General features: G+C 40.2%; 6 protein-coding genes and 2 non-coding genes across 12 annotated transcripts; 4 read left to right on the top strand and 4 right to left on the bottom strand.

The window, feature by feature from the left end:
- Positions 1 to 2825: 2825 nt before the first annotated feature.
- On the top strand, positions 2826 to 10324 carry LOC131234742 (probable boron transporter 2). The gene is made up of 12 exons (XM_058231682.1): positions 2826 to 4349; positions 4566 to 4648; positions 4779 to 4971; positions 5087 to 5225; positions 5872 to 6037; positions 6211 to 6377; positions 6628 to 6801; positions 8101 to 8196; positions 8292 to 8429; positions 8519 to 8838; positions 9326 to 9596; positions 9738 to 10324. Exons 1-12 carry the CDS (start codon positions 4243 to 4245, stop codon positions 10056 to 10058), a joined length of 2175 nt encoding a protein of 724 aa, XP_058087665.1. The 5' UTR covers positions 2826 to 4242; the 3' UTR covers positions 10059 to 10324.
- A 24276-nt stretch (positions 10325 to 34600) lies between these two features.
- On the top strand, positions 34601 to 43312 carry LOC131234741 (GDSL esterase/lipase At5g62930-like). Of its 2 annotated transcripts, XM_058231680.1 has the most exons (6): positions 34601 to 34791; positions 37188 to 37265; positions 39882 to 40022; positions 40332 to 40408; positions 41639 to 41803; positions 42959 to 43312. In XM_058231680.1, the coding sequence occupies exons 1-6, from the start codon at positions 34693 to 34695 to the stop codon at positions 43134 to 43136; spliced, it is 738 nt and encodes a 245-aa protein (XP_058087663.1). In that variant the 5' UTR covers positions 34601 to 34692; the 3' UTR covers positions 43137 to 43312. The 2 variants fall into 2 exon arrangements, with proteins under 2 accessions (XP_058087663.1, XP_058087664.1); XM_058231681.1 differs by lacking the exon at positions 39882 to 40022.
- Positions 43313 to 46098: 2786 nt separating this feature from the next.
- LOC131235632 (DEAD-box ATP-dependent RNA helicase 14) lies at positions 46099 to 58486 on the top strand. The gene is made up of 9 exons (XM_058232894.1): positions 46099 to 46217; positions 48223 to 48662; positions 49978 to 50175; positions 54306 to 54374; positions 54942 to 55211; positions 56201 to 56551; positions 56801 to 57078; positions 57524 to 57904; positions 58048 to 58486. Exons 2-9 carry the CDS (start codon positions 48333 to 48335, stop codon positions 58484 to 58486), a joined length of 2316 nt encoding a protein of 771 aa, XP_058088877.1. The 5' UTR covers positions 46099 to 46217; positions 48223 to 48332.
- A 4159-nt stretch (positions 58487 to 62645) lies between these two features.
- On the top strand, positions 62646 to 73918 carry LOC131235630 (uncharacterized). Its single transcript, XM_058232891.1, has 3 exons — positions 62646 to 62698; positions 72046 to 72118; positions 72924 to 73918. Exons 1-3 carry the CDS (start codon positions 62661 to 62663, stop codon positions 73674 to 73676), a joined length of 864 nt encoding a protein of 287 aa, XP_058088874.1. The 5' UTR covers positions 62646 to 62660; the 3' UTR covers positions 73677 to 73918.
- Positions 73919 to 74948: 1030 nt separating this feature from the next.
- On the bottom strand, positions 74949 to 117155 carry LOC131235629 (phosphoenolpyruvate/phosphate translocator 1, chloroplastic-like). The gene is made up of 9 exons (XM_058232890.1): positions 116730 to 117155; positions 79089 to 79211; positions 78839 to 78991; positions 78390 to 78475; positions 77080 to 77164; positions 76376 to 76495; positions 76200 to 76268; positions 75536 to 75665; positions 74949 to 75306 (listed from the first exon to the last, which is right to left on the bottom strand). The coding sequence occupies exons 1-9, from the start codon at positions 117117 to 117119 to the stop codon at positions 75236 to 75238; spliced, it is 1227 nt and encodes a 408-aa protein (XP_058088873.1). The 5' UTR covers positions 117120 to 117155; the 3' UTR covers positions 74949 to 75235.
- Positions 93021 to 93127, bottom strand: LOC131235872 (small nucleolar RNA R71). The gene has a single exon (XR_009166389.1). It is a non-coding gene; the product is annotated as a small nucleolar RNA R71 (small nucleolar RNA).
- Positions 104719 to 104824, bottom strand: LOC131235807 (small nucleolar RNA R71). Its single transcript, XR_009166328.1, has one exon. It is a non-coding gene; the product is annotated as a small nucleolar RNA R71 (small nucleolar RNA).
- Positions 117156 to 136736: 19581 nt separating the features above from the next.
- On the bottom strand, positions 136737 to 142010 carry LOC131234904 (probable BOI-related E3 ubiquitin-protein ligase 2). Of its 4 annotated transcripts, none has more exons than XM_058231895.1 (4): positions 141795 to 142010; positions 140648 to 140757; positions 138243 to 138598; positions 136737 to 137509 (listed from the first exon to the last, which is right to left on the bottom strand). In XM_058231895.1, the coding sequence occupies exons 2-4, from the start codon at positions 140751 to 140753 to the stop codon at positions 136967 to 136969; spliced, it is 1005 nt and encodes a 334-aa protein (XP_058087878.1). In that variant the 5' UTR covers positions 140754 to 140757; positions 141795 to 142010; the 3' UTR covers positions 136737 to 136966. The 4 variants fall into 4 exon arrangements, with proteins under 4 accessions (XP_058087878.1, XP_058087880.1, XP_058087879.1 ...); XM_058231897.1 differs by having other exon boundaries at positions 140648 to 140753; XM_058231896.1 differs by having other exon boundaries at positions 140648 to 140762; positions 141796 to 142010.
- Positions 142011 to 144179: the final 2169 nt, after the last annotated feature.

Below are 144179 nucleotides of genomic sequence, written 5' to 3'. Positions count from 1 at the left end.
GGCTACGGATCTTGTCACTAACGTCTGTTGTCGCCAGCATGATGTATATATTTCTTCCATGCCGTCCACCCATTCTACCGGATCATTTTATGGTATGAGCCCAAAAATGAGATTGAACGCCCACTACTAAAAACTTCCTGGGGCACACACACCCCACACACTCACGCTGTAGTGGGCTTTCACCATTTATGGATACTCGAGCCCTTGATCGGGTGTTGAAACTCCTGAGAGTCTACCACCCGAGCAAGAGTAAGGATCAAGTCTTTAGGACCCAATCAACAGGTTATATGTCAAATAATCATTACAGTGGGCCCTAGGAGGTTTTTAACGGTGGACATTTAATCACTACTGTTTTCCCATGGTGTGGTCCACCTGAGATTTAGATCTACTTGATTTTTTAACAAAACTTAAAATTATCTTTCAAAATTGATGGACGGCATGGATAAAACACATACATCATAGTGGGGTCCACGTAGCACCGACCACTAGCCACCTGGCTGGGGGCGGGGTCACTACTCCGACGCAACAAGGTTGCGAGGGCAACGGTGGAGGGTTTTTTAATTTTGACTGTCCAATAAATGTCCACCAATATGACAATCAGATAATCAATTTAGCCTAATTTTTCATGGTACAGCTAAACTGGTACCATAATTTGTACGGTCTCATTTGTTGCATTCCATGTATGCAATGTCCATTCAATGTCTAAGAGAGTGTTTGGAGGATGGGATTAGATAGGTTTAAGTGGGATGGAATTACCAAAATGTAATGATTACACTGTGTTAGATTGTCTTCTTATCCCATGGCCCAAGGCCATCCTCCTTCATGTTTCGGAAACGGATTGGCAAATCATTTTGCCACTATCAGCCGGTGCTCTATGGGGCTCACTATGATATATGTGTTTCATCCATGCTGTCCACCCATTCTTCCATGTCATTTTATACTATGAGTCCAAAAATGAGTTGATTCAAATCTCAAGTGGACTGCAGAGTTGGCTTTGGAGGTTTTTAATGGTGTAATTCAAATACTATTGTTTTCCCATGGTGTGGTCCACTTGAGATTTATATCTACGTCATTTTTGGGTTCAAGCCCTAAAATTATATTTCAAATTGGATGGACAGCATGAATAAAATACATACATCATGGTGGGGTCTATATAACACCGACTACTAGCCACATGAAATCCAAAGTAGATCGTAAAAACCCTAATCCATACCCTAATTCCAAGAAGGGGCTTCATAACCCATTTCAAACAGTACCCTTATCCCAAGAAGGGGCTTCATAACCCATATCAAACAGGACATTGCAACAACCCATGAAATCTTAAAACCTACTCTCACCTAATCTCATTCAAACCCATGCGCCAAACGCCCCCCGATTGCCTGCGTATCATCCATCACACTCTGCCCGAGTATCACAGTTTTTCTCAAGATTTTTTTGAGGCATGTTCAATCCACCGTGGTCCCAAAGACCAACGGTCTCGATTTAGGTCCGAAGGTTGTGCTCGGGTCTGATGTTGACGCCCAACCAATAAATGGGGGCAGACCTATCATTGATTTAAGATTTTTTACAGGTTTAAACCGGACCCAAATGCAAGCGCATGCCGTGGACTGGGCTTGGGCCCAGCTATAAGGTCGATGGGACTCTGGCCCGATATTTAAACGGCCCCTATTTTAGCTGACGTCAGCCGGCCCCGGGCCCACTTTTGCAGTAGAAAACCCAAGTATAGTGTGCAAATACCTGGTCCGATGATCATGTGAGAAAAACTTTGGTACTCTGATAGAATGGGATTGATGATACGCAGGCACTTAGAAATTACTTCAATCTGAACCGTCCAGATTATGGGTCTCTGTTTAGATGCATCATAAGCAAAAATAATAAATACTAAAGTTATTTAGATAACCGCGTGATCAGTAGACATATATTGCACGGTTTAAAAAAAATATTCGATGGTCATATTTCAACAACCAAGTGTCCAGAAATCAAAGGTTAGGATTGTTCAGACATTCTGATATTGAGATTTTGATATATCGACAGTAAGTTTTATAATTTAGTCGGCTAAAATTTAGTTAACGCATGATGGTTTGTAATTTCAGAGTGCCCGTGTATCAAGCGTCATAAACAGCTGGAGCATCAAAATAACTTTCAGATCCCAATGTTACTCTTTTGAGGTTGACTGTTGAGGAAGTATCTGATACTCGGGTTCTTTAGTTTGGAGTCTCCGTACACATGGGACCCATTTTTCAATGATCCATACCATTGATCAGTTGTAATCCACCGTGTATGAGTCATTCCACAAAATTCTCCCACCTTGGATAATCTCATCCACCAATAATCGGCTACTGTTTTAATTCTATTATCAACAGTCCATTTTCTTGAAATGAATGAAAAAAACTCGTGGCATACTTCAAATAAATGGGTCCACACATAACAATGGTCTGGATCAGTGAAAAATGGGCCCCACTCATGTGAACTGAAAACTGCAGCGTACATGCTTATATTCTCGGCCCTGTACTCTTGGTGCAGTCCTCGAGTGATAGACCATGTAGGGGTAATCTGGGTAATTTTGCATCTTCTTGTGAAATTACCATTTTGGTTTGTCAGTTATTTCATTTTAGTTACTTTAGATACTTCTCCTCCATCCAACTGCTTTTGTCCTTCCCTCTGCAACTAAATACTTTCCATGTCTGAAATTTAAAAAATAAATAAAATAAAAATCTCAATTAACTGGAAAAAAGTTACAAAACAAAACCCAATCTTTAGTGAAATTACATTTCACTGCAACTGTAAAAATGTATTATTTATGCATGCTTTGTCACCCCACCTTCTCCCCACACAAACAAAAACCTTCCATCTTGCAGAGTCATCAATCTCTCATTTTCTCTGTCTCTCTTGATAAAAATCGCATCGAAAGCTTCAAACTGCTCTCTTGGTTACTGAAATTTTCTGGGTTTTTTTTTTTCTGTGAATTGCATGCCATTCTGCTAGTCTGTTGGTTGTACTGCTGTTACAGATCATGTAACAGAAGGTTTTGTGGTCTATTTTTGTTGGGTGTTAGGTGTTTGAAGAAAGGTCTTGTTTGAATCATGTAAATTTGGAGTTGTTCGTCTATGCCCATTTTGTTTGGATTTCGAGGATTTTGATTCGGTTTGAGAAATGCCCATTTGCTTAAAACTGTACTAGACGGTACGGGAATCGGTTTTGAGTCATGGGTTTTCGCTAATTTCATGGTTTTTGATCTGTCGTCAGTCGTTGTATGACCGTCTCGTTTGGATTTTAAGGATTTGGATTCTGTTTGGGAATGCCTGTTTGCTGTAAACTGTTATAGACCATCTTAAAACGGTTTATAGTCATGGGTTTTCGTTAATTCCGCGGTATTCGGTCGGAAGGTCTCTGTATGCTGATTTTGTTTGGATTTCAAGGATTTTGGTTCGGTTTGGGAGATGCCCATTTGCTTTGAGTTGCTCTAGACTATCTTAAATCAATTTACAGAGATGGATTCTCGCTAAGTCTGTGGAATCTGATCCATAGGCGGTTGTAATAGAGTCTTGAGTAGGATTCTCTGTGAGTTGTAATATGTAAGGAAAGGAAGACCATGTAATCAGTTTCTTGTATTCTTATGCATTGCTGTTCTATTCTGGGGAGATTGGATTTGGGTTGTTGTTGAAAGAGGGGTTGGATGGATCTGAAGTCTGTTAAGGTCATTCTTCGTTAGTCGGAATCTGATCAGATGGAGAGTGTTCGTTAATTGTGTTAACTACAATTACTGAAAATTTCATGAACATTGGCCTTTAGCTTTGCTGATTTTTCCAGTCATGGAATTCAAGTAGGAAAGATAATCCAATTCATTCTTTTCTACTTTTCGTTCATTTCCAGTCGATTCTTTCTTGTGCCTATAAAAACACGGAAATCATTCTTTATATTCTTTGAGATGTAGTATTCCAAACTGTATAGATTGATTCATGGACCACTTCAAGGCCTTTGCTTATTCGATGAAAATAATGTATAGGACTTTTCTGTTTCTTCGTAATTCTTTGATGATCAAGGTTTCGTCTGCTCATAGCCTTTCCGTATTATCATAGATGATGCAAGATTAGGTGTCTCAAAGACCTCTCAAGCTCCGTAAATCAGTGTTTAAGCTAGTGTTTTTGTGTCTACAGTCTATTTTCTTTGTTTTTTGTTTTTCTAATTCTTAAGGTAACCAAAAACGTTATTCAACATCCTTGTCGTAAACACAAGTGAGTCATGTTGGAGGAGACGTTTGTGCCATTTCGTGGAATTAAGAATGATCTGCAAGGAAGGTTACTTTGCTACAAACAAGATTGGGCCAGTGGTTTCTGCGCGGGTTTCAGGTATTCATTTCTTCTCAGGATCATGTGCCATCTGAAGCAACTTCTTAAAGTCTTAGTGAATGTGTTCTCTGTTATTGTATTGACTAGCCTCTGTCTCAAGTAATTACAAAGTCATTTTTTGAATTCTACATTTTGTTCAATGATCATATGACATTGTTGTGAACAGTCTCATTACATGATCAGATTTTAAGAGGTCTTCTATTTTTGAGTGTTCAGGATCCTTGCTCCAACGACATATATATTCTTCGCCTCTGCAATTCCAGTCATATCATTCGGAGAGCAACTGGAAAGAAACACAAGTAGGACGATAGACTTCCATAAACAATATCATCATTTTTAAGGCCTTTTGGACTCTTCACTACTTAAATAGAGGATTTGTTGTGATTTCCTCTTCTTCTTTTCTTGACATGCTCTATTTTGTTTTTACAGATGGGACTATAACTGCAGTCCAAACACTCGCTTCTACAGCCTTATGCGGGATCATACACTCGATCATCGGAGGACAGCCACTGCTTATACTTGGGGTTGCAGAACCAACAGTACTTATGTACACTTTCATGTTTGACTTTGCCAAGGATCGAGAAGATTTGGGTCAGAAGCGGTTCTTGGCATGGACTGGATGGTACACCACACATAGTCTAATACTAACTACAATAATCTCTGAAATATTTTTTTGGGTCACTCTTTTGTGATTGTTTAAATTTTCGAATTTATTTTTTTGGATTTTGGGGTTTCAGGGTTTGCGTTTGGACGGCATTCCTGCTGTTCTTGTTGGCTATATTGGGCGCATGCTCCATTATCAATAGATTTACACGAATCGCCGGCGAACTGTTCGGTCTGCTTATTGCAATGCTCTTCATGCAACAAGCTATTCGTGTAAGTTTTCTTTATTCCTGTGTTAGATGATAGATAGCTAAATTTTGGTCGAGATGATTTGGTTGATGACCTTATGATTTCAGTGGACTTGGAAATGCTACATATATCTGGGTTTATATATATATAAAGAAAAAGAATAAGAATAATTTTATTTGCATTGGGTTTTAAATTTAAAAGAAGCAACGTCTAGATGGCAGATATAAACTGCATCTTAGTTGAATAGCTAGAATAAAAGCTTCTTCTGACCAAATCAAAGGACAGAACAGCTTGAGTTATAATTCAATGTTAGAGTTTCTTTGTTCCCCAACTGCATGATTTGGGATGTGCATGGGTTCCCAGTTCTCAGAGCTGACATGATATGCTAGCACCAAAATTCAGGTGAGGTATGTTCAGGATTTTCCCACACTTAGAAAAGATGGGCAAATGTAACCCTTCTAATGCAGGTTCCATTTCTCGCCCCACCCCAAATGCAAATCTCACTTTGTTGGCTTGAAATTCCCACCAACTGCAATCCGCACCACCCCAAATGCAAATCGTGCTCATTTTATTATCCGATTCAATCCCTAAGAAATATTCCAACTTTGTATGGTGTCCTTTATCAGCTACTCTGTTCATTACTAAGAAGCTCACGAATTTCATTCTGTAGGGACTCGTCGACGAGTTCGGCATACCAGAGCGAGAAAATCCTAAACAGACAGCACTGCTACCATCGTGGCGCTTTGGAAATGGAATGTTCGCATTGGTTTTGTCCTTTGCTCTTCTCCTCACCGCATTGAGGAGCCGCAAAGCACGATCATGGCGCTATGGTACAGGTATGATTATTTGAACTTTCAAGTAACATATCACATGGGAAGTACACATTTATATCTGCCTGTTGCATGTACTACTTTGTATTTGAAACTTGAAATCCATATCAAATGCATGCATGGCCTTTGCTTTTCTTTGTAGTGGGACTAACTAGTAGATATGGACCAAAAATTCGTAGGCTGGCTACGTGGATTCATCGCAGATTATGGGGTACCAGTGATGGTAGTTGTGTGGACTGCCGTATCTTATATACCTGTTAATGATGTTCCAAAAGGGATTCCGAGGCGACTTTTCAGCCCAAATCCGTGGTCTTCTGGTGCTTACTCGAATTGGACGGTCATCAAGGTACTTACTTTTAATCCCACTATAGTATTTTTCAATAACATCCACCTCAAGGAAGAGTTTCTGAACATATAGTTGCTCCAGATGAATATTTTATACAATTTTCTATGAAATTAGGTAGAGTCCCTTTTCGTGACAGATACTATAATAAAAAGATAGATAAAGAACCTTCTTTTCTTGGGTTCCATTCAACAATGCAGCATGATTATTTTGCGGGTTTTGATAGAAAGTTCATGGCTTCTTGATTGGGCAGGACATGGGGAATGTTCCTCTGTTATATATCATTGGGGCATTTATTCCAGCCACCATGATTGCAGTGCTGTATTACTTTGATCATAGTGTTGCATCACAGCTTGCTCAGCCGCAGGAGTTTAATTTGAAGAAGCCACCTTCCTTCCATTATGACCTTCTTCTTTTGGGTTTCCTGGTAAGCTTTTGGTTTTTAAGTCTTTTGTCACTTCCATGTTTCAATTGGAAGGGCAGTACTTGAAATGAACTTCTGGTAATATCAGACTTCAAGGTTGTCCCTTCAGGAGTGTTTGTTCTTGCATTTTTCTAATGAATTTGAGTGCAATCCAAAAGAAGACAGCTTTCTATTGTGCTTGTGTGTATGTGTGTTGTACTGTTGTGTGCTTACATGCATTTAGAATCCACATATGACAGCAATGAATGGAACTTCCTTTTTTAATAAATTTCATGTGCTGAGCTCCCACCTTTCTTTTATATATATATATATATATATAAATCATCATCTAAGACTTATCCCGACTAATTGCGGTCAACTACATGAATCTTGTTCCACCATTCTATTCTATTAAGGGCCATACCTTCAGTTAGGCCATAGGTCATCAAATCTTTTCTTACTACTTCCATTCCACGTCCTTTTGGTTAAAACCTTCAAATTGTGCCAACTCATTCCTAACAGGCATGGTTCTTGGTCTCCATTGCACAGTTAGACCATAGGTCATCAAAACTCATTCCTTGCCTTCAACTTAGAGCCTTCGGTTATACCATAGGTCATCAAATCTTTTCTTACTACTTCCATCCATATTCTTTTGGACCTTCCCCTTGTCCTCTTAAAGCCTTCAACTTGTGCCAACTCATTCCTAACTGGCATGGTTATTGGTCTCCATTACACATTACCAAACCATCTAATCTACTTTCCCTCGAATGCATTTATTTATAATTCTATCCTTCCTCCTCTTGCAACTCATCCCCCTCAACATCCTCATTTCAGCTCCACTTATCGTAGAACACTTTGTTCCTTAACTGCCCAACGTTCTGTTGCATAAAGCATGGCTAGTCTTATAGCTATCCTATAAAATTTCCCTTTCAATTTGAGTGGTACACGATGATCACATAAAACTCCAGAGGCACGTCTCCATTTCTTCCACCCAACCTGAATTCTATGGGAAACATCCCTTCTCGATCTCTCCACTCTCATGAATTATCGACCTAAGAGTGGAAGTTCCTTTTCAGTACCATCTACATATCTAATCCCATTGCAACCCAATAAGCAACAGTCCTATTGTAAGTATGTGCACGCACAAGTAGGAGTAACTCAAATTGTGTTCATGGCTATCTGGGTCTTAGTCTAAAATCTTGACAAAATTGGATTTCCGTTGTCACATCTCCATTTTGCGTTGCTTGATTTATCAATGTGAATGACAGTTCATTAGTCTGACCAATCCACGATTCTTGTTGTTCTCTGCTCTTCATGAGGCAGGTTATTTTGTGTGGCCTTGTTGGCATCCCTCCTTCAAATGGCGTTATTCCGCAATCCCCAATGCATACAAAAAGCTTGGCTACCTTGAAACACCAGGTATCCACAATAACTAAAACCCATGTTTACGTTCATCTCCCAGGATGTCCATGCGATCTAGACATTAATGTGCCATGATGATTGGTTTGTAACAGCTATTGCGCCATAAGCTTGTAGCAACAGCACGCAAAAGCATCAGTAAAAATTCAAGCTTGGGTCAGTTGTATGGAAGCATGCAAGAAGCATATAATCAAATGCAGACTCCATTGGTTTACCAGACTCCATCCGCTCTGGTAAATTTCGCCACACCCACAATGATAAATGCCAGCAACATCTCAGATGATTATTGATCCTATTTTTCTTATATCCATGATCCAATCAGGGACTGAAAGATTTGAAAGAATCAACGATCCAACTGGCTTCGACTACTGGCAACATAGATGCTCCTGTCGATGAGTCTGTGTTTGATGTGGAGAAGGATATCGACGATCTCCTACCAGTTGAGGTCAAAGAACAACGCCTCAGCAATTTGCTTCAGTCTGTGATGGTTGGTGGCTGTGTTGCAGCTATGCCTCTTCTGAAGAAGATCCCGACCTCCGTCCTTTGGGGCTATTTCGCCTTCATGGCAATCGAAAGCTTGCCGGGCAATCAGTGCTGGGAGAGGATTTTGCTGCTTTTCACTGCTCCAAGTCGTAGATACAAGTATTCACTTATACCTTGGAAACTGGATGATGCTTTTAATGGTTTGAACTTGCAATTTCTGTAATTTCTTGATGTGGTGATCATTTCGGGCTAAGTTGTAGATTTGAAGTTGCATCTTGAAAGGAATGCTGTGTGGATGCAAATTCTCATGGGAAATGTGGCAGATGTCCATGATCTGAACTGCTCGTCTAGTAGACCAGACCCATATACCATGGTCCAAAAGTAGGCTGATGAAATGATCTTATGTGCTTGATTCTGAGGAAAAACTAATATAGCCAACTTTCAGCGCTGTTCAAATTGAGCAGTTAGGATTGTCTGATTGGCATATTTTTGGACCATGGCCCCTATATGAGTGGTCAAGATCTTGCAAAAATCTTCCATGTTTCACCATTGAAACTCTTGCTTAATTAACCAAGTGTTCTTTCCCATACTCAATTGAAATTTGCTATTGTCTAATGAATAAAGCATGGATCCTTAATTTTCTCAGAGTGTTGGAGAAGTGTCACGCAACATTTGTCGAGACGGTGCCTTTTAAGGCGATCGCAACCTTCACCATATTTCAGACAGCTTACTTGCTTGTATGTTTCGGCATAACATGGATTCCAATAGCTGGGGTTCTCTTCCCATTGCTGATCATGCTCCTGGTCCCAGTACGACAGTATGTGCTCCCAAAATTCTTCAAAGCGGATCATCTCCAAGACTTGGATGCTGCGGAATATGAAGAAGCACCAGCTTTGCCATACAACATCACAATTAATGTAAGTCCATGATATGCATTGCATTGTGCAGCTTAGGATGTCTTTGAAGTACCTTAAAAGATGGAATTCCAAGTGTTTGGATGAAACCCAAATGGATGTTTCGAAGTTTCACATTCTAAGCTGATCATTTATATGCAACAGGAAGGAGGCCCAAATGCAAGTGGGATGCGAACAAGAAGTGGTCATAGAGACAGTGGTGAAATCCTAGACGAGATTATCACCCGAAGCCGAGGTGAGATCCGGCACACATACAGTCCAAAGGTAACTAGTTCGATTCCAGGAGATGATTCAAAAAACGTGGCTAGCCCACAGATTTCGGAGAGGGCATACAGCCCCCGTGTGAGTGAGCTGAGGACAGGACAAAGTCCAAAGTTTGGCGGGAAGGGCCTGATATCAAAGGAAACTCCCAGCCCTCGAGCGTCAACACTCGGACAAAGCTCGCATGGTTCAACACCTGGTTAATGTCTTTAGACTAAGTCCATGTCAGTTAGTGGTGTCCTTTGAGGGGTCTTGTATTTTTAGTCAGGTCTGTTATGAACTTTTCAGGTAATGTTGTGGGTATGGTGTTTTCGGTTCCTGTTTCTAACCTTTTGTTGATGGTGTAGGCTGTTTATGTTGTCACGTTTTCTTGCATCTCTCGATAGGCTGGGCAGAGAAGCCTAACAATGATATTGTAATGAAAATAATTCAAGCTTGGAATGTATCATATTCTCATTCCTGGTGGAAAATCCCCTTACTGTTGTTGTTCCAAAATGGGTTCTTTTTGACCTATTATGATTTGAAAATCTGTCTATTTTATTAATTTAGGCTGGATTTGGATATTCTATTGCACTGAATGCAGAAGTTTGTTCCATAAAGTGGAAATCAACCAAACTGCAATTACCTTTCTAACTATTCATGATTGAAGGGTTAGGCTCCAAATCACAATCACGCCCCTTTCAAATTGTACTTGAGGTGATTGTTTACTTCAATTTGGCCGTTTCCTCTCTATCGAACTAACTATTGCAACTCTATTCGAGTTTGGAACTAACTACTGCAATCCAAGTCGATGGGTGCAACCAAATGCAATATTAGAACTTTCCCTCTAATCGTTCTTCTTGGGGTTTGAGAACTTTGAAGCTTCAAATGATAGATTAAAATCAAAGATCTCAATGGCAAGAGCTTTGGTTTTGGTGGCGCTATGCAAAGTTTCTCTCGATGCAAAACTTGTTTACTTCTAACCCAATTACTTCATGTAGATTTTACTTCTAAACTACAGATTCAACAATTATTCTATTGTTTGGCTGAACTATTTTTTCCCATGAAAATGTCAAAAGATCAATGGTCAAATAACAAGAATTATCTCTTGTAACCGTGGAAGTTGGCATTTAACAGGTTTTATTCTCTTCTGTGAAATGGTTTGACTCTTTTTTTGGGCGAAAATACGAAAAGGAAAACAATTTCCTCTCTTTTGGTTTCTCAAATAGATGAAACTATTACATCAGGGAAATTCATATTATTTCCCAAGATTTGTCACGTTCCTAAACAGCTGAAAGTTCATCAATCATTGTGATTCAATCGTAAATAACTATTCGGAGAAAATCATAACATTTCTAAACTAAAATTTCAACATTATGTAAACTCGAAAGCTACTTGAGAATCTATCTTATCGCACCCAGCTGCACCTTTTTTCTAGACCAGAGTCCTTTGTCTAGCATCCGATTCCTTAACATATATGGAGACGGGGACTTCTACTGTTTCTATGAGCTGATTGATTTTGAGATTGGCAAAACATCCAAAAGCTAGAAAGCAAAAGTAGCTATCTTGGACATCATCACTCTCCGCTAGTGATAAGGACACTACTGGGGTAAGGCATATTCTCTAGATGTATGGGAAGGAGTACTGATGTGCATTACATGTATTTGTCAATATGGAATACACCATATACACTCGTGATTATTCGAATACACATCTAGCTACATACGTATGCGTGCATGTTTGTATACTCATGAATGCATGCATAAGTACGTATACATGTTAGGATCCTATGGAGCCTGATCATCAAAGATGTATTGTTTATCCAACCAGTGCCTCGCAGGCTGAGCTCCATGCTGAGCTTGCTGAGGGTCGTTTGGGGTAGTGCCCCCATGCTTGGGGGTCTGGGGGCTATGCCACTGGCGCGGAAGGCAATTTTATAATTTCATATAGAGTTTTATATAAACTCTAGTTCGTTTGATGTAATATATGTTGTTTGGATGTCTTCAATCTATAGAGAAATTTAGAGTGAGATCGATTGAATAGGTTGCTTGATCAGTCATGTAAACTCTGGATTAAACGGATTGGTCTTTAGACAGTTCTGGATAGGTTCGATCAATCGACCTGGGAAGTTCGAGCGATCGATTATATCGGGAAAATACTTGTAAACTCTTTGGACCCTCTTGAGCATCTTTGAGCAATCAAACATGTGGCTGTTGATTGATCAAGGGTTGCTCGATCAATGTCGATTGGTCGATGCTTAGATCGATGGTGCATGTAGTTTTGTGTAATTGCGCAATTTGTTTCCTATTCCAGGTGTAACACAATATATATGGGTGTAATGAGGGATTAGGGTATAATTAAAAGAGCTTAAACATTTCTAAGAAAGTTTTAAAGGGTGGCTAGAGTTTTCTAAAGGTTTTCACATCTATAAGTTCATATAATCTCTTGTAATTCATTCTTTATAGTGGATTTGCTTGTTGCTTTGTGCCATGGTTTTTTCCTGCAAGGATTTTCGATATAAAATCATGTGTTCCTATGCATGATTTATTGCTTTTATCTTTCGCATGTCTGATTCGAAATCAGAGTTTGCTTCCACGGTCTCCCAACAAGTGGTATCAAAAGATATACGTTGGGATTCAAGTTTGAATCTGAAACATGTCGATGAAATGATCAAACATTAAATATAAAATTGAGAAGTTCACCAGAAAAAGTAATTTTAAACTATGGAAGGTGAAGATGAGAAGCCTTTTAATTAAACAATGATTGCAACATGCACTTTTTGATTTAGCGAAGAGTCCTAAAACTATAACTGAAGAAGAGCAGGAAGAATTGGATGAGAGAGCGAAAACCTCGATTCAATTATGCATGTCTGACGAGGTCCTTTATAATGTCCTTAATCAAAAGACCACCTTAGGGCTTTGGAAGAAGTTAGAAAGCTTGTACATGACGAAATCTCTATCGAATCATGTGTATCTGAAGAAGCAAATTTATAATTTGAAGATGGCAGAGGGGTCTGATATTAATAAACACATCAACACGTTTAATCAGTTACTTTGCAAATTCATAAGTGTGGAAGTGACGATTGACGAGGAAGACTAAGCCTACTTCTGTTGAATTCCCTTCCAAAGTCTTTATGAGAGTCTCGTATACACTATGTGCTACGGTAGGGAGACCATTAACACCGAAACTATCATTTCAGGCCTTCATTCGAAGTAGTCGAGAAAGAAGGATAGTGGGAGTGGTTCCTCTACGGATGCGTTAGTCGCAAGGGAAAGAAATTTTGAGTGGAAAAAGGAAAACTCTTGATGTCAGTTCAAGCCTAAGCGCAAGGGAAAGATGAAGTGCTGGAATTGTGGGAGACAGGGGCATATGAAGAAGGATTGTCGAAATCCTAAAGCCCAGAAAGGGGAAACTCAGATGAAACACCGAAGGAGGTCAACACAACAAATTTAGTGAGGAAGTGGCTATTTGTGACATTTTGATTGCATCTAAATCTAGGTGATGAGTGGATTTTGGATTCGGGGGCTTCATACCACATGACTTTTCAATGGAGTTGGGTCACTAGTTACAGCAAGTGTGATGGTGGCCAGTTGTTTATGGGCAATGGCTTTGCCTGTAAGGTTGTTAGAATCGATTTGATGCGCATTAAGATATTAGATGGAACGAAGCATATCCTGATAGATGTGAGACATGTTCCTGAACTAAGAAAGAATTTGATATCCTCGAGAGTTCTCGATGCACTTGAGGGCAAGTTCACCGTGTTTGATCATGTTCTAAAGATTTCGACGGAGGCACTCATTATAAGAAAGGCACAGTGGATCGGTGACCTTTACAAGTTGATTGGGAATACCGTATCGAGTGGAGCTGCAGTGTCTGTAGCGGAGTCTACATTGGCACGTTTGTAGCATGCGCATCTAAGCCATATGAGCAAGCGTAGTATAAATGTACTTTCTAATCGTTGTTTGGTTCTTGCATTTAAAATTGTTGATTTTAATATATATGCAAGCATTGTATATATGGTAAACAATTATGGTTATCTTTTAAATCTGGAAACACATGTAAGTTAGAGTGTTTTGGATTATGTGCATTCTAATGTATGGGGGTCGAGGTCATTGTTTTTTATCTCATTCATAGATGACTACTCTTAAAAGGTGTGGGTTTACTTTATTAAGTATAATTCTGATGTTTTCACCACCTTTAAAGTTTGAAAGGTGATATGGTAGAAAAATAGTCATGGTGAAAATTGAAAGTGTTAAGGATAGACAATGGTGAAGAATTCACTTCAAATGAATTAAATCAATTTTGTAAATACGAGGGGATCATACAACATAACACAGTCAAGCACACACTACAAAAGAATGGTGTAACGGAACAAATGAATCGGACTCTTTTGAAGAGAACCCAAAGTATGTTGAGCAATGTTGGGTTAAGTAAGGAGCTATGGACTAAGGCCATTAACATGGCTTATTACTTAGTGAATCGGTCCCCATTTACACCGATGGACTGTAAAATTCCATAAGAAGTGTGGGGTGGTCATGGTGTAGACTACTCAAAGTTGTAAGTATTTAGTTGTGACGCTTACTCTCATGTACCGTCAGTAAAGAGATAAGCTAGACCAAAGGACGAATAAGTGCACTTTTGTGATCTATGGTGATGGTGTGAAGGGATACAGGCTGTATGATCAGGTCACACGGAAGATCATGATTAGCCGTAAGTCAGGTTTGATAGGGATTCATTGTTCTACAAGGATGTACACAAGGGAATGAGAAAATCATCGATTATTGACGTTGAAGTTAAAAAGGGTGAGATACATGAAGAAGCATAGCTGGTGGAAGAGGTACAGGAGTAGGTGGAACATCCACTTATGAGGAGAAATCCAATAAGAGATATCACATATTACCGGCTAGAGATGGGCATCAAGTCAAGTCGGACCAAATTGGGTCCAACTTGACTTGATCCGATTTTTCGAAGAACCTGACCCGAACTCGATCCAATCCGGGACCGAGTCCAGCAGGGCTGACTCGATCCGATCCGAATCCTTTCTGGCCTAACCCAACCGAGTCTAACTCAGTCAGGGAAACCAAGTCGGATCCAGTCGAGTCTGTTCGATCGATTCAAACTGGGCTGAGTCAAGCCGAGTCGGAGACTCTCGTGCTAGGAAGGAAACGGGAGGGAAATTGAGAGAGAGAGAGGGAGAGAAAGGAGGAGATAAGGGAAATCGGGAGAGAAAGAATGATAGAAAGGAGGAGAGAAAGAAAGAGAGAAATGAGGAGAGAAAGAAGGAGGGGGGAAATCAGGAGAGAAAGAGGGAGAGAAAGGAGGAGAGCCAGGGCGGGACAATGCAGCCAAGCCAGCGAGGTCCTGACCTCGTGCGGCGCCGCTTAGGTAGGGATTGGTTAGGGTTCGTCATTCGAGTAAAAGAGGGGTAAAAGTCAAAGTTAAAAATATATATATACTACCCAATCGGATCGGATCAAATTGGCTACTGACCCGAACTCGACTCAATGTGCGGTCGGATCTGAGTGGGTCTACTCGATCCGACCCGATCCTAGCTTTTGGTTTGGCTTGGATCAGATCCGACCGATTCGAACGAGTTGGATCCGTCAGTTTGGGTCAGATCCTGCCTAACTCTATTACCGGCGAGATAAAAAGATGACTCAAATATTGTATTCGCTCTCATTACAAATAAGAGAGATCTGTCTACCTTTCAGGAAGTATCAGATGACCAAGATGTTAAGAAGTGGATGATGGTAATGTAAGATGAGATGGACTCTTTTATACAAGAATGAGACACGTGAGTTGGTGGAGCTTTCCATTAGGCGTAAAGTGATCGGATGTAAGTGGATCTATTGGAAGAAATAGGACAGACACAAGGTGAGATTAGTAGTGAATATGTATGCTCATAAAGAAGGCATCGAATTCGGTGTGATCTTCATGCTTATTGTTAAGCAGGTATGTATAAGATTTGTGTTGGCGTTGGTTGCCTAATATAATCTGAAACTGAAACAAATAGATGTAAAGACTACTTTCTTACATAAGGAATTGGAAGAGCGGATGTACATGAAGCAACCAGATGAGTTTAAGATACGGGGGTCAGAGAATAAAGTTTGCAGGTTAAGTGTAACGCCCTGAAATTCGAGGGTCGAGCATAACTCAGCTCCCGAGTTTTAAAACATCACTTATGCAACATATTGAATGATGGATGTATGTTGTCTGTATGAGTGCATAAAACATGGAATAGATTAAGCCAAACTGCAAACATAATCCAGGGATAAGTGAAGAACGCAAGCGGAAGACTTAAAGAAATATATGTGTACATGTGCAAATCCCTGAAATACATATACATACCAGGTCATACTTACAAGTGTTACTATCAAAATTACATGTATTAAATGACATCATCTAATCCCAAAAAGAAATCCCAGAATCCCACGCATCAAAACAAAGCTCACTAGAACCCGCCTGAAAACTGCATGAAAGAAAATACAGCCTCATCATCCTCGAACTCCGGCTCTGCCTCAGGGGTCGCATCAATATCTGCATCTAAGACAGAGTCTGGTGGGTGTTTAAACACCGTCCCAGAACGTGGGAGTGAGTGATCAACTCAGTGGAACAATAAAGCAAAGGTTAACATGTTATCAATTCAATCAAGCAGTAATGATAAAGCAGAACAATCAAACATGTCCTAAGTACTCTTGTTAGTGCATGGATGTATATAGAATGATGCGTGCCCTCGCGCGTACACGCTCAGCGTCTTCATCTTACGTTACGCATGACATCACCTAAAGTGCTCCACCTCTTCCAGGCACATGCAATGCGGTGCATGAACATGATTACCAAGTTGTTATTAGTCCTTTTCATATAGCAGGATTGGGAAGCTAAGGTACCTTCCTCATATCAATGTCCAAACAGTGATCCATTCTAGGGTCGTCAGTCCTAGACATCTCATACGATCATATGGTTTTAGGTCGTTGCAAAGGGCTCGTCACCAATCAATGCACGCCTATCATATCTTCGTTACTACAATAAGGCTCGTCACCTCAATGCGGTATCCAGATATGCTTGATGTCACTACAAAGGGCTCGTCACCAATCAATGTAGGCCGACAGCTCGAATATAGTGTCCCATACCACCATAATCGGCTCACGAGTTTGGTTGCTCACTGGTCACTACGGGGAGGTTCGTCACCCCAGCGTATGCCGACAGCTCGACCACGGTGTCCCATACCACCATGTCCGGCTCATGAGTCTTAGCGGATCAAGGTGCAATGGTTAATAGGATTTCATCGGTAAGTTTGGTACCTTAGATTCAAGCAATAGCGTCCATACATGGTGAACATACATCGGACAATCGGGTTACTTGACGAACTCGACTAGCACGAGCGCACGTTGGGTTGAACGACATAGAGTGCGCAAACACTCCGTGTGGCCAAACCACTACCGACAACTCTAATACGACTTGGGTTCGTCAAATCATGTCCTACGTGGCGAAAGCAACCTCAGCCACGAACTCAAGGCCGATTACCGATTTCCTAGACTATTCACAGTCCCAAACACATTCCACTACAACAGATATTCATATAGAATTTAGAACAGTAATGGAACAATAATTCAAATCATGTAGCATGTGAGCATTTGCAGAATATCAACTCAACATGGATTTACACATAAGTAATGCTTGAAGTTAAACAACAAAGAATGTGACTCGCATATAGGCAATCATACACGCCAAATAGGGATGTTGAGGATCACTTCTCAACGCCCGCAATTAGGATGATACGTTACTCTTTAGATCATTCAGACATTTCTACAAACACTTAGAATACATAGGTCAACATACATGACGCATGTTGAAATACACGCATTTGGACAATTCCTTTTGCCAAGGAATAGTCACACATACAATTAGCATAAGTACACGACAGACAATCATGGCAAGTACATGTTCATATTTTATACGTATACGGCACTTTCTACATATACATAGAATACACAAATCTCAATATAACACATGCATATTTGGAACGCATAATAAACATAGCATTTGGCATGCGAAATCTCATCCATAACAAGAATAAACCATTAGCTGGCATTGAAAGCCTTGAAAACCATAACCTATACGATTAAAGTCCGCACCTTAAACCAGAAATAGAGCACCGAACTGATTCAGACGATATGTCTTCGTCAACGGCGACTAGATAACCTAAGGCAAGAATAGAAATGAGATACAACAACACATAAACTATTCTAAGCTCTAAAACAGATTAGGGTTAGGTTAACTTACCCAAGGATGAACTTAGAATCGCCGGAATAACGATTCAAAAGTGGTGGTTTAAGGATGTAGAATAACAGGAATGAATCTGAAGATGATTCACCAACTTCTCTCTCACTTTCTCTCTCTTTTCCACTCTCTTTCTTAGCTAGGGTTTAGGAAATTTGTATGGAAAAGAGAGTGAGGGTTTTAAGGTCTATATATAGGCCTAACATTGATGAAAATAACCCCAGAGCCAAGGTATACTTAGGTTATAACCAAAACAGGCCTCTCTCGATCCAACGGAATACTTCTGGTGGGCCTTTTTCCACGTGCGGTCGGATTTAAGTTCACTAACCATGGATCTAGGTCAGACTGAGTTTTCGTACCGATCGGATCTACAGATCAGCGGTGGCGGACCACACTCAATTCAACGGTCACCGAAACTCGATCAGGTCCACAAGCACTATGACCTGCCTGGGCCATCTTCCCTAATCAGAGGGTGAAATTGGGTTAGAATCCAACGGTCAGATTACTTAAAATTGTCGCGCAAGCGACACGACTCAGATTTCATAAAAGCATATTTAATTTCTCACCGTTCTCACACTCTTCACTCCGGACTCAATTAAATTGACCCAGGACATCATCTGGACTTGATTTTTGAGGTGATGGTCAAGTCCAACATGGTGATCATAACTGACTAAGATCATCGCCATCGGACTTTCGGCGCGCGGTCTAGGTCCGATCCAAAACTTCCAAAAATTCCCAAGAGCAACTGGATTTAGCGATGAATCCCAGATTTCAGAGTAACATAGTGCTAACTATTCTACAAGTTTTGAGTCATGCAGATCAAATTTAAAGTGATTGATGCTAATTTCACAAGCAATCGAGTTTAGCGCTAATTACCCACAATAACTTCTAAGGAAAATAGAGGTAGTACTTGGGTCTTGGCACAAAATTTTTCGGGTCATTACATTAAGGATGTCATTGTATGGCCTGAAATAGTCACCTATACAGTGGTATAAGAAATTTGATGCCTTCATGTTGAGTCAGCGGTTTACCAGAAGTGAATATGATCATTATGTCTACTTCAAGACACTAAGTGATAGAGAATTCATTGTACTGGCATTATATATTGATGACATGCTTATCATCAGTCATAGCATGTTTGAAATCAATATATTGAAGACTCGGTTATTAGAGACATTCGAAATAAAAGATATAGGAGTTGCAAAGAGAATTCTCGACATTTATATACACAGAGATGATGAGATTAACAGGTTATAATTATCTCAGACAGAATACCTTGAGAAAGTATTGATGAAGCTTGGGATGGACAAGGCTAAACCAGTTAGTACACCCAATGCTGCTCACATTCAACTTTCTTCATCATAATGTCTCATTACAGATGAAGAAAAGCAGTTTATGTCTCGTGTCCCCTATTCGAGCGCAATTGGCAGTTTAATATATGACATGGTATCTACGAGACCAGATATTTCACATGCAGTTGGTGTTGTGAGCAGATACATGTTAAACCCCAACAAGTAGCATTGGGAGGAAGTGAAATGGCCACTTCGTTATTTACGGAGTACAGTGGACTACATCTGGACATTTGAAAAATTAGAGGAAAATTTGGTAGGCTATGTAGACGCCAACTACGCAGGAAATGTGGACGACAGAATGTTGACTTTTGGTTATTCGCTTATAATAATAGGTAGAGCGATCAATTGGATGTCGAATTTTCAATATGTGATTATTCTTTCCACAAATGAAGCTAAGTATATGGCAGTGACAGAGGCTTTCATGGAAGGTGTTTAGTTTCGTGTAATGAAGAATGAGTTAGGTCTTCAGCAGGAGGTCGTACCAGTTAATTATGACAGCAAAAGCACGATCAACTTGGCAAAGAATTCCGTTTACCATTATAAAACTAAACATATTGATGTTCGACATCATTTTATCCGACAGATGCTTGAGAAAGGCATGTTACTCTTGAGAAGATACACACGAGCGTGAATCCAGCAAATATGCTTATAAAGGTGGTTCCCACATAGGAGTTCAAGTTCTATTAGGCTTCTCTGGGTTTGATAAAGGTTTGATGAAGACGGAGTGTGCACGAAAAATGAGAACGGTGAAACTATGATAGAGACGATTAGAGATGGAGCTTAGAGCTATGGTTCATAATAATTGAAGCCATTATGGAAATTTTTGCCTAAATGTCTTTAGTTTGTGTAAAAACAGGGGAGTTCGATCGATCGAACAGGCTACTTGATCGATTGAGTGAACTCTGGATTAGATATTAATCTCTGGACAATTTTAGACAGGTTCAGTCGATTGACCTGGTAGGTTCAAGCGATCAACTATGTTAAGAAAATACGTATAAACTATATGGACCCTTTTAAGCATGTTCGAGCGATCGAACATGTGGTTGTCAATCGATCATGGGTTGCTCGATCAATATTGATTGATCGATGCTTATATCGATGATGCACGCAGCTTGTGTAATTGCATGATTTGTTTCCTATTTTGAGTGTAACACTAAATATATGGGTATAATGTGGGATTATGGTATGTGTATAATGTGGGATTATGGTATGATTAAGAGAGCTTAAACGTCTCTAAGAGAGTTTTGAAGGGATGTTAAGCTTACATATGTGGTTGTCGACTGATCATGGGTTGCTCGATCAATCAATATTGATTGATGCTTATATCGACGATGCACACAACTTGTATAATTGCATGATTTGTTTCCTATTTCGAGTGTAACACTAAATATATGGGTATAATGTGGGATCATGTATAATTAAGAGAGTTTAAACGTCTCTAAGAGAGTTTTGAAGGGATGTTAAGCTTACATGCATATGTGCGTCTCTCTCACTATATACGTTTGTATGTGGTGTCATCTCAGCCGTCTTATTCATGTACCGATCTAAAGCACTTTCCAGCCATCCCTCCTCTCTCATGGCCCAGACAATTGCACGCTATCCTTTCTAGATGCACTGAAAGAACTGAGGCGGTTATATGGATGTGCATGTACCATGTACGGTAAATCTCACGCATACTATACATATACGTATACGTATACATTCTCTATGAATGCAGGGAGGAGCGCTATACTTTCTATTGTCATGCATTGACGATCCAAGGCATTCATTCATAGTGGACGACCATGAATGTATTATTGACCAAAATTCATCGTTATTGGGCAATCAACTGCTTAAAATTCGATGTACAGAAAATTGCTAAAATCCTAACGGTCGATTTTGTACCCCATTTGTTAGGCCATGGGGATCATCCGTTGATTGTGATTTTTTATTATTATTTTTGTCTGTAGTCCATCTATGTAGCACTATGATGAATGAACGGTTGGGATCATCGGGCCGGCGACGTCTATGGTCTAGAATGTGGGATCATTATTTCATCCTCCCCCGTGAACCAAATCTCATCATGTGTATGTACACACACGTACATGAATATATAAATCGGAATGCATGCATCATCTCCTCAACAATCTTTATCTCTGATCATGTGGCCCACCCCAAGATGAAGTATCTTGTCTGCTAAGATCCAACAATGTTAGTGGATCTTTCCTTGCTCAGAGCACGTACTCCACTCTAGCTTTCCAGTCTCATCCTCACCGTTGATGTTTGACAGCTGTCCTCACCCTAATGATCCATGGCCAACTTAAAAGGGTGGGTAACTTAAAGGTGGCTAGTACATTTGGCTGTAGTGATAGAGATCAGCTTAGTGGGACCTACATACACTCAGTTGTGAGTTGTGACCATGGTTTTACGACTCGTGAGTCGACCCGGATTTGGCGCTACCTGATCTGTTTCAGTACCACGAGTTGCTTCTGAGTCACCCCTGACTCGACCGAGTCTCGACTCAGCACGATACTCAAAGGGTATGGTTGTGACGAATTCTTCTGTGGTGGTCTACGCGTTGCTCGTTGAGCTACCAATCCCGGTTTTTTATCAGATTTGGCCAGGGGTAGATTGGAACAATCCCAGATATCTGGCCCCAGTATGTTGTTTGTACGAAATCCACTCCGTTCATCAGGTGTGTCACTCCATATTAACTGTACAAATGAAAATTCAGCCTGATCCAAGATTCAAGTGCGGCAGATCGTGTTGGAGCAATGTAAAATCATGCCTAAAACCTCAAGCGTGACCTGAATGAGTTTCGGGTCCGTCTGATTTTTTTCCTGTCCCTTCGTAATGGTGAGGCCCACACGATGAACGAATCAGATGGAATATTCACTCCACATTGGGCCCCACGCACGGATCATGGTTCATGCCCCTTTCCCATTGGTCCATGTTTGTGTTTTCTTTCATCAGGGGCTAGCTAATATAGAGGGGCGGACCTATTGGACGGAGTGGATATCGTACACACAAATCAGCGGGACCCACAGAGCTCGGGTGCATACTACATGTCTTATAGACCATTACGGTCCGTGCGTGTGCGCGCGCGTGTGACAGCTATGCTCGTGGATGCCTCCATCGTTGTTGTTAGGTGGGATCAAATGGAATAAAGATGAGATCGGAACCGCTCATTCAGTGGGCCCACTACGCACATGATCCTCCCTTCAATTGGCGTGCAGAAATGGACACAAAAAAGACAAAATTCAACAACGGATTTCATCTAGTGAGAAAAATCACATTCATTGGAGAGTTAGGATCGTTTGACCAAGTCAATCTTTGATTGGTGGCTAATCAACGGCAGAACCCGTGGATGTATAGTTCAGATCATTACAGACATGCATGTGTGTGACTGGTTACGTGAGCATTCTAACCCTGAATCATGTGATGGCTGGCACGAGTTAAGGGCCTGAATTTTGGGCATGATGGGGCCCACTTGACCGCTCGGATATCCCTTACACATGTCAAGGTCGAAGTGTGTGTGGACTTAGCAAAAGCTCTGTATACGCATGCGAAGCTATACTAATATGGACAATGATCCTATGCTAGTGTCCAGGTTTGGGGTCCATCGTGATATATGGATGACATCGACTACGTCCATCATGTTGGACATCACATGTTCACCGTTGATGGGAAAAATCAGGCCGATCCAATAATCAGGTGGCGGACACCAAATGGAAAAATGTAAATTCACGGCTTAAACCTCTAAATTCATGAATTGTAGCACATCTGAGTCTTGGGATGGCCTGATTTTTGTGTCTCTTCATCCTTGTGACACACCAGATCACAAGTTGGATTTCATATACACAGTACGGTGGGCCACACAAAATGTCTGAAAGGTTTTGACGGTGGGTCCTATCCCACAAGGTCCCTGTGGTGTGGCCCACCTGCGCCTTCGATCGGCCTTCCTTGTGTCCATCTATATGTTTTATCCACACCATCCATCTATTTTGATAGATTATTTTAGTGCATTAGCCTAAAAGGGAGGCAATTGGAGGGCTCAAGTGGACCACAACACATGAAGTACTGGGGATTGAATTCTTACTGTAAACTTTCTAGGGCTACCATCATGTTTATTTGTCATCCAACCTGTACATAAGGTCACATGTATCTATACGAAGTGAAAACATAAATAGCAGCTTGATCCAAATCTTTTGTGTCTCCCTAAATTTTTTCAATAGTAATAGTTCAACCCCCATTGCTTCATGTGGTGTGGTCCACCTGAGCCTTTGATCAGCCGCCCTTTTGAGCTCATGAACTAAAATGATCTTTCAAGCTACATGAATGACGTGCATAAAACATATAGATCAATGCAGGTCCCACATAGCCCCTGACATGACCTTCCTTCTTGAGCTAGGTCCAGTGAGGATAATACTGCCGGTGGCGCACATGGGTCCCACCTAGACCTAGCCATATTATCCTATAAAAGGTTAGTCAGTTTGAGCATGGCAAGTTGCTCTTGGACTTTAGCTAGGTTAGCTACTTTGGTACCACTAGGTGGAAGTTGCCACCATGGCTTCCACTATCACTACTGCTTTTCATGTCAAAGGTGACTCTTTCAACAATGTGTCCGGGACAGTGGACAAAAATCCTGATCGTCCAAATCTCTAATCCAATGGTGGATGGAGCATATATAACTCAAAATTTACACTGGAATCTTTTCCCTTTGAATCTGGACCATTCATGTCATGGCTAAAAGATTGGGCGACCAGGACAGACTTATTCGACCTGAAGTCAAGTCGACCAGAATGAGTCAGCCGAGCTGTCCTTTGTGGGGCTCACTTTTTCGTCTGTGTTACATCCACTAGTTTGTTAGGTACTCTCCAAATGGCTAGCCTTATTGGTAAGAAATCAATTAAATCTCCATCTCAGGTGGGTCACATCATAAATTTGTACATGCGGCGATAATGGTGTATCTTGCATCGAATTTATTGTTCGCAATCTTTTACTGGTTGGGAGATTTTAATAATGGCATCTTGACGTTTTCGTTCATTGTTGGGCATCAAGTGTCTCATTTAGCCATTAGGGGTGGGACATAGGGAGTCTCATATAGCCAAAGCTAGTGTTATGGGATTGTCTATAAAAAGTAATGTCATCCAATAGACATATAGCTAGTGAGGTGTTTAATAGACTTGTAGCCAATGGGGTGTGGGATAGCTGATGTCCAATGAAAAGTAACGACTCTCGGTGGATTGTCTGGATATTCAGAACAATTCGGTTTTTGGATTATTATTTCTTTCAATTTATAGAAAGTATGCATGATTTGCATTATGTTCACACTAAAATATTTATGTAAGCGGTTTTTATTAACATCTAGGAGTGGGATTATACTCTAGGTTGTAGTCTAACTAAAGGTGTACACGAGTCGAACCTAGTTGAGCTAGGCACAGCTCGACTCAGCTCGGCCACTTGCTGACCCTAGCTCAAACTTGGCTTGACTCGGTCCTCAAGCCTGACTGGCCAGCTCGGCTCAGTCAACAGCTTGGGCCAGTTCGAGCCAAGACCAAGCCGAGTTCTCCTATGCAGCATTCTCACAAATACATGGACTGCACCTTCAAAATCTTACTGTATGTAAAACAGCAGCAGCGGTTTTACAAGTGTTTAATCAAACACCTTCTAAACAACATAAAAATTAAGGGAAAAAAAAAGGGTATTTGTTTCATATACATACCTTCCTTGCCACCAGCCACACTTCAACGAGTCATTTCATCAAACACTTGGTGAGCAACATCAATATCAAAGTAACTGAGTAACCGAATTGGTTTGATCCGAGTTTGATTCGAGTTGGGTTCGATCTGAGTCTAGTCGATCTCGAGCAAGCTCAAACTTGGTTTGAAATTTTTTCGAGCTCAAAAAATCAGCTCGACTCAACTCAAACTTAGTTTCGAACCGAGTCAAATCAAGCTTTTTCGAGCCGAGTCGAGCGAGCTAATCGAGCTAGCTCAGTTCTTGTACAGCCCTAAGTCTAACACAGCTTTTTATAACATCCCTATGAAATTTTTTTTATTAAAAGGTAAAACTTAATTAGATTATCCAATTGCATGGCTTCAAGTAGCATTAACTATAATTTGTAATTCTTGGTCTTCAAAATAGCCAGATGATTGATTGGACTGGGGAAGAAGCTTGTAAAGGCCTTAATATCGCAAGCTCTAATTAATCGAACAAAATCGTGGGTCTCACCTGTCGGAGATGAGATGAAACTATATTTCAGTGAACCATCACATTGTGATAGGACTATCAATGCCAGACACTAATGCTTCAATGCTAGGGATATGACCAGTAGGGCTTGAGGGAGATTGAGATCATGTGTGAATTGTGACCTTAGTTATTGGACAGGTTGAAGGTAAGGCTCACACCTTGGCGCGAAGGTTACAAATAGGTCTTGTAAGGTGGGCGTACTCATTAAGTCATGGCCCTATTTATGAAGCTTAACCCATGGTGCCACGGCTTTCCTTGGAATCCTAGCACATGATGCAGGGGCCTTTCAGTGGAATGGAATGTTTATAGTAGTGAGGCTCTCATTGGCAAGAGTCTATGCTTAAAGTTCATTATATTGTTATGTTGTAAAGAGATAGGAGAATGTAATGAAGAAAAATTAATCCTCTAAAGGATCATCAGTATTTATAAGCCTATGAAGCATGATTTTCCCAACTTGTAGAGGTGGGTGATTTGCTGGGGGCTCTAGGCCTGCCTTAGTAGTTTATGGTGCAGGACGGTCTACTCCTTAGTCGTGACGAGGTGATATCATTTTGCGGCACATGAAGCCCAACTTTCAGACCGATACAGAACTAAGGTGGGCCATGGAAAAAGGAAACAGTTTCTTCTCTTGATTTGCATTTCTCTTTGCTATGGCCTACTAGAGTTTTGGATCCAGCTGAAAATTAGGCCTAGCTATGGAGTTTCAAGGGGTGCGCATCACGTGGACTGTTCAGATTATGTGCCCATGACATGTGTGCAAAGGTGCGCATGGGTGCTCATGTAACAAGGTGCACAGGTGAGCATTCCTCTCTCTCTCTCTCTCTCTCTCTCTCTCTCTCTCTCTCTCTCTATATATATATATATATATATATATATATATATATATTGATAACAGATGTCTTAAATCTGTCAGATTGAGGGTTCGATGACATCGAAGCTGGTCGATGCCATCGAGTTTTATTCGGATTTTCGCCCCCGGTTGCTAGACTGTTTTTGTCATTTTTCGATGACATCGAAGCTACTTCGATGTTATCGAAAGTTTACGCAGATTCGTTTGCGGAAACGCAGATTCTGCAAAATTTGTTTCTTGTTTCGTTTTCACTTATTTCTAAATCTATAAATAGAGGTGGATATAGGACTCAGAGGTATTCTAAGAGGTCTAAGTATTTTTAAAAGGGTTCTAGGGTTTCTAAAGGAGCTATAGGGTTTCAAGGGGTGGAGAAAATGTGAGGTTTGAAGATTGCCCTAGCCAGGTAAGTCCTCTATCTTTGTAATTTGTGCTTTTATAGTGGAATTTTCTGTTGCTTTGTGCTGTGGTTTTTTCCCGCAACGGTTTTTCATGTTAAATCTCTGTGTTTCTTGTGGTTGCTTGGTGCTCTTGGATTGTTATCCTAGATCCATATTTGTGTGATTCCGCAGGCTAAAAACCCAACAAGTGGTATCAGAGCTATCGTTGGGGTACATATCTGAATCTGCAGAATTAGTAATAATGAGAAACACCAAATTTGATATTGAGAAGTACTTAGGCAAAAATAATTTTGAGTTATGAAAGATTAAGATGATTGGTATATTAACCAAGCAAGGCGAAGTTAAGGCTCTTGAGGAGTGGAAACCGACTATGAAAGATGAAAAATGGGAGACCCTTATTAGTAATGCTTTAGCCTCCATCCGTTTATGTCTCACGGATGAAGTTTTTTATAATGTCATGAGAGAGAAAACTGCGGCTAAGCTGTGGGCGAAGTTAGAGGATGTTTATGTGAAAAAATCCTCTAAAAATCACCTATACTTGAAGTCACAATGGTATACTTTCAAGATGATAGATGGTGGAGATCTGGAAGGCCACACAGCAACTTTAATAAATTGATTTGAAAATTGCTGGATATAGAGAAAGTGATCAAGAATGAAGAAAAAACATGTATGTTGTTGAATCCTCTTTCGGCATCATATGAGTTATTCAAGGATACGATGTGCACCGTAAATAAAACCTTGAGTGTCGACATCGTTATCTCAGCTCTTCAAGGTAAGGCCATGAGAAAGCGTAACAGTGACATGAGGACATCTTCCGATGCACTGATTAACGAGGGACAAGAATTCTAAACAAGGTACAGGATCTTTAAGGTCAAGATTTAAGTCCATGGGCAAAGGCAAAGATAAATTAAAGTGTTGGAATTGTGGGATGGGAGGACATGTAAAGAAGGATTGTACAAATCATAAATCTAAGAGAGAAGACTTTGAGGCTTTATAAAGGGAGGCCAACGTTGCTACGTTGGATGGATCGAGTGGATGTGATGTTGATGTTTTGTCTATGTCTAAGATTAGACACTTTTATGATGATCGTAAGGACGAGTGGATTCTAGACACAGGGGCATCTTTTCACATGACTCCTCATCGGAGTTGGTCCACTAGTTATAAAGAGTACGATGATGGATAGGTGTTTATAGGCAATGACAGTGCCTGTAATGTTATCGCTGTTGGTATGGTCTGTATCAAGATATTTGATGGGACAGAGCGTACCCTGACTGGGGCGAAGCATGTTCCTAACATGAAGAAGAGCCTGATTTCTCCTAGTGCACTCGAGGCTATAGGGTGCAGGTTCATAGGTATTGATAGTGTCCTTAAAGTATCTGAAGGAATACGGGTGATCATGAAAGCGCAACAGCTCGATAATGTTTATAGGTTGATCGAGAGCACTTCAAAAGGTGGAGCTGTAGTGGCTGTAGCAGATTCTACCTCTACACGTGTGTGGCATGCTAGGCATGGCCACATGAGCAGGCATGGTAGGAAGGATGTGACACGCGGTCAGAGATATAGAGCAGGTGGAGCAGTCACCTGTGAGAAAAATCACATCGCGTAATCGCAGGTGATCGGCGATATACATGGACGACTTCAATATCGCAGAGGATCCATCTTCTATTCAGATGGCTCTAGGTGAGCCTGGTGCTGAAAAGTTGAAGGTGACTATGGATGATATGATGGTCTCGTTGTACCACACTGACACATGGGAGCCAGTGGGGCTTCCAGTGGGCCGGAAAGCGGTTGGAAGCAGGTGGATCTTCAAGAGGATACAACATAAATACGAAGCGAGATTGGTAGCGAAGGGTCATGCTCAGAAAGAAGGGATCAACTTCTTAGAGATATTCGCGCCAGCGATATAATAGGTTTCTATAAGATTCATATTGGCACTGGTTGACCAATGTGATCTTGAGCTGGAAAGGATGCATGTGGAGTCTGAACTTCTGCATGGGAAATTGAAGGAGCAGATCTAAATGAAGTAACTAGAGGGCTTCGAAGTTCAAAGGGGCTGAGAGAAAGTTTTGTAGGAGGTCGTTATATGACCTATCGCCTAGGCGGTAGTATAAAATTTGATTCCTTCATGGTAAGTTAAGAATTGTATGTTGATGACATATAGATCGTCAATCATGACTAGCTTGAAAATCAATGTACTAGAGACTCGGTTAAGTGAGACATTCAGGATGAAGGATTGGGGGGCTGCAAAGAAGGTTCTCGACGGTGATATTCATAGAGACTAGAAGAAGGGTAGGCTTTGATTATCTCAGGTCGAATACCTTGAGTAGGTATTGATCAATTATATGATGGACCAGGCAAAGTCGGTGAGCATTTCCTACGCGACTCACTTCAAGTTTTCCTCAGGACATGTCCCAAAACAGATGAGGAAAAGTAGGATATGTCTCATGAGCCTTATTCGAATACGGTTGGCAGTGCATGTCATGGTCTGTATTAGACCGGTAATTTCACAGGCTATCGGTGTTGTGAGTAAATACCCCAGCTAGCAACATTAGATGGCAGTGAAATGGTCACTTCGATACATACGAGGTACAGAAAACTACGTCTTATTTTTGGAGAAGAAGGGAGCAAAGGTGGTAGGGCATGTGGGTTCAGATCCGGCAGACATGCTCACCTAGATCGTTCCTTCAGAGAAGTTCTAGTTTTGTGCAAATTCTTTGGGCTTGGTGATAGCGTAAAAGAAAGACGTAGTGTGCACGAGAAGCATTAATTAAGAGCTATGATACGATACAGAAATAAAAAAAGTGGACAAGAAGTTACACATCTAAAGATTGAAGACATGGTGGAGACATATGTCTTAAATCTGTCAAATTGAGGGTTCGATAACATCGAACCAGCTTCGACGTCATCGAAGCCGTTTGATGCCATCAAGTTTTATTCGGATTTTCGTCCCCTGTTGCTCGACTATTTTTGTTATTTTTTGATGACATTGAAGCTAGTTCGATGTCATCAAAGGTTTACGCAGATACATTTGCAAAAACGCAGATTCTGTGAATTTTGTTTCCTGTTTTGTTTTCACTTGTTTTTAAATCTATGAATAGGAGTGGATACATGACTAGGAGGTATTCTAAGAGGTCTAAGTATTTCTACAAGGGTTATAGGGTTTCTAAAGGGGCTCAAGGGTTCAAGGGGTGGAGAAAATGTGAGGTTTAAGAATTGCTCAAGTTGGATAAATTTTTTATCTTTGTACTTTATGCTTTTATAGTAGAATTTTCCGTCGCTTTGTGTCGTGGTCTTTTCCTATAAGGGTTTTTCACGTTAAATCTCTGTGTTTCTTGTGATTGCTTGGTACTCTTTGATTGCTATCCTAGATCCATATCTATGTGATTCCACATGCCAAAAATCCTACTACTATATATATATAGACACACACATATACCGGCACCTTAGTGGGATTTCACCACTTGTGGGTACTCCAACACTTGGTTGAAACTCTTGTGAGCGGTGAGAGCAAGGACTCAGGGAGAGAGTGGTTATCAATGGAATGGGTTAGAATAGAGCAGCCCCGACGGACTGGCCCAATGCCTCAGCCTGAAACAGTTAAAAATCTGGGTCCAGGCCTACCCCAAGCCTGGCCCGTTGACAGCCTTGAGAGAGAGAGAGCCATATATGTGGGCCCAAAGGTTGGGCATTTTACATGGATTGAGTGAAGCAGATATTGTATCATACTCTTAGACATGTGGACGATTCCAATGCAAGGAAAGGTCAAGTAGAAAGTTCCATCAAGACTCAACTCTTGAGAAGACAGAGAGACGTGGAGATACCTTCTCCACACCTGCCTTAAAGAGACTACACGGCGTGTTCGGATGGAGAGAGACGCATATGACTGGGATATGTCAACTCGCCAGAAACAGATAAGTCAGCAGCTACTCACTGAGTTGCACCTCATACACCCAGACGCTGCATACCACTTTAGGTATACTCCCAAAAAAGAGGCAGATCCAAGGTTCAAGTGGACCACACAGTTGGGATCAAATGCCAACCATTGAAAGCTTATTGGGAGCCATAGGAGTTTTCGATTAAGCTGATATGCGTGTTTTCCCTTCATCTGTATCCACATGACCTAATGAATAGGTTGGATGGCAAACAAAAATCACAATGGGCCTTAGGAAGGTTTCAACAGTGGATGTCATTCTCACCATTGCTTCCTGTAGTGTGGTCCACTTGAGCCTTCGATCGGCTTCATTTTTTGTGCTGTACCCTAAAATGATATGTAAAAATGGATGGACGGTGTGGATAAAATCCATACATCTTGGTAGGCTTCTCATAGCCTCTTGCTGTCACGAGCTCGGACCAAGGGGGTAGTACCCAATCCGCGTACCATACACCCTCCTGGACCTTTGTGTCATGGTACCGTGCAGCTTGGTCATGAACTAAGCCGAGTCGACGACTCACGTAAGTCGTATACAACTCGGAAGAGATAAACCAAGCGTCATATGGTGCACTTTATATAGTGCAAATTGTCAGTCATGCTACATCCAAGGTCGAGTCAGCTTAACACATGTGCCAACCTTTCATACACGTGTGTAGATCTTGTCCCTAAAATCAGGCCGGAAAACTCTCAGGGGTCGTTTGGCACCATGGATTTGGGGGATCCTTTCAAATCCCTTCAAAGATGGGGTTTCAAATCGGCGGCGAGAGCTACGATTACATCTAAAATCCTTACCAGAGTTGCATATGTAATATGTGTGTCACTACACTATTAAACTATCTGTAGAGTTGGGCATTGAGTCAAGTTGGATCGAGTTAGGGCTGACTTGACTCGATTCGGTTTTGAAATAGGCCTGACCCGAACTTGATCTGACTCGATACGGAGTCCAGCATGTCCGACTTGATCCGAGTCCGATCTGGCCTGGACTGATCCAGACTGAGTCCAATCTGGTCAGAAGTACTGAGTTGGGTTGAGTTGGCATCGAGTCGAACTGAGATATGAGGGAGGGAGAGATTGAAAGAGTGGAGAGGAGAGAGATGAGGAGGAGGAGGGTGATAGTGGTGGATGGTTGTTGGGCTTGGAATATGAGGATGATGAAGGAGGGAGGGAGAGAGGCCGGGATTGGAAGATGAGGAAGATGAGGGAGAGTGAGATTTTGGGATCGGGTCGAGGTAAGGCGCATGGGTAGCATTAGAGAGTTGGGTTTCGGATCAAGTTGGGTCTAAGTAGATCGAGTTTTCGGTCAAGTTGGGTCGAGTTACTAGGTAATTGGAACTCGACTCGATTTGAGTTCCGATTGGGCGAAGCTTACTCGGTTCAGACCTACTCACCCATTGAGTTCGGGTCGAGTTGGATTGGAATGAGTCGGACGAGTCGAGTTAGCCAAATCAAGTCATCTGTTGCCCGCCTCTAACTATTGGGCACATGACCCAATAAAGATATCTCAAAACAACTAGATTATCAATTGCATCACTATAATTACTTTAATATGATGATCAACGCCGTTCAAACATTGTCCATTTAAATCAATGGTTAAAAATTGTTGGTTAGTCACTCAAACACGATGTTGTGCTTATGGCCCATCTGAGACTTAGAATTTCATCATTTTTGGGCAAAGTATATATTTTAGCGGGCTTATTACAATCATTGTATCAAACATTATATATGTTCACTAATTAGAGATATTAAGTGAATTTATTAATTAAATTCAAACCCTTTAAAATATACCATGCATAGCTACTTTTGGATCAAAGTTGATTTTCAATCCAGGGTGCCAAACACAATAGGAGGATTTCAAATTCAAGGGGTTCCTAATCTAGGAGTTCCAAATCCACGCTCCCAAGCGGACCCTTATGAGAGAATACCAGTAATGAGGAGCTTACCACCCTTTGCCATAGTGACATGGTGAGATTTGATTGGTGGGTTGTATACTGTTAGAGATGGTCAAGTAATTGCTCTATTAAAAATTTTAAAAGAAAAGAAAAGAACAGAAAAGAAAAAGGACTAGGCCCACCAATCAAATCTTGCCGCAACACTACTACTCACCTCTAGATTTAGACTCAGACCTCAGGTCCTTACTCTTGCCCCATGGTGGACTGGCAAGAGTTTTAACACCCAATCAAGGGTTCGAATACACATAGGTGGTGAAATCCCACTTCAGCATGAGTATGTAGGTGTGTATTCAATCCCTTCATCAGGTTAGTAACATTGTTCATAAGCCACATGTATAAGACAAATGAATGGTTAGGAAATATTTGATTTATTTTTTATTTTTTAATAACCATTAGTTTATTTTGTACGCAGTGGCCCACCACCAAATGAGCGAAAATGGTCCAACTTCTAAATAAAGAATCTAAAAGAGGGTCCATCGAACGTTTGGCATGCAAGTAAAAGGAACCACACCGTCCAAATCATGGGCGATGTCATGGCCATGAAGTAGCCTGAAAATCACATGGATTGGATGATCCATCACATAGAGATATTTTTCTTCTCCATTTTTATTTTTCAATAAAGTCTTACACGTGGTTAAAGATGGGAAACTTTGGACTGTGCTGTTAGTTCCTGTTCAGTCAGGACTCATAGAATTAGGGCTGAATCAGCTTGACTTGCTAAAGTCATGAATGACTCAGCTAGGTGGCCTGTCATATTGAAATTAGGCTTGTTTGGGAGCTTGAATTTGAAATGCATTGGGATCCAAATTACAATTACATTAGAATTAAGGTGATTCTGAATTGTCGATTATATTTGGTTGAAATGCACTGGATTCAACTCTTCCATTTAAAAGCTTGTATTTGAAATGCATTGGAATTTTACAGTATATTCACCAAACTTAAATTTGATTAATTAAATCAACTTTTATATCTTAAATTACTGTGCGCTCGCACATGTGTGTGTGTGTATATGATATGATATTTGATTAAATATGATATTTGATAAACGATTGTAATAAGTTCATCGATCCTTGCTCTTGCTCGGGTGGCAGACTCTCGGGAGTTTCAACACCCGGTCAAGGGTTCGAGTATCCATAGGTGGTGAAAACCCAATACAGCGTGTGTGTGCGCACGTGTGTAAAATTTTAAAAAAAGATTGTAATAAGTTTATTAAATAAAATATGTGCTTTGAAAAAAATAAAAATTCCAAGCCTTAAAAGGGCCACAAATGCAAGGATCACGAACAGATAACTCACCAACGTTTTCTAAACATACACTTAGAAGTCCAATATTTGGACAGTTTAGGTCATTTGATTGATGTAATTTTAGTGTTTAAACAAATAATTAAAATGTTTTGGATCTTGTCAGAGTGCCACATGTCCAATGGATTGATAGCCTACAAACACCTTTGTTACCTTTGTTACATGGGGACTCTCCTGTATCTAAAGAGGAGGCAAAATAGGAAACGCTTATGGATTACACCAAAATTTCAGAATTTTCTGACATTTCAAATTACATAAAAAAAAGTAGATTTGCTCCAAAATATTTGCCAAACATAAAAAAGCAGCATTTGGATTTGAAGTACACTCATTTACCTCAAATCCAAGGTGCAAAACGCAGTCAGGCATAAAGGCCTCCTACTAAGTCCGAGTCGACTCGGACGAGTTGAGAAGACTCATCCGAGTCTTAAAACCATGCTCTTTTGCATGGATTCTTGAGAAGGCAGCAGCACTGTATTTCAAAAGCAGAAGTACATTTTCCCTTCCAATAGAAAAAAAGCAGAATTTCATTGTTAAAAAAAGAAAGAAAAGAAAGGAAGAGCAGAGAAAATGAGACCGCAGATCGTATTATTCGGAGATTCAATCACCGAGCAATCTTTCAGGCCTGGTGGATGGGGGGCTGCTCTTGCTGACACCTACTCTCGAAAGGTCCTTTTTTTCCCTTTTCTTTATATAATTGTTTTGGTTATTGTAGAATACCCAACTCAGAATTTCCACTCATTTGTATGAGTTTCGATTTTTCGTTAGTTATTTAGAAAGCCCGATTCAAATCTGCGGCTGATTTGTACGAATTTCGATTTTGTTGGTAATATTTAGAAAAGCCCAATTTTGATATGATCCTTTGAGTCAAGATCGAATCATGCAGTAAAAGATTGTTAAACCAGAGAGACTGCATTGTGGAAAATGGAACTTGTTTATTTCATTAACAATCAGGAGAATATATTGAAGAGATTGGAGATCTCTAAAAATTTAGGATACCTAATGTACTCTAACATCCTCCCTAATATACTCTAACAAAGATCCAAGGAATTGCAGAGGGTGTTAGAGTTCATTAGGTCAGAGGTTTTGATCCACTTTGCAGGAGATCCTCCTCCTAGTGCAAGCCCTGTGTTTGTCAAAGTTCTTGACACCTCTACTTTATTCCCTTGCTTTAATTTATAATGTAGTGCTGAAAAAAAAAAACAAGTGATCCAATACATTCTTATCTGACCTACCCCAACTATGAAAAGGTTGTGATTCAGTGAACAGCCCCTCATGCGTGGGCGCAGAACATACGTAAGAGGTCCATGTCGATGGCATGCATGTTAGAGACCTGGACCATTCATCAAGTAGGGTGCGCGGCGAACATGCCATATGCTAAAAATCTGGTTAGTACACGCATCAAGTGAGCCACAGGCGTATGTTGAATAGTTACTATTGGACCTCTATCTCTCTCTCATGGCATGCGTGCTAGAGACCTGGACCATTCATCAAGTATGGTGCATGGTGAACATGCCGTATACCAAAAATCTGGTTAGTACACTCATCAAGTCAGCCACACATTTATGTTGAATAGTTACTATTGGACCTCTCTCTCTCTCTCTCTCTCTCTCTCTCTCTCTCCTGGCATGCATGTTAGAGACCTGGACCATTCATCAAGTATGGTGCACGGCAAACATGCCATATGCCAAAAATCTGGTAGTACACTCATCAAGTGAGCCACACATGTTTGTTGAATAGTTACTATTGGATCTCTCTCTCTCTCTCTCTCTCTCTCTCTCTCTCTCTCTCATGGCATGCATGTTAGAGACCTGGTCCATTCATCAAGTAGGGTGCATGGCGAACATGTCATATGCCAAAAATCTGGTTAGTACATTCATCAAGTGAGCCCCCACCTCTCTCTCTCTTCCCGAATTTTCCATTTTTTGTGATACAAGTTTGACCTGCCTGACTCGCCGGCCAAAATTATTTTTGGTCCATGGCATGTTTGCGTGTACCCTACCATATGAATGTAACATGAGGGGCTGCTCGTTGAATCACTACCCAATAAGAAACTAATTCCATTCCAATCTACATATAAAATTCAAATTCAAAAACAAATCTCATTTGGAAATTTGGGAAACATTTGCAGAACTGATGGTGTGCCTCCCACATGATGTCCTTTTTTGGCAAGCTGGTCCAGTGAACCAAGACCTTCGTCATTACTTGGTTACGTCATTTAACCATCCGCCTGTCAAGTATATATCCAATGGGTTGGACCATCACCGCTAAACTTTGGAAAATGTAAACATGTAACCAAATAATATGATCTTGCAAGTCAAGATGAAATACATACTAAAATAGCAACGATTATTGTTCGGTCCATTTCGAGGATGATCTTCCTCCTAATGCAAGCATTGAGTTTGCAAAAGTTTTTGACACCTCTTCTTTATTCCTTTGCTTCCATTTATACTTGTAGCATTGAATAAAATAAGCAAGTAATTCAATGCATATGTAATTAAATGCATTCATACCTCGTACCCTAAACGAGAAACTACTCCCATCCCAATCTAAACCTAAAAGTGAAATTCGAATGCAAATCTCATCTATTATCCTTCGTATTTTTTGAAAGATGACAGCAATATTATTAAAAGGCAAAAACAGAAAGAGCAAAGCTGCACAAGAACAAGAATATACAAAACCCCACCCTACACTCTACAGAAGCCGAAACCTCACTCATATGGGAAACGACCTGAGCCCCTTACACTGGATTCATGGAAAAGCAATCTGAAATAGACAACAAAACCCGACTAAGAACTGACAAAGCTGCGTGCTCTTCGTTTTTGAAAGTACGATTATTGCGTTCCAACCAAATCGCCCACAACAATGCCATTAAAGCGATCTTCCATCTTCACTTTCCTAGCATACCCCAACAGTCCCCATGCCATGCCATCAACAGGGGTTGAACCTATCCTGGCATGGCCAGGTCTCCTAGCATGCCCCCCCAGTCCCCATGCCATGCCACCTCCTTCCTATTAAGGACTTATTTTAAGATATTAACAGTTTTTTTTTCTTCGTATTTGCAGGCTGATGTAATGGTTCGTGGGTATGGTGGATACAACACCAGATGGGCTTTGTTCTTGCTAAATCACCTTTTTCCTTTGGTAAGATTTGCATCGCGTTTGCATTTGGGAGCTGATATTTACACGCCCATTTTGATAGTACACACATTTATGCTATTTTTGATAAAGTGCATGGTCGATCATTACAATATGTTTGCATGGGGTATTGGTATAGAAAATAGGAGCTATGGTCCATATGTGGGACCCAACTGGGCCTACCTATGATAAAAAAGATCCACAATACTCAAGAAGTAACCGTGATTGAATATTCACAGGCATGCAATTACTGCATGCAAAATGGACGGTAAGAGCAAAAATGATCTTACTGTCCATTTCGCTGCCCCTTATTTAAATGGCTGCGATCATCTGATGATTTTCAGATAACATCAGCTATAAGCTTGATTCAAATTCGTAAGGGGACAATGACTTCAATGATTCAATCATTCATCTCTACACAAGTGGCAGATTCTGAACACTAACAGAAGACATCTTTCATTCCATGAATCTTAATCTTTCTACAATAAAGCTAATGGCTATAAAAGACACCAGATAAAAAGATCTGTGATCAATTACAGAAACCATGCAATTTTCCCTCATAACCTCTTTCTCTTGCTTTGTTAAGTAAGCCATTCTTACTGGGACTAAAATTAGATGACTCTGGGTCTTGGGGTCAGGACATGATTTTCACCTTCAATGGTATCACACTTACTGTTTTCAGTATCGGAATTGATGCAGGTATCACACCCGTGAGATATGGAAGCATATCGGTTTCACATGGGAAATATCACATGTATTGGGAAATGTATCTCTGTTTGATGGAAACATTGAAAAAATGATGGGATTTTTTAATGAAACTTCACGAGTTGTTAAAAGAGACGTGATTACACACTTAGAGCTCAAAATATTACAAAAAACAAGAATGCATGATAAGTTTACTCTGCAGGGGGTCTTAAACTATGAATTGTCTGACAAAACTGATGCAATTATATAAAATATAATTCATATAATTAATAAATCATACAATAAAAATACCAAAACACAAAAAGTACATCCAAAAACCAAAAAAGAGAAGCAAAATACATTTGTGGCAACTACATCCCACCAAGAGATTCCCCAAAAAAAAATCCCTGGAAAAATAGTTTTTCATTTTATTTTTCAAAAATTGCAGTTTTTTCACCTCCCATGTGCTGCCTCAATATTGCCAACACACATCACGTGTTGACAATACCGGGGAACTTTATAAAGAAATTCTGATGATGTCTCACGATATTTCGCGGTTTCATCAAATACAATGAGATATAGTTGGCTATACCAAGGAATTTTATGGTTCCCTGGTTTCATATCAGAGATATGCGATACCATTAGCATCAGCTGATATTATTGATACTGAAAAGACTGATTACAATGAGTTATAGCAGTATGGGGGCCACATTTACACCCACCTTTTCTACTTTTGGTAATACAGGGATACAGTAATACCAAATTGCATTATTGTGTTTTTTTTTTTTTTTTTAATACCATAAGAAGAAAAAGGGTGTCTTTTGGCAGTTTGGGCGAGTGCCGATGTCAATTCCCTCCTGGAAAATTGTCCTTGTTCTCTTGACTGATCTCTTCAAAGTTTCATAGTTTATACTGATTTTTTTATTTTTAATTTAAATTTCTGAATTACTGATTTGTATTTGTTCATCCTATTTAATCTGACATGATAAGGGCAATTGTCTAAAAAAATTGTAGCGTTGGACACACGATGACCCAAATGCAGGATATATCTTTTTAACTTTATTTTGGTATTAAACATAATCTACTACTACATTTCTGCCGCAAGCCAAGCTAGAGGAAGATGATGCTTCCAAATATGTGCTAAATGGGCTATCAGAATGAGGAATTGGTTGATCATCTCTTCGTCCATTGTTATTCGCAAGAAAGATGTGGGGGGGCTTCTTTATGTTGTTTGATATTGAATGGGTTTTGCCAGGGTCCACTGAGTCTTTCTTCTTGTCTTGGCACGGTGGAGGTAAAGGAAAGAAAGTTTGGCATCTTTGTTTACTAGTCGAATTATGGTTTCTTTGGTTGGAAAGAAATAATCGTTGTTTCAGGAATCAGAAAGGAGAAATATTGGAGGTTTTCAATTTGGCTAAAGTGCATGTTATGGAGTGGACGATTGAATCAAAGGCTTTTGCTTTGGCTCATTTTCCTGATAGCTGGATAGATCTGTAGATCGTATTTTCCTTTGTGTTTTCTTCTTTGTAATTCTTTAGGCTTCGGCCTTTGCTCAATAAAATCATCAAATTTAAAAAAGAAAAAAGCAAAAAGAAAAAGAAGAAGCATAATCTACCAGGAGATTTATTGTTTTCCTATTCATTTAAATGTTTGTTGTGCACTTTCTTTTCTAAACCAATATTTAAATAATAACATATCTCCTCGTGTCCCTGTCTGATGCCAATGCATGTTTCAAAGTTACGCTCATTTCTTCTCAAAGAGTTCCATTTCGATCCAAAATAAGCAACAAAAAGGCAACATCTTTTTAATGGTGGTTCATTGACACAAGCACATTGTAGTTTATGGAAAATCTGTACTTTCGTGGTAAAAAACTGCACAACTCATCTTCATTTCATTGTAAAGTGCTTCAAGGAGTCTCTTGTATCTTTTCTTTTGCAGAGCTGCATGAAACCGCCTGTTGCTGTAACAATTTTCTTTGGTGCCAATGATGCAGCCCTTTTGGGGAGGACCAATGAACGACAACACGTGCCTGTTGAAGAGTACAAGGACAACCTCAGAAAAATTGTTCGTCAGCTGAAGGTTCACATTACGGTTCATCAATACTCCAAATTACTGATAATCTTCCCTTCAATATGATTCTTCTGATTTCAATGTTTTTATATTTATGTTCTTGGCTTTTGTCAATACACCCATTCTGTTGGATCTACCTGATCAGTTGATTGCTGCATTCCAACTCGTATAAAATATTACAAGTGATTTCTGATTGTTTGTGTTTATGCTTACTTTTCTGATTTAGCTGCTCTTTTATTTCATATTTTTCCTCAATATTCATTAGCATTTTCTATTTTAGTTTCATCTCCATCAAATTTTAAAAGTGTGTACTCGCAGGAATGCTCCCGTACCATGTTGGTGGTGCTGATTACTCCACCCCCAGTTGATGAAAACGGGCGAAAGGAATATGCACGGTTTGACACTTTTCCCCGTTTCAGTTCCATAACCAGTTGGCGACCAATGGCATGCCACATTATTCATGAATAAATCTGGGAAATCATTGCATTTGAAAAATGGCCTGGTTTTTGTAAATAATCAAGAACCATTATAGGCCTATACCTAGGTTGGGTGAAAAGGACCCAAGTGAAATATGTTGCGGTATTTGATGTTATGAAGTCAGAAACATCCAATACCATATACACCAATCTTATTGAATACAAAGGGAAAAAAGGGTGATTATCTCCAAAAATCACAGATGGTCATTGTTTTCATGACATAAGAGAGCTTGCTGAGCCCACATGCATGTATAAGGCTTCTCATTTGCAAATCACGACCCGTGCCACCATGGCACACTGACATGAGATCCAAGCTATCCAGCAGGTGGGTCACATCTCTTTTTTTCTTTAAATTCTATGAAGGAAAAAATAAGGTCAATTGCATCAACTGGTGGGCCACACAATTCGAAAAACATGAATGGATGGATTTTAAAACTTTGGGCAAGTTTTTTAAGCTCTCTGACTATTCTAATGGTTTGGTTGCAATGCACGTATACCATGCTTGCACTGGGGTTACAACTTGGGTGGATTGGGTCAGCATGAAGCTCAACTTGAGCCCAACCCACCATCAAACTAGGTCAACCTATGGCCAAACCCAACCTAAGTCCCAGCCCAAGCTCCTCAGCTTGAGCCTATACCAATTTACCAAATCCCCGACCCTAGCCCATCTTGAGTTGAGTTGGGTTGGGTTGCAACTAGGGCTAGGCTCATATATTATTAATTAATGAACTATACATGTAATATAGTGAAAGACAGAAAACATGTAATATTGGGTCAAGTTGCACAAGGCCGCAACTGAGCCCAACCTGACCTGGGGTCAGGTTGAGGATTTCCAGCCTGAGCCCAACCCAACTCGACCTGACCAAAATGTCGGGTTGAGTCAGTTGGGTTTGGGTTGAGCCACCCAAGCCGGCACATTTGGTGGCATGCACATAAGCTACCTTATACATACGTGCAGGCTTCACAAACCTCCATGCAAGGGTAAACATTCACCATTTTCTCATCGAAGGAGAATCTAAAGAATGGGTGAATTCGTTTTCTTTTGTTGTAGTAAATTGCATACCTTTAATTCTTTTTTCTTTTTTTCTTTTTTTCATTTGCCATTTTCTCTTTTGCATTTTTGTATCGTTTTTATCGATTGAATTGCAGATCATTGTATGGTGAGCAAGCTGCTGAACTGCCAGAACGGACGAATGAGATGGCTGGTGTCTATGCAAGGCAATGTGTTGACGTAGCTAAAGAACTGGTCCTTCCATCCGTTGATTTATGGTCCAAGATGCAGGAGACTGTGGGGTGGCAGAAAAAATTCCTGAGGTTATATATGGGTCCTTTCTTCTTCTTCTTCTTCTTCTTTGTTTTTTTTTGCCAAACAGAGTCCCACTCTTTCCTTTCCTTTCCATGATGTTGCTTTGAAGTCGAATTGGGGCTAGCAGGATCATTATTTTTCAGTAGTTGGGGAAGAAGGGTCACAGAAAATGCATATTTACACCCCTCTTTTTATACATATGCCCCTTTTTTATACTCTCGGTATTATGCTATTCTGCTATGCTGAATTGGAAGCAACTATACTTTCCCAATTTAACAGAATGCGGTGCTTCATGATTTGTTCATTGATGGTCCTTTGGATGATAAATTAGCTGACTGTTAGAAAAGGGACCCACCCATATCTGGCAGCTGGGACCCACATTGACTACTGTTGATCATCTGCTTGGAGGGCCCCACTATGGATCACATGGCAGAAAAATATGGTCACTAGACAATCCTGTCCAACCAATGGATTTCTAGGCATTGAGTGTGGACTGTTGCCTATGGTTTTTTGGTCGGTCCAATCAGAGTAAAGTTTGGGCAAGTGGGGCCCATGTGCAGAGCCCAGATAAACCAAGGTGGGTCCCACCTGTCAAATATTGACGCACATTGCCATTACTTGCTGAGGCCCACTGGTCGGATCATTGGCCGAAAAATTTCCTGCTTAATCAAACATTCTGACATCACCTGGATTCATTTTATTTTATTTTTTCAATGAAATGAAAAAGAAAAAGTTAAGACATGTTTCGGCATGATTGGATGCACAAGTGAGCTGAGATGCGAACAGTTAGTTTAATCAGGTGGAAAAAGAAATTATCCCAAATTGAAGATGCACTTCGTGCAAGTTCCATTTGAAAGTACTGTAATTGCAATTTTGAGCTCAGACCTTCAATATGAACACTTAAGCAATTACAATTTGTCAAATGATCGCAATTCAATTCGATAGTGCATCCAAACCTTTCCTCACTGAAACACACAAACAGGAAGAAACTGAGAAAAGATCCCGAAACACGTGCATGCACGCGCGCACACACAAGATATAGTCTTTAAGGTGAGGAAGGAGTGAAACTGTTAAGGCTTCTGAAGCAAAACTAATGGTGGCATAATTCCTTTCTTTTGTTGTATTGCTGAACTTTTTTTTTTTAATTTTTATAATAAATACAGTGATGGCTTGCATCTGACTGAAGAAGGCAATGCTGTAGTCCACAGAGAAGTGGTGAGAGTATTCAATGAAGCTTGCCTCTGTGCGCCAGAGATGCCATATGACTTCCCCCACCATTCTGAAATAGATGCAGAGAATCCAGCCAAGGCGTTCCAACGGCTGCTGAGATCGGAAATGTAAAATCTCGAATGAGGTTCTCCTCCCTTTTCATTGCTTTGTTTCTTTCTTTCCATTCTTTCGAGTGGAAGCTTGCCTTGAAGACAATGGCCAATGGCCTTCTTTTCATGACCTTCAACTTGCATAAATAGAACAACGGCCCTGATTGAAGAAGGGAGTTATATAATCTGTTACACTCATCTTTCGGTTTGGACAAGTGGATCACATGATTTTCGGGATGAGCAATCTTCATGGTGGGGCCGACCTTTTGCATGGTTTGGATGTCCTACACAAGTGGCATGCTGGCGAGAAAGAACAGCCTGCATAACTAGTTAGCATGCAGGCGGTCATCTGTTTCCACCCATGCCATAATCAATAACATTCTGATGAAATATTGCCTCAAATAGGCAGGGGCCAAGGTGGCCCCCACCATATTAATAAAGTGGATGGTTGTAGTAGTGCTATGATCATTTGGTGAGTTATTTTTGAACTCTGGGCCCATTGGACGGGATGGATCACACCCTACCAGTCTGGTTTTTGAACTCTGGGCCTGTTAGGATCTTGCTGCCATCATGGATGGCCAAAGCAATAGACCTCAAGAGCCAATCTTCTCCCACAAAGTTTGAATACGTAGCGCATCAGTCTGGTGATCTGGACAGTCAGTGATGTGGGGCCCATGGTAGATGGACCATAGATTGGAAGTTTTGCAGATCTGATGGTAAGATTCGTTTCCTCTACCAAGTTTGTAGGAAAAGCTTCTTCCACAAGTATCACGTGCTGGTAAAGGGTATTAACGATCGTTCAACTTGTTCAACTACTTGCAAATGATATTCAACCCGTCAGTATGGGGTCTATTGTGTTGTGTGCGTGCCATCCAATCAGCCCACAGAGTACCACCGTGATGATGGGATGACCGAAAAAAGCAGGTTTATACAGTTATTAGGTGACCACACTTTTGTTGCTTTGTTACGGTGTATATTTCTGATAGTCAAATAGTTATTATTATTATTATTTTAAGGTGGTAGTTGCACCAGGCATGCTAAAAACTATTGTCCCTTAGTTTTCGGCAGTTGGAATGTGGGTGATTTGTGGTTCAATTCAAACCAAACAACTATGACCCCAAGCACTAGGATATGCAGACACGTAATTTATGACCCAGATTTGATGAGATCAGCCGCCTATTTAACCAACCACCCCCTCAATGTGTGAAAAGGATTGGGCTATATTTAGAGGATAGGATTCGTTGTCTGATGATGAGTTACTTCTATACGAAAATAATTTTTAATACAGGTAAAGAGAAATGAGAAAGGAATTGGCACGTGTAGACTCAAATTACAGCTAAGATTATGAGCTACTTGATTAACGCTATGGATTATACTACATAATGTAATTAGGGTGCAACACCTTGTGGATGGGTTGGATCTTATGCACATAAGGTTGTTCTTATTTTAGTGTGCTAATCACTCTAGCATTTTTGGTCCAACATTGGATGGCAAGGATTATCTGTATTACGTGATTTTTTTAAGACCATGGCTTTTATAATGGTCCCCACCACGAGAAGAATGGGTTAGTAACTCTTGACCCTTACGCATCAGGAGGCCCACTTGCACACTCCCGGCCCAAAAAAATTAGGCTAAGCTCCTCAGCAAGTGGGCCACAAGCATATGAAAAAGTTTGACCAAAGATCCACATTTATTGTACATACCTGGATCATTGATTAGTGGACCATCTGCATCGCGTCTAAGCGTGGCGATGGGCTGGGCAGGCCATCCCGACCGGAAGTGGATTGGCTGGTGTACAACACACCACTAACCTAGCCGGTGTAGGTACGGTCGTGTGAAGACGCTGACGAGCTCCCAGTTGTACGAACGGTTCCAAGGAGATCAAAGCTACGTGGCATCGTAATGATGTATTTATTATATCCACACTGTTCATACTTTACATGTTGATCCCAAAAGTGATCGTATCTAAAGATCAAGTAGACCAAACCAGAAATAGCAGTAGGGACCATGATTCTCACTGTTAAAACATTTGTAGGGCCATCCTAACGTTTATTTTCCATCCAATCTGTTCATAAGGTTACGTTGATCCAAAATTTATGTGACACTATAAGGGTTTCAATGGTAGACGTTCAATCCCTTACTGCCTTTTGCAGTGTGGTCCACTTGATCTTTGGATTTATATTATTTTTTGACTCAATCCTCACGAAGAGCTCACCAAGTGCACAGAGGGTTTGGATATAACTCATGCCTCATGATCGGACCACAGAACTTGGTGACATCAACACACCAGCCGATCCGCTTCCATCCCGACCCAACTTTGGCCAGCTTAGACCAGATAGCTTGGCACGTGCATGGCACGTCAATTCTCGGGCCGGGCATGGGCTCTATTATTTTTGCCCGAACCGGACTAACCCGACGGGGTTGAGCCCTGGCCCCAACCCCGTCCCACTGCCAGCCTAATTCGGGTCTGCTAAGTGAGCGGCACTGATCTCAGGCACGTGCTAAATTCGCACGCATGAGGGAGCCTAGACGAGAAGTCCTGTTGCACTTGGGTGAACGCGCATTTTCTGCCACTCGCTGATCGTATGCACCAATGCAGCGGCAAACGTCAGGCGTACCGGACGGTATGGATGCCACAGACAAAAAAATAAGGAATAAAATCGGGCCCGTTCATGCACTGGGCCACACATCTAATGTACTTCGCAGGCAGAGTCTGGGCTAATTCCTTTTTTACCGTTCATATCTCTTCCATACATGTCGTCCACCCGATGACAAGGCTACCATGATGTTTTGGGCCAAAGCATCAAAACGATGGGCCCGACTTATGAGCGGTTTGGATGTGATACGCGTGCCACTTGACACGTGTAGCGACGGGTAGAGAAAAGCCAGCGTGGCATTCCAGATGGGCGGGTCCCGCGCGCATTTCTCCCACTATATAATGATTCCGTAGTAGTCGGAGCGCTTTTGCTTCTCATTTCCCACGCGGAGGGAGAAGAGGAGTGGAGTCTCTCTCTCTCTCTCTCTCTCTCTCTCTCTCTGTGCAGAGAAAAGAGGTATGCCATTTCTCTCTGCAATCTGAAGTTAGGGTTTCTGAGATTTGAAGGTGAATATCTTTTAATGCATGCAGAGAAAACCCTAGAAATAGGCAGATCATTGAGGGAAACTAGGGTTTAGAAGCTGAATCTCCTTTTCTTGCTAGGATTATGTGATTCTGAGACTTTAGAAAGACAATGTGCCTGAGATCCGTAATTGGAGAGTGTTCTAGGCATGCAGAAATCAGGGTTCGAAGTCGAATCGTGTTTTTCCCCTTTTTTTTGCTAGGGTTTGGGATGTTGGGTATTTTGAAAGCTGGGAGATTCAGTTGGAATGCTTTTTAGGCTTGCAGACACTGAAAATGGGCATGCAGAAGCCCTAGAAATGATTCTTCTTCGAGGGAAGTCGGGGTTTGTAGTTGAATAGCTTCTTCTTTTTGCTAGTGTTTGCGATAGCGTTTTTTGAAAGCTAGGATTGCGAGTGAGAGAGTTTTTTAGGCTCGCAGATGCACTAGAAATGATTGTTGTGCGTCAGAAGCTATCACATTTTTCTGTAGGGTTTTGAGGCTCAGAGTCTTCTGAAAGCCAGGGTTTCTGAAATCCATAGGTTGATAGGTTTTTAGGTTTGCAGAACCCTTGAAATGACAGTTGTTCAAGGGAGGCTAGGGTTTGAGTTGTGTCGCAATTGAGGGGCCGTTCAGATACAAGCAAAACAGGCTGTTAAGTCATGCTGTCTTGGATATGTGGTAAGCTTACCACATGCACAGACAAGGAACATAATTGCTAGACAATGACCTCGATATTGACACATGTGGCACATGTTGGACTTTTCAAGATTGATGGTGGCACATGTTCACATTTGGGGTGCTTGAACTCGAACGGTTGCACATGTGGCACATCTGACACATGTGATGCATGTGCATAGGACATTGTGTTCTCAAGGGTCACTGAACTTGAGATAAGCTGCTTTCGTTGCACTTTTTCTTAAAGACATGCTATCCTTGCTAACAGTCAAAATTTGGGGACATATTCTCCTTATTTTCTTACGTTTCTATGCATAGTTGAGTTTTACAAACCACGGTGAAGCTGCTCACCCCAGGTAGTTTCTGGTGATACAACTTTGCTTGAATCCAAACGGCCCCTTAGCTAGGGCTTTGAGCTTCTTCGCCATTTAAAATCTATGTTTATGAGTTTTACAGGTTGTGAGCTCTCTTTAGGCCCAAATAAGATAGTGTTTCTGTTGAATCTTTCTTTGTTAGGTGGGGCTACCAATGGGCCAAGCCCGTGTTGGTGCTTGGCCTGGACTTGGGTCTGGGCAAGCCAACCTTCTTCTCCTCCTCCCATTGACAGAAACGTTGTCCCCTTCACCACAATGGCATTTTGAGTTCTTCATTCATTAAAGCTTATATAGCCGAAATTTGTAGGTCTAGAGATTCTGAACATGCAGACTGCTATAAACGGCAGACCTTTGAGGGATGTTAGATTTTGAAGTTGTCTGCTATAAATGGCAGATCTTTGAGTTAGATTTTGAAGTTGAATTGCATTTGTTGTATGGTTTTGAACCTCAAAGTTATGAGAGTAGCTAGGGTTTATGGAATTCATAGATTGAGCACTTGGCAGACTTTTAGACTTTACAAGTGATGAATCTCTCTTGTCATAGTTTACTGTGAAATTGATAAATTTTCAGGAGAAGTTAGGGTTCTTGGTTGAATCTTTCTCTGATAGGGTTTCTGAGATCTTGCATCTTTAGGAAGTCACAATTTCCGGAATTTATTGTTCTTTGGATACATAAACTTGAAAAGCCAGAGGAATCATAAAATGGTGACAGACTGTAGGGTTTTTCTAACACTATCAGTTGAGGTTTTGGATTTCTTTATTCATTTAGAGAATCTATGGATTCTAGAGTTTACAGATCCAAAAAAATCTGTGCAGCTACTTATCCTTTAAAAAAATAATAATAAACCGTATCTGCTCACAGTAAGTTATAGTTCTTGGTTGAATTTCTTAAAACCTCTCGTTTTCTCTCTCCTCTTAAACAATGAATGTTCTGATGTCTCTGCCTTCATTCTTTAACAGCAAGCATCTAGGGTTTGTTAGTTTTGTGGTTTGGAATCTTGGCTCCCGTGCAACCTTTACAACCCTTACCCGTTTATGCTGCTGTTGAATTGATAGGCATTCATTGAGTTATGGCTATCACTGCATCTGCTTCCTCCACTGGCCCCCGTTATGCACCACCAGACCCAACACTTCCCAAGCCATGGAGAGGTCTGGTCGATGGGAAAACTGGTTATCTGTATTTCTGGAATCCGGTAACAAACGTAACTCAATATGAGAGGCCTGTTGCTACCCCGCTTCCAGGCCCACTGCCTGTTCCGAAGTCTGCTACAATACCCGTAAGTTCTTCAGTTCAAATTCAGCAGTCGTCAGGTTCCTCTGCTCCAGGACAGAAACATCAGAAATCTAAAGAGGAAAATGACCAATATGGTGGAAGCAACCATGATTCAGGAGATCGTCAGGTATCATTCGATCCTTTTCTTCTCTCTCTGACTTATCTGCTGTTCACTCTAGTACATAACATTGCAAATAGTTTGTTGCGACGCTTATAAAAATGTGAAATTGTAGTGATGCCTATATATCAGTAAACTTGTATCTTATGAGAAGTTGAGAAATATTGTATTTTACTGTTGGTAAACTTGATAAAACTTCTGCTGCATCCAATTGAACTGAAAGCTTTAGGTATTCATTAAACAGGAGAAGCTCATCCAATTTAATTTTCAAAAATTTCTTAAATGGTGTATTCTACTTCGACTTACAATATTAACATTTTAATCTGTTGTTTACCCAACGTATATTTCCATTCTGAATTCTTGGTTAGCTATGCTGATTACCATTATCTTCATTTGGCTTCTGAAATTGGATTTAATTTCAGGAGCTACCATATACATCCAGGCACCCGCCTGATTGATTCACGTATACCCCTTTTCCATTTTGATAATTTAAAATTTATTTTATAAATCATTAATGAAAATAAGGAGTTTTATATGCATAGAGAGATTACATGCTTTGGGGAATGAGAAAGAAAAATGCTGGCTGTTTTGCATAACCCGAGTATTGGGTGATGCTATTCTCATGCAAGGTAGATGCTTTGTATCTGGTTGGTGTGATGCTAATCATTATCCGGTGGTGCAATTGCATCCTACTTGTGCTGTAGGAACTGAATTTGTGAATATAACATTTTGTTTTGAAATTATTGTATTAATTGAAATTATTGTATTAATCTGTTCTCAAAGAATTGAGATTTGGATTGCAGGTTGATCATGATTCATGACCATCCATCCAATCGTCACCATCATGCATCAACAAGTCTATTGCATCCAAGGTTGCTTTTTATGATTCACTTATGTTATTCTTAGCTTGTATGGTCACATGACTAGTGATACCCTGTGGACTTGTTTTAGATAAATATACTCTGCCATGAAGTATGTATGCAAATCATCAGTCAAAACCATGATGACTTGTCAAAGACTGGGTTGTCTCTTTCCTTTGAGCATGCTGATATTCTTTCCAAAAGTCATGGATGACAGTTATGCTAGATTTTTTTTTTTTTTTTTGAAAGATGAACTGCTAGAAATGAACTCCTGTTTACTGGAAATCATGGGAACAAACGGTTTAATGTTTGATGATGGGTTTGTCCTCTTTAGCCTCCATAATATTCAAACGGTGGTATCATTGTCACACTTTATTATTAAAAAACTAATTTATCTTTTGTTATGATTTCATTAACCTTTGTTTCTTAGGCTAATACAAATCTTGATCTCTTTTCTGCATCAGGGTACGAGGGATAGTGTTTCCTACTCGCAGAATGCCCCAAGTGTTTCTCTCAATGCTGGGCATGGTGTGGCTAACGTGCATAATCATGGGTCTGATGTGCAGCCCTTGGGATCATCTGCTGGAGTGCATGGGGCCTTTGATGTGGGAGGTGCTTCATCTGCTGAATCCTATCGCCGTAAACATGAAATAACTGTTAGGGTATGCGTTCACTGATTTTGTTATGAGGTTCATTTTTGTAGCACTGTTAATTCATACTTCCTTTATTGTTGCCTGGGATGCCTGCTTCACTGATTAAGATCTGATATTTTAGATTTGTTATTGTTTACTGGGTGTGCTGACTGCTGATCCTTTTTGTCTTTCATTGGTTTCCTTCATTATTTAATGTTTTTGGTTAGAATTGCTTGATTGTCCGAAATTATTAAGTGTGCTCTTGTATTGATGCAGCCGGTACTTCATATTGACAACTAGGAGAGTTTGCATCAACCAGCTTAACCACTTTGAAGAGGATTGTTGAAACTCATTATGTCACGGACCATAATTTTTTACCAGCTTACCCACTTCTAAGAGGATTGTTGAAATTCATATGTCATGGACCATAATTTTTTTACCTACTAAATTGATTTGTTTAACATATTGGTGCAGTCTTAGGGGGATGGATTTATGTGAAATGAGATTCACAATAAATGAACGCGGGTCAGTATGTGTAAGGGTTTGATCTTGTTGGGAAAGCTATCCTAGTATCTTTTCAGAAATCGTTATTCTATCTTTGATGTCCTTGTTCATTTCATGCGCGTGTGTATCAGTGTTTTGAATAGTGTATGTAGTGTACGTGTAGCGTATACAGCGTCATAGCGTATGTAGCATTGTAGTGTACACTTGTTTTCTTTTCTTTTATAAACGATAATTATATTTTGTACTTAATACTCTAAACCTGTGGGATTTTAATTCCTTTTCATATTTGTGACTTGTGGTTTCAGTTAGACATTATTAATTAAAGTGGTTTGCTTAGAAAATCATTGATGTGATAATGATTTGATGTGGTTTATATATGTGGATTTGCTTTAGAAAGTCTCAATAGAAATCCCTGGAAACCTTAGCTGATTATTTACTTGAAAGTCTCAATAGAAGATCCAAATGACTCCTATAGATGCATGGATGACATACCTGTGAAAATTTGATTACTGACTAGAAGTATTGGTATGGTCCATGGAAATCTCAATTGATTACCTGACAGTCTAAACAGAAGAATCAAAAGACTTGTATTGATGCATGGAAACTCGTTGCTTGCATTAATATTAAAAAAAGGTGCATGAATAACTAACGTCACCAAATTGAAAAAGGAGGATTCTATTCTGGTATCTACCTTTTTCTTGCAAATCTAACCATAAAATTTCATCACAGATATATAGCAGAACTAAAGGGTTGTGGATTTAACCTGACACCACTAGTTGCCTTGCTAGCAATCACGACATTCCCTAATCTTCTTCTATCTGATGCAATACATGCCAAAAGGGAAGCAACTTCTGCTTTTAACTCGAGGGAAATAATTTCTATTCAAGTAACCATCATACATGGAATTGAATTTTGGGCACTTAAGGAGCAACATGTTCATAGGATGAGTGCGGCTGAAATGAGGATGTTGAGATGGATCAGAGGTAAGACAAGGAAAGATAGAATTAGAGCTGAATGCATTCAAGGAGTGAGATGGGTCAAAAGGGAGTGAGTTGGTTCACGTTGAAGGCTCTAAAAGGGCATGGGGAAGGGCCAACCATCATAACTATTCAATAAGTCCTTATATGTTTATTACTTACTCTTAAAGCGAGGGAAACCCTAATATGATCCTATGGCACAACCAGCTGATGGGAAGGATCCTCCCAAGCGTAGGCACCATCAATCTAAAGCACGAGAACCACACAAGGAAGAAAGAAACAAGCTTTTTTTTTTTCCCCATTCGATTCAAAGGTGCCTTGATACTACTAATCTCGAGCCCTTATATAAGCTTTGAAATGTACATATAAAGAAAATTCATAATGTCATTGATAACCAAGGACTTGTTACAAATATGAAAAATAAAAAAAGGGATTTGATGAATGGATTATTCATAGCTAGCTGATTGATTTTGCTAGCTAACTACCTAAATAGGAGGCTTGGGCCTTCTTATTGATAAGCCAACTGTTGGGCTTGAGCTTAATGGGCCTGGGCCATGGTTCGTGAGCCCAGATCAGGCTACATCATCCTAATCATCCATTCTTTCTAATCATAGCCATATATTTTATTAGAAACATTAAAATGACCAGAATACCTTTGAATCCTGTCACAACCATAAAGGCTTTTATTGGCGTTAACTAAGGCAGTATTGGAACTGCATATTGTGGGGCTCATATGAAAGCTAAGTCAATAGGCTTTCAAAATGAACCGGTTACATGTCATTCTGACGTTGTTTAATATCTGAAAAGTAGCCCACTAAAAAAGAGAAATACTAGAGCAAATTTTCTTTTGCTAGTCATCACTAACTCTAACAAATAATTAAATTATAAAACCTATGGGCTTGTGGAAGCACACAATCATCCTCGATCAAGCTGTTTTGGATTGTTGGGTGGTCCAGATCTTTGATTGGCCAGCTTGTGTGGCGTTGATGCATCCTTTGATTGATCCTTTATGATCCTGGATGCATCAATAAGTCAACATCAGTACTATGATCATAAGTTACATTAACAAAAACTTGATTGAGCATGCAACCAAGCATTGTCCGGACTTTGTTGAAACGGACAGATGATCTGATGTATTTTGTTAAATCCACTCTGCATTAGATTGGAAGTTTTGAATCTTATGATATTTTGTGCAATTGATGAATGGATGGTCAATTTGGTACAGTCTAGGTTAAATGAACTAGCAAACATTGTTTTCAATAGCTACATTATGTAGAATGTAGCTTACGCCATGTAGCGTAACTTACCCTTAACACTATGTAGCTCATGAAATAGCTTTAGTCACATATAGCCTGTGCTACATGATAATTTGCATGCGCTACATGCCACATAAACTACACCACATGCTACGTAGCTTGCATTATAAGTAAAATTTCACCATAACATTAAAATCAATTAATGTTTTCAATGATTTGTTACATTTTTCTATTTTTCAATAAAAATAAGTTAATCTTTTCAATAGTTTTAGTAAAACAATATAAGTAACTGTTGTGCGGGATGCCTTTGATTATGCCAATCTAAGAGTGAAGAGAAGGCCACTGTTGGTTTGATCGGTATCCCATTAGTCCAACTGAATTAGTGGGTGAATCTCAATTTGTACGTTGTGAAGATTTGCGCGTTTTCAGTTCGGCCGATATGTGTGAGTCAATTTATTTAGGTCCGACCAACGGGTTACGTAGATTAGCACAAATTGGGGTATTTAATGCCTTTTTTTTTTTTTTTTGAAAGGTAGGTAATTAAGGCCTTACAATTAGGGATATGTAATTATGGGTGTTTTCTTTTTAAGGGCTAGGGTTTTGCAAGGTGAGGGGGTTCTAGACACTTGTAATGACTTGGGAAGAAATTTTCTCAAGGGGCTAGGGTTTTCCTAGGTGCGCATCACAAGGGGAGATTGGGTTTCTTCTGTATTCGAAGAAGGTGAGTAGTGTAAACTCTAGGGCTTTGATTATAGTAGATTTCTATCGCTTTGTACCGTGGTTTTTTCCCGCAAGGGTTTTCCATGTTAAATATCGTGTGTTTTGTGTGATTGCTTTATTGGTCATTATTTATTTGATTATTATATATTTGTTGAACGTGCTTCCGCAAATCGCACAAATTAATGGTGCTATTAGATCCGAATTTCTAATACCTAGTGTTCATCTGGGTTTGTTATGGCTCGGGATTACATCATAGTGGTGTGAGATAAGAGCTGAAACTCCAACAGTAACAATATTAAATCTGTTCTGTTGTTCTTTCTTTACCTTTATACTTTGCCCTTTCCTATTACCTTAGGTTGCATTTGGTTGCATCAAATATCATGAAATTTTGATAAATTTCATTATTAATCAGCCTAATTTGGTGTAGAATATCATAAAATTGGTGTAACCAAGCACCACCTTGATTAAAAATCTAGAAGTAGTTACACTACACGCTATGCAGCTTATGCCTCACGCTTTAGAGGGCTGAACGCTATGCTATGCGCTATTTTCTATTTAAAACACTGCTAGCAAATTACTGTTCTAATTGTTATTTCATCTTTGTTTACCAATTTCTATATTTTCTCTTTCTGTTTGTTTGCTGTTAATACGCTGATTTCCTTGATGGTTATTGACAGTGGTCATTGTTTGAAAATGTGGTCAGGGAGATGACGTTCCAGCACCATTCATGACATTTCAAGCCACTGGTTTCCCACAAGAAATTCTTAGAGAGGTATGTCTTTCCTTGGTTCTTCAATTTTCCTTTGGTATGCACTCTGATGTCTACTATATAGCTTGAGTGAGTTTGCTCAACTCATTTACTTAATGTTATTTTTTGTGTGCAATTATGTGTTTGCTGAGTCCAACTTTGTACTCCAAACTCATTTCCATTTTTTTCGTATGTACTTTTGTCGCAGGTGCGATATTCGCTCCAGGGAGGAGCAAATGTCGTACACTGTGCCAGTGTTGTGCCAACCTCCTTGGAGGCATGATACAGCTGGAGCTCCATATGTGGTGGACCAATTTTTAGAAGGGCTTTTCGAACACCAGTCCTTGGCTGGGCTTGCTGTGGTGATGGCTCAGTTTGCTGCTCGGTCTGAACAGAAGGGGCCCCTTCCTTGTGCTCCGGCTTGCATCAACAAGCAGCTGTCTGCATATGGGGGGATTCACTTCCTCTAGTTCTAGCTAATCCTTTTGTTAAATCCGAGAACAAAAAAATGAGCAAAAAGATGAATTTCAAAGCAGTGTCCTCATGGGGCCCATGTGATTTATTTTTTTGGGTTCTTAAATGCTTTTCCAGGCTCAACATGCTGGGTTTTCTGCTCCAACCCCAATTCAGGCCCAGTCATGGCCAATTGCTTTAAAGGGCCGTGACATTGTGGCCGTTGCAAAGACTGGTTCAGGCAAAACCTTGGGTTATCTTATCCCGGGGTTTATTCATCTCAAGCGTCGTTGCAACAAATCTCAGATGGGTCCAACAGTGTTGGTTCTTTCACCAACAAGGGAGTTGGCAACACAGATACAAGATGAAGCTGCAAAATTTGGCAAGTCCTCAAGAATTTCATGCACGGTTCGTTACCTCTGGCTGCATCCAGTTTTCATCTATAATTATAAATAATCAGGTAATGAGTTGTGGCATGTGTTTCATTGTTGGTGGAAATGTTCTGTCAGGTTATTTTTGTCCTCATCCTGTCTTTAGAAAGATGCTCAGTATGTTCTTTTATTCCAGAAAAAGTTAAGCCTTGATAACAAATGTATCAGCTTAAATTTTGAAATCTACGCCTATTTTTTGTGTGACCGAATCTACAAGCAATGTCATAATGTGTGGATTAGGTTGTTTTTGCCTGAGGACCATGGTGCCAAATGCTGCAGTTTATATTTTCCTCAAGTTGTCACCTGAATCATGAGCCCACCACTATAAACACTTGAGTTGTTCCAGGAAGTCCTAACCTCTATTTGCCTGCATGTGAAATGTGTATGTTTGTGTGGCTTTTTCTTTCTTTCCTTCCTTTTTTGGTTGGACTTCTTATCCAGGGTGATAAAAAAAAAGCTTGTGGATTTTCACAATGGCCTGGATCCCTTAACTGTTTCCATGCCTATTTCTTTCTCTGAGGCTCGATTTTCCATGTCTATTAACCTATGCATCAAGACATTCCATACTTGAAATAAATGCACAAATGGCTTCTCAGATGCATGCATTGGATGGTCATTAACATGGCTATTACTATCAGGGTCTCTCTCTCTCTCTCTCTCTCTCTCTCTCTCTCTTAATTCTTCTTTATTTATTACATGTTTTTATGCTAAGGTCAATGAATGTTGCATATGTGCATGTGTAGTTCATTTTGAACTGATTTTTTTTTTTTGGTTGTAAAGTAGCTTTCAATGTCATCTGGTCGCTGTACATATATCATATATGTCAATGTGCGAGTGTTTTGGTTTAATTGGGTAACCGTGTCTGACACTGATATGTTTCCATGGTTTAGAAGGAAAAGTAGCTCCAATTCTTTGTTTATTTCGGGTGTTGGTTGCTGAAACAATTTCATTCTTATGCGGTTCTAGTGTTTATATGGAGGAGCTCCGAAAGGTCCTCAGCTTAGAGATCTAGAGCGAGGAACAGATGTTGTGGTTGCAACTCCAGGGCGGTTGAATGATATTCTAGAGATGCGAAGAGTCAGCCTGCAGCAAGTCTCATACCTGGTTCTTGATGAGGCAGACCGCATGCTGGATATGGGTTTTGAGCCTCAAATACGGAAGATTGTGAAAGAGATACCTGCACGCCGCCAGACTCTCATGTATACGGCAACGTGGCCAAAGGAGGTCCGTAAAATTGCTGCTGATCTATTGGTCAACCCGATTCAAGTTAACATCGGCAACATAGATGAGCTTGTTGCAAACAAGTCTATCACTCAGGTGCAGAGAGAATAATGCCCCTTTGGTTTCTGTAATTTAACGTGGATGAATTATTGCTAGGCCTAGGAAGCTAAGATGATGACAATGAAATAACTGCTGCATTTTTATCCATGTTTTGGTTATTTGGTTTATATTGAGAACCTTGGGTTCTCCCTTTGACCTAACGCCTGTTGGGTTTGCTTATGTTTTAGAGATGAGTAATGCCATTTTCTTTTTTCCTTTTTCCTTTTCTTTTAAAATCCCATACAGTATGTTGAAGTGATGACATCTATGGAGAAGCAGAGACGGTTGGAACAGATCTTGCGATCCCAAGAACCAGGTTCCAAAGTCATCATTTTCTGCTCCACAAAGAAGATGTGTGACCAGCTGTCTCGCACCCTAACCCGCCAGTTTGGAGCGGCTGCCATTCATGGCGACAAATCTCAGGGTGAGAGGGATTGGGTTTTGAGCCAATTCCGCACTGGGAAATCTCCTGTACTTGTGGCTACTGATGTTGCAGCTCGAGGACTGGACGTTAAAGACATACGGTATGATGTAATTGATGTTCTGTTGTTTCACGCCTAATTTGGTAGCGTCTCTAGCTTGAATATTAATCATGGCATGTCAGTCCATTTTTGGAGGACTAGTGCTTTCTCAAGAGAGTCAGGAACTTCCTAGGCGCATCTAGCTGTGTTTGGATATCTTGAAAAAGTCGGTCAGTTCCAATGCTTCATTTCTGCCCAAATACATATCGTGAACATTTCAGGTTGCATGATTGCATCTGAAACATGACAGATACTGATTTGGGTTGAAAAGGTGGGACAATTGGGTCCTGCGTAATGCAGTTCTATAACTTCCTGCTTCCTGGTAATGTTTGATTGCAGGTGTGGCTCGCTTACAGCATTCATTCATTCATTTACATTCTTATGCATTTCCTGCAATGTTAGTGAGTGATGAAGAGCTCATGCTAAATCACCAACCTCTTATTTGCAGGGTGGTTATCAACTATGACTTCCCAACAGGCATTGAGGACTATGTTCACAGGATTGGAAGGACTGGAAGGGCAGGTGCCACAGGTTTGGCATACACCTTCTTCTCTGACAAGGATGCTAAGCACGCACCAGATCTCATCAAGGTCCTTAAAGGGGTGGGTCAGCAAGTTCCTCAAGAGCTACTCAACATGGCTTCACAATGTGGCGGCGGAATGAGCAGATTTCGTCGGTGGGGTTCTGGCCCTGGGGGTGGTGATGGAGGCAGGTCATATGGTGCTGGACGGAATGATTCCGGTTACGGCAGCAGGGGCGGACGGGATCCTCCGTCTTCTGGCTGGTCAGAGAGAGGCCATGGTCAAAATGATTGGGAGCCTCAGAACAGGTGTGACTCCAGCATCAGTTTTGTTTGGTATTGTATGGGCCATACCATGTTGCTCCAATCAGCGAGGATTGTAGTCTGTCTTTCTTTATGTTTTCTATTTCAGTGTTGTGAAAATTGACTCTGTTAGCTGTTTGTATCAACAGGTATGATGGAGGCTACAATGATGGGCGGTTGGAGACACATGGTGGGCGTGATGGGACATACGCTGGCGGTAGCAATGACCAGGGAGCTGGAGATAACTGCACAGGCTGCAGCTTTAGCCCGAGACCAAAGAGCGGAAGCGGGTGGGTTGACTGCAGGCGGAGCAGAAGCCGCAGCCGTAGTGTTGACAGGTATGGTGGTGGCCCACCATCCCCATCGAGGACAGATGCTTCGCCGCCTGCTCCGGGACCAGCAGGCCCGGATCGTTTACCATCACCACAGCAGTGGAGGTCGTCATATGAGGGTGAGAATGTGGAGGATGAACCTCAGCCGGAGCATGATGAACCTCAGCCGGAGCATGGAGGGGAACAAGGCTTCATCGAGCAGGAAGAAGAGGGCATGATTCCTGCAGATGAAGATGCGGTGATTCTAATAGATTAGGACGCTAGCAGATCTCCAGTGACAATGAAGGCACGGTAATATTATTTCCAACTCTGATTGAACCAAGTGCTGTTGTGTCTCCGTTTTTGGGATTGGTGATCTCTTGTTTTTTGGTTTTTGTTGGCCTGGAAAAAAGTTTTGTTGTGTGCCCGGAATAGGCTGGTGTAACTGTAACAGCGCCGGGGCTAACATACTAGTATATGTTCATTCGTTGGGAAAAAAAAAAACAGAAGAAAACATACAAAAAACAGGTTGTCAGTGAAATGCTTGCATATATAACAGGATGTGCGCCCCAGGAAAATGTCATATTTTGGAGAACAGAATAGTTTATACATGCAACGTTTTTTTGTTTTTGTTTTATTTTTTAAGACAATTTTTTGCACATGATACAATGAGAAGGTTTGAAAAGCATTCTAACTGGTGACTGCGAAGGTATATGGTGTGATCCAAACAAGATGTGGTGGCCCTGGGCGGGTCAGATCCTTTGATTGATGGCCTAGAAATAAATGATTAAGAAAGAATTTAGTAGTGGTCCAAGTTCACTAGAAAAGGCCATATCTTGAAGGGTTAGGATCTTTAGATGTTCTGGAGGCCCAGCAGTTGCAATAGTTTGGACAAGTTAACCATGGTATTAGGCCGTCTGATGCACGGACCAACAGACCTCAAATGTGCCGTTGTTTCTATTAATGTACATGAAAGGGAAAATCTATCCATCCATTGATAATATTGGTTGGTAGGCCCCAGGCACAGTTCATCTCCCTATCTTGGAGTCGTCAGAATGTGTTCATTTCCTAAATGGTCCTTTATTCACACTGTCGAATCTTCTTCTTCTTCTTCTTCCTTTTTTCTTCGCAAAATGTTCAAAGGATTTTGGAGGCAAATCAATTTTGATTTTGAAAACCACATTTTCATATTTCATATGACGAAAATATTTGTATGCCACCGCTGCCATCGTATGGTGGGCTCTGGGGAAGTAAGAGGTTCTTTTGAAAGGGAACATGGGCTTCACAAAATTCAGACTAAATTCAGACTACTCTTTAGTAGATCTGATTCGTTCGTTTTAATTGTACAATCATTAACCTACTAAAGGGACTCTTCAGTTTTTTATTTAAAGATGTCTATAACCCACAACTACACTAACGTTGTATGTTAATTTTGAATTGTTTCCTTTAGTATGGTCCATTTATAATAAGTTTTGCACTTAACTTGGGTCGATGACATGAAATGATTCAAATGTTGTATGTTAATATGCTTGTGTATTGACCATCTCACACCCTCCCAATATCATATAATTCCTCCTCCAAAAATATCAGCATAGCTTCTCGTCTATAAAACTAAAAATTCCATCCTTTCAAATAGTGGTGTCATTGAGCTAAGTTGGCCCGCCTCAGGCAAGGCTTCGGCTGAAGTATCAAGCCTTATGGTTGAGCTCAGGCTTAAAAATCAAGCTTGTTACAAAATTAGGTCAGGCTTGACTGTAGATATCTGAAAGCCTGTAAGATAGGCTTGGCCTATTAGACTCCAACCTCTCTAGAGCAACCACACCGGTTAGATTGCTTCAACAGTTGATGAGGCCTGCAAAATCCTCAAGGTAAATTATCAATTGATGCTTTTATCTTTTAAATATGACCTTAATTAAATAGTTCCACTCAAAGCCCTAACATTAATTATACCGGATTCATTATCATTTACAACACATATTGTTGGAAGTGTGTGCATTACCCGAGCTTTGTGTGGCCAATTATGGCGCTTATATAAAATATAATTCGTCCATCAGTTTAGACATCTCATTTAACTCAAATGGGCCATATCACATCTAAAACCTCCAAATTCAAACAACATATCTTAAATAAATCTTGGATGAGAATCTTACACACACACACACACACACACACACACACAAGGAAAAGGTACTATGTGCTCGACCTCACGATAAGCTCCTGTGAGGTCGAGCTGTGTGGGCCCCATCGTGATGCGTGTTGACCATCAACACTGTGCATTTGATGGGTCCCCTCTAAATTATGGGATATCCCAAAAATCAGTCGTATACGGAACTCAGGTGGGCCATACCATCTAAAATCATGTGAAGACACCGTTAAAATATATAAAAGCACTTGGTGGGGCCCACCTGAGTTTTGAATGCTACTAAAACTTGGTCTGAACCCTCATCCAAGTGGGCCACACATGATGGATGGGCTGGATTTGCAAACCACATCTCGGTGGGCCCAAAAAATGATTATGAATGTTTTAATGGTGCATGGCCCCTCCCCACTTCTGTATGTGGTGTGGCCCACACAAGTCATGGATTGACTTGATTTTTGAGACCTAGGCCCACGATGGAATGGTGCATCTGACTGATGGGGTAGATGTTCGAAACGCATCACGGTGGGGCCCACACAGCTCGACCTCATGGGACAGACCCGTGAGGTCGAGGGCATAGTACCTTTTCCCATACACACGCACACACACACACACACACGGTAGGTTATGGCATAATGAATGGGTTGGATGGAATATAAAACCAACCAACAGGCTTGGAAAGATTTCCATGATGGACATTTCCATCTCCATCATTTATTGTTTCATGATCCACTTTAGCTTTCAATTAACCTAATTATTACATAAAAGTCTTAAAAAGTAATATCTTAACCGATGAACAAAATGGATGTCACAAATATAGTGTGAAACTTTGGAACTCGGGGGTTGAACCCTATTCTACCTTGGTTTCACCCTTTCATTCTTGAGAAAGGTAGGAGCGGCCTACAATGATGTTTGTAAGAAATTTATCTCTTTTGTCTATTTTGCCCGGTCATGTAACCACATAGGCACATCCAAATGCTTATATTTGAAACCTTTCAACGTCTGCCGTGATGGTTACATGCTATGCATGCTATTTATAAAAGTCATATGATGAATTTTAAATACAAAAATATAATTGGATTCAAGACCTTTGTAGCCCCATGAATGTTTTCATGAATGTTTTCAACAGTGGACATTTAATCAACACTATTTATCGTCATGTAGCTTGCTTAAGTTTTGGATTTGCCTTATCTTTTGGGGCCATGTCGTAATATGATTGAACAAATGGAATGAAAAAGGTGAATTTCTAACAAGACAAGCATGAAAATTCAACTCGCGTCCATCTCATTGGTCCATGGCCAAGGTTGTCACCATTGCTGCATTGAATGCAGTGTATGATGATGTGGTCTAATTAGATTGCAACAAGCAGGATTTTCGTGATTGTAGCAAGCAAAAGATCCCGAATCATTTTACAAACATAACCATGGCCCCACACCTCGCTTCCTCCGTGTGGAGAAAGCGGTTTGGCTGGTGTACCACACAGCTTCAACCTAGTTGGTGTGGCTGCTCCTGCTCGTTCAAAGGAGATCAAAATTACGTGGCTCCAAAATGATGTATTTATCATATCTACACCGTTCATCCATTTGGTGAGATCATTTTAGATTTCGATTCAAAAATAAGTAATTTTCAAAGCTTAAGTGAACCACACCATAAATAGCAGTGGGGACAATGATTTTAACCGTTAAAAATTATAGGGCCCACCGTAACGTTTACTTTACATCCAATCTATTCATAAGATCACACGGACTGAATGAGAAAAAAACAGATATCATATTGATCCAAAATGTCTGTGAACCCAGAAGGGTTTCATTGGCAGGCTTTCAATCCTCCACTGTTTTTTAAAGTGTCGTCCACTTGAATTTTGGATCTGTCTTATTTTTCGGTTCAAACATTAGGACGAGCTCACCAAGCGGACGGACGGTTTGGATATAACTCATACCTCATGAGGGGACCACAGGACTTGGTGACGTCAACACACAGCCAAACCGCTTCCCCAGCTGGCTATCCCCTCACTCTCTCTTCAGAACCGTCCCAAATAAACAAAGGAAGAGAAAGAAAGGGAGAAGAAGAAGAGGGGAAGCGAGCTTCATATTTCAGAAACCCTAGGTTGTTCCTGCAAGAAATCCTTCTCCTTCTCTTGAAATCGCCGGATTCTCATTCTCCAAACCCACATACGTCTCTCTCCACCGTCCATCTGATGGGCCGTACCTGCGATCGGTCACAGTTCAAAAGGCACAAAGGTGCGTTTGCCCCTCTTCCCCTCTTTTTGAAAAATTAGAACGTTGGATTGTAAGTGATTTCTCAACCCAGCCCCATGAAGTTCCCTGGCGGTTTTGCCTGTGACTTTTACAGGTGAATTTCTCCCCCCTTACAGGCATCCAAATGACCCCTTAGATATTCTCATACGTGTGATTTTGGGGGCATGGCCCATCGAGGGTTTTGCACAGTTATTATTCTTTTGACAGGTGGTGTCCATGCTTCGTTAATCCAGGCTGTTGTTCTGTTATGGACCACCGCAAATGGAATATGACCCAAAAATCTCTGAGATTGGATCCTAGCCAGTGACTTGTAGCCGCACAATTGAGTGCTGCTAATGCCTGTTTGTTAACGCTGAATTTTTGTACTTAAAGCAGAATTTGGAAAATATTCCATGTTTAGTGGTGTTTCGTAACGCGGAAGAAGGAAAGCACTCCACCATTTTATGCCGAAATTTTTCCGTGATAGGAGTCTAGCTTAATGGGGAATCAAGAATGCCCTCCATGATTTTTTATTTATTTTTTAATCCAAAATTGTCCTTTGCTACAAAGATTTTCTCCCTTGCATTATACACATCCCAACTTTTAACATGGGGCACTTCTCTGAGCCCACCATGATTTATGTGTTAGATCCACACCGTCTATCAACTTTTCTATATCATTCTAATGCATGATCCGAACAAAGATGCACATCCAAAGCTCAAGTCAACCACACCACATAAAGTAGTGGGACACGAACGACTACTGTTAAAACCTTCCTGTTGTCCACCGTGAAGCTTATTTGCCATCAAATCTCTTTATAATGTCACATAGACCTGGATGAAGGAAAAACACAAAAATCAGCTTGATCAGAGCCTTATGGCCCCAAGAAGTTTTCAATGATAGGCACCCAATTCCCACAATTTCTTGTAGTGTGGCTCACTTAAGCCTTAGATTTGCCTTATTTTTTGTCTTAATTTCTAAAATAATATGAAAAAATGAATGGACGGTATGGATAAAACATATATATCATGGTAGGCCCCACAAAGCCCTTAATTGTCCATATTTAGGTAGATCTTGGTGGGGCAGTACGCAATCCCCTTCCAGATTTGGGGTGCGAGTTATGTGCAAATGCCTTTCGCAGGAAGTTCTTGCACTGGAATCTTAAGTGGAGCCCACCGTTATGTTTGTGATAAATCTAATCTGTCCATCCGTGTTTTGAGATCATTTTAGGACTTGAGACAAAAAATGAGGAGGATGTCAGGCTTAAGTGGGCTGCAATAAAGGAAAAGGTGGGTTGTAAAATTCCTATCGTTAAAGTTAGGGATTCAATCACAATTGTTTCATATGGGTAAATGTGTCAAATTAATATATTTCAAACATTTTAGACATTAGTTAACAAACAAGTTATTCTAAATTCACTATTAGTTTTCCGACTTCAGATTCATATTTCAGATTCAGACTTCGGATTTCAGATTTAACAAACGGGCCCAAGTGTTCATTCCATGCATTCAACATTCACACAGCCAATGTGGAACATGTGTGCCAGATCTAAGTTGATCATCAGGCAGGCTCCACCATGTTTTTTGCTCTAGGCCAAAATCAGCCCAGTCCATTCATGATGGGGATGGGCCACACAATTAAGAGGAAAAATGGATGGTCTAGATAAATTGACAAACAGTCCATGCTCAACTACATATGTGTGGAGTGGGTGAAGGGACCAGCCTTAACTTTTCGGCCTGGGGAACTACATGGTGGGACCCGCCTGATAGTGGCTTGGATCTTCCAAACATGTTCCGAATTTTCACATGTGAGCCTTAGGAGTTTTACTTATAGGGCTTGTTTAGGAGCTTGTAAATGGAGGTAAATGAGAAATGGACTTAAGAGGTAAATGAATTGGGAGTAAATGGCTTACTCAATTGTGTTTGGATGGGAATAAATGAAATCCATTTGAAATCCAAATATTCTATTTGGATGGGAGTAAATGGGAGGAATTGGAATGCATTGGAATGTTTTTAATATATTCACAAGAACATATGTGATATCTCAAATCAGATTTAATATCCCAAATTAGTGTAAATATGTGATATTTAACATGATGATTGTAATAAACCCATTGAAATATACACTTTAGCCAAAAATGAGGAAATTTTGAGCCTCGGGTGGGCCACAAACATAAGGATCACAAACAAGTCACTTGCTAACGTTTTTTAACCATCCATTTAGATGGCCAACCATTGGAAGGTTTGAATTATTCTATTGGTGTGATTTTAGTGATGTAACCGATAATTGGATTGTTTTGTTGTATCATTAGCATGCCACATGTATGGTGGACATGTGCGTAGTGGCACCTTTGTTTATTTGTGCAATTCTCCAAGGGAGCTCAAAAAAGCAGTTCACCCCATTTACTTTCAAATCCCCTCCTAGAGAGAGGATTTCATTTACAGGCCCGTTTTCTCCCATCTCATTTCATTTCCTTGCATTTACTTCCATCCAAACACACCTCAAATGGTATTTACCTCCATTTACTCCCATCCAAACAACCCTAGCATTATGCTTCCCAATCTTTTCCTAGGAGTCATGATCACATATGTTCAAATGCATGGCAATTACTATACATGGGAGCTATGTGGGACCCACCATGATGCACCATGATTGCCATCCAACCCGTCCATTAGATGTGCCCCTTGTGCTCCCATTTATAGGCCCATTTACTCCCATTTCATTTCAACATTGAGGCCTTAATGTATGTATCAAATCCAAAAAGATTATCGTTGCTCTTGTTGGCTTTTTTTTTTTTTTAATTATTATTTTTTTAATTTTAAATTTAAATGTCTGATCTTTTTGACTTGTGTCCAGTGTTGGTTTGTTATATGACTTCTCCTCCCACGACCTTCATTGTAGGTTTGATTGGTTGTAATCCAAATTTGGCCTGTTGTTTCATTGGTCAGATATTTGTTTTAGAAACAGTCTTGGGTTTTATGTGGAATGCCGCCAATTGCTTCATTGCTTGCATTTGGCATGCATATAGGTTAGATTGATATCTACACTGACTGCAATTGGATCTCAATCAAGGGGAATTATAGCGTCCTCCCCAACAGCCAAAGGTAGATTTCGCTAACACACTGGACTTCTTACTTGCGGAACTCATGGTTCACTAATCCAAACATGGCCTAGAACATCAATATCATGCGTAGGAATGACAATGTAGCTGCAATACTTGTCTTCATTGCTAACTGGGTCATATTGCATTGAGTTTTTATAAAATGATTTTCTTTTTCATAGATTGACACCCAAGCAAACACTGTCATCCAAACAATATTTCCAAATAAAAATCATCTGCAGAAACTGATTTTTCCAGGAATTCTATTCCACAATTTCTGTTCCCAGAAAATGATTTCTAGACTGTCATCCAATCAGGGCCTTACAGTATCTCCACCTGGGATTTTTTTATTTTTTATTTTGTCATGGACCATAAATAGTGGGGCCATCATATAAATTGCTTGGGTTACTAAACAATGGGCCTCACCTGTATGAACTAAAATTGTGAACAATATTGGACAATTTTTTGGCCAAGCATTGTATAACTTCTGGTGGAACTTTTTCCATGGGGAGATGTGTCCTGCCCAGATGATGTCATCTGGTTAGCCCCTTGGATAGGGAACATAAGTAGGCAAAGGCAGGGATTATCTCTCTTCCCTTGCCTTGGATAATCAACCAGATAATTTCTCACCAACATCTGCACCCCAGCCATGGAAGGCTACCGGATTTATTACTTTCTCTCTCTCTAAACAAACAAATAAATAATGATTTTGTAGTTTTCTCTTATTGAGTAGTTTCTTTAGGAAATTCAGGGTAGAATTGAATCTCAGATATTGTTTTTCTTTTTATCATTGCTGCCTGAAGGCTCTTTTAAACGTTATTCCTTCATGTTGTTTAATGCGATATTAGAGTGGGTGTTTGGCTGCCCTTGATTTGTGTATTATCCAAATTTCTTCCAAAGACATTTACTAATCGATTGGTGAATGATTTTGTTGCTCGAACTTGTGCCCTTTCTCTAAAGGGGAACAATTGGTTTTGGATGCATTTGCATCATATCATCTAATGATCCTCTGACAATCCAGTTGGTGATCTAGACCATTGATCAGATAAGCCCCATTGTCGATAGGATGCCCCAAAAAATCTTCCAAATTGGATGATTCTAACCCTTTGATAAATGGCCCAAAAAATGCCAATTAAGAAAAAAAATACACTAATAGTCCAAGCATTTGATGGGTAGGATTTTCAAGTCAAAAGACTTTGGGTCATCATGGTGCAACCCGGTTATCAAGTCAACGAGATCTCAATGCCTGAATTGCAAAGAAATGGACAAGAGCACACCAACAAGCAAATAAAGATCTGGTTGACAATTTGTGGAAAATCGTTGCCTGCTTTGAATCAGTCTTGGGACTGAAGGTGAATTCCTCGAAATGTGAAATGTTTGGCATTCATATGTCGGTCGAGGATGTTCAAGCATGGATATATTTATTTGACTACAAAGCGGGAATTTCCCCCTCTACGTATCTAGGGTTGCCTTTATGTATAGGCAAGCTGGCTAAGCATCTATGGGACCTAGTTATAGAACGCATTGAAAGGAAACTCTCATCTTGAAAGAGTCAGCATCTATCCTCGAGAGGTTGTTTGACGTTGATTAAAGTGGCATTCTCCAACATGCCACTATACTTCATGTCGCTATACAAGTGCCCAAAATCGTTGTATGAGAAGCTTGAAAAACTCGGATGCAATTTCCTATGGAGGGGGAAAGAGTAGAGGAAAATTTTTCATCTCTTGAGATGAAACAAGGTGTGCAAGCCTTTATTCGGAGGGGGGCTTCCCCTTGGGTAAGTGGTTATGGCGGTTCACAGTGGAGGATAAAAACCTATGGAGGGAGGTATTTGCGAGGAAATACGGGACCGGTTTGCGGGGATGGTGGGCAATGCTGTCATATGCAATTGCAGAAGCGATTATGCGATCGCATAATCACATATCATGGCTCAGATCGCATATGCAATGGTCGCATATTCCATGCAGGAAGTATGCCATGTCATAATGGCCAACAGTCAAGTTTCTTGTAGATTGTAATAAGTTGTAAGTTGTATTGTATGCATCAACTCATCAAGATTCAAGTTATGGATACAATTTTTATCTTTGTAGTTTTCAATAATTAATTCTTTCTTAGTATAACTTGTTGATTATTTAAATTTGTTTTGTTATATATAATATAACATAACTCAACATATAGATGGCCTAACAGTCAAACTACAATGAAATAGGTAAATAAACCCAATCCAATCTCTTCTAGTAATTATACATAGTTTTTCTTAAATTTTTAGATTTTTTCTATTTTTTTTACCATTTTTTTTATTTTTAAAAAAGGGCCATCAGCCTGACCGATTGCTTATGCGATTATGTGATGGCATAAGTGATCAGCCTAGGCTGATGGCTTATGCGATTTTATGCGATTTGACAACATCGATGGTGGATTAAAGACTCCTTGAGGTATAAAGTCTCAAGATTGTGGAAAGCTATTTTGTCTATGACGGTGAAGTTCAGGCAAGGCATTTCCTTCATGGTGGGAGACAACTCCTAAATTCGGTTTTAGGAAGACTTATGGCTTGGTGACTGTCTGCTCAAGGAGACTTTCCCTTCGTTGGTGGCCCTGGCCCCAGACATTAACATCCTAATTGCCACTTGCTTTGAGAAGAGGGGAGATGATGTCATTTGGGCTCCCCCTTGCCGTAGAGGCCTCTCAGATGAGGAATTGGGGCCATTATATATTTTTTGGGAGAGGCTTATGTATGTATCTTTTGGAGAGTCCAAGGAAGACTAGGTGGCTTGGACCGGGCACAATTCAGGGAGGCACTCCATCAGGTCTTTCTATAGCTCCCTTACTTCCCATGCTGGGAATTCTGGACACTATTATTAGTTTTGGAAGTATGGAGCTCCCCCAAAGGTTGCGTGGTTGGCGTGTAGGAACATGGTATTAACCATGAATGATCTCTGCAAGAGGGGCTCCATGCTCCCAAATGTTTGTATTATGTCCTTGAGAGATGCCAAGTCGGTCGATCACCTATTTTGGCACTGCCCTTTTGCGAAGAAGATTTGGGATAGTCTTCTTACCACCCTTAATGTCATGTGGGTGATGCCAGATTTGCTTCCCTCTTTCTTGGTGTCAGTGGGTGATCATGCGATTGGCAGGAATGCCGGCTCTGTGGGCCATTTTGGGAGAAAGAAACCTGCGTTTTTTCGAGAATAGAACGGAATTGGATGATTGGATTTTTCGTAAGGTGATACGTTGGGTGGTTGAGTGGGTTTTTCGGGTTCAAGGAATTGGATGCTTGTGTCATCATAGCCCTATAGGGGTTGTAATTCTCTTGTTATTTTTCTTTCTTTCGTATTCTTTTCCGCCTTTTGTGTGGCTTTCTAATAAAATCAGTTACCTTTTACAAAAAAGAGTACACCCACAAGAATATTAGAGAAAGAGGGAGATAATTTTATTGATATCAAACTTCTTCTCTTACAATCATTTTTGTCATGTGCGATCGCATGTGCCATTTTTTTTTTCCCCAGAAGGATCACATATGCCATGATGGCATATGCAATCAGGATTCAGGATAGTATGTGATGGCATACTTTTTTGTGCAATAAGTATGTGACCGCACATGCGAGTATGCAATAGCATACTACATGTGCGATCGTATATAGGTCCCAACGGTAAAAAAATGATCGTTGAATCCATGTATCCAAACATCATATGTGTGTATAGTAGCCTATGTTAGTATGTTTATTTTTTATATTTTAAATTTACAAGTCAACAAGTTCAAACTTGTAACCTTGTAATTTGTGCTTCTTTTTTTTTTTGGTAAATTGTATTTGCAAATTAAGTTATAACTCGTAGCTTATAAATTGTTCAAGTTATCAAGTTATCATTTATCAATAAAATTTCTATGTTCGAAGTTTTTTTTTTTAATAATTAATTATCTCTTAATGTAACTTGTTGATTGTTCTGTTAAATTTTATGTAAATACAATATAAGTAATTAAATATAAAACTTAATTTATGGATGGTCTGATAGTCTCAAATACTCAAACTACAATGAAATAGGTAAAAGAATCCAATCCAATCACTCGTAGTAAGTAGGCATAGTTTTTCCTAATTTTTTAGTTTTTTTTCTTTCATTTTTTTTTTTCGAAATTTCCCATTTTTTATTTTTTATTTTAAAAAAAAGAAAACAAGAAAACGAAAAGTAGCTAGAGCAATATGCGATGGCGTATGCGAACAGCATTTGCTAGTTGCATATGATGGCATATGCGATTTGATAACATTACTTAAGAAAAACTCACACTTAGAAAAATTATGCGATTTGATAACATTACTTACAATACTTCAAGAAAAACTCACACTTCGAAAAATATTGAAATTGACTACTTCCTACACCACCCCCTTTTTTATACTCTTAAGTGAATCTCTAATGAGAATCTCTCCAACTAAGAGATTGATTTCAAATCAATCATAGCTGACTTCAGATCAATCTAATCTGTCTAAGATGGTAAAAGCCTAACAATAGTAAAAGCAAAGAAATGGACAAGAGTACACTCACAAGAATATTAGAGAAATTGGCATTGGGAAAGTTAAAAGATTGTTGTGGACTTGCTTGCAATTTGGTGGGCTGTTTGGGAAGAAAGAAATGCAAGATATTTCAGGAATGATAGAAAGTCGGTAGAGGGAACCTCCCAAAGGGCAAGACTCTTTGTCATTGAATGGGCTTCTTGTGTGCCTAGGCTTTGAGGATGTAATTTTGATTTTCTTGGGATGTAATCGGGTCGCCTTCTTGGCATCATCCCTACTTTGCTGTTTTTCCGTGTCTTGTAATTGTTGTTTCTTTTTTGTTTTCAATAAAGTTTTCATTTTATCTCAGGAAAAAAAAAAAGAAAAAAAAGAAGCTAATATAGAAAATCCTAATTACATCTCTAAATCAGCCTCATATCTTCAATCACACACCCCTCATATTTTTAATCACATCTTGAAATCAACCCTCATATCTTCCAAAACTAGTAAATTGCAATCCTTGAGTTAAGCTCCGAAATCAATAAATAAATAGTCCAAAAATCAGCACATGTTGGGTGCTACGGTGGACTGTGGGCCTACATTATTGTTAGGCCTAGGTGGGCCATGGGTTTGCATCACATCATGCCTTATCTATGATGAGGCCCATCTAATCAACAATTTGAATCATTCAACTATGGGCCCACCTGCATAAACAGGGTGCATCAACACCCAATAATTCATCTGCTCTATAAACAATAGGAGGTTCCTTGCTTCAATATTATTACTTACTACTTAGAGCTTGTTTGGCGTTGCTTCTAGCAACTGCAGAATTGATTCTCAAGAAAAAAAAATAAATCTCTGGAATGGTTTTTTGAGAATTGCATTTGTGAAAAAAGGTCTTTGGTAAACATGCATAAAACAAATTTCCCACGAATATTTCAATGGTGAGTGTTGAATCCCAATTGTTTCCTGTGGTGTGTGTGGCCACTAAGTTGTGGATCTACCTCATTTTTGGAGTCATTCCCTAACATGATATAGTGAAATGGATGGACAGAGTGGACGTCACACAGTCATCGTAGTGGGTCCAACAGCGCTGCAGGCGGAGATTATAGGAAAGTTGCGTTCGTTCAGCTTACCTAGAGATGAGATTTGTTGAGCCCGCGCGTGTGCAATACAACTCATGTACGGGCCATGCTTGCCATCATGGCACGTGGATCTGAGATCCAATCCATTCACTAGAAAGACACCCTTTATTGATGACCTGGCACGGGAATTAGGTTGATCCACTGGTCAGGTGTTCTACAGTTATGCAAAACAAATGTGTGGCTCTAAAACACTTGGCTGAGGTTTTCTAAACCATCGACCTGTTTCCAATATTAGGGCACACCTTCTGAGTGGACCAGATTAATTTTAGGGAAAACATGGTGAGACCAACCAGTGGATATATTTCATCTTAAACCTATGTGCCACGATAACACGTGTGGTGGTGTACGGCTCTTCACTCGTGTGCAATTAACAAACCTTTCAACAAGGGAAAGAGATCGTGGATTTTATGAGTGCTTTTTTGCAAGTTTGTAGAAGTGGAAATGTTTGTAGGAAACAGGGGGCTTAGGCACTGGAGAAAAACACAAATTTGAAAAAAAAAACAAAAAAAAAAACAAGATCTTTTCTAAAATTGATTAGTTAAGTGGCTAACCAAACACATTTGAGCTTTAAAAAGTGGTTTTCAGAATCAAAATAATAATTTTAAAAAACTGTTTTTTGAGCAAAGCCAAACAAGTGCTTAGGCATTTACTGTACTGCATAATTTTGATTTTCTGCTTCTTTTTTTTAAATGCTTAGGTATTATTAATGTTGTAGTATCACCATGAACCACAGTATAGAAGTGGAGTCAACCTCTTCTATGCCCTCTGGTGGAACTAAAGAAAGAGAGGAGCAGAATAAGATGCCGGTAAGTTACAAAATGCATCACATTTCCATATGATTTTTTTCCTCATTGATGATTTCTTTGATGAAGCTGATGGTTGTAGATCAAGATTAACTGTCTGCTAATTTTGGCGGTTGCAAGTTTAGAACATTCTTTCTATAATAATTGTTTCTCCTTTTGGATAAACTCATGTCTGGCATGTTGTCATGAGGAAATATGCAGTGCTCTGTTGATTTGATTTGCTGCCATTCAAGCCAGCAATAGGGTGGACCCCACTTTTGGTGATCCAAACCCTTTCATCTTTTGGGCGTCAGCATAGATGTGCATTATTGCAAAAGTACTCCCCCATTGGACAACCCTAGCAATCCAGTGGCTGGGTTTGCAAATCGATGGCAGATGGGAAGGTATGGCAACCTGCCTATGTGCAATTGGAAAATATGCACTGATCTTATCTCAGGGATTGTTCACTGATGGGGGGGCCCACCTGATAAACATTCATAATCACTTCAAAATGAGCATCGCATGTATAGGACTGGCCATGGTTTTAAGACTTGGAGACTCAGAATATCTCGTCTGGTCTCGAGTCGAGTTGCAACTTGCCTGAGTTCGTGGTGAATTGGCCTGACTCAGCCAAGTTGAGGGTGAGTCAGTGTCAAACTGGATGGAGTTTTACCGAGTCTGAGTCTTAAAATCATGATGCCGGCCCAAACAAGAATGCCTATAAATCTGGGTCAGTCATCACATATTAACTCTACTCTAATTTTTGTGCTTCTATACACGAGTTGGTATCGGTTTTATCCGCAATTTGTATATTTTTCTGTTGTTCCAGCAGCTTCCGTCTAAGATCCCTTCCAGGATTGCCCAAATCCGCCTTGTCAGTCGCCATCCCGAGGTTTACGAGCCGTGCGATGATTCATTTGCACTGGTTGATGCACTACTAGCTGATCGGGCAAACCTGTTGGAGCACCAGCCGAGGTTGTGTTTGGAAGTGGGTTGTGGGAGTGGCTATGTAATCACATCACTCGCCATCATGCTCGGCCAAGAAGGCAGTGGGTCCCACTTCTTCGCAACTGACATTAACCCGCATGCGGTGCAAGTGACCCACGAGACTTTATGGGCCCATGGGGTCCATGCTGAGGTGATCTGCACAGACATCGCATCAGGACTTGGGAAGCGCTTGGCAGGGATGGTAGATGTGGTGGTTGTGAACCCTCCTTACGTGCCTACTCCTGAAGAAGAAGTTGGTTGTGACGGGATCACTGCTGCTTGGGCAGGTGGGGAGGATGGGCGCACTGTCATTGACAGGATCCTACCCATCGTTGATGAGCTCTTGTCAGGTAAGGGCTGGCTGTATATGGTCACGCTCACGGCCAATAACCCTTCGCAGATTTGCCGTGTAATGAGAGAACGGGGCTACGCATCTCGAATCGTCGTGCAGAGGTCAACAGAGGAAGAGAGTCTCCATGTTATCAAGTTTTGGAGGGATGCTGATCTGGAAGCAAAGGAGGGGAACTCAAACAGAACAGTTCCTGCGGGCACGGATTCATGGCTGTCGCAATTTCCCCGTCTGTCGTTCTGGTAGAACAACAACAGCAACCACAGCTGAATGAAATGGGATTTGGAAAACAAACATTCTGATTGATTGCATCTCTGTTGGTGCTTGATCTGATTTATTGTGCAGTTATTCTTTCCCCAGATAGTCAAATTGGGGGGGTGCTGTTTTGCGCCCATGACGGTGGCTTTGATCACATCTGACTTGGGTTCGTATGCTTATCTTGTTTCTGCTTTGGCATTCAATTCAAATATCATATAGGCCTTTTGTCAGCAATTTTGCAATTACTTGGAAATATCAAAATTAGCCATACAGCCCCATTAATGGAGAACATGACTCTCAGGTAAGAGATGCTTGTCATACATTCTTCACATCTAACTGAAATCAAACAGCTAGTTTTAGCAGATGGGTAATGAGAAATTGGCCCACTCGAGAGGGGACTAAGAGTTTAAAAGTTCCATGAAGATCTAGTGGGGCCCACTAAATCAAACTCTATCTTATGATAGGACACCACCTGAGGTGTTTACCACTAATAGGATGTTTTCACGTTAATCTAACCTCAAAGATAACCTAAACCGCCAAATGGTTTGTTGGTGGTAAGTAGTAAAATACTATTCTATAACAAAAGTTTGCTAACCCCACGCACACCCTCTCTACACACACTTCCACCTGCACCGCAAGTGCCAACCGGGGAAGCATGTGGGACAGCTGAGCGTGTTCAAGGTGGCCCCACCATGAAGATGACCACACAGAAATGAAGCTGATCCACTCATCCAGTGGTCCCTTTCATTCTTTGTGAATTTTGGTGGTTAGTACATGGGAAATGCTAACTCATTTGGAAGGGACTGTGAGATGAGTGTTGCATGGTTTACTCTTGGGGGAAGCACTTGAGGGGCAAGATCTTAGGTCGGCCTTGAAGTAGGTAGTCATGGGTGCCTTGAGATGTTTGATTCATTTCTGAGCCATTGCAGCTACCTTGAGATGGTTGACTTGTTTGGATGATCATTCACTTTTGAGACTGGATCCATTGCACATGAGTGCCAATACTCATGAAACGCATATACCGCATAAGAGCCGTGAAATGGCACTCCCTCGATCAATCCTATCCAGTCAAAATCATGGGCTGCTTTATTGAGTGTGCCATGGTAAAAAGTTGCAGGGCCTTTGCTCTACACTTCTTTTGATTATTTGGATGAGGAATTATAGGTCCCTGCTGATGGTTTCATGATACAAATCGTTGATATAATAGGTCACAATGCCTACAAATCAAACGGTTCATTTGTACTGGGGCACACCAGATCATCCCTGAACTTAATCTTTTTTTAAGGAATCTGGATCCTTTGCTTGCCACAAACAGGAAAAACCTGTTTGTTGCAATGTGATTGGGCCACATTTGGATTCTTTTTTTAAGAAATCTAAGAAGTGGGAAGGACTGAAGAGGAGGAGAAGCTTTCTTTCTAATTAATTCCTTATCATTCATCTATGTGAATTCCTGGACACTGAGAAATCTCATCCCTGGGAAGAAAATTCACAGATACATTCCCACAGGAAATGCTGGCTGTCTGTATGTCTTTTGCCAAACGGGTAACTCATGCCTTCTTTGGCTTTATCCGCTTCACCCTCGAATACATGAAGACTCCGGCAAGTGCTATACCTGTCCCTGAAATGAAAGGCAGCCATTGATTTCAGAAACCAATCAGAAACGGGACAAGGAACAAACTAAGCCATTGACAATTCCATTTGAGGGTATTGGAATACTTGGGTGCGTTTGCCTGTCACTTGCAATTCAGGATGGAAAAAAACATGCAGATTCCATTTTCTATGCCACCCCAAATGCGTGACGGAGACAATCTGGTTTTTGGGTCATCATAGAGGTAATGGGAATTTACCGACAGCATTGATTGGGGAGACTGGGGTCCCGAAGAAGAGAACTGAGGCCACGATGACAACCACCCGCTTCACGCAATTGCCGACGGAGTGGGTAACCGTCGAGACCCTGGCCAATATCATATACGAAAGCTGCCAATATGGAACTATAGAATCAGCATTGTAAGAAGGGATATAGACATGTTTGACGACTCAAACATTGCAACTGGCAGACATTTCACGTCGGCGCGTGCGCATGCAAGAAGCAAAGTCCATGATTGTGTTTGCTTAGTAAGGTTATTTGAGGCAGAGCTACGGGCATGTAGATGGTCTCTTCATTTGGATGAAGAACATTCAAATGCACCGTGCAAGAAGTGATGGGTGGGATCAGCAAGGATTGCAAAATGCTATGCCTGAGGGCCTGTTTGTATGGCCCATAAAAAACAAGTTCATCTATCTCATTTTTGTTAATTATAATTATGGTATCGGGATTACTTCATCGTAGTTAATCATAATCCTAAACTTGAAAATATAGAAATTGATGGAAATCCTTAGCCCTGACCCAAAATCCGAGCAGAGCCCTTTGATCAGGTGGGCTCCAAATGCACAAAGAAATAAACATTTTTTTTTAAAAAAAAATTTACAAGGGTCAAACAGAAGCAACAAACAGAATAGAGAAAGAATCACCTGCTGATAAGCATGAAAACAGAAGCCAGCAAGCAAGGACTTCATATATATATCTTTAGCATTCAAACCCTGCAAGTAGAAGGAAAAATGGGGCCCATTAACTTGTTCTCTTTGCTGTAAATCTACATGAAAAACAGATAAACGACAAGCAATGTATTCCAAGGACCACTACTTACAACAGACTGCAGGTATGAAGGTGTGAATCTGACACCTTCCATGAACAGTGTGGCTGGGACTAAAAGGAGAAATGACATGATTGTTATTATGGAGAAGAGAGTTATGTTGTCCAGAGGTTCCTGTTTCAACATAGATTTCAGTTAAAAGGTCTACTTTAAAGCTAAAAAACAACTACATTTCGAAAACACCATTGCTCGTGAAGGAAGTTAAGGCTCATTTGGATTCGCCCTCGAAAGATGTGTTTAACGCCTAAACACCATTTGAATCCAAATTCCAGTTTGTTCGTGTGATTGGATGCACTTTATCAAACTATCATATGATCCTTTGCTTGACAAAATAAGCGCTTCAAAAGCTCACTTGCTGAAAACCAAAACCAATCCAATTGATTTTCAGTGAGTCGACCGACCCCTCCTTGGTGGGAGTTGCATCCAAAAAGGAGTGTTTGATGCATAATATAAGTTATCAATGGGTTCAGGTAGGTGACCTTACCTAACCCATCTCGCGATCGAAAACAAACTGGGCTGAGCCTACTTTTCCCGACATATTCTCTTAAACATCAGTTGGGTAGTGCAGTGTCCAGTTTGATAGTTAATCCTCACTGATTATGACTAATCGCCGGTCAGGTAGGGTAATGGGTCGCAGGTCGGGTTTGAAAGGAAACAAATGGGCTAATGTTATCTTTTGATCTGGTTACGAGCATTACCTCTTTACTAATCATGAACTTTTTGCTGAATACATTACGAGATTGGTTGGTCAGGTTGGAAGCCATTGCACTCGAAAATCCAGACCTGTTGTGCAGGAGCAGCGGATTTTTATTAGAATTTATACAGGCCAAGATCCTGTTTGGTTGATACCTTAAAATGAGTTGATCTCATTTTAGTTAATAATAATTATGTATTAGAGATCATGATTGTTCTTCATTGAGATTATTTTTAATTCTTATCAAAAAAGAAAAATAATCTCTAATACATAATTATGATCAACTAAAATGAAAAGGAACTCATTTTAGGCGTTTGCCAAACAAGCCATAATAATTTAGCTAATTTTGATTAAGTGCTTATTGATAGAATATGAAAAGGACTAAAACACAATAATGCAGGTAAGGAATTTCAATGGGCCGGTTTGGGCAGGGCCAAGGTAGCCCTAGGACTGACTCAACACTTGAGACCCAAGGCTGATGCCAGCCCAATCGCAGCATGGACCTAGAATAGAAGGCCCAAGGCAGTTGAAATATTTTTTTTGGTTGGGACTGAAAATTAATAAAATCCATATTTCCCTCTTAAATGTTCCTAATTTAGTCATTTATTAAGTGGGCCACACATGCCCAGAGAAACAAACATTTTACAGGAATGAAACCAAGTTTCAGCATTCAAGATAAATGGTTGCCTAAGGATTTACAATGGCATTTTGGTGGGGAAATAACACGCAGATATAAAGTTAGGTCCAGATGGGTCGGGTCAGGCTAAAATGACTGAGCCCAAGCCCGACCTGAAAGTTGATAGGGCCATGCATGGAGGGAGGGAGGAGGGGAGGGAGAGAGTCCATGAAATGTTGTGAATGTTATGATATTTGGGAACAAGTATCATGAAATTTCAGACTTAGTCCAACGAGTCGAGTAAGTACTGAGTTGGATTTAGGTAAGTGGAGTTACTGGGTGACCCGAACTTGAATCAGTTTGAGTTCAGATTGGACGAAGTCTACTTGGTTCAGATCATCTCACCCACTCGGTTCGGATCGAGTTGGGTCTGAACGAGTCGGATGAGTCAAGTTGTCCCGTGCCCAGCTCTAGTCACCCCCACCCCCTCCCGAGTCACTCCCGACTTTGGTGAATTGAGACGATTCAGCCCAACTCAGGTTAACCATGACTCAACTCAGGGCTGAATGAATCGTGTCCAGCCATCGAGTCTTTAAACCACTATCAGAAGAAAGAATGCTCCCAAGGCACGGACTGGTAATCATACATGTCTGATCTTTGTAGCAAAGGCTAAGATGAGTTGATGAGGCTCTTCTTACCAATTAAAAGAAGCTTCAGTCATTGAAGCCAAAGCCACTCCCCCTACAATCGGTACAAGTGAAGAAACAACCCATAGCGTAGGCAACTGCATATATACACAGTACAATCTATCATCAAACCAGAATTCTGCATACATGGTGTGGTGAATATGATATCTCCTTATGAAAAGAATGATAGCTCAGGTAATGAAAAGCATCAAGCAGTCTATTCTCATGGTGTATGATCAGAGCCAGATGAAAGAAGATGGACAGCCCCAATGTCCCCTTTAACATGGCCCACCTGAGTTAAATGTATATACTCACTTGTTGTGGCTCAACAAAACAAAATTGAGATGGATTAAATTTGGGTGATCCTTCATTTGGTAAGGCACCATAGATGAATGGATTGGATGACACATACAATTGTATGTTGGTTCAAACATATGCTATCAATCGAGTAAAAAACTCACCTCCCCTAGGAACAAGGAAGAGAGAAGAACAGAGAAAAAGGGTTCCATGGCTTTGATGGTGTGAGTAAAGGAAACGGCAACCTTTCCAAGGCTCATATTGGTGAAAAGGTTTCCCAGTGAGTGCACCATTGCTACAGGTACGATTGCTGCAACCTGTAATCCCGATATTCATAACACAAACACAAGTTTCAGTATGTATTTTAAGTAACTATGTATGGAAAAAGAAGCATTGAGAAAGACATAGAAATACCATTGCTGGTGAAACCTTAGGTTTCTTGTATAGATTAGTCGACCACATTAGCAGAACAAGCACTGCCCCGATGCCCAACTGACATGTTGTGAGGGTCATCGGGTATGGAAAAACCTTCAGAACCTGCACATAAACACCGTCGCTGAACTTCTTCTTCTTCTTCTTTTTTTCTGTTTTTTCTTTTTAAAAATCCATTTTAAGCATTCTCATTTTTCATTTCAATGAGTTTGATAGCTCGCGAGGAATATTTCTGCATTTTGAATTCCTTTGTATCTTGCCTTAAAAACTCACCCAATACCAAACAGGTCTGCTGGAAATGAAACTCTTGATTTAAAAAAGCCTTGAGAGAGTCTTAATAGTTTCTTATTGAATTTTGTACAAATTTTTTTATATTTTATATTATTATTATTATTATAATAGACCAAGTGACACAAATACACAATTAAATCAAAAAGTTAAAATATAAAATTCAATAACTCATTTTAATCTACCACATATGGTAAGACAAGCCAATTCACCTCCTCGAACTGAAGACTAAGATGATATGCCAACAACATAATCTAATCAAAAGCAGGTGGACAGGCTCCACATTATATATCCCATTACTTCTTTGTCTCACAAGGCTAAGCCTAGATGGAGGCCTGAGTGTGCAATCCACTATGAGATAAAAAATAGCCAATGATTAAAATTCATTCACGCAATCTAACTTTTAGATGATAATAGTTATGTTGGATAATTTGAGTTCATATATGCCACCTGTATGGATCCTTACTCTTGCTCCAGTGGTAGACTCTACGGCGTGAGTGTGTGGGGGTGTGTGTGCATGTGTAAAATAATAATAATAATATTTATATAATAATAATAATAATAATAATAATAATAATATATGAAACTCTTGTAATGCATATTTGAAAGTTGTTTTGATTACATACTCGGTTGGTCCATATCTAACAATGACATATAGCATGAGCAAATCCTCCCACATTGGGATGCCAAAGGATATCCATGGTTACCAGGCAATTTAATATGGCAGCTAGCATGTGGCCCAATCAAATTCTGCCATGTAGGATCACTAGGGATATCGATGTGATTCAGTCACAAAGGTAATTCAGTCGAACAAGTAATTCACTTTAATAGCGGCATGTAGCTTAATCATATCTCATCACGATAGGGCGATCAGAGACATCCACTTTTGAAATCTTCATGGAGCTGACTGCAATTTATATGTGCCATCCAAACTCTTCCTAAAGCTATCAGCATTCAGATAAACTGTATGTAGAAATATCATCCTAATCGAAAACCTCCGTGGCCCACAAAGTTTCCAATGATGGAATTAATCATAGCCGTGGCCCCTACGAAGGTTTCCACTGTGAGTGTCATATCACCGTTGCTTCCTGAGGTGGAGCATAGTTGTCATTAAAAACTTCTCATCAGCTACAAAAGTTCGTCCAGATCTTTGTGACCTTATCAACAGGTTTGATGATAAATAAGGGTTCTGATGGCCCTCGTAAAGTTTTTAATATTGGGGATTCAAACACAACTGTTTCATGTGGTATGGCCCACCTAAGATTTGGATCTACTTCAATTTTGAGATCATGCCCTAGAATAAGCTGTCAAAATGGATGGACTGTGTGGATGTAAGGCACATGCATCAAAGTGGGCCCTCTAGGGGCATCTGTCACCAAATATGTGTGGGCCCAAATAACTTCCGACCACAGGATATTCATGTACGCGGGCAGGGGCACATGCAACTCATGTACGTAGAGCTGGGCATCGGGTCAAGTTGGACCAAGTTAAGGCAGACTTGACTCGATCCGATTTTAAAATAGGCTTAATCCGAACTCGATTCGACTCGATACCGAGTCTAGCATGCCTAACTCGATTCGAGTGCAGTCTGGCCTGAACTGATTCGGACCGAGTCTGATCTAGTCAAAAGTATCGAGTTGGGTCGAATTGGCACCGAGTCGGATTGAGAGATGAGGAAGGGAGTGGAGAGGAGGAGGAGGGTGATGGTGGTGGGTGAGTGTCAGGCTTGGAAAAGGAGGAGGATGAGGGAAGGGGAGAGAGAGAGAGAGAGAGAGAGAGAGGTTGGGATCGGGTCGGGTATGGTTAGAGAGTCGGGTCGAGTCGAGTCTAACAGAATCGAGTTTCAGATCGAGTTACTGAGTAACTCAAACTCGACTCGGTTTGAGTTCAGATCGGACGAAGCTTACTCGGTTTGGACCGACTCACCCATTCGATTAAGGTCGAGTCAGATCGGACGGAGTCGGAAGAGCTGAGTTAGCATGATCGCGGCGTCCCATGCCCACCTATACACGTACGGGTATGGTCACATACAACGTTGCAGCGGAATCCTATCGTGCAACCTTTTATTTCTCGTACGCGGGCAGGGGCACAGGCAACTCACGGGCGGGAAAAAAAAAACATAAATGTAAACATAAATGGTCACATACAACGTTGCAGCGGAATCCTAACGTGCAACGTTTTTACTCTCTGCTAATGTGAGTATCCCGTTGAACATCCAATCCTTGAAAATGGTGGGCCATTCTTCGAAGATCATTGGAAAAAAATGTTGGAACAAAACCACACATTAAGTGGGCCACATTTGTAACTGATACGTACGATCAGCCGTCCATTAATTTCGACTGTGTATCTCTCCTGATTAATAGGCCATCCTACATTTATGCTGCATTCGGCCATTTGCGTGGCTTGGATGTTTTAAATAAGTGACACGTGGCAGGAAAGAAAGAGTTGTATGTAAAAGTGCCTATATATTGTTGTACGTGAACATTTTCTTTACACGCGAAACATGCGTTTCTTCACTTCACGAGGGCCCGCCATGTGGAGGTAACGGAGTCTTCTGCAACAACTATTCTACTCAAACACGTAAGAGACACAAGCTCTTTGGGGCCCACCGTCTCGTATACTTGAAAGGGATTTTGACTGTATTGACCTCAACGTTTGGCCAAATTAACTAACGAGATTCAACCTTTTAAATATTCTAAGAGTAGCTTTCAGACGAGCTTTGGATATTGTCGAAGATGAAAATGCCTTTTACCTTAGTTCAGAAGTTGTACAGTCCTATAGTGATGGAATGGCTATTCTCCCGATAAAGTGACGGATTGGCTACTCCCCTTGCCACCGGGCAATTGCTGGTGCTCGGTGCTCTATGGGCCCCACCATGGTGTATGTGTTTCATCCATGCTTTCTATAATCCATGTCATCTATAGTCTATGCTGCCCATCCTTTTTGCCATGTCATTTTAGAGGTAAGGCATCTATGCAGTTCATAATATATGTCGTGTCATTTTAGGAGTAAAGCATCCATACCGTCCATAATCCATGTTGTGTCATTTTAGGGGTAAGGCATTCATGTCGTCCATAATCCATGCAATCCATCCTTTTTGCCATGTCATTTTAGGAGTAGGGCCCAAATATCAGCAAACAATGTGGATAGAAATGGATATTGCCCAAGTCAAGACTTTTTCAGCTCACAACGAGCTAGCCAACAGGGTGGATGGATCGAATTACCCTATTGTGGGCCTTAAGTTATGGTACCAATGGTTTGGTAGAAAAGGAAGTGAATACGTTGAAAACCACAATACTATCCAAGCAACATGACAACCATGACCCATATACCATGGCAACTACGACCCATGCAAATTATGACTCATATGGGACCCATATGGCAACTATGACACATATAATATGAAAACCACGACCCATATAACATGACAACCATGACCCTTACCTCATGACAACCACGACCCATATAGCTTCCTGCTCCTGCAGTCTATCAATAGTCATCTTGTTGAAAAGTGGAGCCACATCTGGGGCCGCGCACGACCGGTCGTGGCCCCTGCTCGACTGGTCGTGGAGCCCACTCGACCGGTCGTGACCGGTCGTAGACTGGTACAACTTGAACTCCATCGAGCATCGGTTTTTGGGTCCAAGGTGCTCGATCGGTCGTGGAGCCCACTCGACCGGTTGTGACCAGTCGTAGATTGGCACGACTCGAACTCTAGGGAGCATCAGTTTTTGGGTCCGAGGTGCTCGACTGGTCGTGGGCCATGCACGACCGGTCGTGGGGTCCGCTCGACCGGTCGTGGTTACGCAGATTCGTTTTCGAATCTAATGCGGACTGCGGATTTCTGTGTCGCCATTCACAAGGATGCGAAAGGGAAGTTGCCAAAACTATAAATTGGGTCCCTAGGGCTATTCTAGGGTTAAGGTGAATATTGGAAAATATTTCTAAGGTGTAGGCAATGGATTTTCTCTGTACTTCCAAGGGAGAGGTTAGTATATTGTCTTGTAATCTTCGTTCTTCATAGTGGAGGTTTGCATCCATGATTTTTTTTTATCTTAGATTGGCGTTTTTCCACGTATATCTTATCTTGTGGTTTGTTTTTTGGATTATTTTGATTTGTTTCTAGTTTATATTTCTTCCTATTTATCGTTTGTGGGTGAGGCCTAAGATTGGATCTAGGCTCACTCCGTTATTGGCGTGCTGCTCAACAACTGGTATCAAATTTATTGGTTTTAGTTCTATTGGGAGCGATGACGGAAGAAGGGAAAACTAGAATTGAGAAGTTTGATGGTTCAAACTTTACCTTCTAGAAGATGCAGATGAAGGATTATCTATATCAGAAGGACCTCTATATTCCTCTAGGAGGAAAAAAGAAGAAACCAGAAAAGATGACAGATGATGAATGGTTTTTACTGGATAGGAAGGCTTTAGGAACGATCTGACTCTCTTTGATGAAGAGCGTCGCCTTCAACATATCCAAGATGAAAAGTACAAAATAATTAATGGAAGCCCTAGCTACCATGTATGAAAAGCCATCAGTATCCAACAAGGTTCATCTTAAGAAGCAGCTATTCAACATGAAGATGTCAGATGGTGGGAGCGTGGCTGAACATCTACAGTCACGAGCCAGTTGGAATTTGTTGGCATTATTTTTGAGAATGAGGTCAGGGCGTTATTGATCTTATCCAGTTTGTCAGACAGTTGGGATGGTTTGGTAATTGCTGTGAGCAATTCTTTAGAGTCGACAAAGCTGAAATTTGATGATGTGGCCGATCTAATTCTTAGCGAAGAATCTAGAAGAAAGGCATCAGGAATTTCAAAGGATTCAGGGAATGCTCTAAACATTGAAGGAAGAGGAAGATCGCTGAACAAAAGAGGCAATAAACATGGGCGTTTTAAGTCGAGGAAGAAGTCTAAGGGACCGAAGGACAAAGACGGGTGTTGACACTGTGGCAAGAAGGGGCACATGAAACGTGATTGCAGTGCGCTCAAGAAACAAGAAGGAAGCTCTCGAGGTGGAAAGGATTCAGTGAATCTATCTGAGGAGAGTGACACAGAGGCATTGATCTTGTCTCTTGATGCGAGGAATGAGTCTTGGGTCATAGACTCGGGAGCTTCGTTTCATGCCACTTCATGTAAGAAAGTTCTGCGTGATTATGTATCAGGTAACTTTGGGAAAGCCTACCTGGGTGATGATGAGCCATGCAGTATTATTGGAAAGGGAGACGTTCATATAAATCAGAAAGACGGAACGACGTTGAAATTGAAGGATGTCAGACATGTACCGAGTTTGAGAAGGAGCTGATATCAGTGAGGCAGTTGGCCGATACCGGTTATGTGACGACATTCACCAGTAATTACTGGAAGATTACAAAAGGTGCCTTAGTGATATCTCAAGGTAAGAAGGAAGATACTTTGTACGTGACTCTAGGATCGTATAGTTCACTCGCAGTCACATCAACTGGAGTGAATGTGCAGTTATAGCATCAGAGGTTGGGACATATGAGTGAGAAAGTGATGAAAGTGTTATTGTCAAAAGGGAAGCTACCAGGGCTGAAGTCTATTAACTTAGAATTCTGCGAGGACTGCGTGTATGGTAACAGAAGAGGGTAAGCTTCAAGAAGACGGGATGCGCTCTAAAGACGCATCTGTTGGAGCTTGTATACACTGATTTGTGGGGACCGACACAGGTATTATCTCTTGGTGGCTCACGTTATTTTATTTCCTTTATAGATGATGCTAGTAGAAAACTGTGGGTCTATTTCTTAAAACATAAATCTGATGTGTTTGATGTATTTAAGAAGTGGAAAGTTATGGTAGAAAACGAGACAGGTAAAACAGTAAAATGTCTCAGATCTGATAATGAAGGAGAGTACTGTGAGAAGAGATTTGAGGAGTATTGTGCAGCAAATGAAATCAAACATCAGAAAATGATTTCAGGGACACAACAACAGAATGGTGTAGCTGAGCGCATTAACAGGACCACCCTTAAGCGTGCCAGGAGCATGAGGTTACATGTAGGGTTGCTTAAAACCTTTTAGGCAAATGCTGTGAATATTGTCACATATCTCATCAATAGAAGTCCCTCAGCACCATTGGATGGTGAGCTACTAGAAGAAACGTGGACTGGAAAAGAAGTGAACCTTGCACATATCAAAGTGTTCGGTTGCACTTCATATGTTCACATTGATGCAAAGCACAGAAATAAGCTGGATGCAAAGTCCAGGAGGTGCACTTTTATAGGCTACGGGCAGCATGATTTTGGCTACAGGTTTTGAGATGTAGAAAATAGAAAAATCATTAGAAACAAGGACGTACTCTTCAATAAAAAAGTGATGCATAAGGACAGTGTGCAGGAAAATAAGGCCGAGAAAAAAGAATTCGTATAGATAGAAGAGTTACTAGACACGGGTGTTATAACGCCACAGGATGATCATGCACATGAGCATTATGAGGCAGAGCCGCATACACCGATTGTGAGGAGGTCTACTTGGGATAGGAGACCCACAGTCCGATACTCACCCTCCTTACATTATCTACTGCTGACAGATAATGGTGAGTTACAGTGTTTTGAAGAGACGTTACAGTCAAATACACGGGTTAAGTGGGAGTAGGCCATGGATGATAAGATGGACTCTCTTGAGTCTAATCGTACATGGGAGCTAGTCACTCTACCTAATGGTAAGAAAGTTTTTCATAACAAGTGGGTTTGCAGACTGAAGGAGGAGCATGATGGTTCGAAACGGTACAAGGTTAGATTGGTTGTAAAAGGGTTTCAACAAAAGGCAGGTATCGATTTCACTAAAATATTTTTACCTGTAGTGAAAATGTCTACGATTCGCATGGTCTTGAGTATAGTGGTTATGGAGGACTTACATCTAGAGCAGCTAGATGTTAAGATAGCCTTTCTTCATGGGGACCTTGAAGAAGAGATATACATGTATTAGCCGATAGGATACATGGCACCAGGTAAGGAGAACAAAGTGTGCAAACTGAAGAAAAGTCTATATGGCCTGAAGCAGGCCCCGAGGTATGGTACAAGAAGTTCGACAGTTTCATGTCGAGAAACGGTTTCGGGAGATGTCTTGCAGACCACTGTTGTTACTTGAAGAAGTTTGATACGTCGTACATCATCCTTCTTCTGTACGTTGATGATTTGCTTGTGGCCGGTTCAAGCATGAAGGATATCTCAAATCTCAAAAGAAAACTGTCTAGAGAATTTGCCATGAAGGATTTAGGAGCTGCAAAACAAATCCTATGCATGAGGATAAAGCGTGACAGGGAAAACAAGAAATTAGTTCTGTCACAGGCAGAGTATATAGCCAAAGTACTTAATCGATTCAATATGGGAGGTGCTAAGCCAGTTAACACTCCATTAGGCAACCACTTCAAGCTATCTAAGGAGCAAGGAGCAAAGACGCAGAAGGATTGAGACTATATGGCTAAAGTCTCATACGCGTCAGCTATTGGGAGTCTCATGTGTGATATGGTGAGCACGAGGCCAGACATTGCTCAAGCAGTGGGAGTTGTTAGTAGGTTCATAAACAACCCCGGGAAGGAACATTGGGAAGCTGTGAAGTGGATCCTTAGATACCTGGTAGGTACTAAGGATGTGGGGCTGTGCTATGATGAAATAAAAATTTAGCTACAAGGCTACATGGATTCAGATTTGGCAGGAAATAACGACAGCAGAAGAAGCACTATAGGTTATATTTTTTCTCTGGGTAGTGCTGCAGTCAGTTGGGTCTCTCAGTTACAGAAGATAGTATTTATCAGTACGATGAAAGCAGAATATGTTGCGGCTACAGAAGCGTGTAAGGAGATGGTGTGGATGCAAGCTTTTATGGAGGAGTTGGGTAAGAAGCAAGCAGATTGCAAGCTGTACAGTGACAGTCAGAGTGCAATACACTTGGCTAAGAATTCAGCCTTTCATTCAAGGACCAAGCATATTGCCATCAGATATTACTTTATACATTCGTTACTGAAAGATGGATCGATTGCTCTAGAAAAGATTCATACAAGTGAGAATCCTGCGGATATGCTGACTAAGGCGGTCACACGGGAGAAACTGAAGCTCTGTTCAACTTTGATTGGTCTTCAGGCTTGAAGATGGGGAGGTGGTGCACTCCGGATGAAAAAGACAAAGGTTTATGGCGATGTGTCTCCAAGTGGGAGATTGTTGAAAAGTGGAGCCACATCTGGGGCCGCGCACGACCGGTCGTGGCCCTTGCTCGACCAGTCGTGACCAGTCGTAGACTGGCATGACTCAAACTCCAGCGAGCATCAGTTTTTGGGTCCGAAGTGCTTGACCGGTCGTGGGCCATGCACGACCGGTCGTGGAGTCCACTCGACCGGTCATACAGTCTGCTCAATCGGTCGTGGTTACGCAAATTCATTTCTGAATCTGATGCGGACTGCAGATTTCTGTGTCGCCTTTCGCAAGGGTGCGAAAGAGAAGTTGCCAAAACTATAAATTGGGGTCCCTAGGGCTATTCTAGGGTTAAGGTGAATATTGAAAAATATTTCTAAGGTGTGGGCAAGGGATTTTCTCCGTACTTCCAAGGGAGAGGTTAGTAGATTGCCTTGTAATCTTTGTTCTTCATAGTGGAGGTTTGCATCCGTGGTTTTTTACCCTAGATTGAGATTTTTTCACGTATATCTTGTCTTGTGGTTTAGTTTTTAGATTGCTTTGATTTATTTTTAGTTTATATTTCTTCTTGTTTATCGTTTGTGGGTGAGGCCTGAGATTGGATCTAGGCTCACTACATTGTTGGCGTGCTGCTCAACACATCTCATATTCAAAAAACGCCAAGCTAGCTTTGGTACGGATGGCCATGTTACTTTTCTAACTTTGATGGACAGTAAGGATCTTATGTGCAAGTCACGCCATAGTCGTGCGCATGTATGGGCACTTCACCAAGTTAATGTAATGCGGTAAGGGTCGTGGTTGTAATGTGGTAAGGGTCGTGGTTATCATGAGGTAAGGGTCGTGGTTGTCATGTAATATGAGTCGTAGTCTTTATTTTATAGGCCTTGGCCTTAAAATGAGAACCATGACCTATATAACATGATAACCACGACCCATATAACATGATAACTACAATCCATGACAATTACGACCCATTATAACTACAACCCATATAACAGGACAACCATGACCCATATAACATAATAACTACGACCCATAACAACCATGACCCATATAACATGACAACCACGACCCTTACCTCATGATAACCACGACCCTTACCGCATTACAAGCATTTGATGCGTCCTATGCTACTATATAGATATCGTTTGCACGACTAAGGCGTAACTTGCACTAACTTGGTTACTACATGGGATAAATGATATCTACGTATGTCATGCACTAACTTTGATGGACAGTAAGGATCTTATATGCAAGTCACGCTATCATCGTCCTATGTATGAGCACATCACTAAGTTAGTGTAAGTCACGCCATAGTCATGCAAACAATATCTGTATAGTAGCATAGGTCGCATCAGGTGGTTGTAATCCGGTAAGGGTCGTGGTTGTCATGAGGTAAGGGTCATAGTTGTCATGGGTCGTGGTTGTCTTGTTATATGGGTCGCGGTTTCCCATGGAGTAGCTATATAGGTTGTAATTGCCATATAGGTCCCATATGGGTCGTGGTTGTCATATTATATGGGTCGTGGTTGTCATGTTGTAAGGGTCATGATTGTCATGTTATATGGGTTATAGTTGTCATGGATCGTAGTTATCATGTTATATGGGTCGTGGTTGTCATATTATATGGGTCGTGGTTGTCCATGGAGTAGCCATATGGGATGTAGTTGCCATATAGGTCTCTTATGGGTCGTAGTTGCCATGTTATATGGGTCGTGGTTGTCATGTTATATGGGTTATAGTTGTCATGGATCGTAGTTATCATATTATAAAGGTCGTGGTTGTCATTTTATATGGGTCGTGGTTGTCCATGGAGTAACCATATGGGACGTAGTTGCCATATGGGTCATGGTTTGCATGGGTTGTAGTTGCCATGTTATATGGGTCATGATTGTCATGTTATATGGGTCGTGGTTGTCATGGATCATAGTTATCATGTTACATGGGTCGTGGTTGTCATGTTATATGGGTCGCGGTTGTTGCATGTTCACTTCCTTTACTACCAAATGAAAAGGTAGCCATTAGTACAATAGCCTAAGGCGCACAATGGAGTAATCCATTCTGTCCACCTTGTCTGTCAGCTTGCCGTGGGCCTTAAAAGGATGAGCGACATGGATTATACACATACATCAATGTGGCCCCATAATTATTTTCTATTTTCTAGCCCACACGAGCGCTAGATCAGGCTGATATTTGGGCCTTACCCCTGTTGAAGGTCAAATATTGCATATCAGACCCAGTTATTGCATGGATTTACAATCATTGATACCGTTTAATAGCCTGATTTAATCGTGTTTGTGATGCAGAGTGTATTTACAAGCATGAACTGAAAAAGGGTGCTTAAACTATGAATTTAACGCTCTGATGACACCCAAGGCAAGGGACGGACTCCAGGGGACTAAGATCGATGGAATTACATACCAGGGATCCGAGGAAATCAAGCCATTCACGTTAAAGAGGCCCGAAATTGGTGAAGAATGCAAGATCACATAATTCTCGCCATCTGATTGGCTCAAAACTTTATACATGGCCTGAGGGCTATAAATTAACCGTACATATCAAATTTCAGCCCTCGGATCACTATGGAAGTGCCCCAACTGACAGATAAGCCCATAAACCATTGATTCTGGGCCCACCTGATATCTGGAACTGTCTCAACTTTGGTCTCGGCGGTTTAAATAAGATGAGGAAACAAATGGATGGTTTGGATTTTGATAGAACATCACAATGGGCCCCGTATATACAGCGTGTGTACATGAGGTACACACGTACCCGAGCCGTACCAAACCAGCTAAAGCGGGTCAGCAGCGCTGACCCGCATCTTCTTCTCAAAAACGGCAACTTCCATTTTAGCGTTAAAACGGACGGACGCTGTCCGTTTTTACGGACGCTAGTGGGCCCCACACATTGTCCCAGTAGACAATACAAACCGTCCATCATGTAGAGGGCCTCGACTACTACAAAACCTTGTTGAACTTTTGGACTCATGCAATCACACGTGCGCGATACAGAGGCCACAAACAGGCGGTCTTGCGACGTTCAAAACGATTTTTGGGGTGATTTCTTCTCTGGGCCGCGTCAATGGACGTTCAAAACCACCCATTCTTGACTGAACTTTCATCCTGAATCTAATGGACGGGGTGGATTTCCCCAAAAATACCTCTGTGGGGCCCACCGATCACGTCAGCGCCGGACGTGCGAAAGGCTACACACGTCCGCGAAATTGGATTTTCCAGGCAGTTGCGGCCTACCATCTTTGATCATATGGCAGATCTGAACCGTCCATCGTGTAGGCCAGCGAAAATACTTCCAAGAGACGCTGATTTTATAGAAATAATGCAAGGAACGCAAGAGTTATGAAGCCCCGAACTCGGCTGCGAAAAGGCTTTCGCTGCGCGTGCGATAACTTCCCAAATCCGATTTCCACCACTCCAAAAGCTATAAAAAGAGTTCCAAACGTGGAGAAGGGGGTATGCTTGAATAGGGGACGTCAGATAGAGAGAGAGAGAGGCGGAGAGAGAAGTGTTTGGAATTTTTATGTATTTTTTCTTTATTTTTCTTCTTTTTTCTATGATTATGTTAGGCTAAATCCCTTAGATAGGGCTAAGAGGTGAAGCTTGTGGCGTGATGGGAGCTTCTACAGGTTTGATTTGAACTGAACTGATTGACTTTGTTTTGATTTAAGAAATTCTTTTAGTCATTAATGGTTTGTTGTGATTTAAATTACAGTAGATCTGTGATGGCTTGAATAATTCCTTTCCTTTTATTTTGATGTTCGGAAACCCTGTTGTTCGCCATCGTCTCATAGACATGGTTGGATGATGGAATCCTTCCTAACACTCATACATCTTTTAGTTGGTTATGGATTGGTCTAAGTTCTGTTGTTTACCTTGTCTCGTAGGCATGGATTTGTGATGGAATCATACCTAATTCTTATACCTTTCATCTCTTGAAAACTATATCAAGTAAGTTCAGTATAATATCCATGAAGCAGGCATAAGATCTCCCTGATCTCTACAAGTGGATCCTCTGAATCCCTAGTTCCCTTTCTCTGAATTCTTTAAGTTTAGATTAATATTTCATCATTATTCCTCAAATCACAATTGGTTTAGATTTCATCTTAGCCTAGTTCTAGATCTGGTTATTTTCAGATAACGTACAGGTTTCAGTCCCTGTGGATTCGACCTCGGTCTTACTGAGTTTATTACTACATCACAACCCTGCACTTGGAGTGTGAATAAGTTTTTGGCGCTGTTGCCGGGGATTGACGGCTACGTTTCCTGAAGTTAACTGGTTTTAAGATTAGTTTAAGATTAGGACTTTTCTGATTTTTAGGATTTATTTTAGAATTTTCTAATTCCAGGTTTTTCTTTAATTTTTAGAAATTTTCTGTTTTAAGTAACTTTCTATTTTTAGATAGTTTTCTTTTTTTTTAGAAACTAACCCAACTTTCTTATTTTGTAGGATTCTGAGATAGGTTTCTAAATTGGTAATTTCTCTCTTCCTTACTATTTCTAGATTAGGATTCCTTTTTAGTAAGTTTCTAATTCTAACTCTTTTAGAATCTAATTTTGTTTCCTATTTTATTTTTAGAAATTTTTTTTTAAGACTTTCTGTTTAGAAACTAACTTTCCTGTTTTGTAGGCTCATTAGAAATTTCTAAATTCGGTACGCTCTTTCTAAATTTCTACTTTCTAATTTAGGAATTCTTCCTTGTTTCTTTTTATTTCTATATTTCTCTTCTTAAGAATTTTACAGGCTTGCTATTCTTAGAAACTAATTTGTTTTGTTTTATTTTGCAGGTTTCAATTTAGGGACTCCAATTTGGTAACTTCCTTCCAACCCTCTTTCTCTGTTTAGATTTTTATTTCCCTTCTTAGGATTAGGTTTAGAATTTAATTGAGGGCTACGACTGTTTCATGCCCAAGTGGGCTCATGACAACACTCGACGTCTCTTGACTGAAGGAGGATTAGTTGAAGGGTTAACTGTCCATCGTAGGACTAGACACCACTCGAAATCCCCTGAGTTAATTGAGGATATGGCTGAAAATCAACCTCTTCTACCCCAACCTAGGGTAGAAGATCTTCAGGATGAGAATGAGGTGCATCAAGCACCCCCGCCTCGTACCTTACGAGATTACTTACAACCGGCGGGGATGAGTACGCCCTCATGCATGGTTTTTCCTGAGAATAAAGGACACATGAATATCAAGCCAGGGGTGATCCAACTCCTCCCTAAATTTCATGGGCTTAAGTTAGAGAATCCTTACTTACATTTAAAAGAATTTGACGAGATCATAGCTACCTTATACTTTCTTAACGTGTCTGATGACACGGTCAGGTTGAAACTCTTTCCCTTTTCTATGAAAGAGGAAGCCAAGACGTGGTTACATTCACTACGTCCTCGATCAATTGACAGATGGAATGACATGACAAGGGAGTTCATTAAGAAGTTTTTCCCATACCATAAGATGAACACCCTAAGAAAGTCGATCATGAACTTCGCCCAAAGGGAAGATGAAACATTCTTCCAATGTTGGGAGCGGTTCAAGGATCTTGTCAGTTCATGCCCACAACATGGTTTTGAAACGTGGCGCATCACGAACTTTTTCTATGATGGACTGACATCTCCCATGCGCCAATTAGTCGAGACGATGTGTAATGGGGAGTTTATGAATAAAGGAGTCGATGAAGTGTGGGATTACTTTGATAAACTTGCTGAGAACACACAAACATGGGATATCTCCCCTAGACCTAGTACTACGTCTAGGCCGACTCACTCCAAGGAAAGGGGTGGAATGTATCTCCTGAGAGAAGACGATGATATTAATGCTAAGGTAGCTAATCTCACTAGGAAACTCGAGGCCATGGAATTTAAGAAGGATAAGGCTAAGGAAATTGTTTGTAGCATCTGTGGTTGCAACATTCATACTACTGAAAACTGTCCAACTATCTCTGCCTTTTAAGAGGTATTAAATGAGCAATCCAATGCTGTAAGCAATTACCAAAGACCTTTCAGTGGGCCCACCTCTAACACATACAATCTTGGCTGGAGAAATCATCCCAACTTCAGTTGGAGGAATGGACAAACCGCTACACCTCAAGGTTACCTAAATCAAAATCCAACTCAAGAGAAACCTCAAGAGGATTCGGTTCTGAAACATTTTCAAAAGCAAGAGCTTTTCAATCAGGGTATGCTACAGGCCTTCCAAGACCGTACAAAAGCAATACAAGGACTTAAGGCTGAAAATACGATTGGGAACAAGGGGAGCTTCCCAGCTCAACCTCTTCCCAATCCTAAACCGCAATATGAAGTTAGCGACCTAAGCTCTTCAAATCAGATGGAGCAAGCTAAATCCATCACCACTCTTAGGAGTGGAAAGATCATTGACAAAACCATTCCTGTTATGGCTGAAAAGCCTAAGGACCCGGAAGTGGATAAAGAAGATGGATCTAGCCATGCCCCACCAGAGTTAGAACCGGAACCTTAAGGAAAGCCGGTTGCTCCATTTCCCCAACGGTTGGTTGCACCAAAATCTCTCTCTAACTCTCAGGATATTCTAGAGGTGTTGAAACAAGTGAAGGTCAACATTCCACTACTTGATGCCGTGAAACAAATACCTTCATATGCCAAATTCCTGAAAGACTTATGTACGACCAAAAGACGGCAAAATATTCAAAAGAAAATCTTCCTGACTGAGAAAGTGAGTGTCATCCTAAAGCAAGATGTGCCGCAAAAATTCAAAGACCCCGGTAGCCCAACCATATCATGTGTAATTGGGGACCATCGAATTGATCACGCACTTCTTGACTTAAGAGCGAGCGTTAATCTTATCCCCTACTCGGTATATAAACAGTTGGGCTTAGGTGAATTAAAACCCACTTTAACCACACTACAACTTGCTGATCGCTCTGTTCGTATACCAAAAGGGATAATTGAGGATGTGTTGGTCCAGGTTTATCAATTTTACTACCCAGTTGATTTCATCATCCTGGATACCGAACCCATCGGTAACACAAGCACTCAGATTCCCGTCATTCTTGGTCGCTCATTCCTTGCCACTTCAAACGCAATTATCAATTGCAGGAATGGTGTCATGAGTATGTCTTTCGGGAATATGACATTAGAAATGAATATCTTTTTCAACACGGCCAGACGGATAGAGGAAGATGACGATATCTACGATATTAACATGATCGATACTTTCGTGGATGACAGGACACCCCTTACCTTATCCTCTGATCCTCTAGAGACGTGCCTGGCCCACTCCCATGAGTTTGATGATGACATAATTAGGGAGACGTGTGCCATGCTTGATGCGGTACCGGTACTTGAAGTTAACCGCTGGAGGCCACAATTTGAAGAGTTACCCCAAACTGATGAAGTGCCTCTACCGTCTAACCTCAAGCCACCGAAGCTTGACCTAAAACTTTTGCCCTCTGATTTAAAATATGCATACTTAGGTCAAGATGAGACATACCCGGTGGTGATTTTTGTCCACCTTGAGAAAGAACAAGAGAGAATGCTCATATCTACTCTCCTGGGGCATAAGGGAGCCCTTGGATGGACAATCGCGGACCTCAAGGGAATCGACCCCTTGATTTGTACTCACCGCATATATCTTGAGGATAATGCGAAGACCGCTCGGCAACCACAACGTAGACTAAATCTAAACATGAAGGAAATGGTTAAGGCTGAGGTTCTTAAACTATTGGATGTGGGTATCATGTACCCTATATCTGATAGTCAATGGGTGAGTCCAACTCAGGTGGTTCCTAAGAAGTCCGGGATCACCATCGTACCCAATGCCAATAATGAACTCGTGCCGACTAGAGTCACTACTGGTTGGAGGATGTGCATTGACTACAGAAAATTAAATACCGTCACGAGGAAAGACCACTTTCTTTTACCCTTCATTGATCAGATCTTGGAAAGGTTAGCTGGTCATTCCTATTACAGTTTCCTTGACGGGTATTCGGGCTACAGCCAGATAGAGATCGCCCCTAAAGATTAAGAAAAGACTACGTTTACATGTCCCTACGGCACCTTTGCTTACCGAAGGATGCCGTTTGGACTATGTAATGCTCCTGCCACCTTCCAGCGATGTATGATGAGCATATTTTCTGACATGGTGGGGCAATATTTAGAGGTCTTCATGGACGATTTCTCTGTCTTCGGTTCTTCTTTCAGCGAGTGCTTGGAAAGTCTTAAATGCGTGTTGAAGAGATGTGAAGAAAAGAACTTGGTACTTAATTGGGAGAAGTGTCATTTCATGGTTTAGAAGGGAATTGTCCTTGGACACATTATTTCTTCCAAAGGAATCGAGGTGAATAAGGCAAAGATCGATCTTATCTCTAACCTACCTCCACCCAAGAACATAAGGGACGTGCGATCCTTCCTAGGACACGCCGGGTTTTACAGAAGATTCATAAAGGACTTTAGTCTCATTTATCGTCCTCTATGTAATCTACTTCAAAAGGATGCACCATATGAGTGGACTGAACCATGTCAGGAAGCTTTCACTAAGCTTAAGGGCACATTGACTAGTGCACCCATCATACAGCCACCTGACTGGAGCATTCCTTTTGAACTTATGTGCGACGCGTCTGATTATGCTCTTGGGGTAGTTCTAGGCCAGAGAAAAGATAAGAAACCCTACGTTATTCATTACGCAAGTAAGACTCTAAATCCTGCCCAAGTGAACTACTCGACTACGAAAAAGGAACTCTTAGTCGTAGTGTTCGCCTTGGACAAATTTAGGTCCTACTTGATTGGATCCAAGATCATTATTTACACTGATCACACAGTGCTTAAGTATCTTCTGTCTAAGAATGATACTAAGCCCCGCCTGATACGATGGATCCTCCTACTCCAGGAATTTGACCTAGAGATAAAAGATAAAAAGGGAGTAGAGAACGTAGTGGCTGACCATCTTTCTCGCCTTAATCCCTCTGATTCCCTTGAAATAACACATATCAATGACATGTTCCCCGATGAACAATTGTTTAGAGTCTCCCATTCACCTTGGTTCGCTGATATTGCTAATTATCTTGCCACAGGTTCCATACCGACACATTGGACTGCGCAAGATAAGAAGAAATTTTTCACCAAGGTACGTAACTTTTTCTGGGATGATCCGTATTTGTTTAAATTTTACCCAGACCAAATCCTGAGGAGATGTGTGCCAGACGATGAGCATCAAAGTATCATCTCCTTTTGTCACTCACAGGCCTGTGGTGGTCACTTTTCTGCTAAAAAGACCACGACCAAGATTTTGCAGTGTGGCTTTTACTGGCCCACTATGTTCAGGGACACTCACGAGTTTTGCAAAGCTTGTGAGCGTTGTCAAAAATTGGGAGCGTTGTCCCGTCGAAATATGATACCTTTAAACCTCATTCTTATCATCAAGGCATTTGATTGCTAGGGCATCGATTTCATGGGGCCATTCCCCCAATCTTTTGAAAATTTATATATTTTGCTTGCCGTAGACTATGTCACTAAATGGGTCGAAGTGATTCCATGTTGAACTAATGACCATCGCACGGTCATTAAATTCCTGAAAGAAAACCTCCTTTCCCGATTTGGAACGCCTCGAGCTATCATTAGTAATGGGGGCTCACACTTTTGTAATAGACCATTTGAGAGTTTAATGAAAAAATACGGTATCTCTCATAAGGTGAGCACCCCATACCACCCACAGACAAGCGGGCAAGTTGAGATTTTCAATAGGGAGATCAAACATATTTTGGAAAAAATGGTTAACCTTGACCGTAAGGATTGGTCAATTCGATTGACCGATGCCTTATGGGCGTATCGTACTGCTTTTAAAACCCCTATTGGAATGTCTCCCTTTAGACTTGTCTATGGGAAAGCTTGTCACTTGCCTATGGAGTTGGAACATAGAGCCTACTGGGCAATCAAAAGTTTGAATTTCAATTTGGACAACGCTGGCTCGCTATGCAAACTTCAGTTAAATGAACTCGAAGAAATCCGGAACGACGCTTATGAGAACTCGAGAATTTACAAGGACAAGATGAAGGCGTTTCATGACCAACATATTTTACGAAAATTATTAACGCCAGGCCAGAAAGTCCTCTTGTATAACTCTCGATTACATCTCTTTCCGGGTAAGCTTCGATCTCGTTGGATCGGCCCTTTTACTGTTATCACTACTTACTCTCATGGGGCCGTCGAGATAAGAGACCCCGACAATGGCAGGGAGTTTAAAGTAAATGGACATCGCTTAAAGCCATTTGTCGAGAAATTTGATTCAGAGGACATGTTCATACCTCTGACTGATCCTGTTTACCAGGATTGATCTCCTAGTCTTATGGAGGTATAGGTAGGTTTCCTGTTTTCATAGGAATATGATAGACGGTGAACTTCGCGCTCCTGGGAGCCAATCCAGCTTTTCTTTCTGTTTCATTTTCCTAGTTAGTTAGTTCAATGTTTGTGGGTAACATTGCTGCAAACCCTCACGAGACTACAACTCGTCCACTAGGGGCAACCTAGGGGTTTAAAGGCTTGTTGCATACGCTAAATGCAATCGAGAGTATCTGCGAAAGTGGTGTAGGTAGGATTTCATTTTTGTTATTTTTATTTTACTTCTGTTGGTTTCTCTCTTGTGCTCACCCGATCTTATGTAGATATCTGTGGAAAGCCTTTTGATTCTTTCGTCCAGGTACTATCTTTCCATCACTCCTCTTATATTTTTGTTGTCCCATGTGCACTGCATGCTTATTTCTTTTACATTGAAGACAATGTAGATTTTAGGTTGGGGGTGGGAGATTAGGGTTCCTAATCAGTGTTTTCTTGGTCTTGAGCAAAAATTGTGAAATTTTTTAAAAAATTTTCTGACATTTTTGTGAATCCGAAGTGATTTTAACAACCATCTTGGATTTAGAATTACAAGATGAGTGATGTTGGTAATTTATGACTCTTAGATTCAGTTATTTATTATATTAGATTTCACAGTTAAGTTTGAAGTGTTAATCTCTGATTAGAAGTTGTAAACATTGATTGAGTTATGATCTCACATGTCACATCTCGCTTTCACATTAAGGTTTCAGTTTGATATTGAAGGATTTACTTGGTACTCACTAAGCTTGAAGGGAACCAACCTGAGAAATTGAAAGGATTGGGCGAATGGTCGACGCCATAGGTTTGCTCCCTATAGGTGTAGATTTAATTCCCTATGAATGATATTTGAAAAAATTTGGGTGTACAGTCTTCATCATAGGTTTGCTCCCTATAGGTGAGGATTTGATTCCCCTTCTTGGCGTTCCTTTTAATGGAAAAATCAAAAGCTGAAGGAATGAAAAGATGATCTGTGAGGCAAGTTTTAGTTATCATGAATCTTCTTATTGGCTACCAGTGATATCCTGAAATAGAGAAGTGAATTTTAATGATGATAAGCTGAGATTACACTGTACGCTCATAGATCTCAATGATTAGAATTTTTCTAATTAATGGAATAATACTTTGAACTTGATTATGAAGTTTACCGTGCACTTGAGTCTAGGAGAAAGTAATATCCAACATTCATGAATCTGGGAATTCTCATATCTGGATTATTCTACAAAAATCACTTGAGTTTATAGAAATTGTTCTGTAATTCTCAACTTACTTTTCGCATATTTTGCTTGGGACTAGCAAAATGCTGGTTGGTGGTTGTGTTGAGGGTCAAATATTGCATATCAGACCCAGTTATTGCATGGATTTACAATCATTGATACCGTTTAATAACCTGATTTAATCGTGTTTGTGATGCAGAGTGTATTTACAAGCATGAACTGAAAAAGGGTGCTTAAACCATGGATTTGACGCTCTGATGACACCCAAGGCAAGGGACGGACTCCAGGGGACCAAGATCGATGGAATTACACACCAGGGATCCGAGGAAATCAAGTCATTCACGTTAAAGAGGCCCGAAATTGGTGAAGAATGCAAGATCACATAGTTCCCGCCATCTGATTGGCTCAAAACTTTATACATGGCCTGAGGGCTATAAATTAACCGTACATATCAAATTTCAGCCCTCGGATCACTATGGAAGTGCCCCAACTGACAGATAAGCCCATAAACCATTGATTCTGGGCCCACCTAATATCTAGAACTATCTCAACTTTGGTCTCGGCGGTTTAAATAAGATGAGGAAACAAATGGATGGTTTGGATTTTGATAGAACATCACAATGGGCCCCGTATATACAGCGTGTACATGAGGTACACACGTACCCGAGCCGCACCAAACCAGCTAAAGCGGGTCAGCAGCGCTGACCCGCATCTTCTTCTCAAAAACGGCAACTTCCATTTTAGCGTTAAAACAGACGGACGCTATCCGTTTTTACGGACGCTAGTGGGCCCCACACATTGTCCCAGTGGACAATCCAAACCGTCCATCATGTAGAGGGCCTCGACTACTACAAAACCTTGCTGAACTTTTGGACCCATGCAAGCACACGTGCGCGATACAGAGGCCACAAACAGGCGGTCCTGCGACGTTCAAAACGATTTTTGGGGTGATTTCTTCTCTGGGCCGCATCAATGGACGTTCAAAACCACCCATTCTTGACTGAAATTTCATCTTGAATCTAATAGACGAGGTGAATTTTCCCGAAAATACCTCTGTGGGGCCCACCGATCACGTCAGCGCTGGACGTGCGAAAGGCTACACACGTCCGCGAAATTGGATTTTTCAGGCAGTTGTGGCCCACCATTTTTGATCATATGGCAGATCTGAACCGTCCATCGTGTAGGCCAGCGAAAATACTTCCAAGAGATGCTGATTTTACAGAAATAATGCAAGGAACGTGAGAGTTATGAAGCCCCGAACTCGGCTGCAAAAAGGCTTTCGCTGCGCGTGCGATAGCTTCCCAAATCCGATTTTTACCACTCCAAACGCTATAAAAAGAGTTCCAAACATGAAGAAGGGGGTATGCTTGAATGGGGGACGTCAAATAGAGAGAGAGAGGTGGAGAGAGAAGTGTTTGGAATTTTTATGTATTTTTTCTTTATTTTTTTTCTTTTTCCTATGATTATGTTAGGCTAAATCCCTTAGCTAGGGCTAAGAGGTGAAGCTTGTGGCGTGATGGGAGCTTCTACAGGTTTGATTTGAACTGAACTGATTGACTTTGTTTTGATTTAAGAAATTCTTTTAGTCATTAATGGTTTATTGTGATTTAAATTACAGTAGATCTGTGATGGCTTGAATAATTCCTTTCCTTTTATTTTGATGTTCGGAAACCCTGTTATTCGCCATCGTCTCATAGACATGGTTGGATGATGGAATCCTTCCTAACACTCATACATCTTTTAGTTGGTTATGGATTGGTCTAAGTTCTGTTGTTTACCTTGTCTCTTAGGCATGGATTTGTGATGGAATCATACCTAATTCTTATACCTTTCATCTCTTGAAAACTATATCAAGTAAGTTCAGTATAATATCCATGAAGCAGGCATAAGATCTCCCTGATCTCTACAAGTGGATCCTCTGAACCCCTAGTTCCCTTTCTCTGAATTCTTTAAGTTTAGATTAATATTTCACCATTATTCCTCAAATCACAATTGGTTTAGATTTCATCTTAGCCTAGTTTTAGATCTGGTTATTTTCAGATAACGTACAGGTTTCAGTCCCTGTGGATTCGACCTCGGTCTTACCGAGTTTATTACTACATCACAACCCTGCACTTGGGGTGTGAACAACCCCTAAAATGACATGGCCTTAGGCCCACAATGGGGTGATCTGATCCGTCCACCTTGTTAGCATAATCACCATGGGCCCAAAAAGTCCTGACTTGGGTAGTATCCACTTCTAACAAGCATCATAGTGAGCCTGGATAGTTTTAACAGTGGGTTCCATTGTCACCATTATTTTCTATTATGTGGCCCACACAAGCTCTGTTTAAGTGTTAAGGGTCAAATATTACATATTAGACCCCAGTTATTGCTTGGATTTACGAACATGGTACTGTTTAATGGCCCATTTTAATCGTGTTTGTGATGCAAGGTGTATTTACGAGCTTGGACTGAAACAGGGTGCTAAAAGCATGGATTTAACACTCAGAATTCACCAAGGCAAGGGACAAACTCCATGGGACCAAGATCGAAGGATTTACATGCCAGAGATCCGAGAAAATTGAGAAACTGAAGCTCAAGTGACCCGAAAATCAGCCAGACTGCGAGATCACAGGTTTTCCATCATCTGTTCAGCTCGAAACTGCATACATGGCCTAAGGACCATAAATTAACCGTAAAAATTTATTTTCAGCCATTGGATCCCTCTAGAAGTATCCCAACGGACATATCAGCCCATAAATTAGCAAATTGGGGCCCACCTGGTATCTGGATATGCTTCAACTTTGTTCTCAACACCTTAAATGAGCTAGAAAAATGAATGGACGGAGCAGATTCTTCATATACATCAAGATGGGACCCACCGTACATTATGCGTGTGCACAGAACACATACACTCGTTGTGCACCATAGAGGACAAGTCGGTCAGCACTTGTTGACCCGACGAGTCTCATGCGAAAATGGAAACTGCTGTTTTCGTTTCCGCAGCGTCCGCACTGACTCAGACTCCGGCCCACCATCGTTCATCATATGGTCCATCTGGACCGTCCATTCATCCCAGAATGACAAAAAGACCGTACACACGGTAGTTTTTCAGACCCATGTGCGTGTGTGTATGGAAACCGTGCCACTACATCTAACGGACGACTGGGTTACAATTCAATGGACCACACTTAACTCGATCCAAAACCAACCATCTTTGAATTGTTTTTTATTGTGATTCTAATGGACGGCGTGGATTTCTCATTAGAATCCTATCATGGACCCCACCAATATCCCAGCGCAAGATTTCGCAGGCTCTATTTGAGCGTCCGAGAAACCCGGACGTTTCGGGCTGTTATACGTTCGTAGGGAGGATTGGACCTGTGATCAGGACCGCCCATACGTTTTAAAAGGTGGCCATGACTCCATCCATGAAGGCGGAATCAAGGTCAGGCCTTCACCATCCCAAATACTAGGCCATTCGCATGATTTCCTTGCAGTTTCTCCGCATGTTCTGTCACAGCTGCGTATCTCTGGTTGAAATCTTACGCAGGGGAGTGCATAAACTCCAACCGACTCTATCCCAACCTTTAGCCAATTCCACCGCCTTCCTACTTCTTATAAAAAGGGAGAGAGAGAACGTGAAGGGCATCTTGGCTTGGGCTAGACGTGGAGCAAAGAGACAGAAAGATAGTAGAGTTATTTTTTTTCTTTCTTTTTCTTTTATTTATTTATTTATTTTTTTGTTTAAGGGATTCAGCCCATTCATGTTGGGCTGAACCTCTTAGCTCGGGATAAGAGGAGAAGCTTGTGGAGTGATGGGACTGATTCCTACGGGGCTGATTTATGTTTGAATGAATTTGATCTTAGTTGATAATTAAGGAATGCCTTTAGTTGTTAATGGTTTGTTGTGACTGAAATTACAATAGATCTGCATGACTTGAGTATTTCATTTTCCTTTTTGTGATTATGAAGTCAGGAAGCCCTATTGTTCACCATCATCTCCTGGGCATGGCTAGATGACGGCATCCTTCCTACCGTTCATACATCTCTCAGATTGACTATAGATCGGTTTAATTTTGTTGTTTGCTTTTTCTCATGGGCATGGTTTTGTGATGGAATCCATTCTAATTTACTTCAATCTTATCCCTTTAAAACTAGATCAAAAGATATTCAGATTTAATTTTCAGGTTATATCTTCCAACTGGATGAAGATGGGACTCGAAGTCCAGTTGAGTTCATAAATCGACCGTAGATCTCCCTGATCTCTGCAAGTAGATCCTTAGCACCCTAGTTTCCTACCTTTAAATTTCACAAGTTTTAGATTAGTATTCTCACCATTATTCCTTCATACTCACTTGATTTAGATTTCATCTTATTATAGTTCTCGTTCTGGTTATTTTCAGATTACGTACAGGTTTCAATCCCTATGGATTCGACCTCGGTCTTACCGAGATTATTACTACATCACAACTCTATACTTGAGGAGTGAACAAGTTTTTGGCTCCGTTGCCGGGGATTGACAGTTATGTTTTTCTGAAATTGACTAGTTTTAGAATTAGGTTAAGATTAGGATTTTCTATGTTTAGGTTTAGATTTTTCTGATTTCTAGAAACTAACATGTTTTCCTATTTTGTAGGACCTTGACATACACATTCTAAAGTGGTAATCTCTTTCTAATTTTCTAGTCTTTCTGTTTTCTATTTTAGATTAGGTTTTATCTTTAAAAACTTTCTAATTCTAGGATTTCTTCTAATTTAGAAAGTGACTTTCTTTCTATTTTAGGTTTAGAATTTTCCTAATTTGTTTTTAGAAACTTTCTATTTTCCTTTTTATAAATTTTTTCTTTTTTTAGAAACTAGTTTACTTTTTATTTTAGGATCTCATGTTATTTCTAGACTTTCTATCTGTAGAAACTAACTTGGTTTGTTTTATTTTGCAGGTTCTTAATTTAAGACTTCTAATTTGGTAACTTCCTTCCAACTCTTTTCTCTTATTTTCTAGATTTGTATTTCTTCATTTTTCTTAGGTTTAGGTTTAGAATTTGAATTGAGGTCTGTGAATGATTATGCCCAAGTGGGTTCGTGACAACACTCTACATCTCAAGGAGGATTGGCTGAGGGGTTATCTATCCATCGCAAGATTAGACACTACTTGAGATCCTCAGAGTTAACTGAGGTTATAGCCACAAATCAACCTCTTCTACCTCAACCTAGGGTGGAAGACATCCAGGATGAGAATGAGGTGCATCAAGCACCCCCACCTCGTAATTTACAAGATTATTTACAACAAGCGAGGGTGAGTATGTTCTCATGCATGGTTTTTTCAGAAAATACGGGACACATGAATATCAAGCCAGGAGTGATCCAACTCCTTCCAAAGTTTCATGAGCTTGAATTTGAAAATCCGTATCTACACTTAAAAGAGTTTGATGAAATCATAGCCACTTTATACTTTCTTAATGTGTCTGAGGACACGGTCAGGTTGAAACTCTTTTCCTTTTCTTTGAAAGAGAAAGCTAAGACGTGGTTACATTCACTACGTCCCCGATCTATTGGCACATGGAATGACATGACAACGGAGTTCATAAAGAAATTTTTTTCATATCACAAAACGAACACCCTTAGAAGTCAATCATGAACTTCGCCCAAAAGGATGATGAAACATTCTTCCAATGTTGGGAGCGGATCAAGGATCTTGTCAGCTCATGCCCACAACACAGATTTAAAACGTGGCACATTACACACTTTTTCTATGATGGACTGACATCTTCCATGCGTCAATTGGTCGAGACAATGTGCAATGGAGAATTTATGAATAAAAATGTCGATGATGTGTAGGATTGCTTGGATAGACTTGCTGAAAACACACAAGCATGGGACACATACCCAAAATCAAATACCACTTCTAAGCTCACTCAATCAAAGGAAATGGGTGGAGTATATTTTCTGAAAGAGGATGATGATCTCAATTCTAAAGTAGCTAATCTCATAAAGAAATTCGAGGCCATGGAATCAAGGAAGGACAAGGGTAAAGAAGTTGTTTGCGGTAATTGTGGTTGTAACAGTCACACAACGGAAAATTGTCCAACTATATCTGCCTTTCAAGAGCTACTGACTGAGCAATCCAATGCTGTAAATAATTACCAAAGGCGTTTTATTGGACCCACCTCTAACACATACAATCCTAGTTGGAGAAATCATCCAAACTTCAGTTGGAGGAATGAACAAACTACTACTCCTCAAGGTTTCTTTAATCAAATTCCAAATCAAGTGAAACCTCAAGAGGATCAGGTTCTAAAACACATTCAAGACCAAGATCTACTTAATCAGAATACGGCACAAGCAATCCAGGAAATCAGATCAACAATTGGAATGCTTGTGTCATCTGTCCAAAGGATGGAGTCACAATTAACAATTGTGGGAAAGGGGATGCTTCCTGCTTAACCTCTCTCCAATCCTAAACCGCAATATGAAATAAGTGACCCTAGCTCTTCAAATCATATAGAACAATCTAAATCCATCACCACTCTTAGGAGTGGGAAGATCATTGACAAAACCATTCCGGTTAGGGCTGAAAAGCCTAAGATCCAGAAGAGGACAACGATGATAGACCTAGTATTGCTCCACATGAATTAGAACCAAAACCTCAAGGGAAGCTGATTGTTCCATTCCCCCAACAGTTGATTGCACCAAAACATCTCTCTAACTCTCAGGATATTCTAGAGGTATTGAAACAAGTGAAGGTCAACATTTCTCTACTTGATGTTGTAAAACGAATACCTTCATATGCCAAATTTCTGAAGGACTTGTACACGACCAAAAGACGACAGAATATTCAAAAGAAAATCTTCTTGACTGAGAAAGTGAGTGTCATCCTAAAGCAAGATGTGCCGCAAGAATTCAAAGATCCCGGTAGCCCAAGCATATCATGTGTAATCAGGAACTATCGAATTGATCACGCACTTCTTGACTTAAGAGCGAGCGTCAATCTGATTCCCTACTTGGTATACAAACAGTTAGGTTTGGGTGAATTAAAACTCACCCTAACCACACTACAACTTGTTGATCGCTCTGTTTGTGTACCAAAAAGGATAATTAAGGATGTGTTAGTCCAGGTCAATAGATTTTACTACCCTGTAGATTTTATCATTCTACATATCGAACCCATCAGTAACATGAGCACTCAGATTCCCGTCATTCTTGGTCGTCCATTCCTTGCCACTTCAAACGTAATTATCAATTGCAGGAATGGTGTCATGACTATGTCATTCGGGAATATGACATTGGAGTCAATCATATTTTTCAATACAGGCAGACGATTAGAGGATGATGAAGATTTCCACGACATTAACATGATTGAATCTTTCGTGAAAGATAGGACACCTCTAACCTTATCCTCAAACCCTCTAGAGATGTGCCTAGCCCACTCCCATGATTTTAATGATGACATGATTAGGGAGATGGGTGTCATATTTCATACTGCGCTGAAACTTGAAGTTACCCAATGGAGGCCACAATTTGAAGTGTTGCCCTAAACCGATGCAGTGCCTCTGCCGTCTAACCTCAAAGCACCGAAGCTTGATCTAAAACCTTTACCCTCTGATTTGGAATATGCCTATTTAGGTCAAGAAGAGACATACTCAGTGGTGATTTCATCCCACCTTGAGAGCAAATAAGATAGTATGCTTATTTCTACTCTCGAAGAAGATAAAAGAGTTATTGGACATATCATCACAGATCTCGATAGGATGAATGAACTCCTTTCAACTGAATATTTTGACTCTTTGGATGATTGCTTGGCACACTCTACAGATTCAAATGAACCCATGATACAAGAAATAGTGGATGCCTCGCAAGACAATATCTCAGTAGTTGTCACAGATCGAGAGAATCCTTATTCTGGAGTACCTCCTCTCCCAAATCTTGAATGTTTACCATCAAAGGAGGAGGAGCTGGGAATTGAACCGAAGATTGAAACTTTAATGTGTGTGGAGACTACACCACCTACTATGAATTTTTCTGAATTTCATTTACTTGTAGTCTCTGATTCACCATGGTGTACTAACTTTAAAATTTTTTTGCCACAGGTGAATCGTATATACTTTAGACACTTCAAAAGATTAAAAGAAAACTTTATGCTAAGGTCCATCAATTTCTCTGGACATTTATATTTTAGGACATTTAAGCCTACTATAAAATGGGCTTCTGGATGATCTTGTTGAGAAACCTTCTGAGAAATTTACCAAGATACTGGCCGAAGGAAGAATCTGGATGCATGACGGAGTATTTTTCCCGTGCTTTCACGGTTGGGGATTAGAATTTACTGCTTTCATAGGACTAGGATAGTTTACTTGATGTCGCTCTAGGTTAGTTTACTTTATACATTGTTTTAGGATAGTTTACTTTCGTGTTTCACTCTCGTGTTACCTCGCTCTCCTGCTGAGATATCTATGGAAAAGTCTCTCTCGATTCATTATCCAGGTACTATCTTCCGGTACTATCTTCCCATCACATCTCATTTACTTTCATTGTCCCATGTGCATTGCATGCTCAAATCTTTTATGTTGAGGACAATGTAGATTTTAGGTTAGGGGTGAGAGATTAGGTTACCTAATCAGTGTTTTCTTCGTCTTGAGCAAAAATTGTGAAAATTTTTAAATTTTTTTGGACTTTCTTGTGAATTCGAAGTGATTTTGACGGCCATCTTGGATTTAGAATTATAAGATAAGTGAAGTTAGTAATTAATGACTCTTGGATTCAGTTATCTATTAAATTTCACAATTAAGTTCGAATTGTTAATCTATGATTAGAAGTTTTAAACATTGATTGAGTTATGATTTCACAGGACACATCTCGCTTACACATTAAGATTTCAGTTTGATATTGAATTGTAACTTGGTGATCATTAAGCATGGAAGGAACCAACCTGGGAAATTTGTCCATCATGTTCAATAAGAAGAATATAGAAAAAGAAAAAGAAGTCTTTGAAAAAAAGAAGTCTTTCCATCACTCCTCTTATATTTTTGTTGTCCCATGTGCATTGCATGCTTATTTCTTTTACATTGAGGACAATGTAGATTTTAGGTTGGGGTGGGAGATTAGGTTTCCTAATCAGCATTTTCTTAGTCTTGAACAAAAATTTGTGAAAATTTTTAAATTTTTCTAGAATTTTTTTGTGAATTCGAAGTAATTTTGACATCTAGGGCACTTGAAATTTCAAGATACGTGATATTGGTAAATTAAGATGCTTGGATTCAGTATCTGTTTGATTTCATAGTTAAGTTGAATTGTTAATCCAAAATTAGAAGTTGTAAACATTGATTGAGTTATGATCTCACATGTCGCATCTCGCTTTCACATTAAGGTTTCAGTTTGATATTGAAGGATTTACTTGGTACTCACTAAGATTGAAAGGAACCAACCTGAGAAATTGAAAGGATTGGGCGAATGGTCTACACCATAGGTTTGCTCACTATAGGTGTAGATTTAATTCCCTATAAATGATATGTGAAAACCTTGGGTGTACAGTCTTCATCATAGGTTTGCTCCCTGTAGGTGAGGATTTGATTCCCCTTCTTGGCGTCACTTTTAATGGAAAAATCAAAAGCTGAAGGAATGAAAAGATAATCTGTTGGGCAAGTTTTAGTTATCGTGAATTTTCTTATTGGTTACCAATGATATCCTGAAATAGAGAAGTGAATTTTAATGATGATAAGCTGAGATTATACTGTATGCTCATAGATCTCAATGATTAGAATTTTTTCTAATTAATGGAATAATACTTTGAACTTGATTATGAAGTTTACCGTGCGCTAGAGTCTTTGAGAAAGTAATATACAACATTCATGAATCTGGGAATTCTCATATCTTGATTATTTTGCAAAATCACTCGAGTTTATAAAAATTGTTCGTAATTCTCAACTTATTTTTCGCATATTTTTCTCGGACTAGCAAAATGCTGGTTGGGGGTTGTGTTGAGGGTCAAATATTGCATATCGAACCCAGTTATTGCATAGATTTACAATCATTGATACCGTTAATAGCCTGATTTAATCGTGTTTGTGATACAGAGTGTATTTACAAGTATGAACTGAAAAGGGTGCTTAAACCATGGATTTGACGCCCCGATGACACCCAAGGCAAGGGACGGACTCAGGGGACCAAGATCGATGGAATTACACACCAGGGATCCGAGGAAATCAAGTCATTCACGTTAAAGAGGCCCGAAATTGGTGAAGAATGCAAGATCACATAGTTCCCGCCATCTGATTGGCTCAAAACTTTATACATGGCCTGAGGGCAATGAATGAATGAACAAAAGAATACCCAGCTAAAAAAACAGTTGTCATTAGAAAAGGGTTGGGTGTACGATCTTCACCATAGGTTTGCTCCCTACAGGTGCAAATTCGATTCTCCTCCCCCTTGATGGAAAAATCAAAAGCTAGAAGAATGAAAAGAAGAACTATAAGGCAAGTTCTGGTTTAGGTTTTAGTTGCCCTGAATACTCTTCTAATCATCAATGTTATCATGAAATTGATGATTGGATCTCTTAATGATGATAAGTTTAGACTATACTATACACCCATGGAATTCAATGTTTAATTTTTTTAATTGATGGATTAATACTTTAAACTTGATTATGAAGTTTACCGTGTGCTTGGGTCTAGGAGAAATTAATGATCAACATTCATGAATCTTAGACTTCTAATATCTGGATTGTTTTAAAACCTCACTCGAGTTTATAAAAATTGTCCTGTAATTCTCAACTTATTTTTCGCATACTTTGCTCGGGATCAGCAAGATGTTAGTTGGGGGTTGTATTGAGGGTCAAATATTACATATTAGACCCCGGTTATTGCCTGGATTTACGAACATGGTACTGTTTAACGTCCCATTTTAATCATGTTTGTGATGCAAGGTGTATTTACAAGCTTGGACTGAAACAGGGTGCTAAAAGCATGGATTTAACACTCAGAATTCATCAAGGCAAGGGACGGACTCTAAGGGACCAAGATCGATGAATTTACATGCCAGAGATTCGAGAAAATTGAGAAATTGAAGCTCAAGTAACCCGAAAATCAGCCAGAATGCAAGATCACAGGGTTTCCACCATCTGTTCAGCTCGAAACTGCGTACATGGTCTGAAGACCATAAATTAACCGTACACGTCTATTTTCAGCCATTAGATCCCTCTGGAAGTAGCCCAATGGATATATCAGCCCATAAATCAGCAAATTGGGACCCACCTGGTATCTGGATATGCTTCAACTTTGTTCTCAACACCTTAAATGAGCTAGAAAAATGAATGGACGGAGCGGATTCTTCATATACATCAAGGTGGGACCCACCGTACATTTGCGTGTGCACAGAACACAAACACTCGCTGTGCACCATAGAGGACAAGTCTGTCAACGCTTGCTGACTCGACGAGTCTCATATGAAAACGGAAACTGTTGTTTCCATTTCCGCAGCGTCCGCACCGACTCAGACTCCGGCCCACCATCGTTCATCATATGGTCCATCTGGACCGTCCATTCATCCCAGAACGACAAAACGACCATATACACGGTGGCTTTTCAGACCCATGTGCGTGTATGTATGGAAACCGCGCTGCTACATCGAACGGACTGTTGGGTTACAATTCAATGGACCACACCTAACTCGATCTAAAACCAGCCATCTCTGAATGTTTTTTTGTTGTAATTCTAATGGACGGCGTGGATTTATCATTAGAATCCAATCATGGACCCCACCAATATCCCAGCCCAAGATTTCGCAGGCTCTGTTTGAGCGTCTAAGAAACCCGAACGTTCCGGGCTGTTATACGTTCGTAGGGAGGATCGGACCTGTGATCCGGACCGTCCATACATTTTAAAAGGTGGCCACGACTCCATCCATGAAGGCAAAATCAAGGTCAAGCCTTCACCATCCCGAATATCAGACCATTCGCACGATTTCCTTCCGGTTTCTCTGCATGTTCTGTCGCAGCTACGTATCTCTGGTTGAAATCTTACGCAGGGGAGTGCATAAACTCCAACCGACTCTATCCCAGCCTTCGACCAATTCCACCGCCTTCCTGCTTCTTATAAAAAGGGAGAGAGAGAGAGAGAGAGAGAGAGAGAGAGAGAGAGAGAGAGAGAACGTGAATGGCATCTTAGCTTGGGCTGGACGTGGAGCAAAGAGATAGAAAGATAGTAGAGTTGTTTTTTTCTTTTTCTTTTTTATTTTTATTTATTTTTTGTTTAAGGGATCCAACCCATTCATGTTGGGTTGAACCTCTTAGCTAGGGTTAAGAGGAGAAGCTTGTGGAGTGATGGGACTAATTCCTATGGGGCTGATTTATGTTTGAATGAATTTGATCTTAGTTGATAATTAAGGAATACTTTTAGTTGTTAATGGTTTGTTGTGACTGAAATTACAATGGATCTGTGATGGTTTGAGTATTTCCTTTTCCTTTTTGCGATTATGAAGTCAGGAAGCCCTGTTGTTCACCATCATCTCCTGGGCATGGTTAGATGACGGCACCCTTCCTACCGTTCATACATCTCTCAGATTGACTATAGATCGGTTTAATTCTGTTGTTTGCTTTGTCTTATGGGCATGGTTTTGTGATGGAATCCATTCTAATTTACTTCAATCTTATCTCTTTAAAACTGGATCAAAAGACGTTCAGATTTGATTTTCAGGTTATATCTTCCAACTGGAGGAAGATGGGAGTCAAATTCCAGTTGAGTTCCTAAATTGACCGTAGATCTCCCTGATCTCTACAAGTGGATCCTTAGCACCCTAGTTTCCTACCTATAAATTTCTCAATAAATTAGTATTCTTACCATTATTCCCTCATACTCACTTGATTTAGATTTCATCTTATTCTAGTTCTAGTTCTGGTTATTTTCATATTACGTACAGGTTTCAATCCCTGTGGATTCGACCTCGGTCTTACCAAGATTATTACTACATCACAACCCTATACTTGGGGAGTGAATACTAAGGCTGATATTTGGGCCCTAGCCCTAAACTGACACGACAAAAAGGATGAGCAGCATGGATTATACACAAACATCAATGTGCACTAGTTTAGTCCTTACCCACGCACAAAAAAGGGTCCCATACATATCACTTTCTTGGCATTAAATACGACGTAACTTCTTATTCCCTAAAAAACCGTACAACTATTGAAACAAGGACAATGTCATTTTGGTCCAAGTAATTTACGGAAGCTTGTCAGAAGGCCACTCTTAGGATATTTGAAAGGTTGAATCTCGTTAGATAATTTGACCAAACTTCGAGGTCATTACGGTCAAAATCCCTACTTGAAATCCACTCCATCCATCCAGTAAGATTGTCAAAGCCACACCCTGAAGCCAAAAATCAGCAAGATGCGAAACTAGGGTGGGCCTAAACCCAGGGAACAATGAGGATTGGATGCCTATGAGTATGTCTTTCATAAATCGTTTATCAAATGTGGCTTGCCAAGATAAAGAGAATACATAAAAATGATCCTGATCAAGAGCTCTAGTGGGCCACAACATGTGAAGATAGAGGTTTAGGCACAATTTTACATTGTTTCTATTCGTGGGACCCATCTGAATCTATTAGAAGGCTAATACTTTTTATGTTCGGTGAAAATAATAGTTATCACCTGATGAACGGACTGAATTTCATATATATGATGTTTTGATCCTTAAGAGCTAGAGCTGTATAGGTTTTTCAAAAAGCTTGCTTCGAAAAATGGCTTAAGGCGGCCAAACTTCATATGACCCAGCTCATTTGAAAATGAGCCCAGATGGAGATGGAGTAGAGTGGAGCTTGACTCGATTGAAAATGAGCTCACATGAAGTAGAGTGAAGCTTGACTCGACAAGACTCAACTCGACTAAAAGCTCATATTCTAGGTTTTGTTAGTTCGAACTTGGCTTCAAATATATATATATATATATATATATATATATATATATATATATATATATATATATATATATATATATATATATATATATATATATATATATATATATATATATAGCACTAAATGCTCTAATACCTATTTCTTTACAGACCTAACATGCTACACCCACCCTAGCTCCTCTCGCGAGAGCTCTACTCTTCCAATCTCAACTTTCCTCGCCTGCCCTACCTACTCTCTCCTACCCGAGCTCTACTCTCCTATTCTCTCTTTCCTTCTCCTCCCCACTCACCCAAGCTGAAGTTCATGTCTACCTAACTCACCATATCAACTGTAATGACGGAACCTACCAAACTCTCTCTCTCTCTCTCTCTCTCTCTCTCTCTCTCTCTCTCTCTCAACATTAAAGTTCTTGTAAATCTATTATTTTTTTATGTAATTGTTTGGATATAAAAAAAATTCAAGATTTCAAAATTAAAATTTAAAGTTTTGAATTTATGATTTGCAAATTAAAAGGTTTGAAAGTTGAGTTAGATTAAGTTGAAATTGAATTAGGACATGAACTCAAATGGTAAACTTAAAGACGACCTTAAGCTTAGAGTGAATAATGACCAGTCATGATGCAGGACATGAAATTAACCATGAAGTGCAAGAAATCAAGTTTGCGATTATGTCAATATTAAACGGTCACAAAATTTTATATCTCATATACTATCAAACATTAAAGAAGGGGAATCTATAGAGATCCAAGCTTACACAACCATTAGGGCTGGATCAAATAAAATTATAAGCCAAACGAGCCCAAAGGAGTGTAATAATCACCCATTCTCACATAGAATTGTTACCGACTCAAGAGATTCACTAAGTTTCAATTTGGGAGAAAATCTAAAGTTTGAAAATTAGAAAAAATTGAGATTTGGGACCCTTTTGGGTTATAAATCTCAGATTATGAGGTTTTCTAGATGACGGTTAGAGATCGGTTAAGGTATACAAGGGTACAGGACTGATTTAGCAATTTTCATATTTAACAATTCCATTATACTGCATGTTGATCATGTTTAGGAGTGAATATTAAAGGTATATCTAAGGAGGTTTAGGTAGAAGATTAATGGGCATCCTATGGGGAGGTTTTAAGGGGGAAAAAAAAAAAAGAGGACTTAGGATGGGTCATGAATGTTGAACAGCAGGTTGGCCTAGATGCACGTATGTGACTGGATGTCCGTACGTGTGTGGGGCCCACAAAATCAGAAATAAACTCTTAGGATGGGATCGGCCAGGAGTGGGTTGTTTCCATACCAAAAATCACTTCGATTTGGCACATGGTTTATGCATAGTACTCCGTCGAAGTTTCAACCTCGTAAATGCGCCAAAATTTGAAAACCTTCTTGTGCACCACTGTAGGAGAGAATTTTGATGTAAATTTGGTGAATCTGATGATGGATGGGGTGTTGAGGATGATGGATGAGATGCGGAAGAAGATTGTGATGATTTGGAGTGGGTGTGACTTTGCACATAGTTAACCCTTCGAGGAAGGGAGGGCTTCACACCCAATTTGATCATTCAACGAAATGTCTAAGAGAGGAAGAAATATATAATTTTTTTTATTCATAATAGCAAGAGAGTCCATATATGAGATCGCTTTATTTATAAGAAAACCCTAAATCCAAAAAGACAAAACTACCACTGCGCTATGTGCGCGCACTAATATTAAAATAAAAATAAATAAAATAACTAATTTAAGTAATCAAAGCCGTTCATGATGTTTCTAATAATTAAAATAATCAAAACTTAAAATCCTAAATCATCTAAAGTAGTGGGCCATAATCATGAGATCTGATGGTAAGATCTATGTGATAATCGGGTCCACTTCAATGCTCCATAATTCATCCCCCTAATTATGGAGTCCTACAAAGATGTCATCGTCAATTCAAATCGAAAATGAAGACCGCCTCCTTCTCGAATACGTACGTAAATGAGGTGTGTACATGATGTCCCCATCAAGTCAAGCTAATATCCAATGGTAAGGCCAAACTCAAGCTTGAGAAAAATACAAATATAAGTCAATCCAATCCTACTGTAGGCGTGGAACACGTTGTGTGGACTACCTACCAAAAGCCATCGCAGTAACCTCGTCCAGAGCCAGGAACGTATTTTGATTTACTGCATTCGGACCAATCGATTTTCCTTTCATGTCCCACCATTCTTTCTCATAAATGTTCGATTTTCCTGATAAGCTAGTCAACATTACTTTTAAACCGTGGCCTGTTCAACGTGTACCCCACCTAATTAATGGCCTCGATATCTTTCACTTCAACAAGGGTCTCTAATACATGTCTTGCCCCTCAGATGAGGTGCACATCGCATCATGACCCTTACCACACTTTTTCGTGCCAAACTGCTGGATGCGGATTTCCTGCGACCCACTGTTTTGTTGGTGAGAAATCCACGCCGTCCACCCGTTTTGCCAGCTCATATTAGGATATGAGCCTAAAAATGAGGAAGATCAAAAACTCAATTGGGCCACACGACAGGAAACAGTGGTGACTGAAAGCTAGGCGTGTAAACATTCATGGGCTACGGAAGTTTTGGATCAGGATAATATTTCTTCATTTTAAGTTCATCCCAGTGGGAATGAACTTATAAACGGTCTGGATTACATATAGACGTTACGGTGGACCCAGGATGATTTCAATTGGAGGGATTTCCCTCTCTCCTTTTCCAGTCGTGGTCCCGCTTGATTTTTAGGGCCCGTTTGATTTTTGGAGTAAGGGGGAATTAGCTGGTAGATAAGTCATTACTTACCAGGAATTACTCATAGTTTACAAGGAATTGCACGTGGTTTCCTACGCCTATGTTGACGGCGTAATAAACGCCTATGTTCACGGCGTAGCTTTTTAGCATTAAAATCGAGGATGGTTGCCAAATAAATATAGGGTTCAATGTGGTGTACGTGGTGTATCAACGCTGTTTATCCTCTACAAAAGCCTCATTTAGGCCATGAACCGGAAAATGATGGATGGTGTGGATTTTATGAATGTTCTACCCACGTGGCCCTCGGTTAGCGAAATTAATCTAGCGAGTAACCGACCGCGAGGTACGCATGCGAGGTTCGAAACTTAAGGCCATGCTCGGCATCCTCAAATTGTGATTCTACAGGATTGACTTTTGCAAACAACAGCCCACTCGTTACCGGTCCCACTTGAAACTATCTTAATTACCATTGTTGGTTTGATAGTTCGTTAATCCATACCATTAGTCTGTTGCTTCCCGCCATGGGTGGGCCACTCCCCTTAAACATCCCAGATTAAAAGATTCTAGCAATTAATATTATTGGATTTTTTTTTATTTTTAAGTTTAATGCTGTATTCATCTTTAACCGTCTATTCATAGGTTACAAATTTAAAGGTTACGATTATCCTATTCATGATCTTTTTTTATAACCACCATACAACAAATGGAACTTGTCATAGCCACCGTCCATTTTGCATGGCACTGATCAAATGATTAGATGGTGGAAACTGGTTACCTATCTACCATACGCATGATAACCACACAGTTCAATTCAATAATCAAATGATCATAACCGTCTAATAGGTGTTACTTTTGGGCTATGCTCAATCCACGATGGAGCCCACAATTCAGGAGGTCTAGATCAGCAGGTCGATATGTGGGCCCTACAATCACGAATGAGAAACTTCAAGAAGGCAAAAGAAGATTACACACCTGTTTGTTGTTGATATTGAGATAGATATTGAAGAGATACCATAACGCCATCAGACTTCCCAATTGCAAGGTCTTGGCCAGCCCAGTAGAGTTCTTGCTCTCATCGACGGTCTGAGGAACGGAGCTCGCTCGGACACTAAAATCTGACCGTTGGTGATCATGATCAGTAGAATGGAAGGACGTCCTACGGTTGAAATGAGAGGATGACGATTGAGATAGCGATGTGGGGTTGACAAATATGGAGTGGCCATTGATTGAGGTGAGATCGACGGATTTCGGAGCGTAAGAGAGAGAGATTGGATTGAATCTATGGTGAGGCTTTGGTTTGGGGGGTATTTGGGCCTTGAGGAAGTTGTTAGAGGGTGGTAGAGCAAACGCAACACTCTGCATTTGATTAAGAGAGAGAGAGAGAGAGAGAGAGAGAGAGAGAGAACGAACGCCCAGGAATGTGCAAAGCAGGAGAAGGAGCTTTATATATTGGTAATCTGCGGTAGCTAGTACTGGTCCGCAGATTCCTATTGGAGGAGAAGTGGGACCCTCAAGGGCAAACAGGACCGAATCATCTACAACACTTCTGTGGGCCTCAACAGTTGTATGTGTAAATCCACGCCGTCCATCAGGTTTTATCCCCGATTATAAGACCTGGGGATGAAATTAAGCCAGACCCACAATTCATGTGGGCCACACCAAGAGGAATAATGTGGATAGGATGTTAACCATAGGTTTGTGTGTGGGATCACCATGGTGTCTATCTTTCGTCTGACCCGTTAATCAGGTGTAACTCACTAGGATGAAATGAAGATACAAAAAATCAGTCTCATCCAAACTCAGGTGGTCCACAATGCATTAACTTAAAGGTTTTAGGAGCAATTTTACAAAAAAAAATTTCATTAGCGTGGACCACGGGAAATTTTCATCCGGCTAATATTTTGTATTTACGGTTAAAATAATCGTGCCCACGTGATGGACGGAGTGGATTTACATACACAACATGGTGGCTACACAGAGCTTGGATGTTTTTCTCAGCTGTGTAGAACAGGAGTTGTAGATGCTTCCGGTCCGGCAAACGGCTGTATTTTATCAGGGTTTCTAATGTGGGCCCCATTTCAGCAGCCAAGGGAAGTATGTAGAAAGAAATGAAGCTCTAAGTGCTACTTTCTGATTGAGAAATACTGTGAAATGTCATTTATTTTTTGTTATCTTTTCCTTAGTAAAACTGCTGTTCCCAATAAAATCCATTTGTGCATTCAAACAGAACCTTAAGGCCTGTTTGGCAGACACCTTAAATTGGGTTCATTTCATTTTTCTTAACCCAACCATCTTAATATCTGACAATCGCAATCTGTATTACATCCTTACGATTAACTAAAATAAAATTAATTCATTTTTAGGCATCCACCAAACAGGTCATAAAATTTCATTTTTTTTCTGGCGTTTTTTGATTTACTGATTGAGTAAAACAGTTTTCATGTACCAATAAATGTGTTAGAGCCTAGTTTTTACTTACCCACCTAGACCATTCATCTAGTGGTCCCATATGATTGGTCATGATATAAAAACCTTGTGCAAAGATATTTTAATGATAAAATATTTTTTGGACATGATTCATCAATGGTGTGTTTTTTAATAGAATTAGAGCTGGGCAGATGAAGTGAAGATGTGGTGCTAAGCATATGGCCAATAGAATTTAAAGGAATGTTTTATAAGATAGCCATTTGAGTACCGGTTGAATGAAACAACTCATCGAAGAAATCATAAGGAGAGATTGCGTGTTTCCAAAATGAGAACGCTGAGATGGCGGTTTAGTAGTAACGATGTAGGAGGATTCGAATAAGCTATACAAATTATACGGAATTTATATGAATGATTGAGAATTAGATGTCTAGCAATTAGGAAAGCTCAATGTCCTATAAGACCTCTATTTGGTGGGGCCTCACACGATCATCAGACGATCATATTATTGGATTACTGGGATAAGTATATTGGTAGACATCACTATTATATGTGTGTGTGTGTGTGTGATTGTTATAGATGGATTTGGAACACTGCCGTTCAAGTTGTGTTCCCTATCCATAACAGTTAGATAGATATGGGTGTATGTTGTTAAGATGATCAGTCCAGATTAATATAGTATGCATCCATGCATAAGCATATTAAAAATGATCAGTTGATCTCATTTTATTTAATCATAATTATATGTTAGAGATTAATTTTTTGGTAGTTATTAAATTTATTTATTTTTTTTAAATGCTTGAGTGCAATGAGTGATCTGAGTTGCATTAGTTTACTTGGACGGTCCAATTGATATATGAACCATCAATTAGGTCTAGAACACATTACATAGGCTAGTACCAATGAAAAAATCACACTCATCATATGATCTTATCTATCCTAAAATGAAATGGTTAGGATTTCCTTAAAGAAAAGAAAAGAAAAAGCAATTCTTTAGAACTGTAAGCAATCCATGATGAACCCTAATGGTCTTAATCGTCCGCATTAAAGGCCGTTGATCAAATGGTAAATATTTGCCTAATTGGTGTCATGGTCACGTGCTAGCCCATAAAATATCCGTTGGACCAAATGAACAGTCTAGATCAATGGATTGATCTGTCCAAGTGTCCCAATGCAACTAGGAGCATTACAACTTATAGTGCTCTGAAGGAAACTGAAGCATTCTCATTAAAAATATAACCAACAATTTATATAAAGTACGTTCTCTAATAAGTAATTGATATTAACAAAAATGACATGAAATCATTTTTAAGTGGCACCAAAAACATGGTTTTAAGAGGCACCAAAAACATGGTTTTAAGACTCGGACGAGTCTGTCCGAGTCGACTCGGACGAGGCCAAGGCTGGCGAGCGAACGAGTCTACCTGCACGCAATTGCAGCAAGTATCACGCGGGGAATTTCTTTTTAATACAGTGGTCACGTGTTTTTCAACTAGAGCACGATTGCTAGATTTAGGTTTTGGTACTCCAGCGGAGTACACATAACAATTACTATGTGGGCCCCGCTGCTGGGGACGTGGCTACCTCAGAGTACAAGGTCGGTGAGATTAGTTGAGACCTCGGATCCAACGAGGTGGGTGGGACCCTGTGGGGCCCACTGTGATGTATGTGACTACATCACACCGTCCATCCGTATTGAAAGCTCATTTTAGGACATGAAAAATAAATGAAGCTGATTCAAATCTTAGGTGGACCACAGATTGAATCCCTATTATTAAAATTTTCTTGTGGGCTACGAAAGCTTTGGATCAAGATGAAATTTATGTGATCTCTTCGTATAGTTGTTTGTGACCTTATCAACGGTTTGGATGGCAAATAAACATTCCCGTGGAATCCATGAAGATTTTAATGGTGGGGATTCAATCACAATTGTTTCATGTGGTGTGGTCCACCTAAGCTTTGAGTCAGCTTCATTTTCAATAACATGACTTAAAATGAGCTTTCAAAACAGATGGATGACGTGGATTTAAGATACATACATCAAAGTGGGCCCCACAGTCAGGGTCCACCCACCTTGGTGGATCCGGGGTCTCACCTAATTCGCTCGCGGTTGGATCCACGCTTTCCACGCGTGGGATTGCGCACGCTTACCTAATTTACTATTACGGTTGATAGCATTTCTTGGTGAGAGAAGCTCTGGTGCTCTGGAACAATCCAATGGTTGATACGCAGGCACTAAGAGGTCATACACGTGGCATGCATCATCCAAGTAAATTGGATCAAACCACCCAACTTATGGGCCGCAATTTCGATGGATTTACTGTCCTCCAATCGAGTTAAAACCCGATTTTTAACATTGGTCCCAAAAATCCGGCAGATCAAAGAATCACGTGAACCACACCATAGAAAACAGTGTAAATTCATGCAGTATGGCCCACCTGAGTTTTGAAATAGCATGAAGTTTGGTGAGTCCTTTCATCTTGATGATCTGCATCAGATGAATGGATCAGCATTTAAACTTCAAGATGGGCCCCACAAAAACTAATGGTGGTGTCCCCAACGGCGTGGCTCATGCGAGTTATGGATCGGTCTGTTTTTTAAGCTACATGGTAGATACGAGTAAGTGCACCTGATGGACGGGGTGGATCTCATGCTGGTTCCTCCAGCATAGTGCATTGGATGTATTGATGCCCCACATCATACGTAGCTGAGTCTGATCTTCATTCCAAGGCACATACAAATGGGGCCTGCCTTACTAGTGGCCTTGATCACTTATGCATGTCATACAGTCTGTGAATCAACGGTTAGAATTTGTTCATCCAATATGATTTCTATAAGATGACTTGATTCCATAGGGTACAAAAATTTGGACGGTTTAGATTAGGTTAGTATAAGCCGCGGATTACGTCCTGAGATGCTGCTTGGTAAATTAAAAAATTATGTCTAAAATTTATTTTAAGTAAATGGAAGCTTAAAGTATAAAAAGTCTTGATATATGAAAATAAGCACTTTTTTTTAATAAAAACTTGTTTGGAAAACACAAAACACAAATGTCTGAAAATTATAAATTTGTTATATTTGTCAGTGTCATTTCAATTCTATCTTTCGTGGAGTGAGAGATGAAAGCGATTATTGCAATTTTTTTAAAATCGGTACACCTTTGATAAATTCGATAAAATTTTAATACTTTCCCCACCAAATAAGGTTAAGTAGAAGAATTGTCTAGATTTTTAATATTTGTTATATGCAGTAGCATAAATTAATTGTGTAAGGAAACAAATAGTTGATAGTCCTCTCAAAATTGTCAATTGTATATTTAGATTTTAATTTTACATTTGTGGCCTTTAATTCTATGGTTAAAGTGCATTAGTGAGACCCAAACATAAATATAAGTTTGATACAAAACTTTTGTGGCTTTCAATAAGTTTTTAATGATGGATGATCAATCACCATTAATATTTCTTATGGTGAGATTTGGATATGCTTCATTTTTGGGACCATGCCCTAGAATGATCTAGAAAAACTGATGGATGGCTTGGATACATGGCACATACATCAAGGTAGGCCACATTCAGGCAACACCCAGTTACGTTTCACCAGTAACTGCCCCATCAAGGGACCTCCGTGCAGTAAAACCGTACCCAGGTTGGTATTGTTTTCACATGACAAAGCTATGTGAGACCCATAATGATTTGTGTGTTATATTCACACTGTCCATACATTTTTTCAGATTATTTTAAGGTATGGACCAAAAAATGAAGGAGATCCAAATATTCATTGGATCACACCACAAAAAACAGTGGGATGAAATGCCTAAAATTGAAAGCTTCTTGAGCCCACGGAAATTTTGGATCAAGCTAATAATTATGTTTTCCCTTCATCTATGTTAGTGTGATCTTATGAACAGATTGGATGGGGAAAAAATCATAGAGGGTTCATAGAAGGTTTCAATGGTGTGCATCATTGTCCCCATTGCTTTCTGTTGTGGCCTACTTAAGCTTTGGATCTGATTCATTCTTTTAGCTTACGTTCTAAAACGATCTTGCAAAATGGATGGATGGTGTGGGGGCTCACAGAACTTTCACATGTCAATATCCAATTTCTTTTTAAAGAGTGCCAGGGTATAATAATGCCTGTTCCAAATGTTTGTAGAGATATTTTCATCAAGAGTTATCAATAGATTTAAAAGATATAGCTTACCAACTCTAAAATTAAAGCCAAGTGATGGTGGCTAAAAAAAATCTTAAATTTTAAGTGTTTTTTAATTAAGTATTTAATTTCTTTTTATTACTAAACTATCTAAATTAACAAAATCACTAAAATAGCAATTTTCGATGATATGTTCTAAAATTAAGTTTTACCAAACACACTAACATACTGAATAAACTCTGTGGCGCTCATTGTGATGTATGTGTCATTATCCAATGTATTGAGTAAGTTAGAGCATACTGAATAAAATCTATGCGGCCCACTGTGATGTATGTGTCATTATCCATATCGTCCATCCAGTTTTCGGGATTATTTAGGGTATGAGCCTAAAATTGAAGCATATCCAAAGCTTTGGTAGACCACAACATAGGAAATAGTGAAGATAATGGCTTTTTTTAGGATCATTTAAGGGTATAAGCCCAAAAGTGAAGCATATCCAAAGCTCAAGTGGACCACACCATAGGAAAAGGTGGGGATAACGACATCAACCTTAGAAACCTTCCTAGGTTCCACAGTGATGTTTATCTGTCATCCAACCCGTTGATAAGGTCACACAGACATGGATGAAGATAAAAAACAAATATCAACTTGATCCAAAACTTCTATAAACCTAGTAAGTTTTAGGTTGTCCATTGGAGACTTGGATATGCTTCAATTTTGGGCTGATGCCCTTGAATTAGCTAGAAAATTGGATGGACAATGTGGATAAAACACATGCACAAAGTGGACCCCACAAAGTTTACTCAGTACACTATAGCATTTGAGTTACTCAGTACCCAATTTGCATCCAGCCTAGGCTATGCTAGCCTAAGGGTGTTGTTTGATAAACTAATAAATAAGCTCTGAAAATTAAGTGCCGAAAATGTTAATGATCATAATTAAGAGAAGATAGTGGTCTTCTCCTCTTCTCAATTATGAAGTCTTTCCTTAGATTAATGGCTTCTAATGTTCTCCTCTCCTTGATTCTCATGTCTTTCCTTGAGTCAATGGCTTTAATGTAAATTGAAGGCAATAAAGGAAAATGTTCTTAAGAATAATCTTCCATTACTATAAGTGGACTTTGTAGCCTTTCATTAAAAACTCCAACATCCAACAATGGTGACACCAACGTGAATCTTGCCATGACGAATTATATCAGCAAATTAGTGAGTCCCAGGATAAATGTTAACTTAGTTCGATCCCTTACTGATTAGGAAGTTTTAGATGTTGTTTGGCATATTGGACCCCCCAAATCCTTTGGTCCACATGCTTGGTTACTGGGTCATTTTCATCCACAAATATTGGCCATTTGTTGGAAAAGATGTCCAAATCATAGTCCATGATTTCTTTACTCATAAATTTTTCTTATAGTAGATTAACATACTCATATTACTTTGTTCCCTAAAAGGAGAATTTTTCGGCAATTGTTCACTGGAGGCCCATCAGCCTTTTAAGGGCCTGTTTGACTGGTTGTAATTATAGGTAGTTAAAAGTAAATAAGTAATAATTTTTAAGTAGGGTATTTTATGAAAACTCTGTCCATCGCGCTATGATTTATGTGATTCATCCGTGCCATCCATTCATTTTGCTAGATCATTTTAAAGCATGAGCGTACAAATGAGGTAGATTAAAGCTCAAGTGACCCACAATGGGAATAATGACATCCACCATTGAACCCACTATTCTTTTTGGTGTGGTCCACTTGAAATTACACGGTTCTAAAGTGGACGTCTCTTTCAAATAGATGGGAAAAGCCGTCATTAGGCTTTTGCCACCAAATAACACTATTTTCCTCTAATCATTGTGAAGGTGTTTTTTTTTTCTTTTTTTTTTTGGGGGGGGTGGGGGGGTATTTTTTTAGTTGAACAATTAATAAATTAATTTTCTCACCTTTACCTTAAGAAGGATATTCCCACAATAAAAGGAAAATCAATTTTCAAGAGTTAAACCCAAATGTGTCATCATCCACTTTCGATAGCCTCACATTTGCCATAATTGCTAATGTAACACTCAACATGATTTAGTCCATGTGACTTGGTCAATGCCATTATAGCGTCACATGCACCAGTGTGTCCTACATTTGGCAGCTTCTGTAATGGTATGAAGATGGACATTGTCATTTCAAGTTATGTGATTTGGACAATGATATTACAACGTTGCGTACGCATTAAACGCAAGTCCTATAATGAAAAGCATAGTGTCATTTCACATAGGGGAGTTATTGTTTTTTTCTACTGGCTCCACATCTAATACATGTGCGGTACCTTTTGTTGGGCTACATTTTTTTATTTTTTTATTTTTTGGCCTCCACTATAAGAAAGACATAGAAAGACATTTTCCCACAATAGAAGGAAAATCATTTTTTTTCAAGTTAAATCCAAATATGCCATCATCCACTTTCAATAGCCTCACATGTGCTACAGTTGCTAATGTAACACCTAACATGATTTAATCCATGTGACTTGGCCACTGCCATTATACCATCACGTGCACCAACGTGCCATTTGGTCCCTTTAACCCCCTATATTTGATAGTTTGTGTAATGGTACGAAGGTGGACATTGCCATTTCAAGTTATTTGATTGGGACAATGACAATACAACATCATGTCTAGGCGTTAAATACAAGCCTCACAGTGAAAGCACAATGTCATTTCACATAGGGGAGTCATTGCTTTTCACATGGGGGAATCATTGCTTTTCATTGTAGGTCCTATATCTAATACGCATGTGGGCTACATTATTAGTGTTACTAGGGTGCAGCTTTAGTCAAGAGTTGCTAGCAATTCATATACATTACACCTCATATGTGCAATGCTAGCCACATATGACAATGTGACATATGTACCTTTGTCCATCTTCAATTTCTCCACATATGATGTATGTGCAAATGTGCCAATATGCACTAGTGCTACCATTCGACCTTCAATGCCCACATTTCAAGTGTACCAATATGTCTTTGACGCCATGTGCCACAATACAGCTTCAAACACCCCACATGTACTACATAAGCCACAATTCAACTTCAAGTATACCACGTGTAGCAGTTCATTTATTAATGTTCCATATGTGCTAAATATGCTAATGTGACATGTTAATAACTATTAAGAATATTTTTTCAAGAAAAAATTTCTTTTGCCCAAATGAAAAAATTAAAAATAAGTATAACTTTTCTTTTCTCGAGAAATCTCATGAAAAATAAATAAGAAAAATTATGTTCCATTTCTCACAATTTCCTGAAAATAAGGTTTTCTGAGAAATATTATTTCCTTTCTCATACTTTGTACAAATCCAAACAAGCCCTTATAAGATAATTGCCAAAATCATGGTGAATCACCCCAGACCCACTATCCACAATCTGATATCTCCCTGTAAGCGAGTACAAAGAGATTATTTCATGACAATATACTTCGTTGATCATGATGCCTTCCACCCTCTTAGTACCCGTTAAGGCAAATGAGCCAATACACATAGCTAGCTGGACATAGCCAAAGCTTACAATAAGTTAGAATGGGGTTCATTGAGGATTAAGGCAGGGGACCCAATCATGCCTTACCTTTATATCCTATGTTTGGAGGCTCTTTCGGCGGCCATTTCGAATGCTGCCAGGAGGGACTTAATCAACCCAATGCAAATGTCTAAAAGAGGTCTAGAAATCTCCCACTTGCAATTTGCTAATGACAAGGTAATCTTCCTTGAGACCACCAAGGTGGGTTGTCATTAATTATCTTCTTAACATCCTAGACAGATTGTTAGCAAGGATAAATCATGTATGATCTTCACCAGCAACACACCGAGGAAGGTGAAAGACAGTCTAAGGTGAAAGGAAGTCCTAACAATGGGCCATGCTCAGGTCAGGATTTTGAATTGGTCTGGCTGGCCTCTGGTCGAAATTTTGATTTTATTGGGCACAAGCTCAAACCATTGCCAGCCTTAGTGAAATGCAGGATCTATTTTAGCTAATTACTTTTATAAATAGTTTTCTTCAATGAGACAAAAATTTAAATAATCCTTGTGATTAATTTGAAAAATCACTCATTGGACAATGAAAAAAACAAAAGAAAAAAAATGAAGTGAATTGGAATTGTAATCACATACATACCGAGTGTTCGAGAACCATTTACTAATAGATTTAAATGGTTCTAAAAAACTCACACAAACTTTCGTTATAAATAAGACAGTGCCCCTGTGTATTTCGGTCCATTTCTTCAAATAGATGTTACTGGGATTGACTTATATATGTATATAATCCAACCATTCTTGGGATCCTAATAAATAAATAAATAAATAACCCATCAAATATTTAGCCCAGTGGAATTCTCTTCATGCATGCGTTTGGGGTTCTGTAGAACTGAACCGAACCGTGGAACCGACCTTGGAACCGAACCTGGAATTGGACATCCCAAGCAATAAATATATATATTTTTTTAATATAATCTCTTGATTCTCTTCATGCCGTCCCTGATGCCGCCGTTCCATTATCTTCTCTCTCTCTCACAAGACCACCGGCCACCCGACGCTCCACCACACCCAACCGGCAGCCATGCTCTCTCTCTCTCTCTCTCTCTCTCTCTCTCAGGATTACGAAAGGCCGAGAACCGTAGAACCGATCCGGAACCGAACTGGTTTTTACAGTCTGGTTCCAGTTCGGTTCTAGGGTGCAAACGGTCTGGTTCCGGTTCCGATTTTCCTAGAACCGTTAGGAACGGTTCGGTTCTGGTTTCACCGCAGAACCGAACCGACTCGTGTGCACCCCTATGTGGTAGGACATCTACATGGCCACCAAAGCATAGCTATCTCTTGAGTTTTGGAACATCTCTTCCAAGCTCAGGATCGTCAAGGCGGGGACGAAGTTCATCTGAGACGATTGGAAGGGTAAGACGGTGCCCCTTTGGTCAGGCTGGGTAAAATAGAACTTTGATGGATCGTCTTGGTGGTTCAGATGTAGTTATCAGCAACGATTATTGTGGTTTCCTGGCTGACATACATGGAATGTTCTCCACTCACCTAGCCCAGTGGAATTCTACGTTGCATTTGGCGGGTTATGGCTAACCCAGAGTAAAGGGACCCAATGGCTTGGTATCAAAGGCAACTCCCATGAGGTGGTGAATATGCTCAATGGAAATAATGTACTAGAATGGCAATAGAAACAAAGACAGGAAACGGGTTACCTACTCTCCTTATTTTTGATGGAGATGTCTTGTGTGACAATGCTTATAATGCTTATGTAGATTATACATCCAAGGTAAGGATCCAGCTCATTTAAATGAAAATGCGTCCATTCATTTTTTCCATATCATTTTAGGACATGAGACCAAAAAAAAATTTTAAAAATGAGGTAGATATAATTCTCAGGTGGACCACACCACAGGAAACAGTGGTGATTGAACAGCCACCATTAAAAACTTACTGAGGGCCACAAGCACTCAGCAAAACATTCAGGAGGAACCTTTGTTAACCGAGTGCTGAGTGCCATGTGGATGTGGGTGATGACTCGCGATGGTTATTCAAGCTTTCACAGGACGCGGATTGGGTACTGACACTGCCAGTACGGACATGGCCACTGGACGGTGCTCTGTGGGCCCCACAATGATGCATGCGTTTTATCAATGCCGTTCATCCATTTTGGATAATTATTTTAGGGCATGAACCAAAAGAAAAAAAAAGGGCAGATTCAAATCTCAGGTGGACCACACTTTCGAGGTCAAAAATACCTAGATAGAGGGAAAATGTTTATTTTCCGTCCAACCTGTTGATTAGGTAAAAAGGCCTGGATGGATATATGGAGGGAAAATGTTTATTTTCCGTCCAACCTGCTACTGAGCCTGTTTCTGAGCCATGCTAAATCGGTAGTGGTTCAGCTCAGCTGAAAAATAAGGCCCATTTAAGTTTGTATTTCGGTCTCGGGCACCAGTCCCACCCAGTTCCAATATGAGTCATCAATGGGCTGGCTGGCCAGCCCAACTTGAGCCAAAATCCAGAACAAAATATTACCACAGATTTGCAATCCCCAGTAGCAATCTTTAATACAGTTCTCCACCAGTACCACAATCCAGTTAGACCGGTTGGGTTGGGTTGGGTTGGCCCGGTCAGGTCCAGTCAGGCCCAATTACAATTCAATGGGTGAGGTTTGCTAAAAAACATCAATGCCATATCGGTTTGGATAATTGGGAGTGACTCTGGGTTTAAAGGTAACAGGTCCTGATATATCATATTGCAGTGTGCCTGGGGGTATTCTAGCAAAGCTTTCAATGGGTTATAGAGGTGGGTGATTTACACAATGGGCCCTGGTGTTGCAAGACAGTACCCATTCCAAAGCCCTTTTTGGTAGTTAAGATGGTTCCTACCCAAGCCCAGTTCCTCTATTAAGCTTATACCTAGGGCTGTTCATGAGTCAAGCTAGCTCGAAAAACTCGCTCGAGTTAGCTCGGATTGACTCGGCTTGAATGGCTGATTCAGGTCGACTCAAGCTACTTTTGTGAAGCTTGAGTTGAGTTCGAGCATGGGGCATTTCAACTCAACTCAACTCGAAGCTCGAACTCGAACTCGACCCGGCTCGATTAATAAATTTAAAATTTTTAATATTATATATATATATATAATATACGTAAGTTTAAGTTGGAAATAAATATTTTAAAAAAACAAAAAAAAAACCAAAAACAAAAACAAAAACAAAAGAAACCCTAGCTACCCGACCGGCCCTATTCCCTTTCCCTTTCTTCTCTTTCTCTCTACTACCCCACCCAATCACTTGCCCGCACGCCCGCCCCGACAGCACTCCACCGGACCACCAGTCTAGGCTTCCAGCACGCTGCCCGCACGGCCAGCACTCCACCAGTCTCTATCTCTCTTTCTCTCACTCTCTCGATCTCTCCGAGCGAACCCGCACCTAATCTCGACTCGGCCCGATCTCTCTCTCTCCCAATCTCTCCAAGGTAGGTGTTTAACTTATTTTTTATTTATTTAACTTGTAGATTTATATTAATGTAGATTTAGTGTAAATTTATTGTAGATTGGGGGCTGGGTTGGGTCGAGTTGGGGTTTGGGACGGGTTTGGGTGACTGGATTGGGTCGGGTTGGGTGCTGGGTCAGGTTGGGGGGGCTGGGTTGGGTCGGGTTGGGGTTTGGGATGGGTTGGGGGGGTTGGGGTTGAGTCGGGTCGGGTTGGGGTGGTTGGGTTGGGTCATGTGGATAGTCCAATGAATTTATCTGAATTGTCCTTTATGTTCAGCTCACACTTCATCGATTATGATGAAAAAACTAGCAAAGGTTGCCCGTTCTAGTCAACCAATCAATAGCCTTTGAGATGGCCTATAAAGATTGATTATAGAATAAAGCTCCATGCAATAATTTTAACCATACTTTTGTTGGGGCCACATCATGGGTAAATTACAGTTTTAGATGGATGGAATCATCGTGTTCGTGTATTTTGTTAAGGTAGCCTGTGGGGTGTGTTATAGAGTAATGGACAGTCTACGTTTTGATTGATTGCACTATCCATTTATGTTTAAGAAACTAGGAAGCACTCTAACGTATAGTGATCTAAGAACTCTAGTCATTTCCTTAACTAAAAGAAGCCTTAGAGAATTGGAAGCTAAATATGCTTTATTTCTAAATGGTGTGTAGCAATGTCTTTAGATGATTCATCCACCGATATTTGGGATTATAGATCCCAAGTGTACTCCCCAAACTCTGGAAGAATGAAAATCCAATATAAATTGTGTTGGGCCAGATTTGTTAACAAAACAAATCGGCTTAGACTACACTTATCAGGTCGGGGGGAGATGCAAAATCATGTCCTAAAGCATAAGAGGAGATACGATTTTTACATCAGGCTCTTGTAGACTCCAACAAGAAGCCTTCTACCCCCTCCCCCACACCGAATACAACTAGTCATAAGATATACAATAACAGACTCGTTCTAATCAACGAAAATTCTGACATAGAGAGGGTAAAGAGAATAAGTAGGAAAGAGGAAGAGGAGAATGAAGTTAGATTAAAAAGACTATAAAAAGAACAATTACAATTAGCCTTGAAGTTAAGAAAGGAAGAGGCAGGTGCATCAAGATATCAACAATGTGCTCCTTGACAATATAACGCAGAAGCAGGACCAAGCTTGACAAGCAAGAAGTCATCAAAGTTTATTTCCAAACTCGCCTCATTCTACAAAAACTTGAGTATTCCATATAGATAAGCTCATAAAAATAGTTTGAAAAAATTAGCTGAATCTATACAAGAGCATAGTGAAACAGTCTCCCCACCTTCTGATTCTGGGGAGGTTAATGATAATATTAGAAAGGATACTATCACCAGCCCGAGCTTGGATGACGAAAATTATGGATCTGATCTAAAGTAGGATTAGAGCTGGGCAATCCTGACCCGATCCGATGGATCCGACCCGTTACGACCCGATCCAAACCAATTTGACGGCCTGGATCGGTGCAAATCGGGTTGGTTAGGCTACATTTGAAATCTCTTCAGATCGAATTCAGGTCCATGCCTACCCGGACCAATCCGACCCGGAATCCGATCCGATTGAATCTGATTCGATCCGAACCGACCTGATCCAGATGTATGTGTTTCATTCATTCCGTCCATTCATTTTTAAAGTTCAAGTTATGGCTTGGTACCAAAAATGAGAGGAATATCGATCTCAGGTGGACCACACCACATGAAAACAATAGCGGTTGGATATCCACCATTAAAATCCTCCTAAGGCCTACTATACTGTTTATTTGACATCCAATCCGTTGATTAGGTCATACGGTCCCACATGAAGAGAAAAAACAAAGATCACCTTAATCCAAACTTTTATGGCCCTCAACATGTTTTTAATGGTCGACTCTCATTCAACACTATTTCCTGTAATGTGGTCCACTTGAGAATTGGATATACCTCATTTTTAAACTCATATCGTAAAATGATCTGTAAAAATATATGGACGGCATGGTGAAACACATACATCATGGTGGGGCCCACCCAGCACCGACTATGTCAGGGAGAGTAATCAGTCCGTTCCCCTCTCCGTACGCCCACGTGATGTATATCTGACATACACTCCCGTCCCGTCTCCAGCTATATATAGGTACGTGTCGTGAGAAGACGAGCACCGACGCTCCTCGAGCTCTGAGTTGTACGAACGATTCAAAGGATATCAAAGTTGCATGGCCCACCGTGATGTATTTATTATATCTACACTGTTCATATATTTTTAGATATCATTGTAGAGCATTATTCAAAAAATAAATAATATCCAAAGATCATCTGGACCACACCACAAATAGTAGTAGAGAATGATTTTCACCGTTAAACAATTTGTGTGGTCCCCACGATAGTCAAATCTATCTTATTTTTTGTCTCAAGCCTTAAGCTGAGCTCGCCAAATGGATGGACAGTTTGGATATAACACATACCCCATCATCAGCAAGTGACGAATGACGTGAAAAGTACGGCACTGCACTTGCGTGCAGTGCACGTAAACATGGTAATACATATGGGAAAGCACTGATATAATTTTTTCAAAGTTATGTGGGGCCCACCTTGCTGTATATGTTTTATCTAAGCCGTTCATCTATTTTGATTTATTATTTTAGGCGTTGATCAAAAAAATGTGATATATTAAAGGCTGAAGAGGACCACACCATATGAAATAGTCGAATTAAATTTAAACGATCTGAATCGTATCAAATCCGATCCGACTCGGTTTCCCTAACCGAGCCGGAGTAGGTTCGGGTCAGGCCAACTATGTATTGGATCGGTCCGAGTCAGGTGACTCGGACTCGGTCCCAGATCGGTCCGAGTTCAGATTAGGCTATAGAGATTTCGAATCAGATCGGGTTATACCCAATCCGATCTAATCCGAACCGATGCCCAGCTCTAAGTAGGATAGGAGAATATTAAATATTAACTTTGATGTATTAAGTTTTTTAGTTGTATATTTGTAATATTGTAGACTTGTAGTTGCACTTGTATGAAGTAAATGCATTGACTTAACTTTCCTACTAAAATGCTGTGACTTAACTTGTCTACCATAATATGCATTATCTTCTTATTTACACTTAAATTTTTTTTCTTGTAGACTTGTAGTTGTATGGATAAATTGTTTCTTATATATTTTGATAATTATTCTTTAAATATTGATGCTTACGATTATTTGTCATCTGATGTTATTAATTAATATTTAGCTCACCTAGTGGTTTAGCAATATACCTCCCGTTTAAAAATTTATATTGATTAAGTACAATCATTCCATTGAAAATACTTGTTCTTTATGAATTTCTAAATTGTCCCATTTTGGACAGTTCGGTACCATACCATGTACTTAGGTTGTCATCATTTAATTTACATGTAGTGGAAATTTCGATAATGTTTCCTTATATTTCCTCCGGATATGTGATTCTTTACTAGTTGGTTTCCACTACATGTGTAATAGATTACATGTAGGTGTGACAACTAATTAGTATTAAATTTTATATATATCTAAAGAATATAGAGAGGTGCTGCAGAAATTTTGGCTCGCATGTAAATTGTATGGGGACAGTACATGGTATGTTACTGAATGGAATAAAGACAATTAACACCTCTAGATAAAGACAAATAGGAATAAAATATTTAGAGACAATTAGTAATCAAAATTTGAAACAATTATGGACAATTTATAATTATGTATATGTATGTATGCCGGTAGATTTATTTATTAGGAGACTATTTGAGACATTTGTGTCTTACAGTTTATAAAGGGGTCTGATATTGTTTGTATTATATATTTATATATATGTATAAATGTGATTGACTAATTACTTCAACCTATAAAAGCCCTGATCTTACTCTACCCTTGTTATCTTTTGATTTTTAAATCACTATTGAAAAAAAACTCAAGTACTCCTAGCCCTGGTGCATCAATCACATCTCCTTTTATTGTGGATGAAGAAAAATTAGAAAACAATGTTAAAACAGCTTCAGGTTCGGTGAAAGGAAAGAAAAAAAAAAGATCAGCGATATGAGAATCTTTTGATGAGATCACGCAACTAGATGGTTCAGTCAAGATTATATGTAAGTTTTGTAAAACTCTTTACAGCACGCATTCTGGTTCTTCTACAACTCACTATCAGAAGCATCTTAATAAATGTATATGTGAAGAGATCAAGAACAATGAAGGGTAGAATCCAGCAACTGCTTTCATTTACCATTTCTGAAAATGACGACTCTCAAGCTGTACTCTCAACTTATAAGTATGATTCGAATAAACTGAAAGAGTGGTTTGCGAGGTTGGTGATGGTCAATAAGAAGTCATTTACCATGGTAGAAAGCAAGGTTTTCATGAGATTTTACAAATTTCTAAATCTCATATGTGAGAAGGCCTCTTGTATTACTGTGAAAAGAGAGTTCATGAAGATGTATGCTGTTGAGAAAGGTAACTTGAAAGCTCTCCTAACATCCGTATCTAGAATAAGTTTAACTTCAGATATGTAGATGACCTCAAATCAGAGAAAATAATATATGTCATTGACCACACACTTCGCTGATACGGATTGGAAACTACAAAAGAGAATTTTAAACTTCCGCTACATTCATCCTTATACCGGTGTGATATTGTCCGACTGCATTTACAACTGTCTTGTTGAGTGGGGCATTAAAAAGAAAATTTCTTCAATTACTTTAGATAATGTCGCGTCCAACGATATTTTAGTTTCTTTTTTACGTACTCAATTCAAGGCTGTTGAAAATTTATTCTTTGAATGTAAAATATTCCAAGTTAGAAGTTGTGCTCACATACTCAACTTGATTGTACAAGAATAGCTGAAAGCAATTGATTCAACGATTGCCAACATATGAGATAACGTTAAATATATATGGGGGTCACCTTAAAGACTGAGTACGTGGAATGATATAATCCAACGATTGGATTTGAAATCTAAACAGCAGTTGAAGTTGGATGTTTGCACTCACTGGAATTCCACTTATGAAATGTTGGATACTGCTTTAGAATATAAAATTGCATTCCCCAAACTTGCAGCGCGCGATAAAATATACGCATACGTTCTAAGTGATGAAGACTGAAAGAAAGCTGAAGATGTTTATCAGTTTCTCAAAGTCTTTTACAACTGCACGAAGATTTTTTCAAGAAATAAGTATCCCACAGCAAATCAATTTCTTCATGAAATTATTTTCATTATGGATGCACTAAAAAAGTGTGTCGCTGATGGTCTGGATTTTTTAAAAGCAATGGTTTTAAGAATGCAGTTGAAATTTGATAAGTATTGGGTTGAATGTCACTTGTTAATGGCCATTGCAGTTATCATGGATCTATGATACAATATGGCAATGGTTAGATTTGTTTTCAGATCACTTTATTCCAATTCCGAAAGAGTTTCAACAGATACAGTCATTATTAATATTGTAATTGAAGAGTTATTCGCTTCATATGTTGATAATTCGGCCGAAACATCAAGTGCAATTGGTACTTCTCAAACTGTGGGTAATTCTTCTACTGCGGGCAAGCGACTTCGTAACTTTATGTCTTTTTTAGATGAAGAAGAAACGGAGACGCAAAAATCGAAATCCGAAGTGGAGAAATATCTTAAGGAGCTGGTCATAAGGCTACAAAAAGATGATTTCGATGTTTTGCAGTGGTGAAAGTCTCGAGCTCATGAATATCCTAGACTTTCGGTGATGGCACGAGACATTTTATCAATTCCAATTTCGACCATGGCATCAGAATAAGCTTTTAACACCGGGAGCAGGATAATTAGCAAGTATCGAAGCTCACTCCCCTCGAATACAGTTGAAGCATTGATATATACGCAAGATTGGTTGCATTTAATTTGGGACAATAGCAGTTTCGATGCTAAAGAGTATGAAGAGGAGAATGGAATTAAAGACATGGACCTGAATACTTGAAGGAAGGTAAGCTTTAAAATTTTTCATTAACATTTTATAATTTTTGATATATTTTAATTCTTTGGAATTGATGTTGATTGTTAAAGATAACTTGTGGTATGATAGCTCTTTTTTTGTCTTAGTAATGTGGCATATGAGACATTTTAGACTTAACATGATTGACATTTAATTTGTATTTTTTAGCCAAAAATATAATAAGTTAACATATGAATAAGCTCGAGCTCGACTCGAGGTAAACTCAACTCGATAGCTTTGGCAAACAAGCTAAGCTTCAATGTTGAGCTCGAGGGCGAGCTCGAGCTCAAACTCAAGTACAGCATGGACGAGTCGAGGCAAGCTTGGCCAACCTCGACTCGACTCGACTCGATGTACAGCCCTACTTATACCACAATTGTGTGTGAACCCCAATGTGATGCAGGCCCACATCCACTCCGTCCATTGGATGCACCCCTTCATGTTCCCCCTATATTCCAAAACTTGAGTTATCCAAAACACAGGTGGGTCACACCACATTAGACAGTTGGGATGGGGACACCCATGATTGTGTTTGGGGACCGCCTTGTTTGTATATGCAAATCTGATAAATTCAGATTGGCACAACCAGATGAACAGCCACACTAGAAATCAGGCCACTCCAAAACCCAGGCGGGCCACACACGTGACTTTAGAATGATTTTAGAGGTTTTTGGGCATGATCTTACATGTGTGGCCTGCATTGAGTTTTGGACTGCCAGATTTTTGGGCTCACAGGAGTAACAAAGGAACACATATGATGTACTTGGTGGATGTAGTGCACACATCAAAGTGGGACCCACACGAAAAATTGTAAAGTAATATCACGCTACAATAATTGTAGAGGAACCATTCAAATTTTTTGTTGAACCATTTCAGACTCGAATCATTATGGCGTCATGACCGGGTCACTGAAAAAGCAGTTGACCAACCACCCTTCCACCAACCCAGCCTGAGGTTGGGTCAGCCACCCTTTCTCTGACTCAGCCTACAGAATGTGGTGGAGCCATCTTCACCCGTAACCACACCTCCACGAGCTGATGCGCCGATAAGGACCATCCAACTAATTGGCCCAGTCATCGACAGTGCGTGTTCTGAAACTCACAGCTATCAGATATCAAGGGCCCTTACCTTTCATCACCTTCCAGCATTTCATGTTGTACACGAGAAATTTTTATTCTTGAACATTGCTTTGAAGGCAACTGATGTGATAGCTAGGGTCCAGCAGATGGAAGGTGCTGACGGATGCATCAACCTCCCACACGTACCACATAGGGATGGCTCCACCATTTTCCCAGTTCTTCCAGCTCCACCATATCATCTCAAAGGTTTTAAAACATTGATCAAGACCAAACACCAACTATGGATGGACCACACACCCAATTCTACTTTCTTTTTCTTTTAATCCAAGATTGATCCACAAAGGCCAGGCGACAGAGAAACTGCAACACAAAAAATAAAACAAAAAAGGTAAAACTACATTAGCCACAACAACAAAACCAACTCCACCATTCAATCAAGGTCCAATAATTTCAGATACAGACTCTTAACTCCACTGGTGAAGAAGCTGAACCTGTAAAAGGACGCTATCAGACCACTGTATACAATACATTTTGAATTCTCTGTATTTTACTTTTTCTTTCTTTCTTTCTTTCTTTCTTTCTTTCGTTTTTTTTTCTTTCTATTTTCAGGACATGTAAACCTGAACACTGGCAGTCTTCATGGACTGGCAGACAGGGCAGATGTCGATGAACCCCTCGCAGTCCTTGCACAAGCACAGATGCCTACAAGGCAACAACAAGATGGAGACCTCCTTGATTTTGCAGGCCTTGCAGGTCATCTGCTCCTTCAACCCAGCATTCTTGCCGGTGATTGGTTTTGTGGGCCCGCCCACGATTGTATTGTGGTCAAATGAGGAGGCTGCATCATCCACCTCACTGTCCCCGCAGCCTTCTTTCCCTTGGTCAGCGCCCTGGGCGATCGCCTGTTTGAGGTTGCTCTTCAGGACGTTGACGACAGACTCATTGTACCGTGCCCGGTAGTGCCAGGACTGGGCTTCCATGGCCACTTGTTTTATCCTCTCGACCAGCTCCCTGTTCTTCCGGTTCATGTTCTCGATTTCGAGCTCCTTTTCCCGTAGCTTTTGGCCAACTCCTTTCTCGAGGGTGCTTAGGAAAGATGCCATGTGCCTCTGCCTCATCTCTCTTACCCCTTTGGAAATGTGTTCTTCCTGTTTGAAGTGAAGATTAGCCAAAAGGAAGCCATTTCAAATGGTGATGACAAGTTATGAGACATGCAATTTAACTTTATTCTCAAATAGGATTCAATCAAGGGCCTCAAGGGCCTCAAGGCCTCGATTCGATTCACCGAGTACTTGGCCAACTTCTTTAAGACCCAGTTAGGGATGGGCAGAAATGCACACTGCACTGTATTACAACAGCATGGACACTTATTTGAAATAGCCTCTACTTCGCTAGTATTTATGAATGGAGAAAGTCAATCAAATTGGCTCCAAAATGGCAAGCTCAATGTGGCAGAATGTTAATATTAGCCAGTGGCCATTCGATACCATGCAACTAAAGTTCGTACGGTGGGCTATGACTTCGATTTTCTGGGGCTCAAGAATCAGGCCGGTCCAGTCAACAGGGAGGCTGCATGCGGCTGTCAAATGTGGACCATTGGTTTCATTCTACCAACCTTTTATTCTTTCTGGACTAGTAGCTTGCCTGATGACAAGACCGCATGATTTTACAGGGATGGCACATAAAGGAGGGACAACCTGATGCATGGTTTAGATCTCACCCACATTTGCCAATGAGGAGGGAGGGAATCAGAATCCTACTTGACCCCCTTTTGAGTAAACCCAAGTCTTGAGGGAGTCAACTCAATGAGTTCTTTGAGAATCCATACAGATTTCTAAAAACTGAGAATGGAGTGATGCCATGGGAAGCAGCCATTAGTACCTGAACTCTGATGTAATGGTCGAACTCTTCCTTCTGACGGTCGATCTCGGACCTCAAATTGTCACCAAGAGATAAAATGACCGAAAGAGTTGTCATACTTCCACTTGCCGAAGTAACAGAGGAGTTCCGTTCATCGTCGTCATAGGACAGCCTCAACCCAGTCGATACAGCATTCAAATTCGGAATGCTCACCGATCGATCAGCATCATCCTGACAGAAGTTATTCAAGGAAATCTGAAGTTTATGCTGTCTAGAAATATCTTCTGCCTCCCTGCTCCTTTTGCTTGGCCTATTTAGAGCAGAGACATGATCATTGCCAACATGGTTTACTGGATCAACATTACAACCCGCTTGAACTGCAACATAGTGGAAATCGGTGAAATAAGTAATCAGTACTACAGAGACCACAAAAATGTAAAATATCTAAACATATTCTGAGATCTGCAGTAAACAAATTAAAAGGCACAAGCTAGAAAATGATAATGGAGACAGTCCACATCATAAATAGATCTGAATTCTTTATTTCTGATCTTACTTAGGCATGGCATGGCCAATCGACATGTGGATATTGCATTTGTGCTTGATATGTTATTATTCTCAATTCTCAAGTGGCATGACACCCATGTTAAAATGTGTGGTTCAGTCTATAGGCATGTCTTTAGTCCGCTATTGAGGACAATTTAAAAAAAAAAAAACAAACCAAACAAAGAAATGCTGTAGAACACACACACACACACACACACACACACACACAGAGCATTACACTGCCGGAGACAAGCAAAGAAGGCAATCAAGACAGATGAGGGATCAAACCATGGAAGAAAGAAAAATAAATGAAAGGGGCAAAAGAAATTCCTATCTTGATTTCCTTTTCTAATTGCATATAGTATAAAAACCATGGAATGCAAAACGATAAAATCTAGTTCAGAATTTTTCAAGGCAACCTGTTCAGGGCAAATTCAATATGGTTGGTGGAGATGTCACATAGTGGGAGAAGCTGGTTATTGTTGGTAACAACAGCCCATTGGTGGGTTTCAGTACATACTGCTACAGGCGTGTGAGCTTGAGAATGTAATACAAACATTGTAAAAGTCACCAAATGAAATACAAAAGCAAAACAAGAAATAAACAAATCAAAATGGCAAAGCCATATGGAATCAAGAAACAACCACAATCAGCACAAGACATTAGCCCTTGACAATATGAAAACAAATGCAGCAAAAAATCAGCCCAACACAAGACAAGAAATCAGCAATTGATATATGAAATAAATGAGCCAAAAAAAAAAAAAAAGACGGGGAAAATTGATGAAAGGCTAAAAAGATCTCCATACAACAAAATAGAAAAATTAAAACAGAGGCATTTTCAATCCATATAAATAGGCATAAGAAACAAGTAGGAGAGCACTGATGAATGATTCGAAGCAAAGGAAAAAACCAAGCATAGACATTTTGAAAACCAACATAGGTTTAGGGCCCAATCTGCACAAAACTATACAGAAAATTTTCAACCACAACAAAACATTTAACCACATATAACAGGAAGGGGGAAAGACAGAAAATGTCAAACGCCTCAGTAGCAAAACAAGTTACTAGGGGGTTCATTTGGAAGCCTGTAAAGTCATTAAGTTGTAATCCGATTACAAGTAATCTGATTACAGGTGTAAAGTGTTTACATGCGGGTCTGTTTGGCTTTAAGCTGTAATCTGATTATAGGGAAACAGTTGTCTATGCTTGGATAACTTGAAATCTGTTTACAGCCTGTGTTTAGGTATTCACTCATAAGTCACAACAGAGCTTGGAGTGATAAATCCTTTAAAAATAATTAAAGGACACAAAGTTTTTATGTAAAACAGGTAATTGGAATGAGCCCAAATCAATAAAGCATGTGGCCGATTTTTACGGTAAACAAATCATTTGGTGGACCACGGAAGTGGGCCCACTAATTCAAACACAACACTAAGTTTTGACAACATCCCAACGTATGAGAAGTTTCAGCCCCAGCAACAGTAACAGAGAGAGAGGGAGAGGTTTGTCTTCTTTTTCTTCTTCTATCGTTTTGGGTCCTTTAACTATTGGAAGATGATCGGCAGCTCTCCCTGCTTTGAAATTTTTCAAAAATTATAGTTGTTGCCTGAAATCCCTTTACCAGTAATCTGAAACATGACGTTTTCTCATGTTTCAAATTACAGTTGTAATCGGATTACAGCCTGCAATCTGATTACATGCAGATATACCCATCCAAATGGCCCCTGTAATCTGATTACCTGTAAATAGATTCCTACTTAAGCACTTTACAGGCATCCAAACGACCCCTAACAGATACACAGTTGAGTATAAAGTAACAAGAAGTGCATTTGCCAATCAACAAACAAACTAGAGTAACTGGTTCTTGAGAAATCTCACAGTTTCCAAACAATTGCAGTTGAGTTGATGCATTAGAGTCGTACTGGAACCGGTTTTCCTCCAAGAAAACAGGAAACAAAGGATTGCCGTTGTCGCCTCCAAACATCTTCCTGCCCAGAAAGACAGAGAGAGATAGAGCAACAGAACCCAACATCATGAATCAATAATCAATGTATAAAACAACATCTCAAACATGACAGAGAAAGAAATACTATCTAATTTCAATGCTTCCAAAATAGCATATCAGGAACAAAAAAAAGGATCAATACAATCAAATGCGGGAAAACGTAAAAATTAGAGGGAAAAATAGCTAATCTCGCATATACTCTTCAACACATAAACATATTAATTAAAATGACATAATCTATTTTATAAACTTCAATAAAGAAGGATCAAATGCCTGAGGAAGAGACCTGACAATACCACAAGAATGCTTTCCGAGAAAAATGAAACTGGTTTTCCTTTTCAAGCCAAAATATCAGAAAAAAGGGGGAAAAAGCAGAGAAATTCCTTGTGCTTGTTTCAAAAACATTGCAATGAATACCAAATACAAAAGCCAAAACAACCATAAATAAATCGAAGTTTTTGAATTCCTAAATCAAGAAATCCTTATTTCTTCCTCTCCATTGAGAAAACTCAGAAAATTACAGAGTCAAAAGTTTAATCGAAGATATCAAATCGATACCTCAAAATGCTAAGATTTTGAACAATGAATCAAAAGGTCGGACAACGTCAGATCTTCCTTCATCGAATCAGACAGGAAAAGAATCAGAAGAAAAACATTTAAAAATTGTACGTTTACATACCCAACCCACTATCATTAGAAGAAAAGAACATAAATCCAAAACGAAATCGATAAAATCAAATTAAAATCACTATTTTTCTTTTCCGAAATCAAGAATCTATAAGAAAGAAATCGTATCAATACCTTATGAAATATTTAATCTCAAAAGAAATCAAGATATACGATTTATACCTTTTCAAATCAACGAAAAATCCCCCAAAAATAGGAAAACATTAACAAAAAACCGTCTTTCGTTATACATCTAAAGAAGAAAAAAAAAAGGAATTCGAAAAATCGGATCCACGTCTTATCGAATCAACAAAAAAAATGCCAGAAATGCAAGAAATCGAAATGAATCTATACCTCAAAATGCTAGAACCTCCAGCAGAGAATCGGACCGTTCGATCGCGTCGGATCCGAACTGAAAAAAATTAGCCAAAAAACGTCCAGAAATCGCAGAATTTCTGATTGATGGAAGATCTAGAAAAGAAATCGAGAGGCGAGAGAAAAAAAAATTGGGGATTTTGCAGAATCTTATAAAGAATCGATCGAAATGGAGAAGCTCTCGTGAAAATGGGAGGAGACTCCTTGGAATCTACCCTTTTGTCTACAACCAGCAATTCGGCTTTTTTTTTTTTTTTTCCTTCCGATTTTCTAATGTCGACTGAAATGACGAAAATGTCCCTCGTTTGTAGAGCAAATTTCAAGAGAACTCGTCCCGGTATTGTCACCTTTGTATTACAGCCACCATACTTAGAGGCCTATAGCTGGGCATGACCTGACCGGATCCGAACCGAATGCCAGGGTCAGGTTCGGGCCAAGTAGACTCACTCTATTCTGAATTCTGACTTAGTCAAGTTGAGGTTACGTAGTAATCCGATCCGAAATCAGATCCGGCCAAATCCGGTTCGATCCAAAATCCAGTTCGGACCAGTATCAGATAGTATAAATTAAACTTTTTATTTTTTTTACCTTTATCATTTCATCTACCTTAAACCTACCCGTGCCGGCATCACACTGAACCCGATAGAAATCTAAGCTAGTTAGCAGCCCAGCACCCAATCTTTATTGGTCATCGTCGTCCATTCATCTGATAGTGCTTACCTTAATGATAGACTTTGAGGAGTTTCAACATGAGGTCTTGGGTTCAATACCCATAGGTGGTGAAATCCCACTACGGTGTGCGCGGGTGTGTGTTGAGTGTGTGTATTAAAAAAAAAAAAAAAAAAAGGTATGTTTATTTTAAAGTTTTTTTTCTTTGTTTTTTCGGGCTCGAGATCTCGGGTGTAAGCTGCTAGTGGCCCACCCTGGCTCGGGTGTAATTCATTGGTGGTCTGGCAGAGACTGGAACCTCGGTCGTGGCTAGCCCTGGCTCTAGACGGACACGAATTAGCTACTCAAGTGACGTCATCATATTCTTTGGGCTCCACTATGATGTATGTGTTGTATCCACACCATCCATCCATTTAGAGATCGTTTTAGGGCATGGTGGCCCACCTTGGCTCAACCTCGCTGGTGACGTTGGTTGCCCATCCTGGCTCGACATAGCGGCCCGCCCTGGCTCGACCTCGCCGGTAGACTGCCTGGCTCGACCTGGTGGCCCAATCCAAATCATAGCCAACTCGATCCGACTCGTTTTCTTTGATAGAGTCGGACTCAGTTCAGGTCAACCCAGCCAAAATTCCGTTCGAAGTGAGTCAAGCCTGCTGAACTCGGTCACGAGCCAGATTGAGTTTGGTTAAGGAAGTTGGCAAAACCGGAATGAGTCCAGTTGCCCACCTCTAAATTTACAGCTCGCGAAGAAATTATATGGCATGTTGCGTGGATCGTCTCACAATACACACGCATTTTAAATTCAGACAGGCGTGGCCGCAACAACGGCCCACATCCAACAAAAATGGTCCTCATATCAGTTGCTAGTATATCTAAATCTGTGAGATTTTAATGAGATCAATAGATCAACAGTCTGGATTTAGAGACCATGGACTCCAGTTGCTAGAATAGGAAAATAGTGTACATGTGAAAAGATGCAAGACATGTAATTTCTCGAAGGTTTACCTTGCTAGTGTGGTGACCCCACGCACGGACTCATCAGCTCACCGTACACGAGTCAAGAGCGTCAAACTTGAACGCGGATTGCGTAGCTCAGTACGTTATATCTCTGTGAGGCCCACATGTGATCTATGTGTCTTATCTACGCCGTCCATCCGTTTTTACAGCTCATTTTAAGACATGAGCTCAAGTTTTACGCATTTCCAAACCTCAAGTGAACCGCACCATAGGAAAATTTGGTGATAATGACGTTCACGGTTGAAGCCTTTCTAAGGCCTACATTGATATTTATTTGTCATCAAACCATTTTATGACGTCATAAATAGATGGATGAAGGTACAACACAAATATCATCTTGATCCAAAACTTACGTGGCCTATAAGAAGTTTTTAAATGTGGACATTCAATTCACACTTTTCTTGTGGTGTGGTCCACCTGAGCTTTAGATATACTTTAATTTTCAATTAATTCTTTTAAATGATAAGAAAAAATGGATTGTTGCCTGAACACAGGACATGGATCACATGGGTTTAGTTAGCAGGTAAGAAATATAATTATTAATTAAAATAATTCTCAATTATAACATTATAAAGATTATAACCTCAATATTAAAGTTATTGTTATTTTAATCATTTACATTATTTGACTTTTCTTAAGATAAAAATGTTTTCCTATTGATCATCTTTTCATGTGGCG

This window comes from Magnolia sinica, chromosome 19 (genome assembly GCF_029962835.1).
Source record: "Magnolia sinica isolate HGM2019 chromosome 19, MsV1, whole genome shotgun sequence".
Lineage (NCBI taxonomy): Eukaryota > Viridiplantae > Streptophyta > Magnoliopsida > Magnoliales > Magnoliaceae > Magnolia > Magnolia sinica.
Note: the sequence above shows the minus strand (reverse complement) of the source record. Positions and strands in the feature narration are given on the sequence as shown.

Bases quoted from the DNA above. Each gene is read 5' to 3' on its own strand.
- LOC131234742 (XM_058231682.1), top strand. From the start codon at position 4,243: ATGTTGGAGGAGACGTTTGTGCCATTTCGTGGAATTAAGAATGATCTG. The intron at 4,972-5,086 runs GTACACCACACA...TTGGGGTTTCAG, and splicing joins TTCTTGGCATGGACTGGATG to GGTTTGCGTTTGGACGGCAT. The intron at 6,038-6,210 runs GTATGATTATTT...AAAAATTCGTAG, and splicing joins ATCATGGCGCTATGGTACAG to GCTGGCTACGTGGATTCATC.
- LOC131234741 (XM_058231680.1), top strand. From the start codon at position 34,693: ATGAGACCGCAGATCGTATTATTCGGAGATTCAATCACCGAGCAATCT. The intron at 40,023-40,331 runs GTTCACATTACG...GTGTACTCGCAG, and splicing joins AAATTGTTCGTCAGCTGAAG to GAATGCTCCCGTACCATGTT. The intron at 41,804-42,958 runs GTTATATATGGG...TAATAAATACAG, and splicing joins TGGCAGAAAAAATTCCTGAG to TGATGGCTTGCATCTGACTG.
- LOC131235632 (XM_058232894.1), top strand. From the start codon at position 48,333: ATGGCTATCACTGCATCTGCTTCCTCCACTGGCCCCCGTTATGCACCA. The intron at 54,375-54,941 runs GTATGTCTTTCC...ATGCTTTTCCAG, and splicing joins CACAAGAAATTCTTAGAGAG to GCTCAACATGCTGGGTTTTC. The intron at 55,212-56,200 runs GTTCGTTACCTC...ATGCGGTTCTAG, and splicing joins CCTCAAGAATTTCATGCACG to TGTTTATATGGAGGAGCTCC.
- LOC131235630 (XM_058232891.1), top strand. From the start codon at position 62,661: ATGAAGTTCCCTGGCGGTTTTGCCTGTGACTTTTACAG. The intron at 62,699-72,045 runs GTGAATTTCTCC...CATGAACCACAG, and splicing joins TTTGCCTGTGACTTTTACAG to TATAGAAGTGGAGTCAACCT. The intron at 72,119-72,923 runs GTAAGTTACAAA...CTGTTGTTCCAG, and splicing joins AGGAGCAGAATAAGATGCCG to CAGCTTCCGTCTAAGATCCC.
- LOC131235629 (XM_058232890.1), bottom strand. From the start codon at position 117,119: ATGCAGAGTGTTGCGTTTGCTCTACCACCCTCTAACAACTTCCTCAAG. The intron at 77,165-78,389 runs GTAAGAAGAGCC...CCTGCACAACAG, and splicing joins ACTGAAGCTTCTTTTAATTG to GTCTGGATTTTCGAGTGCAA. The intron at 75,307-75,535 runs GTAAATTCCCAT...CTTTCATTTCAG, and splicing joins CTCCCCAATCAATGCTGTCG to GGACAGGTATAGCACTTGCC.
- LOC131234904 (XM_058231895.1), bottom strand. From the start codon at position 140,753: ATGTTTGGAGGCGACAACGGCAATCCTTTGTTTCCTGTTTTCTTGGAG. The intron at 138,599-140,647 runs GTGAGATTTCTC...ACTATGTTGCAG, and splicing joins ACTGCAATTGTTTGGAAACT to TTCAAGCGGGTTGTAATGTT. The intron at 137,510-138,242 runs GTACTAATGGCT...CACTTCAAACAG, and splicing joins ACCATTACATCAGAGTTCAG to GAAGAACACATTTCCAAAGG.